This window comes from Theropithecus gelada, chromosome 1 (assembly GCF_003255815.1).
Source record: "Theropithecus gelada isolate Dixy chromosome 1, Tgel_1.0, whole genome shotgun sequence".
In the NCBI taxonomy this organism is placed as follows: domain Eukaryota; kingdom Metazoa; phylum Chordata; class Mammalia; order Primates; family Cercopithecidae; genus Theropithecus; species Theropithecus gelada.
In genome coordinates this window covers 114,167,614-114,289,509 of record NC_037668.1, presented here as the reverse complement: position 1 = coordinate 114,289,509, position 121,896 = coordinate 114,167,614, and the positions used below count along the sequence as shown (strand labels likewise).

Sequence of the window (121,896 nt, the reverse complement as noted above, 5' to 3'; positions counted from 1 at the left end):
ACATCCACCTTGGCAAAGTGGGGCACCTACCTGGAGCGGTGGAGTATGCTGAGTACAAGCCCCTTAGCAGCAGAGTTGCAAGAGGTCTTGGGACCTGTAGTCTTAATGCAAGATAAGGCCCGAGGCACCCCTAGACCCTGAGCCTTCACCATTTAAGGAAGGGCGTCCCCCCATTCCCGATGTGGCATGGTACACAGATGGGTCTAGCCGAGGTGCTACTGCTGCCTGGAACGATGTTGCAGTCCAACCTAGTACTGACACCATATGGTTTGAAACTGGGTATGGACAAAGAGGCCGACAGGCTGAACATAGAGCAGTATGGATGGTGATCACCAAGGAGGTGAAACCTTTGGTAATCTGTATGGATAGTAGGGTGGTCTATCAATGTTTAACCTTGTGATTAACTACCAGGAAAATACAGAAGTGGCCTTTGGCCACCCCCGACAATGATGAGGCAGATGTCTTGGCCAAGGTCTGATGGTTAGAGTCGGCACTTACATGAGATGTGGTCATGTGGCTACACCAGAAACTGGGACATGTGGGGGTAAACTGATGTCACAGGTCAATACGCATTGGGATCTGTCCCTGCCCATGCAAGATATTTGGGAGGCTTGTCAGAAATGCCTAGCATGTGCTCAGACATACCCTAATCAGAGGCAGCTGCCCAGTGTTACACAACAGTAACAATAGGGCAAGTGCCCTTGATCAGGTGGCAAGTAGACTACACCAGGCCACTGCTGAAGCTGCTAGGGTACACACATGTGCTAACAGCTGTGGCCATGGCCACAAGCCTGTTGTTCGCCTACTCTTCCAGGGTGGTCACCCAACAGAACACCATTCAGGCCGTGCAACACTTATGTGCCCTGTGTGGTTACCCTCTGGCCATTGAGAGTGATAGGGGAACACATTTCACTGGACAACAGGTACAAAAATGGGCACAACGAATGGGCATAAAGTGGGGACTCCATGTGCCATACAACCCACAAGCTGTGGGTATGATTGAGCGATATAACAGGCTCCTGAAGAATGGGTTAAGCTTGTATGTCACACCCCCATCTTTGTGGGGCTGGAGTTCAAGGCTGGACCTAGTGCTCCAAACCGTGAATGGATGACCACCGAAAGGCGGCCCAGTCCCAGTGGAGGCTTTGTTACACCGGGCCACTGTCCTATTCAGTTGCAGATACGTACCAGGGATGACCTCCTCTGACCAGATATTGGGACAAACAGTAATCTGTTGTTGCCTGCCCCAACACCCTTGAAGGCAGGAGAACAGAAAACCTGGCTGTGCGTGTGGATCCTCCAAGTACCCCCGTGCTGGTGGTTGTCCATCACAGCTCCCTGGGAGGAGGGCCTGCAGTGTGACTTGTGTGTCACTCCTTGGGTGTTTGATGCATGGCCCCCGTGGTTGGCTTTCAAGGTGGGGCGGCCGGGGAAGGAGCCCTCCTTGGGGGACACATGTACTGTCTGTGTGGCCTATTATGAACTCCCCTGTGACTCTGGCACTGATACAGGACTCAAAGAAACCATAGGGAGCTGAGGAAGGTGTGGTACCATTGCCCAGGGCAAAAGCCCTTGGCGGTTGCATTGTTATCCAGGGATGAAAGATTAGCCTATATTTTGCCTGAGGGACGTGATTTACCCCCGTTAGTACCTGTGCTTGCTCTGTCACTTTGACATAGGTTAACATGCTCCAACTGCATTGTGGACCTATGCTGAGGTGAACAATGTTTTCAACTCTTGGATCTGCACCACCCTTCCAGCAGCAGCTGCGGATAGCTTGCCTTGGCACATGCATCCTACATCTGCAGAGAACTGGACATAGTTGGAGACTTGGGGTCCCATGGCTGACACCTGGAACGCGAAGTGGCAAGCTTTGGGCAAAGGATGCTGCAAGACCCATGGTGCTCCCACCCCCTGGCTGGCCTGTAGCGTTTATGACAGGTGGGGCTGCCTAGCGGGGGAACATGTAGTACCCGTGGCCCAGGCACTGCAGTGCATAGAGCAACATTGGGGTAACACCACTGTGGGATGGGTACCTGTCATGGCCTGTGCAAACATAACATGTGTCACCACAACGAAGGTAGGATGGAACAAGCAGCCCCACCAAGGTCAGGCCCCAATGGACTTTTTGCCCCTGAGACTTTATGGATCTGTGGGGACACAGGGTGGCCTTACCTACCAGATGACAGGATTGGATGTTGTACCTTGGAGTGGCCTTATGTACCTGCCACTGTTCTCTCCATGTTGCCCAGATGTCTGTGTAACTGGGAGGTGCTACGCTCTTGGTTTTTGCAAGTGCGACGAGCACCCTGGTGGTTCTACCCCTTGGCAATGACTATCCCTGGAGCGGGTGTCATAACTGTAGAAGCACAAGTTACTCCTCTTGTAGAGCACACCACTTGGGCTCTGAATTGCACCTGAGTGGCCCTCCTCCTGTTAACGGATGAGGTTGATCAGATCAGAAAGGTGGTGTGGCAAAACCAAATGACCTTAGGCATCATAACTGCTGCCCAAGTGGTACCTGTGTCCTTTTAGAAACAGTGTTGTACCTTTATCCCTGACAATCAGCAGAACTTAACAGCCGCCCTGCAAGGGGTCTCATGGGAGATTAAGGCAGTTGAGAGCCTTACTGATGACCCCCTGCAGAGACGGTGGCATTCCCCAGGCTCTGGCCTACGCTGGGCCCTAATAGTCTTAAGTAGCATAGCTGGGATCCTAGTAGTGAGCTGTTGCTGTCTGTATTGTTGTTGTGGGATATGGATTCAGTATCCCATGGTCATGACCCCTATGGTCATGTATCCCTGCCTGGAGGAGGCCCTCAGCCTAGGGAGTGGAGTGGAAGTGATATGGCTGTACTTTAGTCAGCAGTAGGCTGAAGTGGCCTTCTGGTGCAGCATGATTCAGTGGGTTTGGAGTGCAGGCGCACAACCCCACACATTATGTAACCATGCTACATGAGGCGCATTAGGGATTGGAGCCGCTATTGTCTGAAAAAGGTATAGTTACCCCACTAACACTGTCCATATGGTTCACTCATGCCCAGAGAGAGAGTAAAGCCATGTTGAAACTGTCTATGATTCCTCAAGTGTTTTTCTAGCTACCTGCCACTCACCCACTGACTCCCCTAGGACCTCAGTTAGAACCTGACAATTCTTTACTTATTTTTTAATTTATTATTGAGACAAGGTCTGGTTCTATTGCCCAGGCTGGAGTACAGTGGTGAAATGTCAGCTCACTGCAACCTCCGCCTCCCAGGCTCAAGCCATCCTTTCACCTCAGCCTCCTGAGTAGCTGGAACTACAGGTGCATACCAGCATGCCTGGCTAATTTTTGATTTTTTGTAGTGACAGGGTTTTGCCATGTTGTCCAGGCTGGTCTCGAACTCGTGAGCTCAAGTAATCCACTTGCGCAGGCCCCCCAAAGTGCTGGGATTACAGTTTTGAGCCACCACACACCTGGCTGGCAACATTCTTTAAATAATTTTCCACAAATGTGGATCTTCCTTGGCCCCCAATTTGCCTCAGCCTCTTTCTATCCTGAGGGATCTTCATCTCTCTTCTCTTCTCTCTTCCTCACTTTGAAAAGTAAAAGCATCCAACCAACCATTAACAAAACAAGCCTTTCCTGGCCTCATAAAGAGCCTGTGCCTTACTCCTCTGAATCCTAAGAACCACTCACTCAAAACCCAGGCAAGATAGAAGTAGAATAGCTCCCCTCCACCCCAGACATTTACCAAGTGCTCTCCCCAAGAGGGATTCTTCAATAAGAGCTTTCAAAGACTATTTTGGCAAAGGCATTCATCTTCCTGGGGCCTTCAAAAGGGACTAGAGTTCACCTCTATTTATTCTTTTCTGAATTCAAAGTCAAAGTATTTTCTCCTCTACCATTCTTTTTCCTGTGACATGCCAGCTTTATTTTCTAAAGTTGCCATTTTCCCTTTAACTAGCTGGGCATAGCCAAGGTCTCAGAGTAAGGTCTCAGGGTTCTTCCCATATCCCACCATACCTAGCATTCTACCTTGTTCCCAGTTTTCCTGAATAATCTCCTGTTTTGATTATTCTGAGTTTTGGCTGTGGCTTGCTTGAAAATTCTAATGAAGGTTCTGCTTAAACTAAGATCACTTTGATCTTATTCCTCATTCCTCGCCAATTCTTTTAGTGTCTCCCATATGAGTACTTTCTCCTCTGCCTTTTTCTATACTCCCCCACGAAGGCTAGGAAACAATTTTTTTTTTTGGAGACGAAGTCTTGCTCTTGTCCCCCAGGGTGGAATGTGATGGCACAATCTTGGCTCACTGCAACCTCTGCCTCCCAGGTTCAAGCGATTCTCCTGCCTCAGCCCCCGAGTAGCCTCCCGAGTAGTATAACAGGCACCCAACACCATGCCCACTTAATTTTTGTATTTTTAGCAGAGACAGGGTTTCACCACGTTGGCCAGGCTGGTCTCGAACTCCTGACCTCAGGTGATCTGCCCGCCTCGGCCTCCCAAAGTGCTGGGGTTACAGGCATGAGCCACCGTGCCCGGCCAGGAACAACTTTAAAAAAAAAATATTAGGCCAGGCGCGGTGGCTCACGCCTCTTTGATGTAATATTATAATTGGTTACTAAAAATGCAATAATTTCCAAAACAAAAGTGTACAATATGTAGTACATTTTATCCAAGATCAAATATTCATATTACAAAAAATATTGAGTCTTTTAAAAACAATAGTTATGAGTAAGTGACACATTTTTTAAAAGAAACTTCAAGCATATTATCTTTTTAAAGAATAAGAGTAAATTTTTTAGTGTCATAACTTATCCTAAATGTTATTACATCACATACATGCTTTATCTCCATTTGAATAACTTACCATAATCTAGATTATAGCAATGAGTCACACATTGTAGATTACTTACTAAGAAGGCAATAAAGCCAAAAGAATAAAATTCCAGAGTATAAGAATACATCAAAATCTCCTGCCACTTCTGTTTTCCATTATATGAACTTTTATTGGCCTTCATCTGCTAATCCTGTGTTACCACAATCATGTGGAAGCAGTGGTTAAATGGTTAAATGATTGGGCTTTGAGGTTAGTCTGCCTGGATTGAAATCCCAGCTCTGCTTCTTACTAACTGTGTGGCCTTAGCTAAGTTATTAAACATCGCTATGCCTCAGTTGATACATCTGTAAAATTGGTGTAATAATTGAGACATATCGTGACTAAAACTATGATTAGGCCAGAGTAAGAGTTTAATAGATATTAATCTCAATTAATGTATTGCTGGTCTCCCATGTGTGTGGCCTCTGCTTAGGTTTTGTTAATGCCTATGAATCACCATTCTCCTTCCTTCTTTCTTGCTGGCAGAACCTGTCTTCCATGACAGAGGTCAAATGTCTGATGCTCATTTTTCCAAGCATCCCTTATACTGGAACATGAGTATGTGGCCTGACAATAGGATATGCTAGCAGGAGGGAGGCGCAAGAGAAGGAAGTGGTGGTTTTGGGATCATTCAGAAAAAAGATTTTTCTCCCGGAAAAGAGAAGTCTGGAAAATCCCCATTTTTCTTTCCTATCATGGTGTCAGAAGCTGAGGGAGGCTCTGTGACTGTCAGGTAAAAGGTGTGAGGGCAGTCAAAAAGCAAAGGGTAGTAGAGCTGAAAGGTAGAAAGAGCTGGCAACCCCGATGACACTGGTAACTCAGGAGCCAACCCAGGAGCATCTAACTCCAGACTTCACTGTAAGAAGTCATGAAAGCCCCTATTCTTTTTTTTTTTTTTTTTGAGACAGAGTCTCGCGCTGTGTCACCCAGGCTGGAGTGCAGTGGCGCGATCTCGGCTCACTGCAAGCTCCGCCTCTCAGGTTCACGCCATTCTCCTGCCTCAGCCTCCGAGTAGCTGGGACTACAGGCGCCCGCCACCACGCCCGGCTAGTTTTTTGTATTTTTAGTAGAGACGGGGTTTCACCATGTTAGCCAGGATGGTCTCGATCTCCTGACCTCGTGATCCACCCGCCTCGGCCTCCCAAAGTGCTGGGATTACAGGCTTGAGCCACCGCGCCCGGCCTGAAAGCCCCTATTCTTTAAGCCACTTTAACAGTTGGGTATCCTGTTACTTCCAGCTGAAGCTGATAACGATTGATAAAGGCACTTCAGAAAATAGTATTGACATTTCTAAAAAGTGTCAATCAATCTTTGGAAACATGTACATAAAGTGGTTTAATCTGTAAGCCATGTAACATTTTGATGAACATATTATTATTATTTTCAGCCCTTCTTTTCCAAATAAAAGGATCATGTTTAGCTTAATAAGCTAGCGGGGGAAAGACCTATTGAAAAATATCCATCCAAAGTAGACAAGCCTACATTAAAAAGAAAAAAGGGAAAAAGCAAAGTAATTGTTTAGGTTTTTAAAGCTTTTCTTAAAGTGTGTGCTAGACCACACATGTGCTAACTATGGCAGTTTCATATTTGTATCCCTGCATTATTAAGCTTCTGTGTCCAAAGGACCACTTTCTGTCTTCCTATAAATGTTTTTCTTTATACTTGGCACCTAGGAGTTCATCATTTTCTGAGGGTTCTTTAAATAGTTCACTAGCTCTCAAATTAATTTCTGGTTATACGAGTGGATTTTTCTTTTTTTTTTTTTTTTGAGACGGAGTCTCACTGTGTCTCCCAGGCTGGAGTGCAGTGGCGCGATCTCGGCTCACTGCAAGCTCCGCCCCCCGGGTTCACGCCATTCTCCCGCCTCAGCCTCCCAAGTAGCTGGGACTACAGGCGCCCGCTACCGCGCCCGGCTAGTTTTTTGTATTTTTAGTAGAGACGGGGTTTCACCATGTTAGCCAGGATAGTCTCGATCTCCTGACCTTGTGATCCACCCGCCTCGGCCTCCCAAAGTGCTGGGATTACAGGCTTGAGCCACCGCGCCCGGCCTACGAGTGGATTTTTCAAACAATACAAGAATAGAAAGTGTCTTCATTTCTCTATGACCACACAGCATCTTTATGCCATAAGACTTAAGTTGCTTACATTACCTTTAAAAAGCCCTTAATAGCTAATGAAAACCAAGTGATAACATAGTTTAAAAGGTAAATTTTATACTTAAGCATCATTTCCCTTTGGTCAAACACTGATGTCCCAGAGGACAGAATATTAAGCTTAAAATACAAGGTTAAACAGTGTTATTTTCTGAATAGCATTTAAAATAAACAGATTTAAAAGTTGGTTATGTAATACAATGCATTAAATGTTTAATACCTGACCTAATTTCATTGACTCTAGACATTGAACATATGCTGCAAGATGGGTTAAGTTTGACAGTAACTATTTAACCGGTCAACATCCTGGATTTTTTTCAGGTTATGGTAATTACTGGAATCATTTATAGTTAGAGGGAAAACTAGATTCACATATACTATTACTCTCCTTTAAAAAAAGGCTCATGTCTGAAGACTGTAACTTATGTGGAAAATATCTGGATGAAAAGAGATAAACATTCTTGATTGTGCATCATGTACTTTGCACCTTAAAACAATCATTGCCAATACCTACCACTTATAGAGCACATACGATTTATCAGCGATAAGGCAAGGTATTCTACAAATATAGCTTCAATTACCACAACAATCCTATCAGATGGGTAGAATTATTCCTTAGTTTTTTAATAGAGAAGCCTCAGGAAGTAAAGTAATTTTTCCAAGACTTCTTGGTAGAAAACATGAATACAGGTTGGTCTGATTCCAAAGCCCTTGTTGCTAATTACTGTGTAATTGTAACAACCCATTTCACCCTCACCCCAGGCCCACACTTAGCCCTACCTCCACAGGTTTAGTTAAGTGTAGTGTTGGGGTAGTTAGTTCCTTTCTGGATGGTTTCTGGTAAGAACCTCCTTTCGAGGTTCAGGGTAGCATGTTGTCCATTGCTATGGATTGAATGTTTGTATCCCCCACTCCCCAAAATTGATACGTTGAAACTATAATACTGAATGTGATGGTATTTAAGCATGGGGTCTTTGGGAGGTGATTAGGTCATAAAAGTGGAGCCCTCATGATGGGATTATTGCTCTTATAAGAAGAGACATGACAGTGGGGAGGGCATGGTCAGTAACTAGCACTAGAAAGTCGGCAGAGCAAGAGCAAAGAAAAATTCCTTTGTTCCTACGAAATCTAGTCCTCAAAGCCACTCAGTCAAAGCAGGCACTTTATAGCAAAGAAGGAGCAGAGGAAAGGAAAAGGACTCAGGTTTAAGTGACTGGAATCATTCCTATTTGATTCTTGGCAGCACAAATGTGACAAGCTGCAACTCAAATGACTAGATGTAAAACCGTGTGCCTTGAAACAACCAGATAAACACTCCTCGGCCTTTGTTGTATGCATTCAAAGGATTAATGATGTGAGTTTACTGGTGCAGAGAATCATCATAAGACTTTGCCTGAAGACGTTTTTCAGTGGTGTCTTTGCAGAAGTCACCCCCTCCCCACCCCTCCACCTTCAGCCTAGAAATGCTACATATAGTGGAACATTATGTGACCTGGGGATTTCTAAATCTGAAGTCTCTCCAGGAACTCATCTTGAAACGTGGGCAAGTCAAGGTCAAAAGTAAGACCATTCCCTCTGGCAGACAACACAGTTATTGGGGAGCACCTGGGGAGGTTTGGCATTATTTGCTTGAAAGACGTCATTCACGAAATTGCCTTCCTGGGGAAGTGTTTCCAGGAGATCTCATTGTTCTTGCACCCTTTCCACCTCTTGGTGGCCTGTCATGCTACCAAGAATGATATGGTGGGCTTCTTCAAGGGAATGGGCTCACCTGGCTATCAGAGTGAAGGCATGAGTGAGGTCATCCACAGCTGAACTAGATCCAGAATACCTGAAAGCACAGTGTATTAGTGTATTGGAAGCATGTGTTTTTGCTTTTCAGAAATGATATCAAATAACTTCAGAGAAGATTATTTATTGCTCTATTGTCAAAAACTGAAGGGAAGGGTCAGGGAAAAGACAGCAGGTTATGTTCATGGCAGGCACCTCTCGGCACAGTCCAGTTCTAAGGAAACATTTCCATGTTCTCCATATTGGCTGCCACATCCTCTGAAATCAGCACAGGCCATGGAGGAAGGAGTCCTGCTTTGTCGCATCTTCTATCCTGGGGTTTAATATTCATGAGTGAATAAGCATTTTGTACAAGACACCCTAAGACTCCTGCAGCAGTGCACCAAGCCCAGGGGCATACTTGAATCTAGCGGTTCCTGAGGCCTTATTTTTAACTGACTTGAAATACAGTTAGGAAGAATGGCACAAAAAGAACTTAGTTGTCTCTCCTGTGCGTCTATGTTCCAACTTTTCACTGATGGCTCTGAGAGCTCTCAGACTTAGCTGACTCTAAGTATAACTGGTGTGTTTTGTATTCTAGCCTGCAACTGGCTTAGTATTCTTCTCTAAAAGCTCAGGATTTGAGAATGAAAGACCTCTTCAGCAGAAAAACATGTACACACTCAAAATTTTGCTTGCAGTTTTAGGGCGTTTAGACCCTTCTCCTCAGGGACCTAGGCACCTTACGTGAGGAAGTCCTGCTCTTCTCAGGACTGGTCACCCAGGCCCTGATGTTGATCATTTCTGGTTCCATGTCCTGTGCAAGACCAAAGCTTACCAAGATAGCTTTTTCTCTTTACATGGCAGATTGTGTTGCCCCTATGCCTCCTAGAACTCTGGGAAATGCCCACCGTTTCTCTCCTGGGCTTCAGGACAGAATTTCTTGGTTTCTCTGATGATCAGCACTCTCCTCAAAACGCAGATCAGGAAGGGATGAACCATTTTGTTGGTTTGGCCTGGATAAAGTTAGCACTATCTGGCTTTTTAGGCCCCAGGCAGGCAGCCTAATAAATCTTTTCCTTGAAATTCTAGTCTCCAAAAGTATTGCCCTTTGTCCTGCTGGTAATAATGTAGGAAACTAGCAACAAGGCTTCTAGGGATTTCCTGAAAACAGTGGCTCTGATACTGCTTGTGTTTTTCATCAGTGTCCACCCTCAAGTGGATCCTCACACTACTCCCTTCAATCCTACAGCTTGCCATCTGAGCAACTGATGAAGATGTGCCAGACCTAGGTTAAACTTTAAAACATGCTTGACCATTGTATTTCCTGATCCTTTCAGAACAGCATTCTACATTTTGGCTTATGGGGCCCTCAAATATAGCTGGAAATTGAGTTAGAGGTGTAAGAATGCCTTAAAACATGCCAGCTTATGAGGCCATCAATTAGGTTGGTTGGCTCCAGAGTTAACCTGCCAGGAATAGATACTATAGATGTTATTCTTACACTGTAAAACACTGTGAAATCAGATTACTTTTAAATGATGTATCACAAAGTCATGGAAAAAAGCAGTGGTGAATATGGAATCCCAGGTCTTATATCCCAGCTTTTATACTAAAAATGGCTACAGTGTTTTCACTTTGCCTGTAAAATGGGAGCTAATATCCTCCAACATGCCCACCTCATGTTGGTTAAAAGGATTAAGCAAAATAATACTTTGTAATTTATAATTCTATACAAAGCAAAGATCTTATTATTTATAAAAGGAAGAAACATGAAAGAGCTTGCTTCCCTCCTCTCTCCACCATGTGGGAGTAAAACAAGAAGGCATCCTTCTGCAAATCAAGAAGAGGGCCCTCACCAGGAACCAAATGGCTGGCACCTTGATCTTGGACTTCTCAAATTTCTGTTGTTTAAGCCACCCAGTCTATATTTTTGTTATAGCACTCCAAACTAAGATATGCGCTGATACTCTATCTTGTAAAAGCAATGTTGTTCTGTTCCCCCAAGACTTTGCTCAATTCTTGTCCTACTTACCCTGTGGACAACCATCTTTGTAGTAAATGGAGTCTACCCAATTTTAAGACTTATATAAAACTACAGTAATCAAGAGAATGTGATGTAGGCAAATGTTTCGATTATAAATTATTAGAATGGATTGTCCAGAAATAAACACACACACACATATGGTTTAATCATTTTCAACAAAAGCACTAAATTAATTCAATGGGGAAGAGAAAGTCTTTTAAATAAACGGTGGTACCACATTGGGTATCTGTACAAAACAAAGGGAATCTTGACTCCTTACATCATTCCTAAAAAACTTAATTCAAGATACGTCATATACTTACTTATGAAAGCTTCATAATAAAACTTCTAAATGAAAACATGGCAACTTCACAAATGTGGAGTTGTGGTACATTAAACTATAAAAGAAAAATACTGGTAAGTTAGATGTCTCAAATAAAAATTTTCTTCTCTTCAAAAGATACCATTAAGAAAACAGATAGATAAGAAATAGGAGGAAAACATTAGTTACATATATCTGACAAATCGTTTTTCAGAATGTGTAAACAACTCATGAAAATCAACAATAAAACAACAATCCAATACAAAAATGGGTAAAAGACTTGAACAACACTTCATAAATCATGTACAAATAGTCAATAACTGAAAGGTACTGAACGTGATTCATTACCAAAAAAACACAAATTGAAATCCATGTGAGCTGCCACCTCACATCCCCTAGAACAGTTAAAATAAAAAATACTGCTTTACTAAATGTTGGCAAGGATGTGAAGCAACAGGAAGCATCATATACTGCTGGTAAAGTTAAACATACTCCTAGCTAAGAAAAATGAAAGCATATGTTAATAAAATGCCTTTTAAAGAATGCTTATAGCAGCCTTATTCATAATAACTAAAAGCTGCAAACAACCTAAATATCTATCAACAGGAGCGCTAATAAGCAAATTGTGGTATATTTACACAATGAAATACTACTATATAGTGGGCTGTTCTTAAACAGTTTGTTTCTAAAATCTCTTGATTTTAGAGGATTGAATTAAAAGAATTTAGGGAAGGGGGTAATGAAGAGAGGTTGATTAATGAGTGCAGACATACAGTTAGACAGAAGAAGTAAGATCTGACCTGGGAGAAGGCTTTCATACCAAAAAAGTGCAAGATTTTGCTTATTTATATTGGCAGAAGCCTATGGAAAACAATGAATTCCAAGTGTGGCAGACCAGGGATGAAGGAATATTTTGATGTGTCCAAGATATTAATATGAACATATTTACCGGAGACCATAATTCACTGTGCTTGCTTTGAACATCTGGGAGTGGCTGTCAAGGTTTGCTCAGTTGGTTGGTTGAAACTAAATACAGTTGAGATGTTAGAAATGTCTTGATTTTAGAGGAATGAATTAAAAGACTTAGGGAAGGGGGTAATGAAGAGAGGTTGATTAATGAGTGCAGACATACAGTTAGATAGAAGAAATAAGACTCAGTATTTGACAGATGAGTAGGGTGACTATAGTTAACAATAATCTATTGTATATTTCAAAATAACTAGAAGAGAACAATTTGAATGTTCATAGCATAAAGATAAATATTTAAGGTGATGGATATCCTGACTATCCTGATTTGATCCTTACACATTACACATTCATATAAATGTATCCAATTATCACATGTACCCTGAAAATATGTACATCTAGTACGTATCAATTTTTAAGGAAGACTTAGGGAATAGTACTGTAGGAATAGATTTATCATGTGTGAACCAGTCATCTCCTTTCAAAGGTGTTCTGAGAGGGTCAAAGGACCTTGTTTTTACTAAAACATTGAGAAAATATAGGGAATGCCAGAATCCTTTAAAAGCTCTGTAGCTGCTATTCTATAAGCCTGGGGACGAAGATGTTGCCATTGCATGAAACCCCTAATTTTCTAATGGAAATAGTAAGATCCCAAAGGGATAGAGGCCAGGTGATACTACTGAGCCATCAGAGATGAGATACCTGTTGTTACCATGATACCAGCAGGACGTATCATGTTGTTTGACTAAGCGGGGATCTTTAGGAGTTGATAATTAATCAGTGTCCCTGTAATTGAAATGGATAGTCAACTAAGATTCTACTTAATTTGTATAGCAAAAAATTTACCAGAACTAATGAAGAGACCTGAATGTCATAACCTTAAAGGAGATTTACAGCATCTTGACATTGGCTTTTTGACTCATGGCTATTATAATGGGAAGACAAAGTGGAAGCCTTTTGAACTGCCCCTATCTACTAAAAGATTAAACCAAAGGCAATACCATAGTCCTAGGGGAATTCCAGTGATTAGTGGCACTATTAAAGAGTGCAAAGACGTAAAGGTGGTGATTCTCCATCACACTTTCATTTAACCTTCTGTTTGTCCTCTGCAAACAGAAGGTTATCTAAAATATTGCTTTTTAATTTTGAAGTATTATTTGTATTCAAGTATCTTTATTCTATTTCATTGTTTGCTATTTTTACATTCTAGTCCCTATTTGTTGCCATGAAGGTAGAAATCACAATTTCTACCCAACACCGTAGTGTTGCATCCTACACACAAATGTACTTTAGTGAGCTCATATGTTTACATTTATGTATCATCTATGGCTTTTCTTGGTACGACAATGGCAGAGATAAATACTATCACAGAGACCATATGACTTGCAAAATCCATTAATAAAATACTTACTATCTGGCTGTATTAGCCCATTTTCATACTGCTATAAAGAATTGCCCAAGACTGGATACTTTATAAAGGAAAGGGGTTTATTTAATAAGACTCACAGTTCAACGTCGCTGGGGAGGCCTCAGGAAACTTACAATCATGGTGGAAGGTGAAGGGGAAGCAGGGCACCTTCTTAGTAAGTCAGCAGTAAGAAGTACCCGGTGGAGGGGGAAGAGCCCCTTACAAAACCATCCGATCACTTGAGAATTCACTGGCACGAGAACAGCATGGGGTAAACTGCCCCCATGATTCAGTTACCTTCACCTGGTCTCTCTCTTGACACATGAGGATTATGGGGATTACAATTGAAGATGAAATGTGGTTGGTGACTCAAAGCCTAACCATATTACTGGCCCTTTACTGAAAATGTATTAATTCTGTCTCTCGCTTTAAATTATTAAAAGGGACAATTACAGTAGTGGGGGAAAAGCATTGCTGGAGTGCTTTAGTGAAACCAATTATTAGGTAGCAGTATGCCACGGTTACGGCTCAGTTGACAGTTGCTCTACCTGTGAACTTCCTATGTTGGTGTACGATTCTTAAGATGAATATTAAGTAGAGGCGTTGAATGAAGATTTTTTCCGAATTAAATCTTGCTTTGCTTCTTCAGGACTTTAAAAACCAGACCAGCTGGCTGTAACGCAGATACAAAAGACTTTGAGACCTTGAAGTCACCTTGGAGAACATCATCACGCTCCCTCATTTAACAGGAAAAAACCTGAGGCCTAGGGAGGCATCTCAGCTAAAAATACCACTACACATTTAAAAGGTGGTTTCTTCCGGTCGCAGTTGCCTTCACGTTTTCAGATCTTTCCTTTAAAAAGTGAAAGCAGGCCGGGCGCGGGTGCTCACGCCTGTAATCCCAGCACTTTGGGACGCCGAGATGGGCGGACCACGAGGTCAGGAAATCGACACCATCCTGGCTAACACGGTGAAACCCCGTCTCTACTAAAACTACAAAAAAAAAAAAAAATAAATAAAAATAAATTAGCCGGGCATGGTGGCGGGCGCCTGTAGTCCCAGCTACACCGGAGGCTGAGGCAGGAGAATGGCGTGAACTCGGGGGGCGGAGCTTGCAGTCAGCCGAGATCGCGCCACTGCACTCCAGCCTGGGCGACAGAGCGAGACTCCGTCTCATAAAAAAAAAAAAAAAAAAAAAGCGCGAAAGCAGAACACATACAGGCCAAGCGCCAGAAAACTCGGAATTGGCTTTATTTCCTTTTTTTCTAGTTGGGCTCAGTTATGACTTTCGGTAATGTACACAAGTGCCGTCCTTTTCCAGAAACAAACGCTTAAAAAAAAAAAAGCTTATAGGCGCCCGCCACCTCGCCCGGCTAGTTTTTTGTATTTTTAGTAGACACGGGGTTTCACCGTGTTAGCCAGGATGGTCTCGATCTCCTGACCTCGTGATCCACCCGTCTCGGCCTCCCAAAGTGCTGGGATTACAGGCTTGAGCCACCGCGCCCGGCCGAGACACAAGGATAGACGAAGCTCCCCTCCCTGCCCCGTCCCTCACCCTCGCCAATAGCTACAGGCGCTTTCCGCCGTCCCTAACCCGGACCAATCCGCAGCCTGCTGCGGGCCTGACGGGAGGGGCGGGGACGCCGTTGCCAGAGAAGCCACTAGCCGGTTACTAGCTGAGCTTTTGTTCCACTTGAGAGGGGATTCTTCCGCGGCAAGCAGGTCTACGAATTCGCCTGCTTCCCACCTCGCGTCCCTTGCCTTCCTTCCTACTCTACCGACTGTAGTGCCTCCTGCGTCCCGCTCCCTCTTAGCCGACCCAGAACACTGGAAGGAGTGCCAGAGTTTCCACTGCAGCAGCCGTGGTGCCTCTGACCCTTTTTATAGCGCGGCGACGGCGGGCTGACGTCACGACGACGTGCGGACGCAGCGGCGGGGGCGTAGGTACGCCTTTTGGGTTGGGGACGACTTTGTGGGGAGCAAAGCTGTTGCTGGGCGTTTACCGTGGGCGCCCCTGGAGGTGTGGAGGTGAGGGCCGTGGTGGGTCCCGGAAATAAAAGGCCCTCGCGCCCACCCAGCCCCCTCCGCGTAAACCCTCCACCTCCCTCAGGCTGACTACCTGGCCTGGGGAAAGGGCGGCGAGACTCGCTCTTAGGAAGGGTGTGGTCCCTGGGACATCAGGGCAGATGTTAGCGTGAGGTGGGCTTGTCCAGAACCAAGTCCTGACCGGGCCGTTCCTGGATATGGTTGCGTTTCTTTCAGAAATAGTGACCTCTTAATCACTGGGCTGGCTTTTAAGCGCCCCTCATGTTAATATATCAGATTGTGGGAAGCCCTGGGGGCTTCGTAAGTGAGGCATATTCCAGGAATCCTCAGGAAATAATTCCTTCTCCAGGATTCCTCTAGGTCCCAGCATCTATAGGCGACCCCTGTAGTGCGGGATTGGCCTAGGGTCGTGGAGAGTGCTAAAGGCCGACTTGTGTTCAGTCCCAGCTCTGCCACTGAACCCGCTGTGTGGCCTTGTCTAGGTCTCTTAACCTTCCTGGCTTGCTTACTGATAACTGTAAAATAGAGACAGTAATAATCACTTTGGGGTGGTTGTAATACGAGATTAAATAAGCGCAGGGCCATTAAGGTGGCACCGAATGTAGGTGGTTAGTGAGTGGTGGTGCTTGTTGTTTACTGAGAATAACCATACTGGGGCTGCTGTTGGGGATAAAGTCTATTTTGAAGACAGTTTGTTCATCACCCAACGCATAGTACGGTTTCAAGTGTTTTTGAATGAATGAGGTTCTTGGAGTTTTAAGTGCAACTTAGTTATGGTTAAAGAAACAAACCGCAGAAAACCTGTCTGCTTTTGAAATTGTGATGTTCCGCTTATAGTAAGAATGGCATGATCTTGTTTGTGATCTGCTTTTTGCTTCTCTTTTTCATCTTCTAATTTCACAATGGATGTGTATTTATAGTGCACTTTTTCTATCCTAAAAGTTCCCTGTGACAAACTTCAGAACAACAGAATTTAGTGATCTGGTCGCGGTGTGCTCTCCCTCTTTAGAATTGTAGTCTGTGCTTTTAGGTAGCTCAATCTTTATTCATTACTCATTTCCTTCATTTCCTTGTGTAGAACAGTCTTCATCTTTTGAATCTAAATTGAATTTATGAGTATTAAAACCTGACTGAATTAAGGCAAGTTTGTGTGTTACTTTTTGCTTTGTAGATTTTTATATTTATGTGTTAGTATCTCATGACCTTTTTTTTTTTTTTGAGATGGAGTCTTGCTCTGTCGCAGTGGAGTGCAGTGGCGCGATCTGGGCTCACTGCAACCTTCGCCTCCAGAGTTCAAGTGATTCTCCTGCCTCATCCTCTCGAGTAGTCCGGACTACAGGCAGCCACCACCAGGCTCAGCTACTTTTTGTATTTTTAGTAGAGACAGCTTTTCACCATCTCATGACTTTTAATTCAAAGCTAAGTTCCACCAGTTCCTTACTTGTAACCTTGGGCAAGCTATTTAACCCTTCTAAGATTTAATTTCCTTATTTATAGCTTTTTAATAGCAACCTTGTGAAGCTTTTGTGAGATGTTTATAAGGTCAGTCAGTGCTCTGCTCAGTAAATGGCAACAGCTGTCATGTTGAAGGAAAGGAATATGCTTTATGTTTATCTGGTAAACAATGGTGGCTTTGTTTGGGATTAGACAGTATTCTGAACATCTTTGGCCCAGCCTTTTTCCGGGTAATTGGGCTCTGTATGGACACTTAAAAGTGTCTGAGTTTAAACAATAAATAATTTAGTCACCTTAACTTATATTTGAGAACCTAATCTATGCTCTCCACTGTGTTAGGTAATTTTTTAGGGCAGAGAGTGATGCTTATATTTGTCCTTACAGTTAATAGCAAGTTTAAAAGAAAACTAAAATATGAGCATTTATGGAGCAATTTAACTCTAAACTATAGGATTCTGAAAATACCTTTTTTTAGAGTTCTTTGTGGGCTGGAGAAATCAGGGCAACACTTTGAGAAGGAAATGGGATGTTGGCTTTGAAGTACAGCCGTGTTTACAGACCAGTCACTCTTGCTGTCAACTCTTCTGCCTATATTATCCAATCTGCAGCCCATCTTTTAAATATACATCCTTCTTTATTCATTGGAGAAAGGCATTAGTGAATTAGTTATCTAATATAATCTCTCTGTATCAGAAAATGCTTTTTCCACTTTGGTAGCTTTTACCCATAAGATTTATTTTCTAGCTTTTTGCCTGTTTCCAAGCTTCCTGTCTTTTTTTTTTTCCCCATACAATTACCTCTCTAGTAAACTTTTGTCTAGTGTCCAGAATAGTAAGGGGAAAAAAACAGCATTCCCGTATCTACTTTGTGTTCCTTGCTGAATATTTCATGGTGACTTTTTTCAGTGGAAGCTGTGTTTGAAGCCAGTGGAAATTAGTTTTCTAAGAATTCGTGTTTGGCAAAACAAAATCTGCAGGGTTCGTATGCTATTCTCTTCAGAGAGATTGCTTTAAAATACGTATTTGTCTGAAGTTGGTTAGTTTACTTAGTCTGATCTAGGTGTTAAGGAAGGTCATGTACCATGATTTTCCTTTTTCTCTGGCCATGGCTAGCATCATGGTCCCTGAACAGTTATCCCCAAATGCTTGCTGTTGGCCAAAATGGAACATAGTTTAGTGAATGTAGCTGGATCAGCATAGCCTACAGAGCACTCCTGGAAAAGATTTTAAGTACATGTCCTCTTGGCAGTAGACTGGCAAAATTGTCTCTGTATAGGAAATTTAAATCTTTAAACATTTTAAAATGTTTTAAAATTGCTCATCTTTAAGGATTTTTAAATGGTTTTTAAAAATTTTTTATTTCCATAGATTTTTTTGAAACAGGTGGTGTTTGGTTACATGAGTAAGTTCTTGAGTGGTGATTTGTGAGATTTTGGTGCACCCACTCCTGAGCAGTGTACACTGAATCCAATTTGTAGTCTTTTATCACTCAGCCCCTTCCCACCCTTTCATACTGAGTCTCCAAAGTCCACTGATTCATTCTTATGCCTTTGCATCCTCATAGCTTAGCTCCCACTTATGAGTGAGAACATATGATGTTTGGTTTTCTATTGCTGAGTTACTTCACTTAAAGTTAAGTCTTCTATTCCATCCATGTTGCTGTGAATGCCATTAATTTATTTCTTTTTATGGCTGAGTAGTATTCTGTCATATATATATATATATATATATATATATATATATATATGTGTATCACAGTTTTTTTACTCATTGATTGATGGACATTGTGTTGCTATAAACATGCATGTGCAAGTATCTTTTCCATATAATGACTTCTTTTCCTCTGGGTAGATGCCTAGTAGTGGGATTGCTGGATCAAATGGTAGCTTTACTATTAGTTCTTTAAGGAATCTCCATACTGTTTTCCATAGTGGTTGTACTAGTTTACATTCCCACCAACAGTGTAGAAGTGTTCCCTTTTCACCGCATCCATGCCAACGTCTGTTACTATTTTTTGATTATGGCTGTTTTTGCAGGAGTAACGTGGTATCACATTGTGGTTTTGATTTGCATTTCCCTGATGTGATGTTCAGCATTTTTTTTTGTGTTTCTTGGCCATTTGTATATATTCTTTTGAGAATTGTCTATTCATGTCCTTAGCCCACTTTTTGATGGGATTGTTTGTTTTTTTTCTTGCTAATTTGAGTTCATTGTAGGTTTTGGATATTAGTCTTTTGTCAGATGTATAGATTGTGAAGATTTTCTCCCACTTTGGGTTGTCTGTTTACTCTGCTGACTATTCCTTTTGCCATGCAAAAGCTCTTTAGTTTAATTAAGTCTCAGTTATTTATCTTTATTTTTATTGAATTTATTTTTGGGTTCTTGGTCATGAAATTTTTGCCTAGGCCAATATCTAGAAGGGTTTTTCTGATGTTATCTTCCAGAATTTTATAGTTTCAGGTCTTAGATTTGTATAGTTTCAGGCCTAGATTTAAGTCTTTGATCCATCTTGAGTTGATTTTTGTATAAGGTGAGAGATGAGGATCCAATTTCATTCTCCTACATGTGGCTTGCCAGTTATCCCAGCACCATTTGTTGAATAGGGTGTCTTTTCCCCACTTTATGTTTTCGCTTGCTTTGTCAAATATCAGTTGGCTGTAAGTATTTGGGTTTATGTCTGGGTTCTCTATTCTGTTCCATTGGTCTGTGGGCCTATTTTTATACCAGGACCATGCTGTTTTGGTGACTGTGGCCTTGTAGTATAGTTTGAAATTGGGTAATGTGATGTCTTTTCACCTAGTCTTGCTTTGGCTATGTGGGCTCTTTTTTGGTTCCATGTGAATTTCAGGATTGTTTTTTCTAGTTCTGTTAAGAATGATAATGGTATTTTGGTGCGAATTACATTTAAATTATAGATTGTTTTTGGCAGTATGGCCCTTTTCACAATGTTGTTTTGACCCATCCATGAGCATGGGATGTGTTTCCATTTGTTTTTGTCATCTATGATTTCTTTCAGCAGTGTTTTATAGTTTTCCTTATACAGATCTTTCACCTCCTTGGTTAGGTATATTCCTAAGTATTTTATTTTATTTTGTTTTGTTTTTGCAGCTGTTATAAATAAAAGTGGTTGAGTTCTTGATTTGATTATCAGCTTGGTCACTGTTGGTGTATAGCAGTGCTACTGATTTGTGTACATTAATTTTGTATTCTGAAACTGCTGAATTTATCAGTTCTAGGAGCTTTTTGGAGGAGTCTTTAGGATTCTCTAGGTATAGATTCATACCATCAGCAAACAGCAACAGTTTGACTTCCTCTTTACCGATTTGGATGCCCTTTATTTCTTTCTCTTCTCTGCTCTGGCTAGGACTTCCAGTACTATGTTGAATACAAGTGGTGAGAGTGGGCATCTTTGTCTTGTTTCAGTTCTCAGAGGGAATGCTTTCAACTTTTCCCCATTCAGTATTATGTTGGCTATGGGTTTGTCATAGATGACTTTTGAGGTATGTCCCTTGTATGCTGATTTTGCTGGGGGTTTTAATCATAAAGGGATGCTAGATTTTGTCAAACACTTTTTCTGCATCTGTTGAGATGATCATGTGATTTTTGTTTTTAATTCTGTTTATGTGGTGTATCACATTTATTGACTTGTGGGTGTTAAACCATCCCTGCATCCCTGGTGTGAAACCCATTTGATCATGGTGAATTATCTTTTTGATATGTTGTTGGATTCGGTTAGCTAGTCTTTTGTTAAGGTTTTTTTTTCTTTTTTTTTTTGAGATGGACTCTCGCTCTGTTGCCAGGCTAGAGTGCAGTGGCACGATCTTGACCCTCTGCAACCTCTGCCTCCCGATTCAAGCACTTCTCTGCCTCAGCCTGGGATTACAGGATGCCCAGCTAATTTTTGTATTTTTAGTAGAGACAGGGTTTCACCATCTTCACCAGACTGGTCTTGAACTCCTGACCTCGTGATCCACCCACCTTGGCCTCCCAAAGTGCTGGGATTACAGGTGTGAGCCACCACGCCCGAACTTTTAAGAATTCTTCCATCTGTGTTCATCAGGGATGTTGGTCTATAGTTTTCCTTTTTGGTTATGTCCTTTCCTGGTGTTGGTATTAGGGTGACACTGGTTTCATAGAATGATTTAGAGAGGATTCTCTCTTTCTGTATCTTGTGGAATAGTGTCAATAGGATTGGTACCAATTCTTCTTTGAATGTCTGGTAGAATTCAGCTGTGAATCTGTCTGGTTCTGGACTTTTTTTTTTTTGTTGGTAATTTTAAAAATACTGTTTCAGTCTCACTGCTTGTTATTGGTCTGTTCAGGGTTTCTAATTCTTCCTGATCTAAGCTAGGAGGGTTGTATCCAGGAATTTATCCATCTCCTCTAGGGTTTCTAGTTTATGTGTGTAAAGGTGTTCATAGTAGCCTGAGTGATCTTTTGTATTTCTGTGGTGTCAGTTGTAATATCTCCTGTTTCATTTCTAATTGTACTTACTTGAATCTTTTCTTGATTAATCTTGCTAATGGTCTATCAATTTTATTTATCTTTTCAAAGGACCAGCTTTTTGTTTCATTTATCTTTTGTATTTTTGTTTCCAGTTTCATTTTGTTCTGCTCTGATCTTGGTTATTTCCTGTCTTCTGTTGGGTTTGGGTTTGTTTTGTTCTTGTTTCTCTAGTTTCTTGAGATGTGACCTTACATTTTCTGTTTGTGTTCTTTCAGACTTTTTGATGTAGGCGTTTAAGGCTATGAACCTTTCTCTTAGCACCACCTTTGCTGTATCCCAGAGGTTTTGATAGATTGTGTCACTCTTATCGTTCAGTTTGAAGAATTTTTAAGTTATCTTTAAAAGGATTTGATCATTAAACATGTATACAGAATATGTGTCTTTGTTTTACCCACCACTGACAAGTTGTACAAAAGTACAATACATTTGTCAGTTAACAGTATATTCTACATTACTAAAAACATCTTATTGTGAAATGTCTGCTTTTCTATGCAAGAATACATTTGATCCAATAAAACGATAGCATTTCTTATAAAGTTGGACTTTTTATGCTAAAGAAAATTATTACATTTTTGTTCAACATATTTTTTGTTATACAGTTATCACAACACAAAAGCAGTGGAGTGCCTTGGAATCTGAACAGTATTTATCCTGGAGAAGATGATTGTTGACAATTTTCATGGAAATACCTGAGACAAATAGTTCTCTTCCTTGTGTGTTGAGAAATCAGTAATGTAGATTCCATTTTAGAATGTTAGGTAGAAAGTCATTCTGAATTCCTGTTTTTACAGTGTATTGATTTTATTATTTATTTGTTTACCCTTTAAGATAAGTGGCAGTTACCAATTATAGGTGATGAAGCAGAAAAATTTTATGACTTTATTTTATGATAAAACTTTTAGAAAAGTTGTGTATAAAATACTGATACCAAACTAGTCTTATCTTGTAAAATATTTTTTACAAATTGAAAATTTCTGTCTTCTTACATTGTTTTTTAAACCTTTATTGCAAATATAGGAACCATTTTTCTTTTAATGATCCCTGAAAAGACAAATCAAGGGGTGAATTTAAAAAAAGGTAAACAGTTTTTAGTCATTATATTTTTTAAGAGCTCTAAGCGTTATGTGTTTTCCTTCAATTTTTGCTTAGCTTTTACGAGGCTTGTAGGTGCTGAGGATTGAAATATAAAAAAGACATTCTTTCTTGAGATTCCAGTCCACAGAGAGACAAATATGACGAATATTTAAACAAGTGAAGGGTTGGTACCAGTTGCTTTCTGTATGGGATAGCTATTGCAACTGAATGAATTAGTAGATGATGGTTCTCTTGATTGCAGTGACTTATCCCGAGCATATTCTTAACTTTTAGGTTTGGTTTTTTATTTGATTTTGTATACTTGTAATTCTTCTAGTCTATAGATAGCTCAAAATATTGTTATACCCTTGTAATAGATGTTGCATATTTGCAGCATTCAAGGGAATCATCCTAGACTAAGTTGGTTACTTAGCAGTTCCTTTTGGACTTCACTTTCTGGTATTTAAAAAATATGACCATACTTCATTGACCTGTTTCCTAAATATTTGTCTCTACAGTATATAGGACATTCAGATAAAATAAGTACATTTTATGAACACTTTGGAAGGTTTCTGAATGGCTAATATAAATAATCTTCAACCTGTAATATCACTTCTACTCTTAAGTGTTAAAAATTCTTGAATATAATATGTTTTGTAATATAGACATACAAAACTAAATTACAAGAGGTAAATATCTGAAAAAAATGTAGAAAACCTTGAATATAACCTTTGATTTTGTGTAAACATAAAATGAAGTCAGGGAACACATTACCATGTACTGTTAGAGTTGGGAAAACAGAGCCTTAATGGTTGCCAAAGCTCTAACTCATTACTTCAATTGGAGTAGTTTTGAAGAAATTCATAAATATTCACATTTTTAAAGTGACATCTACAGATGTGAGTAAAAACAATTACATTAGTAAAATTTGGAAGTAATGTCTGTCTGTTCTATTCATTATCACCAATATTCTAGATTGAGTTGGGAATAGGAGTAAGTGAATTTACTTTTGAAAAGTCTGCTTGCAATTGAATATCCTATCCTTTGTAGCTATTGTTGCCAAGCCTCTGAAAAGTTAGATTTCTACAGATTTAGGCATAAATAACATACATTTCTTATGGCATGGGCCTAATAAGACAAACTATAAGTAACCCATGGTTTTTATATTTGTTTTATTGTCCTGCTGGGTTCAAATATTGTAATACTTCAAGAAATAGACTAATAAAGATTTTGACACTGTTGTGATTATTTAGGAATTATCAGGCCTTTTGGAAACAGTGTATGGAAATTGGCTATTGTTGAGTGTTTGTGCTATGCAATTTTGATACAATTTTGAATTAGTATCACAATGAGTAGCAGTTATACTTTTTATTTTGTCTTTGAAATGTTATTCTTTTACACATCCTTATAACCTTTATTTTTTATGAGAGAGTAATGACAAAAAAACTCTATTGAGATAAATTTAATAACTAAAATATTTCCTAGGTTTCAGCTTATGTGGAGAAGTTGCTGTGAAGCCACCTGTAAATCCATTTACTGAATTTATGGAGACGGCTATAAATGATGGAAGTCATTCAGAAGAACTCTTTTCCCATCTTAAAACTGTATCAGAGAAAGAAGATTTACCGCGGTGTACCAGTGAAAGTCATCTCAGCTGGTATTCTCATCAGTATCAGGGGAAATCTAAATTTCCGATTTCAGAATTTCCTGTTTTGTCCATAATGTAAATTATTTGAATCAAATACAGCATTCTTTTAAGAGTATCTTTTTCAAATCTAGTATTTATTAAAATATATTTAATCTGATTACAAAGGTACTCATCTAGCAGAATTCAGCTAGTTTTTTTGAATCTGAATGAAAGCAATTAAAAATGAAAACCTGGCTGGGCGCAATGGCTCATACCTATAATCTCAGTACTTTGGGAGGATGAGACAGGTGGATCACTTGAGGTCAGGAGTTCAAGATCAGCCTGGCCAACATGGTGAAACCCCATCTCTAGTGAAAAAATGCAAAAATTAGCCAGATGTGGTAGCGTGTGCCTGTTGTTCCAGCTACTTGGAAGGCTGCGGTAGAAGAATCACTTGAACCCAGGAGGTGGAGGTTGCGGTTGCGGTGAGCCGAGATAGCACCACTACACTCCTGGGTGACAGAGCCTGGGTGACAGAGCGAGACTCCATCTCAAAAAAGAAAAAGAAAAAAAAATGAAAACCTCATCTGTTAAGAATTTGTAAAATAAAGCTATTTAAGATAAATGAAAATGTAATAATATGTGATATCAGAAATATAGTTAATGCATGTGAAATCACTGTCATTTCGTATATTACTATATAGCAAATACTTGTCATACTTCTTTAGAGTGGGGAATACACTTGTTATTTACATGAAATATTGCCCCCTGCCAAGTGGCAATCTTAGTATACCATTACTGTCAGTATGGATAGCTTAGTCCAGCTTCTGGTTTAACTTGTTATAAATGAAAATAATATTTTATCATCTATAATCATACTTGACTTTCTGCCTATGATTTTTAATAAGGGACAGGTGTCATTTATAGATAGAATGTTCTTAGGCTCCTTACTTTAAGCCAGTTGTACTTAACACATATTTTTGACATAGCCTCTAGGATGCTGTTAGTTGTCAATGAGCCTTTATGTTTTACAAAGAAAGAGAAAGGCTGCCAATTAAAGAGTTTCCATATCACTTGGAATTTTATTTATAAATATTGAAAATGCTCCTTCAAACTTAACTGTACATGTGTCTTTAACCCAAATAACTTTTGTGATTACATACATGTAAAATATAAGTAAAATAAGGTATTCTTAAAATTTGCTTACACTCAAAGTCCAAGTTTCGAGCTACTTTTGGACTAAAAGTTGTCCTTGCTAATAAGAGTACTGTATACATGATGTGGCATTTCTGAGGAGCATCTTTAAATGAAGTTGGATTTAACTTAAATTTTGTATGTGCATTTGTAATTAGCCTGAAGCAGGACATCCTAAATGAAAAGACTGAATTGGAAGCGACACTTAAGGAAGCGGAGTTGGTAACTTGTTCTATAGAATTACTTTTGCCACTATTTAAGGACACCATTGAAAAGATTAATTTTGAAAATGTGAGTGACTTATGAATATATAATAAAATGAAAAGCTAGTATATTACTGAGAATGCATTAACTGAGGTCTCATATTTTATGTAGGTATGCTCACATATGAGTATTTAATACCAAAAATGAGGGTTTATCAGAATTCTTTATTCCCGTGTCATAACTGCAATTCTTTTCCTGAAAGATAATCTCAGGCATACACCTGATAAGAGGCTAAGCTAGAAACAATATACTTTGGGTGCTTGAATTAACCGGAGTTGAACTAGAAAATCAGCTTTTCTGAAGAGCGAATTTAAAACTAAAATCTTCTGAGAGGTGAAATGGATCAGTTTTCGATAGTATTATTTGGAATAGAGAACTATTTTTAAGTTCCAGCATATTAAAGTTTAAATTAGGGACAAACAATAGATTATCGTCTATAACTTTTATTTAAAAGCCTAAAATGCTTTTAGAATATAAGCTCTTATTTTGATTTCATTTTATTTTAATGTACTGTGTAACAGATCCAATTTACAAATTTTGTAACATTATTACTATGCACAAAAGAATGATTTTGTTAGGAAAAAATATGTTTGATAGTATCATATTTTAGAGGGTTTTACTTAATGCTGTGTCTTAAAATGTGTATGTGGTTCTTGTAATTTGTCAGGCGAATCTTTCAGCATCGAATTTGAAGATTTCCGAACAGAAGGAAATATTAACAAAAGAATTAGACACTTTCAAAAGTGTAAAACTAGCTTTAGAACATCTTCTTAGAGAGCGAGACTACAAACAAGTAAGGCATTAACACTAAGCACTCGTTTTAATAGTGATATTTGTCACTTGAAGGATACATTATTTTTAAACTGTAGAAATTATTGGTATATTTGAAATGGAAATAATTCTTTGAATTTTGTCAGTCATGAATCCCTACCTTTAATGTTTCATAAGTAGTTCTATATGAAAACCACATTTTTATAGAAAATGTATTTTTATTTTTCATCTCAAAAACTTTGTTATACTTAATTTAGCTGATTCTAATAAAATATATACTTTTTGAGTTTAAACTCTTTGTACATTATATTTATATATATGTAACATATCTATATATTCTTCATCTGGTAAAAGCTTTATTGAAATAGAATTCACATACCATACAGTTCTCCCATTTAAATTATAAAATTCAATGGTTTTCATTGTATTCACAGAGTTGTGCAGCCGTCACCACAGTCAATTTTAAAGCATTTTTATCACTCCAAAAAGAAAGCTTATACCCTTTAAATCACCTAAATTATTCTTCTGACTCCCTTTTGACTTTTTCCTATGATAATTTTTTTCAGAATTGTAAAAACTAATATTAGGTAATAGTTTTTGTAATTAAAAACTTAACATGCTTATAGAAAATTTTGATAAGCAGAGAAATATTCTCTTGATCTCAGCACTTAGTGAAACATCACGATTAAGGACTGTTAATTTTATGTTGTGTATGTTTTGCAGTCTTTTGTTTCTTTACTGTATATATGTTATGTGTGCATATATACGTGGTGTTTTAGAAAAATGGAGTAAAACTACTCTCTTTGTTTTGTAACTTGACTTTTATACTTAACACTGTATTGTCAATATTTTCTCATGTATTGAATATTTTTTGAATAGAAAGGAATCTTAACTCGAGTTCTTTGGACCCTTATCGATCCAAGGATGGCCTTTATGAAATCCATAAGCCCTCTGAAATTCCGTGTATAATTTTGTGTTATATGTACATATATATATATATGGTTTTGGGTGAAAAGAATTGATTAACTTTTTCATATTCTAAAGCAGAAGTATGACTTTCAAAAATGAATAAATAGTCTTCTGTGGTCTCATTTAAAATGGCTACATAGAATTCTGTTACTGATTCGCTGTAATTCTTTAAGAGATTTCTTATTGCTAGAATTTAGATTGTTGATAATTTTTGCCTCTTTGTAAACAGCACTGTGTTGCATTCTATACTCTATACAAACTTCTTTTGTATAGAGGATTTTTGTGATTTTAGTGTCATTGACCTATACCTTCTGAAGCATTCTTTTGAGATCAATTTAGTAAATTAACTAATTTCATAAATTGCAGACCAAAAATAATTTGAAATACTTGAGCAAAAATCTTTTCAATGGTTAACTCTTTAAAAAATCTGAATTAAAAGTCATATTAATTTATTGAGTAATGCTTATTCCACTTCCTACTTTTTTATATAGAGAAATATAATTTGTGATCACTGATTTATAACGTTCTTTTCTCAGACAGGAGACAATTTACCCAGCATGTTGCTAGAAAATTTAACTGATAATGAAAGTGAAAATACTGTAAGTCCACACTTAACTTTTTGTCCATTCTTTCTGTCATTGTTATTTGCATGCTGCTTGGTTTTATAGAATTAGCCAATATTATCCAAGTTGTGAAATGTCTAATTCTTATTTTATATTTGCTCAAGAATCTTAAGAAGAAGGTATTTGAAAAGGAGGCCCATATCCAAGAACTTTCTTGTTTGTTTCAGACTGAAAAGGTAAGCAAAATTTGAGCTTTTGAGCTTAATTCATTTTATTAATATTGACTTCTTTTTTTTTTTTTTTTCCCCCATCCTGGCCCCAACTCCTCAGAAATAAACATAGAAAAGTGTTTTGAAATTCTAGATTATTTGGATATTTTACAGCTTTTACCTATCAAATATAACATCTTAATTTTATTAAGCTTTTTTTAGAGTTTTATGGTGTTTTGTCAGGATATTTGGCATAAATCACTTCATATAGGAACTGTTTTAAATTTGTATTGTATTTCAGTTGGGTGACAAATTAAGGAATGTTAGTGTTTGTAGGAACATTTTAGGTATACCTATACCTTTATAAAGATAGATGGGAATTTTAAAAAAGAGATGATTATCAGGAACCATTAAATAAAAAAGGTTGGGGGAAAGAACTTAGCCCTGGTTGGGCATGAAATACATTTGTAATAGGGGCGGCAGTTTATGTAAAGTAATGCTTTGCTTTTTATCAGCTGTTTAGATTGTTTTTAAAATCAGGGTAAAATTAGAGGTGCTGGGCTGGGGATACAGCAAATAATATGGTTGTTTTTGGTTTTCTCTTTCTCTTTGTTACAGGCAAATACTTTGAAAGCAAACCGTTTTTCTCAATCAGTAAAAGTAGTACATGAACGACTACAGATCCAAATTCATAAAAAGGAAGCCGAGAACAATAAGTTGAAAGAATACGTAAAGGTTATATATAAATATATATCCATTATAATAGCTTAAGTGATAAAATTAATGAAACACTATAAAGCCATTCCTTAGTTCTAGAATTTGATGGTTTTAAAATACACAGTTGTTGACATGGGAAATACATATTTAAGGTAAATCTTAGTATTTGTGGCCTAACTAAAGGTTTGGCTCCAAATTTCAATATAAAAATGCTGTCTCTGTTTAATACCAATCTAGGAAGGATTTATGGGATTGAATTACTTTAAAAATCATTTCCACTTCATAATTAATTTATATTTACTGTGGAAAATTTATAGAAAATAAATTTAAATACACCAAAATCATTGTTAACATTTTGGTGTACATTATTTCAGTCTTTTTTCTCTGTCTGTACATACATACATATATACTTTCACATGTTTAACAGTAAATGCAAGGTTTATTTTTTGTTACTAATCATAATAATTTTAAAATCAGCCCAACTTTGATGTTCACAAAATTAAGTAATTCCCTTATTAAACAACTTTGTAGGAGTATAATTAAGGGGAATTTTTTGATTTAATTATTCTTTTGGAGTCAAAGTCACTTTGAGATGAGAATTTGAGGTGGCATGTCATACAATATAAGGTAACTTTTTTTTTTATTTCCGCCAAAGGCAAAGAAGCAATATTCCCACCTTGAGAGGTAACAGAGACTCCAACTCCATTGAGTGTGAGGACTTCTAAATTAGATTTCTGTTTGGTTTTGCAGTCCTGAATCATAACAGATGTCTGCAGCCTGTAGCATGTTTCAAAACTGTACTCGAGTTTGTGTGTGTGTGTCTGTTTCTTCCTTTAAAGGGACATTAAGTAGATTTATGGGGCATGTAAATTTTGTATGCTAGGGCACTGCAGATGAACTGGACTTGGTATTGCAGTGGTCTGTCATAGTAAATACAGGAGAGCACATGTGATTGAATACATCTGATGTGTGATTGAACATATTAGGTAATCATCTTTCCCAATTTATCTTAAAGCATAGTGTTTATTTTTTATAACCATGATAATTTGGAGAAAGAACATAAGGCTAAAATCCTAAAATTTTGCTTTGAAATTCTACTAATAATTTGAATTCAAATTCTTTTACCAAAATGCTACTGTTAAGAAATGATTAAAAGAAACTGAGTTTATGGATTTTTCTACATTTTCTCTCACAGACTTTTGGATTTAAGGCATTAAGTAATTAAGGGGTTCAGAATTTAGTTCTTTTTGACTTAGGTTTGACAGTGTTTTGTTTTTGTTTTTGTTTTTAAGAGTATGAATCCAATGAACTCAATTTGGCAACATCAATCTCAACTGTTTAGTGTTGAGTAATTTGTTGTATTGGGTCTTTTAAAAATTTACATTGTAAATCTCTGGGAACTATCCCACAGATGCCTTGCACCAGTTTTTCTTTCTAGATCTTTGTGATGTAGCAATTAGAGTTAGAACATTTTCATATTTTCAGAAGAGATTGAGAATAATTGTCTGTATAAAATGTGACATGTATACGGACACTCCTTTGGAGATAGAAGAAGACAGATAATCAACTTTATGTGTTCATTCATTTGGCAAATTACTTGAGAGGTTATTTTGAAATTATAAAAATAATTTGTCATTTCAGTATACTCCTTGATAGTGCCTAAGTGTGGGATATGATAAATCTGGTGAGAACATCGTGTCTGGAACCGTGTTCAAAAAGAACATTTACTTTCTATGTTTAAAAGTCTTTTAACCTAAGACAGCAACTATTCATGGTGTGATGATGACACCGTGTGGACTTTTAGAGGAATGACAGCAGTGTTTCCTGTGGGATGTTCCTTTGTCTTATGTCGACTTATTGTACTGCTGTTTTTCCCCAACTAGTTATGTTTTATGGGATTTTGTTTTTTAAAAACAATTTAAGAATGTATTGCTCCTTCTCTTAGTTTACTTAGTCACTCTTCAAAGAAATCAAATCTAAATCTTAATATATACTTCTTAATCTCAATTTTAGTGGCAGTTAAGAAACTTAGATTTTGATGATTGTAGAGTTAAGTTGAAAAGTCCTAGGTTTAGCTTTTACTGTGACTCCTTTGCAATTTTTAAAAATTAAAATGGCTGTCTAAGGAATGGGAGACCAAAACTTAAATTCTGTAATAATTTCACATTTCAATATTACACAGGTTTCAAAAATGTAAAAACATTAAAATCATAAGTCTTTAAATTAATAGATACTTAATACTCAAATACTTTAAATACAAAGTCTTAAAATAATTTGAAATAAAAACATTTGAGTCATCACCTTAAATCATATCCCTCATCTACCCAGCCTAATATTCTGTCTCTCATGTCACCAAGAGGTATGCCAAAGAGATAGTCATGCCAATTAGTTACAGTCACATTCAATGATAGAAACGTGTCCTCAGTAATACTAATCTTATGACTGTTATAGTCATTAATTTGTCTAAACCTGTGTTTGGTCTTGGAATAATGACTTCCATAAATTTACTTTATTGGATAGAGTAGTATTTTATTATCTTTAATGTAACTCTAGTGTCAGGACATGCCCCCTAATTCTAGTAAATTAAAATTTGGTAAATCTATTTATCTCATCTATAGCCTTCTTAAAGATTATAATCATATCTTTAAGATTTTAGCTTTCAAAATGAATAGTCCTAATATATTTGGGGAGCTACCAATTCCTTTGAATATTGGTACATATTTAGATTGTTTCTAGCTCAATTGTGTTTTTTTAAACTAGTTTTTAAAACTAGTAAGATGTGTGATATTCTAGATGTGAACTAAAAAAGCTGAGTTAATCACAGAAGTTTTAAGGAAGTTAGTGTTTGTACCATAATCACTAATACTAGTATCTTTAATAATGGTAGCATTAGTTTGATATAGGATTATATGTTTTAAATTTGCATCCTTTAACAGGTTATAGAGAAGCATTGGTAAAGTCACCTTTCTTCACTATTTTGCTTTTTTAATTAATCTTATTAATCATTTTGATAAAACCTATATAGAGAATTATTGTATTAGGCCATTTTAACATTGTTATGAAGAAATACATGAGACTGCATAGTTTATAAAGAAGAGAAGTTTAATTGGCCCACAGTTCCACAGGCTGTACAGGAAGCATGATTCTGGCATCTGCTCAGCTTCTGGGGAGGCCTCAGGAAACTTAGCAGTCATGGTGGAAGACAAGCGGGGAGTGAGGCATCTCACATGGTGGGAGCAGAAACAAGAGAGAGAGCAAGTAGGGAGGTACTGCACACTTTTAAACAACCCAATTTTGCGAGAACTCACTATCAGGAGAACAGCACCAAGAGGATGCTGTAAACCATTCATAAGAAACAACCCCTGTAATCCAACCACCTCCCACCAGGCCCCAGCGCCAACACTGGGGGTTACAGTTTGACATGAAATTTGGGTAGGGACACAGATCCAAACCGATATAGTTTGGCTGTGTCCCCACCGAAATCTCATCTTGAATTGTAATCTTAAGAATCCCCATGTGGCCGGGCGCGGTGGCTCAAGCCTGTAATCCCAGCACTTTGGGAGGCCGAGACGGGTGGATCACGAGGTCAGAAGATCGAGACCATCCTGGTGAACACGGTGAAACCCCGTCTCTACTAAAAAATACAAAAAACTAGCCGGGCGAGATGGCGGGCGCCTGTAGTCCCAGTTACTTGGGAGGCTGAGGCAGGAGAATGGCGTAAACCCGGGAGGCGGAGCTTGCAGTGAGCTGAGATCCTGCCACTGCACTCCAGTCCGGGCGACAGAGTGAGACTCCGTCTCAAAAAAAAAAAAAAAAAAAAAGAATCCCCATGTGTTTAGGGAGAGACCTGATGGGAGGTGATTGGATCATGGGGGTGGTTTCCCCCATCCTGTTCTCATGATAGTGAGTGAGATCTGATGGTTTTATAAGAGACTCTTCCCCCTTGGCTCTTCACTCTTTTCTCTCCTGCTGCCATGTGAAGAAGGTCGCTGCTTCCCCCTCGCCTTTTGCCATGATTGAAGTTTCCTGAGGCCTCCCTAGCCATGTGGAACTGTGAGTCAATTAAAACTTGGCCCTTTGTAAATCACCCAGTCTCAAGTATTTCTTTATAGCAGCATGAGAATGGACTAATACAGTTAATTGGTACTGCAGAGAGTGGGTATTGCTATAAAGATACCCACAAATGTGGAAGTGACTTTGGAACTAAGTAATTGGCAGAGGTTGGAACAGTTTGGATGGCTCAGAAGAAGACAGGAAGATGTGGGAAAGCTTGGAACTTCCTAGAGGCTTGTTGAATGGTGTTGAGCAAAATGCTGATAGTGATATGAACGATGAAGTCCTGGCTGAGGTGGTCTCAGATACAGATGAGGAACTTGTTGGGAACTGGAATAAAGGTGACTCTTGCTATGCTTTAGCAAAGAGACTGACGGTATTTTACCCCTGCCCTAGAGATCTGTGGAACTTTGAATTTGAAAGAGATGATTTAGGGTATCTGGTAGAAGAAATTTCTAAGCAGAAAAACATTCAAGATATGACCTGGTTGATTCTGAAAGCTTTCAGTTTTATGCATTCACAAAGTGATGATTTGAAATTGAAACATATGTTTATTTTATTTATTTATTTTTTTTTTGAGGCGGAGTCTGGCTCTGTCGCCCAGGCTGGAGTGCAGTGGCCGGATCTCAGCTCACTGCAAGCTCCGCCTCCCGGGTTTACGCCGTTCTCCTGCCTCAGCCTCCGGAGTAGCTGGGACTACAGGCACCCGCCACCTCACCCGGCTAGTTTTTTTTTGTATTTCTGAGTAGAGATGGGGTTTCACAGTGTTAGCCAGGATGGTCTCGATCTCCTGACCTCGTGATCCGCCCGTCTCGGCCTCCCAAAGTGCTGGGATTACAGGCTTGAGCCACCGCGCCCGGCCTGAAACATATGTTTAAAAGGGAAACAGAGTGTAAAAGTTTGGAAAATTTGCAGCCTGACCCTGCGATAGAAAAGAAACACCCATTTTCTGGGGAGAAATTCAAGTGGTCTGCAGAAATTTGCATAAATAATGAGAAGTCAAATGTTAATCAATGGGGAAAATGTCTCTGGGGCATGTCAGAGGTCTTCATGGCAGCCCCTTCCATCACAGACCCAGAGGCCTAGGAGGAAAAAGTGGTTTTGTGGGCTGGGCCTAGGGCCTTGCTGCTTTGTACTGTCTTGGGACTTGGTGCCCTGTGTTCTAGTTGTGGTTAAAAGGGGCCAATGTATAGCTCAGGCCATTTTTTCAGAGGGTGGATGCCCCAAGCCTTGACGACTTCCACATGGTGGTGGACTTGCAGGTGCACAGAAGTCAAGAATTGAGGCTTGGGAACCTCAGCCTAGATTTCATGAGATGTGTGGAAGCACTTGGATGTCCAGGCAGAAGTTTGCTGCAGGGGTAGAGCCCTCATGGAGAACCTCTGCTGGGGCAGTGTGGAAGAGAAATGTGGGGTTGGAGCCCCCACATGGAGTCCCCATTGGAGCACTGCCTAGTGGAGCTGTGAGAAGAGGGCCACAGTCCTCCAGACCCCAGAATGGTAGATCCACTGACAGCTTGCACCATGTGCCTGGAAGAGCTCCGGATACTCAATGCCAGCCTGGGAAAACAGCTAGGAAGGGGGCTGTACCCTGCAGGCCACAGGGCTGGAGCTGCCAAAGACCATGGGAGCCCACTCCTTGCATCAGCATGATGTGAAACATGGAGTCAAGGGAGATTATTTAGGAGCTTTAAGATTTAATGACTGCCCTGTTGGATTTTGGACTTGCATGGGTCCTGTAGCCTGCCCTTTTTTGGTCAATTTCTTCCATTTGGAATGGTAACATTTACCCAATACCTGTGCCCCCATTGTTTCTTGGAAGTAATTAACTTGCTTTTTATTTTACAGACTCCTGGGCAGAAGGGGCTTGCCTTGTCTCAGATGAGACTTTAGACTTGGCCTTTTGGGTTAATGCTGGAATGAATTAAGACTTTGGAGGACTGTTGGAAAGGCATGATTGTGTTTTGAAATGTGATGACTTGAGATTCGGGAGGGGCAAGGGGCAGAATGCTATGGTTTGGCTGTGTCCCCACCCAAATCTCATTTTGAATTGTAATCCTTATAATCTCCATGTGTCTAGGGAGAGACCTGATAGGAGGTGATTGGATCATGGGGGTGGTTTTCCCCATGCTGTTCTCATGATAGTGAGTGAGTTCTTGTGAGACCTGATGGTTTTATAAGGGGCTCTTCCCCCTTTACTCCTCACTCTTCTCTTTCCTGCCACCATGTGAAGAAGGTCCTTGCTTCCTCTTCACCTTCTGCCATGATCGTAAGTTTCCTGAGATCTTCCCAGCCATGTGGAACTGTGAGTCAATTAAACTTCTTTCCTTTATAAATTACTCAGTCTAGGTTATTTTTTTATGGCAGTGTGAGAATGAAGTAATACACAAACCATATCAGTTATGTACATATTTTTACAATGTTTACATAAACATTGGAGTTCTGAAATAATTTAATTGTTGCTAATTTTTTTTTTAGAGCTTAGAAACCAAGATAGCCAAGTGGAGCCTGCAATTGAGAATGAATAAGAATGAGGCTGTAGTGATGAAAGAAGCAAGTAGGCAAATAGCTGTAGCTTTAAAAAAGGCATCTAAAGTTTACAGACAAAGGCTTGACCATTTTACAGGAGCTACTGAAAAACTTACTTCCCAAATTAGAGATCAGGTATGTAAATTCATTCTTTTTAAAATTAAAAGTTATATTTTATGTACTTAGTTTATATAATTAATGTTATGATGCTTCATATAGTAATTTTATTCTTCTCTTAATGCTGTTAATACCAGAAAAACTTACACTTTTTGCTTTAAATCTTTTATTTTGAAATATTACATAAAATGTCAAATTTTCATATTGAAATATATCAGCATTTCCTTGGGAACTTTACTTAAAGGAAATATTAAGTGTGTCCCCCCCTACACAAACAAAAAGGTTCTATTGGCCAACTAATTAAGGGTAATATATTATACACATTTCCTCTTGGGACATTGTGGTCCATGTTAGCAAATTAAAGGCTCTGAGAAGGCTTTCAGAAACAGTGGAACGAAGGGTGTTGAACTAAGAGTTTCCCACACTTTTTTAACCACAGAGCTATTCTTTTACCCACAGAGCAACTCTTGGAACTGGTTCTGAGGAACACTAGTTTGAGAAATGCTGATTTATGTTATTAGACCCTATGACTTTATTCAGTAATTAACCTCATTTAATCTCAGTAATACATTTAAAACCATGTGCTGACATAAACACATCATGTAAAATATATCTTTGGGTATAGTACAAATTTGAAAATGGCCTTAGTGCTTTGTTGTTTTCAACACATTATATTTATTCAATTACTAATTAATAATTTTTTAAATAAAGTCTGACTGATATCCTACCTCTTAAGAACTTATGTTAAGGCTTATAGAATTATTAGAGGCTTTTAGAAAAGAAAACAGACTTGTATAAAAGCTTATTGCAAACAAAATAGTATTTTGTTAACTTTGTGACTTGGGATAAGGAACTTAACCTCTTTAAGCTTCAATTTCCTCATGTATAAAATAGGGGATCATAATACTCCCTATCTCATGTGTTTGTAGGGAGATATAAATGAGAAAATATATTTTTGCACTGCCCTCCTTTCTGTTCCTGTAATGCATGAAGTTTTTTTCTTTGTTTTGTTGTTTTTCTTGTTTGTTGCTGCATCTGGCTTTAATGTTCTTCCCTGGCTCACAATAGCTCTTTCTTTTTTTAATCATTCAGGTATCTTTTCAATTGACATCTCTTCAGAGAGGCCTTTCTTGACCATTCCTTTTGAAGTAGTCCTAAAACAATCATATCAATGTCTTAATTTTTTTTCATAGCATTCACTATAATCTGAAACTATATCATTTATTTTTTCATTTATCACTGCTGTTGTGTTTTGTTTTATTTTTAACTGTTTCCTTCTACTTGAATATAAGTCTCAGAAGGCAGGAGCTTGCTATCCTATTCACCTAAGGTAAGGGTACCATTATTTAAAACAGTATCTTAAGTCTAAAACATGAACAGTTCAGCAGTAAGAGCTAAATAATAGTTTAACAAAATGTTATCACGTATCTACACAATGCATAAATTTTACCAAGGACTACAGAGAGAGATCAAGGACAAGGAGGATTTGTAAAGGTCTGTGGTCTTTTGTAATTAGAAGGTCACTAGTTACTAATTCAGATGCAGTTTCAGTGCAGTGGAAGGAAAGGTGAAAAGGGGGATTTTGCTTTATATCTGCATGTTGTAAGGAGAGATGAAAGAAGAAATGAGGATTTGGAAAGTACTAGAGACACATGATTCTGACATTTAGTACCCAGGGGTGAGGATGTTAAATGCTCTATAATTCTGCACACTGAAGAATTAACCCATTTCCTTCTTTGGAAATTAGATCCTAATTTTGCTTCTGGTGGCCTTAGATGTGCCATTTCTCTAAAGCAAAGAGAAAAGGTAGGCCAACTCAAAAAACTCTCTAGGAAGGTAATTCCATCACTGACTAGTTTTGACATCTAGGAATGCCATACTGATGAAGTAGGTAATAATTATCTTGCTAACACATAAATTCTTTTCTTACTGATAAAACTTCTGTATATCTTAATTTATATTATAAACTTATACTTCATAATTTATATTAAAGCTTATTTTATACAAAATATGAAAATACTAGTCTTTAATATATCAAAAATATTACTGTGAAAAAATTTAAACAAAACAGTCTTGCGCATAATACATGCCCAGTAAATACTTGCTCAGTAAATGGATGAACGATGAAAGAAGGAAGTACCCAATAAATGTTAATTGTTGTCATTACTGTTTCTGAGCTTTTTGATTTGTAATTACTGGCATTGTTGCCTTCCAGTGTGTTTTTATGTAGAATGTAGACAGGAGGCACAGTGGCTACAGCTCTTTAGGTGGATCTGCAGTTAATAGATTTGAGCTATTTATTGAGTGTGTGCTGTGCTGCAGGCACTGTCAAGGCCCTAGAAATACAGCTATGAACAAAAGCAGATAAAAATCCCTACCTCGTGGGAGTTCACATTTAAAATGGATAAGCCACTACTATCATTTATGTCTCTTTGTGGACAGTAGCAGTGTTTGAAGGCTGATGGGGTGACCTCTATAAAATAGATCTTGGCATCGTTATAGCAAAGATAAGTAAGGTGCATCACCAAATGTTATGGAGCTTTGGAACTAGGGGTAGTTTCTGTGTGTACCACAGGGGCTTTCTCCTCTGATGCTTATGTGGTTGTTACCATCTTCTGTGTATAGAGCATGAAATTAATTCAAGACCAGCCTGGGTAACATAGCAAGATGCTGTCTCTACTATATATATATATATATATATATAAAAGTATATACACCATATGTATAAAATAGATATATGTAGACATATATATACATATATATCTAGATATATTTTACGTATGTGTGTATATATATATGGTGGCTGTGGTGGCACACATTTGTAGCCCTAGCTACTAGGGAGGCTGAGGCAGGAGGATCCCTTGCACTCAGGAGTTGGAGGCTACAGTGAACCATCATGACCGTGCCACTGCACTTCAGCCAGGGCAAAATAAAAAAAAAAGTAAAATGGAAAGTTCAGTAAAAAGAAAAGAACTTATCTTAATTATGAAATATTGTTTAAAAATAGTTGCAACATCTTTTAAAATGTTAAGTTGAAACTTCCACTATGTGTATATAAAATAATAGCAATATAGATATTTACTTTAAATTTTTTCTGTTCAAAGTTGTACACTGACTTTATTTATTTATTTCAGTAGTTTTTGGGGGACAGGTTGTTTCTGGTTACCTGGAAAACTTCTTTAGTGGTTATTTCTGACATTTTGGTGCACCTATCAGCCAAGCACTGTACACTGTACCCAATGTGTAGTCTTTTACCCCTCACTTCCCTCCCTCCCTTCCCCCAAATTCCCAAAGTCCATTATATCAAACTTATGCTTTTGCGTTTTCCTAGCTTAGCTCCCACTTATGAGTGAGAACATACGATATTTGGTTTTCCATTCCTGAGTTACTTCACTTAAAATAGTGATCTCCAACTTCATCCAGGTTGCTGCTGATGTTCCTTTTAATGGCTAAGTATATTCCATGGTGGTTATATACCATATTTTCTTTATCCACTCATTGGTTGATGGGCATTTAGGCTGGTTCCATATTTTTGCAATTATGAATTGCACTGCTATAAACATGCATGTACAGTTTTCTGTATTTGAAGTTCCATACTTTTTGGAAGATTGCTTCCCAGTTTATAATGTATTTGTGTTTAGAGATCTGAGCAAAACAAAAATGTTTTAAAATTATAGTATGAATACTTTTATGTATTTTTTAGGAAGCCAAGTTGTCTGAAACAATTTCAACTTCCAATGCCTGGAAAAGTCATTATGAGAAAATGGTAATAGAAAAAACTGAATTGGAAGTACAGATTGAAACAATGAAAAAGTAAGAAAAAATTTAGAATCTTTTGTTATTTAGTAAGAGTTTTCACTTTTTAAAAAATTCTTTGAGTTGTTTGTATTTTGATTTTTTTAGATTACATATGGTAAAGGTGCTACCTATATGATTTGATATTTTTGCATTTATAATTCTGTAAAGTTTTCTTACCTTACTACTAAAAATAATTAAAATGATTGCTCATTAAAAGTGAATTGGTGTTCACATTTTGATTTTTTTTTTTTTTTTTGAGGCAGTGTCTCACTTTGTTGCACAGGCTGAAGTGCAATGGTGTGATCTTGGCTAATTGCAACCTCTGCCTCCCGGGTTCAAGCAATTCTCCTGTCTCAGCCTCCCTAGTAGCTGGGACTACAGGCACGCACCACCATGCCCAACTTTTTTTTTTGTATTTTTAGTAGAGACAGGGTTTCACCATGTTGGTCAGGATGGTCTCGATCTCCTGAGCTTGTGATCTGTCCACCTTGGTCTCCCAAAGTGCTGAATTTACAGGCGTGAGCCACCGCGCCTGGCCCACATTTTGAAATTTTAAACTTGTAGATTATCATTCAGTATTTCAGTATGCCATCTATTATTTGTAGTAAATGTTAATATTTACTTTTTCTTAAATGGAGGTGATGTTTCTCTTTTAAACAAGAATGTATAAAAATATATTTAAAAATTTATAATAACTGCTTTGAAAATCCTAAAAATTATTGTTCCTTAATTAAAGTGACTTAAATGCATAACAAAGAAAATGAAAAATAAAAATACATGTATTTTATTATTTGAAATGTATTACTGATAACACTATAATGAACCCTGAATATTTGATTTTAAGTGTTTTCTGTGTCTTCAGTTTTGTCATTGAAAACTACCATATATAATTCATTTCTAAAGTTTAGTTGTTATTGCCTCACTTAATTCTTTTCTTTAACCTTGTCCTTTAAGTAGTGTATATATGTGTGCATGTGTATAAATGAGAGGAAGAGAGAGATGTGCATACTTGTGGATAATAGTTTAGAAGTTTTATTGAACAGCAAAGAGCATGTTGGATAATTTTTTGTTGGTATCGTCAGTGGGTAATTATTTCTAATCACAGTTACTTTGGTTGTACCCTTTTGGATTACTTCTCCCTATTTTTCTTGTTCTATCAGTTCTATTTATTGTTGTGTATTCCCTATTTGAAACATTGCATCCTACCAAAGTGATTTCAGAAACACACTTAAAATGTGTTATTTGAATAAAAATTTTTATGACTTTTATAAAATGTGTCATTCATTTTATAAAGGCAAATCATCAATCTTTTGGAAGCTCTGAAGAAAATGGAAGACGATGGAAAAAATTCATGTGAAGAAATTCTTAGGAAAATTCACTCAATTGAATATGAAAATGAAACTCTGAATCTTGAGAATACAAAATTAAAGGTACTATGTATGAGTGTTTGTACAGGCATGTATTGTATAATGACCACAGTCTACTTAGTAGAAATAACTTGAAGAAAGAGTATGTTTAGAGCAGTGCTCTTATATAATTTTGTCTTCTGTGCTTGTCAGGATATTATATTTTCAGCAGTGCTAAATAATATTTATGAAGTTAACAGTCTCTTTGCCTCAACTTTTAAAATAAACTACTATCCAATTTTGCAGTTAAATGAATCATCCAAATTACATTAACTTTAGTACATAAGATTATTTCTAGGTGTCATGGTTACAATAGGATATAACCTCAGGCCTGGTCTGTTTGAAACCAGAAAGTATGTTCTTGGCTGCTTCATAATCAGAAAGAATTTTCCAGCTTACTCATGTCCAAGAGGTAATTGCTTTCCATAGGTACCAGAGGAGAGACAGGGGAGAAGCTTTTAAATTTTCTGAGAAAAAGAGATATTTGAGTTCTCAGTCAACCCAAGATACATATAACCAGATGGAACTTGAAAGATGATGGCATCATTTCCACTTTCATAATAATACTTTTAGAGGACAGAAAATAGAAGACAGAAAAGAACCTTTTTAAACCATGAAATAAAGTTTATATGCACAGGAAAAATAATATATTAGTAGTATAGAGTACATTTTAGAGAAACTTATAAAATAAGCATCTGACATTGTTTTGTTGTATTTATAGCAGTTTAATTCTATCACTGTAATTAGAATTAACTAAATGATAATACATTTAGTCTGTGTATTAAGATGTCCTTAAGACATGTTAAATTCCTAAGAGATATTGCAGATATATTTTGTGGTCCTTGAGAGAAAAGATCTTTAATGTTAAAAGAGAAGTGAAGATCTAAGGCTTTTTTTTTTTTTTTTTTTTTTGATTTAAGGTTTGTTTTTGTTTGTTTGTTTTGCATTAGAAATGCACTTGTTTCTTGGAAGCATTATAATTACTGGCTGTTTAGAATTACACATTATATAAAACTTGCAGTGGGTTTTTGAAAATGAGTTTGTTTATGAGAAAAATATACACAATTTAAAAATCATCACCAAAGGAAATTATTTTAATAAAATGGTAGCATTCCAGGCTTTAAGGTTCTGAATTGTTATTTTAAAAGATTATTTTTCTGATGGAGATACATCCAAATCTCTTTTACCCTTTCTAAACCCTTCTTTCGCTATACGTCTAAAATGTGTGCTGAGAAGAGAATTTTATCCATTGTAGGTCTTAGCATTATTTTCTTAGGAGCCGATCTGTTTTCTACATACTGATCTGTCTTTGTGGGAGATTCATAGTGTTATGCAGTACAGTATATAGTAATTAAAGATAGTTTATTATATATTGCAGAAGGCAACAGATTGCCCAAGCCAAAAAGATTCTTTCCCTTTGTAGGTTTATAAAGTTGGTAACTTTTCTCATCTTGATGTTGAGTTTCAGTCTCCTTTAGACCAATGGGGCAAAGCTAGGCTCACAAATCTCAAGTCTGTTTTGTTCCAGGTGGAAAGACTCGATTAGTTTGGAGTGCAGGACTTGAAATTGCCAGTCCTGTTGACTGTGGTCTTTCAGAGTGAGTGGAGGAAATAGGAATCTAAGTGATATACGTTATAGGAAGTAGCAGGGTCTTCTTTTCTCACCTTTAATGTATTTAGTAATACAATTATTTTGGCTACTTTTTGTTAGGAAAGATTTTTTAAAAAATCAAAATTGCAATGTACCTTAATACCATTTTTTTTTTTTGGCAGTGACATTGTGATATTTTGAATTAGAATTTTTTCCTTCAAGAAATTTTGTAAGTCCTTTATAGTCCTTCAAGCAGTATGAACTTCTTATTTCTTAATAAAAAGAAGTTCATTTATTCAGTGAACATAGTTCCTCCAACTTCTGACAATTTATTCAGTATTACCTTTTGAGTGAAGAATATATACTCATTACAGTAAAATTGGAAACTATAGAAATATAGAAAGAACAGAATGATCATTGATCCCACATTCCTTGGAGATAACTGTATTTTGTAATACTTGTTTTTTCACAGTTGTAATTAAAATAATGTCTTGCTTTGTTCACTTTAAAATGGAAACAGATACTGTATGTATACAACATATAAACTCTTTATAAGCATCCTTTAAAATTACTCTGTAATATATATTCAATGTAGAAGTGTTAGGTGATTCCCTATTTGTTGGACATTCACGTTATTCCCATTGTTTTTAACATTTAATAAAATAATGCTCTGATGAACATTTTCGTACATAAACTTCTTGTTGTATTGTCTTTAGCTTAGATTTCCATGTAAAATTACTGAGTCAAAGAATATGAACATTTTGAATGTTCTTGATATGCTTTGCTACATTTCTTCTGAAAAGGTATTTTATTACCCGTACTGCCATTAGTTCTCTATACCTCATCAGCACAGGAAATGAAATGTGTGTTTTTATTTGTAGTGTTTGCTAATTTGGCAGGTAAAAATGTTATCTATGGTTTTAATTTGTAACTTCTTTGAGGAGCTAGTTTTAAATTTCTAAACAATTTCTGTTTTTATTCTTCTCATGGTTATCTGTGTATCAGTATATTATATATTGTACTATTCCTTGGTTTATCACATTTAGTCAATTATATTAACCTTCTAATTAGTAGAGCACTAACATAATTGATAATATAAATACTAATACAACTAAAAGACATGTTAAATTCCTAATAAATACTACAACAAACATATAACTTTTATGCTTTCGAAAAAATAAGTGAAGGTAGTTTGATACAGGAAGCTAAAAGAGTTAAGGCTTTTATGGACATAAGATATGAACATAAGGGCAATATTCAATAAGCACTTCCAAGATAGGGCTCAATGACGAAAGAGAAGAAAGAGGAGGAGGAACATGGAGTATATGGGCTTTATGTAGAATGCTGTGTACCTCTGTGGCTTGCTGTGTTCAGCCGTGTTTGTGCGCTTTGTATTCAGCTGATATTTTTTACATGGTTCAGACAATTAATGAGCTAGAAAAAACTGCATCTGAACAAAAGTTACTTCTTTGTTATACATCATTCCCCTGCTTACCAATATTGTAAGATGAGCTTCACTTGACAGAAATGTGAAGCATAGGACAGATTATATATCTTCACCTTTTATTTGGAAAATAAGGATGTTTTCCAACTACCTGTTCTCTATCTGTTCTCCCCACATTCACTTCTCCAGTGTTATTAAATTGACAATTTGTTCTGTAACCTCAAGTGCTCTTTTAATGGATTGATTCTAAACATTAATAGTAATGACTTATAATTGTTCTTTCACTACACAGTCAAGTAATATGTTTATGCATGTTTTTTTCTTGTACAACTTTAAAATTTTACCTGGAGTTTCCAAAAACCCTACTTGTTGTACTCTTTGCCCTTATCGTTGTCTTCCCCACCCCCCCGGCCCCTTCTTGAAATTCTTCATCCTATCTCTGTTCCCTGAAGAACCTATTTTCCCCAGATTTCTTCTACTTAGGGCCTTCTATCTTCTTGTTTCAGTCTGAATGGGTTGGTCTCTAGGCCTGCTGCCCAGATGCCATGCTGGAATTTTCTTGACTACTACCCTGGTTCCACTGTTTCCTTGAACCCACATTGTGTTTCTTTTTCTTTTTACTGGAATATATCTGCAAATAATATTCCCTTAAGGAAGGGAAAATTAGAAGTAAACATTAAAATGGTCTCACATGTCTAAAAATGCCTTTATTCTGTCATTTTGATTAATGGTTTCAGCTGGGTATAGCAACTTAGATTGAAAGTAATTTTTACTGAGAACTTTGAAGGCTTTGCTCCATGGTCTTCCATAAGTCAGAGTTGCTAGTAGAGAAAATCTGCCATCAGTCTGATACTTATTCCTCTGTAGTGACATTTTTTATTTTTCTTGAAAGTTTTAAGAGATTCCCCTTATCCTTGGTGTTTTGAAACTTCACACACATCTAGTTGTGTCTTCCAGTACTTTGTGCTAAGTACGTTGTAGACTTTGTAAATTCAAAGACTCATGTCCTTTACCTCTGGAAAATTCTGTTATATTATTTCTTTGGTGAGGCTCTCTCTCCTGCCCCTTTCCATTTTCTCCAGTCTGTCTGGATGTACTGCTGATTGTATTGTTGATTTGTTGGACCTCCTAGATTGATACTCTGTCTTCAATTTCTGGGTTTTGTTCAATTTTGGGGGCAGATTTCTTTGGTCTTTATCTTTTAATCCTTCATTTAAAAGTTTAATTTTCAAGAATTTTAAAAAGTATTCCCCAAGTGTTCCTATCATCAAATATCTGAAAATACCTATAAAAATTTTTTCTTTTTTTTTTTTCAGTGTTTCAATTTATTGTTTCCAACTGGCCTGGTTTTTTTTTTTTTTTGTGAGACAGTTGCTCTGTTGCTGATGCTGGAGTGCAGTGGCACAATCAGAACTCACTGCAGCCTCGACCTCCCAGGCTCAAGCAATCTCCCACCTCAGCCTCACAAGTAGCTGGGACCACAGCACATAGCTAATTTGTGTGTGTGTGTGTGTGTATGTGTGTAGTTGGGGTCTCCCTGTGCTGCCTAGGCTCCTGGGCTTTTGAACTCCTGGGCTCAAGCAGTCCTCCCACCTTGTCCTCCCAAACTACTAGAATTACAGGTGCGAGCCACTGCGCCCAAACCAATTTTTTTCTTCCTTTTTTTTTTTTATATATAAAAAACTTTTAGAGCTCTCTCATGATACTCTTTTTCCAAAAGTCTGATGACATTTAAGAATTTACAAATGAGACAATAAAAAGACTAATGAAACAGTAGAAAACCAAATGGATATGTGGATGGTTCTTGTCACTTGATTGGTTTCACTTCACTTTTCTCAACTGTTGGGAAACTAGCAGTTTACTGGTGGCCCCTAAAAAATGCCAAAATACATGCGTCTTTGCTCTGGGTCACCAGCACCATCCCTCTGTTGTTCCCAAACAGTTCATTCTATTTCTTTAGAGAAGGACTTGTCTTATCTTTGTTTGTTGGGAAGTAAACTCCTAGTTACAAGTGTTCTTCCCTTGAGTGTGTGAGCAGGGGGTGGAGGGTAGTGGTAGTCAGCTGTTCTATTCACAGACTTTGAATTAATCCTTTTCAAACCCAGGTCTCACTCTTGCCCTTAGCCCTGTGCCTCTCTAGATTCTTCAGGTAGTTGAACTTCCTCCTTGCCTAAATCCATTCCTGATTCATTAGTCAGTCATCAGTTTTCCAGAAGCATTAAAATATTTTTTCCTTTGACAGCCCCTGGTCTGTTATTTTTATTAAGTTGACTTATAAACATTCCTTTTGCTTTATATTAGTTTGGTCATATGGTCTTGGGAATGAATGGAGATTTTAACATGTGGTTAGTTTTCCAGCAGAAGACTCCTTAAACCTAGGAAATTCTCTGTAATAGGGCACATTACTAATCTTCCCATTTTTCACCCTGTTTTATTCTCTCTATATTAATTTTGCAGGTAGAACTTCATTACACTTACTTGTTTGTATAATTTTTCTCCCTCTGAGGGCTGTTTTTCCCTGCATCCTCCACATACCAGGGCCAGGGATCATTTTATCCTCCCATTACTTCTAGTGCCTAGTACTGTGCCTAGAATACATCAGTCATTTAATAAATGACTCTGGAGAGTAGCAACCATAATGGCTACTATCTATCAATTACCATTAATGTAGGAGGCACTTGATAAGTACTTTACATTTTTTTTACTTCTAATTCTCATGTCAATGCTATCATAAAGATGCTTTTCTTAATTATGGATGAATACATTGAAACTCAGAGAGATTAAATAACGTGCCCAAGATCATACAACTAGTTTACTGGCAGAGCCAGAATAGAATTTGGAAGAAGACAGGAAAAAAATACTAGGCACAATCTTGTTCATATTTTATAATTAGAAATTTGATTTGTCTCACATTTTAAGTTATATAAAGTTTGCCAGAAATTGTATTGGAAAATTCCAGGAAACAAAATACACTAGCAACACTAGGGAAGTTTCTTTTATATTTCAGCAAGCCTTATATTAAGATTCAGCTTCACCATATATAACAGAAAATCCAAATTATATGGCTTAAGTAAGATAGAGATATATGTTTATTATGTAGAAGTAGTACAGAGTTGGCACTTCAAAACTGATGTGGCTCTTTAGCTTTTTAACTTTCTGTTCTGCCATCCCTAGGTATGACCCTCATTCTTTTGATCTAGAATAGAGGCTGGAGCTTCAGCCATTATAGTCAAGTTTCAAGCAACAGGATGGAGGAAAAAAAGATGCATTACCTCCCTTTTTAAAAGATTTCCTCCCCTTTAAGGAGCCTTCTCAAAATTCCCATATGACTTGACTCTCTTACTTATTTAGGCACGTGACCCTCACCTAGCTGCAAGGGAGACTAGGGAATGTCGTCTTCTAGTTATTCTGAGCTCTAGCCAAATATGAATACTCGTTTTATGTTTTCTGCATCTACTCCTATAGTTCTCTTACACTTTGGAATGCCATTTTTCTCAGTATCTAAATCCTACCTTTCCTTTAAAGTTTAGCTCAAATGCTACTTCCTCCCAAAGTCTTCTCAATTAATCTCTCCTTGTAAACTCCTATCTTTGTGTACACACAGGTTGCCCAGGGAAGGTGTGACATATACTCTTGATGGATATTTATTGAGTGAATGCTTAAATTACTCTATTTGGAAACAGGAAGCAATTTTATTATGTTTATTTTCTTATTTTCTTGAAATCCTTCATAGAGAAAGGATTAGAAAGATATTTTAAACTAGTTTTTGATAAAATTATGAATTAATTTTAAATTATATAGACTATAAAAGTCATTGAGTTAAAGTTTGTATCTTAGCGTATTCTATTAATAATTAAGAAATGTATTTTTAATGCATTATTTTCTGGATTTTTAAGGAAAACATTTAAATAAGTTTGGCATATGTTATTTGCAGTGTAAATGCAGTTTTTTTGCAGCCTAGATGTTTGTGTTTTATTACTTTTAATTACTTTAGAATAGTTTTAGATTTTAAAGTTGCAAATGAAAAATAAACTGTTAATGCTGCTTCCAAGGCCCAGTAACCTCCTCTATTAGACACAACAGAAAGTTTATTTGGAAGGTTAAAAAGTTGTATTTGTTTCTTGCAGAAAATTAGAAAAACAGAAAAACACAAAAGGAAAAAAATTTAAATCGCCCATAATCTCACAACTGAAAGATAACTGGAATTAATATTTTAGCATATATATAATTTTTTTATTTTATGTGTGATATATATGCTACTTCCAATAGCTTTTTTACTATTGCAAATAAAAACATAGTTTCGTGAGTCTTTTTTGCTTATCTGTTTTCTTAGGATATATTTAATTGTTTGGTCAAAAGAGAGACTCATTTTTAATATTGTTCTGTATTTCCAAATTACCTATCATAAATGTGTCTACTATAAGTAAAACAGTCCCTATACATTTTCCAGTACCAGGTAATTAAAAGTACTAATTTTAAAACAAATCTCTCCAAGTTTTATAAATAATCTCATTTATTTTTGTGGCTTTACATGCCATCTATGTGCTCAAGGCTTTCAAATTTATACCTCTAATCTAGACCTTGTCCCTGAATTCCAGACGTATATTCTGCTGCCTGATTGACATCTCCACTTCGATATTTAATAGATGTCTCAAAGTTGTCATGTCCAAAATGGAGCTCTTGATGTTTCCCAAAATAGTAAATACTACAGTTTTCCTCATCCCAATTAATGGAAAATCATCATTTTTCTCATACGCTGCTTCCAGTCTGTCATCAAATCTACCTCAAGTATATTCAGAATTTGACGACTTCTCACCAGCACCACTGTCATTATCCTGAGTCAAGCCTCCATCATCTCTCATTGTTACTGTGACCTCATGATCATTCTCCTTGTTTCAGCCCTGGCCCCTGCAGGCAGCATTCAGTATAGCAGTAGAGTTGTTCCTGTAAAAATGTAGTCAGATCATGTCACTGCCCTGCTCCGAACCCCCCAGAGATATCTTGGTTCATAAATACCTACAAGTCATTATACCATCTCATTTTCTATTACCTCTCTTCTTCTTCTACTCTCATCTCCTTCCATTCTTCCCGTTTCTTCTCTATTTCTACCTCACTGGCTTTCTTGTTGTTTTCCCCTAACTTGCTAGGCCTCCTGCCGCTGTTGCCTTTTTCTCTTAAAGAGACACTCTTCCTATCAGTTTTACTCAAAAGTCTCTTTCTCAGGAGGCCTTCCCCCACATGTCATTCCTAGCTGCTTTTGTGTTTGATTTATTTTACTGCTTATTCTTATTTTTGGTCTGTCTGTCCCTCCAGTATGTAAGTTTCATGGAGGAAGGGAATTTCGTCTGTTTTGTTCACTAATAGAACTTCAGTGCCTACAGCATAAAAACTAATGAACATGCTGGTTCATGTATTCATCAATCATTCACATTTCTGCCTTTTTGAATTAATTGCTCATTTTTTATAGTTGTCTTTTGTCCTAATTAATATATAATAACTGTATATTAAGGATATTAATGTTATATTTGTTTTATTTTTGTAATGACAAATGTTATTTGACAAGGCATCAAATTTGTCATTTGCTAATATTTTTTCATATTTTGTTTGCCATTTAAACTGTATTGAAAAGCTATGAAATTTTGGAGAGAGATACACGCGCACACATTTTTTTAAATGGTTTCTCTTGAGAGTGCTCTCACAGCTCTGCACATCTTGTAATCAAAGACATTGTCCATGTAGACTGTCTTTTCAAGGATGTTTGCATAGTAGATATCCTTGGAATATGATAACTGTGTCTCCCTTAGGAGTATGGGCAGGCATGCTCACTGCCTGCTATAAGAAATTTGGGTTCATTGTTTTGCAATGCATTTGACTGCATATGCAGTTGCCACCTGGCCTGTTTGGGTTACTCTGTGGGAATTGGGGCTCAGGAAACTGATACAAATGCTGACAGTCTTGCTACTCTTATTGCTATGAGTAATAAGTCCCCTGTCTCTGACCTAGGAATCTTGTACTTTCTGTTATAGCATCCATGAAATTGCAGTAGGCTAACTAGTAAGCTTGCAAGGAAGATAATACCTCAGACTTTTACATTTCTTCATATCTTCTTTTAATTTTATGCTCTTTAGGACTTTTGCTATCCTGAAATGAAATACAATTTTACCTGAATTGTCTTTGAAAATTTTTAAAGTTTTTATTTAATTCATTTGATGCTTCTTTAGTTGGGCTGAGGCAGGTAGTCAACCTATTTGTTTTCCTAATAAACAGTTATTTTATTGCCATTTATTTAGTTGTCCATGTTTCCTCCATTGATTTAAAAATCTAACCTTTATCATGTACTAAGTATAATTTTTCTGTATTTTTCTTTTCCAGTAACCTCTATATTCTATTGATTTTTCATATCTAGGCACATTTCCAAGTTTTTTTGTCAGTAAATTTAAAAAGTTTTAAAAATCATATGTCCTGTGTAAATCTTAAGAAGGTTGTTCATAAGTATTAGTCACTAACTTTGTGAAATTCCTAAATTTTAGATGGTAATTGCATGCAATCAGAAATAATTATTTTATCAACTTTGTTAATACATGAGTTATGTTTTTATAATTCTGTAGCACTGAAGTATAAATATATTCTAATGACTTATAAAATCTATATCTTTTTTGCTAGACTACACTTGCTGCTTTGAAGGATGAAGTAGTTTCTGTTGAAAATGAACTCTTAGAATTGCAAGAAGTAGAAAAAAACCAGAAAACCCTTGTTGAAATGTATAAAACTCAGGTGACTACTGCATTTATTTTAGTGCTTACTAAAATTGGTAGACAATTTAAAACACTATTTGTTTGCAATCTAAATAGACAGAACTGAAGAGAGTTGGGGCTATCATTGTGGGTTATAATACGGTATGACTCAAATATTTCTTAAGGTCCCACACATCTTTGTAAATAGATGATTCTGCCAATTACTGATTCCAACACTGCATATGGATATAATGGATATTCCTAAAAGTAGATTTAATGTTAATTACATAGGTATAATGTGACCTCTAATGTATTCTTGTTAATCTTGGCTATATTTGTCTGTCATCGTGTATATTTAATGGTATTGATTTAGATTAATGACTCCCTTCTAGGGTCATTAAAGTTCATTATGCCTCCTTTCTCAGGAAATAAAGTATAATTCAGATTTATTCACATGAAATGCCAAGAAAAGAACATGTGACAATATATATGAAATAGACCATGTGTTCAATGGTAATTTGTAGAAAAACCTTTATTTTTTGGAAATGTAGTATTCAAGAAAAAACTTCATGAGAAAGATGGGACTTATGCAGGTCCTTGCATGATGGGTAACACACTGGTCAGAGAAAGTTTGAATTAAAGAATAATGAACTGGCTGGGCATAGTAGCTCACACCTGTAATTCACTGAGAGGCTGAGATGGGCGGATCACTTGAAGTCAGGAGTTTGAGACTAGCCTGACCACTATGGTGAAACCCTGTCTCTACTAAAAATACAAAAATTAGGCAGGTGTGGTGACACGCACCTGTAGTCTCAGCTACTCAGGAGGCTGAGGCAGGATAATTGCTTGAATCCAGGAGGTGGAGGTTGCAGTGAGCCGAGACTGTACCAGTGTGCTCCCAGACTGGGCGACAGAGCAAGACTCCATCTCCAGAAAAAAAAAAAAAAAAAAAAAAAGAATGAACTAAGGGTGAAAGCTTAAGGGGAGCAAAGTGTGGGCAGTAGAAAGGGGCTGCATCTCGATGGATTAGATGGGAAAATTAGAGTTGAGACCTCCAGTTAGAGTATTTCAGTCATCCAAGTCTGAGGTAGGAATGGAGATTGTGGGGGACTGTGGGACCTCTTCTTCATCAGGGTCTTCCAGCTGGTTATTTGTGTTTAATCCCTCAGCAGGAATATTGTTGTTGAGTGACCATATTCTGGGTGCAGGGCCTAGAATCTTTTTTTTTTTTTAATCAGATTTTGATTTGGTGGGAAAAATAATTTAAATGGAAGCTAGTTTGGACCAGAGACTGGTTCTTTGAAGTGACATTGATCTGCAAATGAAACCTTTGTAGTCTTCAAAGCTCAACTGGAGAGTTTAGAAGTATTGATGAGAGAAGACAGGTAAATCAGACAAAGATTGTGGGTTAGAGTAGACCACTGAGTGATTCCGTATTTAAAGAAGGAATAACATTAGATGAACCAATCGAGGATATTGATAGGAAAATAATGACTTGTTTAAAATGAAATTTTAAATTTTAGATTTTTATCTCATGATTCTAAAAATAATATGTTTCTCTAATAACAGACTTTATTTTCAGGTACAAAGTTGTATCTCTAATAATAGACTTTATTTTCAGGTACAAAAGTTGCAAGAAGCAGCTGAAATAGTAAAAAGCAGATGTGAAAATTTGCTACATAAAAATAACCAAATAACAAAAACCAAAAATAAAAATATAGAGAAGGTATGTTTGGAATTTCAAATAAAATATAAAATATATAAAAATTTTATTTATATATTTTTTACTTTATAAATAGTATGCAAATTTATTCATTTTGGTCATTTTCTCTAGTTCATACTTAGGAAAGGGCTAGTCTTAACCTCTGTAAGACTTTGTTTTCCAAGGAAATAATGTTTCTTCCACGCTGGAAATGTTGTTTGTTTATGTGAATTATTTTCACTTTTTTGTTAATATTTGGAAAATAGCATAACATAAATGTTTAATTTTTCTGATGCAAGAACAGACTTTAAATAGCTCAAAAAATGGTTATCAATCATAAGTATACAAACCTAAGTACCTCTCATTTTTAATCTCACCCTTTCTTTCTGGTTATAAATCTTTTATGTCTAAAAAAGCAAAGCCAATATCTGCTAAATGCATTTTTGAAGAAAAATAATATCTTTTAAAAAACCATCATTTCTTTTATTTATTCTATTGCAACAGAATGAAGGGAAGGCCAATGTTGGCAAGTTATGATGTTTTTGTGAATATTTTAAAGTTTTTAAATGAAACCGCATCTCTAGGTTTTTGTGTTGTTTTGGTAAAGAAGCAGTGAAAGCTGTAGGATGCTGACTCCTGGCAGCAGAGGTCATGCGATGTTAGTGGTCAGTTCCATCTGAATCTAATAAGGTTACTCTCTCTGGGTTGCTCCCCTATCTTAGGATTGAGGAGTCAGAGCGAGGCAATAATGTGAAGAAGGGGTCAGCCACAGCAAGCGTCCTCCAGTTATACAGAGATAAAGATAGCCCACTGAATGCACAACTTACTGCTTTCATGGAATTACTTTTCACCTATTTTTAGCAGGCCAGCGAAGAAACCATTTTATGTCTTTTGGTCTCTTTTTCTCATGAAACATACCAGTGCAAATGTCTCCTTTTCTGCTAGGCAGCACTGCAAATAAAAGCATATTTTACAGTTCTGTTAAAATGACAGAAAGGGCTGGAGCCTTTTTCAGATACTGTGAGGTCACGATGTTTTCTTTCTAGTATTTTACAAGACAACTACTTTTTTAATGAAAATTTTCTTTTTCTTCACTGTTTTAAGTCTCCTGGTTTTCTCATGGTTTCTAAGATGTTTTAGGGACACTGAGGGATCCTTTATTCTGGTTTTGTCTTTCATGATCAAGAATGCCAGATACTACACAGAAACTATTAGGTGTTCCCATCTCAGGGAAAGAGTCTATTTTTTGTAATTAGCAGTGCAAACATTTCTTAAGGTTGCCGCTTTTCACATCTCCACAAAAGTGCTGCAGTGAGGAACTGCAGTAGCCAAAGCAGATTAATGTAGATGAAATTAGATTTGTTGATAGTAACATTAATGGTCAAATTAAAGGCAAGCGAGAACTGATGATACTAGCTATTTTTAAATAATATACAGTAAACCCTACCAGTTTTGGCTAAGATGAGTGAAGCAAGCTGCTCTAATTTAGGTAAGTATCTGAGTTATAAGATTGAATGACTAAAAGTGACATTTCCTTTAGAACCTATAGCTGGATAGTAGACAACTACAGCTTTATTAGTAATGATTATTAGTGATAATCTGTGCTTGAATATAATGTCAGGATTTTAAAAATTTGCTTTTAAAAATTAGTTAAACATCCACCCTGTCAGCTAATTTACCCTATTTATGTGCTCAATAAACTTTTTGAAAACTAAAGTCTACCCCACTTTTTAGTTATACATTCTTATTTAACAGAGTTTAAATTAATATTTATTCAGTTGTGTTCTTATTTAAAGCCATTATACCTAAAATACTTGTGTTACAAGCATATCTAGTATTTAAGATAATAAAAATATTAATGCTGAATGTGTGATCTTGCACTTATTTCCCTACTGCCACAACTCAGATGAAAGGCCAGATGGAGTCTCATCTGAAGGAGTTAGAGCGTGTCTGCGATTCCTTGATGGCAGCTGAACGGAGGCTTCACGAGTGTCAGGAGAGTCTGCAGTGCTGCAAGGGGAAGTGTGCAGACCAGGAACACACCGTTAGGGAGCTTCAGGGCCAGGTGTGCAGCCATCCTTCTGAGTTTTGCTAAATGCGTTAAAAGAATGCTTTGGAATGATTTCACCAGTTGAGGGCACTCATGTCAGAGCTTGATTTTTAAATTCCCATCTACTTAGTTTGTAAAACATCATTTTCACGCAGATACTATAATACTGTTTTGCAAGCTATTCTTTCAGTATTTTATGGTGAAAAATTGGTAATTAAAATTCCTATTTTGGTTTATTCATGCAAATCTATAGACATTTGAAGACATGGTAATAGAATCAGAGAAGGAGCAAAGTTATACTTACATATATGTTCCTTGATGTCAGGGTAAGGTCAATTATTGAAATTTACAAAAATTAGAATTTATTTTAATTAGAATTGTACATCAAGTTTTTGGGATTTTTTTTTCAGTCTGGTTTTTTTTTTTTTTTCTGTTTTACTTTTTATACCATCAGAATAGGGATCATGTGTGTCCTGTTAGTAGTAGCCACATAGCCGTCTCCTAGCTCAATGCCTAGCACATAGTAAGCACTCAATATTTTTTTAATTAATGAAATTTTTTTAAAGGAGCAGTCCAAGGATGGTGACAAGTCTTTTTTCTTTTACTTTCAAGACAGTTTTAGGAAGCATTCCCTGTCTATCTTCCAAATATAATCTGGATTTTAATTTTGCAAAAAACCAAATACTGCATTTTCTCACTTAATCAGTGGGAGCTAAATGATGAGAACACGTGGACACATGAGAAGAACAACACACACTGGGGCCTTTCAGAGGGTGGAGAGTGGGAGGAGGGAGAGGATCAGGAAAAATAACTAATAGGTACTAGGCTTAATACTTGGTTGATGAAATAATCTGTACAACAAACCCCCATGACACAAGTTGACCTGTGTAACAAACCTGCATTTGTACCCCTGAACTTAAAAGTTAGATAGAAATATGCAGACAAAATTTTAGAGTTCAAAGAGATTTTTCTAGTAAAATGTCAGATGACATAGATTAGCCTAAATTACTAATTGAAATTATGAGAAAAAAATTTTTTCCTTAAATCAAAACTTCTTACATTATTTAGATCAGATTTTGAAGCAGTGGGAAGAATATTCTGTCTTGGCATGGGCGAGTGTGTCTTTGATTGTTTACTTCATTTTGCTTCTCAAAAAAACATATTTTTTACTGACAGTTTCAACTTCACAGATATTCAATTATTAATCAGTATTTTTAGGTGAAACAGAAAACCATAAGAGAAACCCTAGGTATCCAAAAATAGGAGATTAATACTGCTTAAAATTTTCGTATTTCAACTTAACAAAATAAATACCTTTCTTCAATAAGGTGTTGTTCAAAATGTTTTAATTGCCATCATCCTGAATTTTTTTCAGTTGATTATTTTCCAACACAGGCAACACATCTTCTTTAAATATAACCAGGAATTTAAAACTTCCATTTTAACAGTATAACGTTTTCTTGGTGTCTTTCTGTGTGAGAGTAGTAACATTTATATCTTCTCATTGCTTGTGGTCTAACAATAAATTGTGTGGATTTCTTTGGAAGTTGATTGTGAAGAAAATGACTAAGAAACCTTTTTTTTTTCTTTTAGGTTGATGGAAATCACAGTCTTCTGACAAAGCTTTCTCTGGAAGAGGAAAACTATCTTATTCAGTTGAAGTGTGAAAACCTTCAACAGTAAGTATTAAATTACTTAACATTGCTGCTGCATATTTCTCTGCACACTAAACTTTTGAAATATATGTTTTCTGTAAAAAGAAAATTAGAACAGATGGACACAGAAAATAAAGAGCTTGAGAAGAAGCTGGCAAACCAAGAAGAATGTCTTAAGCACAGCAATCTTAAGTTTAAAGAGAAATCTGCAGAATATACAGCATTGGCCAGACAACTGGAAGCCGCTTTAGAAGAAGGTAGACAAAAGGTATGCATGGCCTTTATTTAGAAACTTTTTAATTCATTTACCAAAGAGTCATCTTTTTAAACATCTTGCCAAACCAGTAGTTATTGTTTTGTCTTGATGACAGGGTGAAGGGAGCAATTACATTTTTGTTCTTTAACTATCTTCTCTTTCAAGCAAAACAGATACATTGCTGGGCTAGAGTTACTTCACTAGATAAATGGTAATGTGGCTGGGGAAAGGGCAGAGATGGAAACCACTTTGAAGACATAATCTCCTCCTGTACCTTTTTTTTATATACAACCAAATTGAATGTGCAAATAATTGAACATTTTTGTTTTGATCAGGATTCAGTGAGCTGTAATGTTCAAGTCCCTTTTGACAAATATGGTTGCATAAATAAATACATACAATATTAAATTTCAGTTACATCCATTAGGTAAGTATTCAGTGAATACTTCAGTATCAGGCAATCTGCTAGTGCTTGAGATGCAAAGATGAATGAGACCTGGCCTTAGCTCTCAGCACTCTCATAATCCGGTAGGGTTCAGCCTAAGTGCATTTCGGAAATGCCAGGTATGCTCTCAGATTCCTTCCTGAAAGGAAGAGTTCAGAGTCCCAGAGGTATGTCTGCCCTCTCCTTTCTCTCCTGCTACGGTGGAATATGGGGCTATCTGTAGCTTCTGCCCATGTGAGAGTGCCATCACTGCCCTGTTACCATGGCCTACACTGAGGGGATGGTGCCGAGGGCATTGGTGTTTGTCCTAAGGGCCTTTTCTCCCATAGCTTCAGATCACACTGGCATCTCTCATGCATAATTGTTCTTGGAATATGTACAGAAGAAATCTTTATAATAACTTAGAACTGAGTTCATAGGAATTAGGTTGGAGGACAGTCCTTTCCACTAGCTCCTTGTTCCTGGATCAATCCCTGCCTCTACTCTCATTCTTGTGGCTCCAACCCAGCATTCTTACAAATAGGCTTCCACATATCTGATTCCTTAGAAGAACATAACTAAGCTAGACTTCCTGCCAAAATAAGTAATCAGGTAAATATGAAAATTCAAATTCAGACCAGTTTGGAAGTGAACGAATGAAGAACCAGTCTCTGTGTTTGTGTGTGTGTGTGTGTGTGTGTTTGTAGGAAGTGTGTATACCAGTTCCTACTCCCAGTTCTGTTAATCCAAGTGTATAATGAGCATTTAACAAGGAATTTCTATGTTCCATCACTGCTCTTAACACCCTGGTGAATATAAATGCTATAAAAATGGTAACTGGTCTCAGTCTGTTTTTAAAATATACTGTTGGAGAAAACACCTACCTAAGTCACAGAGCAGTGAAAATGTATACATCTCTTCCATCTCAAGCCAATTTTGCAGATATTTAATGCTGCGAAGATAAGTATAGTACATACTTACACTATATATGCTTCTTCAAGATAGAACATCTTTAAACTTGGATATAACATACAAGTAATATGTTTAGAAAAAAGGTACAATATAACTATGTCAAGGCTTTAAATCATATTTTAAAGAAAGCACTTTATTTTACTCTTTTGATAAAAATTACAGGTTGCTGAAGAAATAGAGAAAATGTCATCTAGAGAGAGAGCTTTACAAATTAAAATATTAGATCTGGAAACTGAGCTTAGAAAGAAAAATGAAGAACAAAATCAACTTGTTTGCAAAATGAACAGTGTAAGTATTAGCATGGCTTAACATATTATAAAAAATAGCATTTAATATTCTTACCATGTAGAAAGTACAAAGCGAGTGAATCAAGGCTATTGTTTTACTGATAATATTAAAAATAACAAGCAATATAAAACATAAAAAATAAAAATGTTATGATATGCCAAATAATTTATTATTCTGCCTCCTTGGATGGCATGTATTGCATTGCCCTCAAATCTGATAAAATCTCATCAGGCCCTTTCCCTACATGTTACTTTTGCAATGACCACTGCTTAATGAAAATCACAGATATAATCTACTTGATTTCATCCTGATATGAATTTTTCATTTTTTAAAGATAAACACGTAAGTGAGTTTTATATCTGTCTTGAATAATGAATATTTTATTTTAGAAAGTTATAATTTTGTATTAAACATTCAGTATTGTTAGATATGCATGTGAGATGGATACTTTAGTCCATTCAGTCGAGAAATGAAAATACCAAATTGACTGTGTTCAATTAGTCTTCTGTTTTTTTCCTGAATACGCATGAAATAGTCAATTGGCATAGAATATTCTGAAAGCTAGTATTACTCATGATTAAATTACTTAATAACTATCTACTAGATAATGACATAGAGAATAATGATACTGTATTTTTTCCAGGATCCAGAGAGTCCATTAAATCTATTTTTTTTTTATTCCCAAGTGTCTAAAAAGTTGAAAACCTAAAAGATTCAAGGGTTAAATGACTTTTGGCATGCACAATTTGATTTTATTGCCATCAAAAGTTTCATGACAACTTAATCAGAACAAAATGTCGATCACCTTTAATTTAGCACAGGCCTTCCATTTATTTCAAAACTTTTTTTTAAACTCACCATTAGAGTTTCTGACATTGTAAAATATGTGTGCTGTTTTTTGTGTAATTGAAGCCTCTGAAAAAATAAATGAGGTGGGTTTTGCTGTAATATCCCTAGTACTTGGCTAAAGTTAGTAAAATAAATAGATTCCATTCACAATTGCTACCAAGAGAATAAAATATTTAGGAATACAACTTACAAGGGATGTGAAGGACCTCTTCAAGGAGAACTATAAACCACTGCTGAAGGAAATAAGAGAGGACACAAACAAATGGAAAAACATCCATGGTCATGAATAAGACAAATCAATATCATGAAAATGGCCATACTCCCCAAAGTAATCTATAGATTCAATGCTATCCCCATCAAGCTACCATTGATTTTCTTTACAGAATTAGAAAAAACTACTTCAAATTTCATTTGGAACCAAAAAAGAGCCCACATAACCAAGACAATCCTAAACAAAAAGAACAAAGCTGGAGGCACCACATTACCTGACTTCAGACTATACAACAAGGCTACAGTAACCAAAATAGCATGGTACTGGTGCCAAAACAGATACATAGACCAATGGAACAGAACAGAGGCCTCAAAATAACACCACACATCTACAACCATCTGATCTTTGACAAGCCTGACAAAAGCAATGAGGAAAGGATTCCCTATTTAATAAATGGTGTTGGGAAAACTGGCTAGCCATATGCAGAAAACTGAAACTGGATCCCTTCCTTATACCTTATACAAAAATTAACTCAAGATGGATTAAAGACTTAAATGTAAGACCTAAAACCATAAAAACCCTAGAAGAAAACCTAGGCAATACCATTCAGGACATAGGCATGGACAAAGACTTCATGACTAAAACACCAAAAGTAATGGCAATAAAAGCCAAAATTGACAAATGAGATCTAATTAAACTAAAGAGTTTCTGCACAGCAAAAGAAACTATCATCAGAGTGAACAGGCAACTGACAGAATGGGAGAAAATTTTTGCAATCTATCCATCTGACAAAGGGCCAATATCCAGAATCTACAAAGAACTTAAACAAATTTACAAGGAAAAAAACCCCATCAAAAAGTGGGCAAAGAATATGAACAGACACGTCTCAAGACATTTAGGCAGCCAAAAAACATATGAAAAAAAGCTCATCATCACTAGTCATTAGATAAATGCAAATCAAAACCACAGTGAGATACCATCTCATGCCAGTTAGAATGACAATCATTATAAAGTCAGGAAGCAACAGATGCTGGAGAGGATGTGGAGAAATAGGAATGCTTTTACACTGTTGGTGGGAGTGTAAATTAGTTCAACCACTGTGGAAGACAGTGTGGCGATTCCTCAAGGATCTAGAACCAGAAATACCATTTGACTCAGCAATCCCATTACTGGGTGTATACCCAAAGGGTTATAAATCATTCTACTCTAAAGACACATGCACACATGTGTTTATTGCAGCACTATTCACAATAGCAAAGACTTGGAGCCAACCCAAATGCCCATCAGTGATAGACTGAATAAAGAAAATGTGGCACATGTACACCATGGAATACTATGCAGCCATAAAAAAGGATGAGTTCATGTCCTTTGCAGGGACATGGATGAAGCTAGAAACCATCATTCTCAGCAAACTAACACAAGAACAGAAAACCAAACACTGCATGTTCTCACTCATAAGTGGGAGTTGAACAATGAGAACACATGGATACAGGGCAGGGAACATCACACTGGGGCCTGTCAGGGCATGGGGGGCTAGGGGAAGGATAACAGTAGTAGAAATACCTAATGTAGAGGATGGGTTGATGGGTGCAGCATACCACCACGGCATGTGTATACCTATGTAACCAACCTGCACATTCTGTACATGTATCCCAGAACTTAAAGTATAATAATAATAAAAAATAAAGATCTGATGTTTTGTTAAACCTGATAATTTTTGTACTAGTAAAATTCTAGAATTCTAAGCATAGATTTAAACATTGCTGAAAAATTAGTTTGTGTGTTTTATGCCTTCCAGGGGACAGTTAAGTGGGCAGTATTTAATATGCCTGCTTTAGCCCCATTTGAATTGTAAGCACTCTGAGAGCATGTCTCGTAGTTGCCTTTATCCCTGGTGTCTCCCACAGTGCCCTGCTCACCTGCAGGCCTTTTTGTATTTTCTGTCCAAGTACCCTAATGGGGTGGCGCAGAATGGATGTACAGATCTGAGGATGACCTCAGCAGCTTAATCCAAGGCACCCCTCCTGAAGCCTGAAATGTCTTTGAAGTCTTATGTATTATCCTAAAATCCATTGACATTTTATATCCTACCCTACAAAATAAGTGTTACTATTTTTCTTTCCAAATTTTTGAGTAAAACTCATTGTATTTATCCTGTGACTTTGTACTGCTAAGCTTATCACATTATTTTTTACCTGCCCCATTTCCTGAGATGGGCATTGCTCAGTTTCAGAAGGTATCAGGTGTCATTGAACACCTGATATGAAGGATGTAAAAGTTCTCTCTTTTCTGTCTAGGTGTCTATATTTTAATTGGAAGCTAGATGATATTTGCAACCTGTGGTTATCTAAAGCATTGTCAGTGAACTCACCTACTTAAGAATTCATATGCACCTTAGTTAAAAAAAAAAATGTATTGCAGTTTAAAATTTTTTCCTCAAAGAACAACTTTAATGTGAAGAATTATTTTTATTTTTTAAGGGATTCTAGAAATAAAATGTTCACATTATCAAAACTAGAGTTCTGTCAACTTTTAAGACATTTAATTATTTTGGAATAAAATGTGAATTTTTAGACAGAAAATGGCAAAAACTGGTATGAAAATGTATCATGTTACATGTGAAATTATAAAAGTTGTTAAAGAACCTATTAAGTTAATTATGTTAAATATGTAATAATTTGGTGCTAAATGAATGTGTATTATAAATTATATCAGTGAAAATCAACCATATGTGTGCTTTAATTATTAATTTTAAAGAAGAGTGAGCTCTAAGAATGAACACATCAGATGTGAGTATTCTTTTAAAAAATCAAAAAGAATTATCTAGTTACTGTATATATGTTTTTAATATTATGACTCTGCTCCTTTGGAATGAATGCTATTATTGCTTATCTGTATTTTTTTCCTTTTTTTCTTTAGAAAGCACAACATCAGGAAGTGTGTTTGAAAGAAGTACAAAATAGTCTTGAGAAGTCAGAAAATCAAAATGAGAGTATTAAGAATTATTTACAGTTTCTTAAAACTTCGTATGTAGCAATGTTTGAATAAATTGTCAGATTTATTTTCTCTAAGTAGTAGATTTTTATTATGAGTCTAAAATGTGATTGGGTAAAAAAATAAATATACTACCAGTTATATTTTATGATTTATGGGTGATAGTATTAGAGTTTTTATGTAAAGATTTTTGAAACATAATTTATCTAACTGAAACTTTAAAATAGGATAGTTGTTACTTTTCCTTTTTGCTGGATAATTCTTATTTATCTCTGGTTTAATTTCTTTTAAAAGTAAATTGGTTTTTAGAATTTTTCTCTCACACATACACATAGAAGTCCGATTAATTCTTTGTGATGTTTGTAGCCACCATTCAAGTGAATTTTTAGTAAGTCTTTGCCAATTTGATTTTAAATAATGTATATAATTGATTATATTGTGGCGATATATAAATGTAATAAAGTAAAATATTCTTAATTTTAATTTTTAATAATGGTGTAATTACATACTTTCTAAAGCTACTAAGTTTTAAGTCACAGCTATTAAATACCAGTTGCTAATGACAGGTAAAAACGTGGTCATGCATTGTTTCTTTATAAAGAACAGACATTCAGGCTGTCTTCAATTTGTAGTCTCTTTTATTCATTTTATACTAATGATTATCTGATATTATTATTATTTTAGGCATTCTAAAGCCCCTTAGTTAAATAAAAGATTAAAGGAGAACAACTTATCCCACCTTTCCATGGCCAACTCACATGGAGATGATCAAAATAAGCACTCTTAACATCAAGAAGCTTTAAAATAAGGTCTTTAGTATTGAGATGAAGTTGTCCAAGTTGACAAAGAACTTGTTTGCTATAATCTCCCACTGTGTGTGCCAAGGCAGGATACTCTAAAAGGGGATGGACGTGGTTTACAAAGGATCAAGTAATAATGACTCCTCTTTGACAATGACTTTAGAGCTGTTAATTCAAAGGAACACTCAGGTCTTAAAAGATCTCTAAAAAAGGCAGGTTTTGAACTACACAGTTCCAGCCTATGAACAGACATATCTCTTTAAGATGTTTTATGCTCTTTCCTGATCAGAGTTGAGGGCCTGGTCCCCACTGATCCCCTCACTTTTAAGACTGTCGTATCATCCACAGATGCTTACTTTCTAGTGACCCAATTGCTTCATAGTATTTTTCTTAAAATAGCAAAATACAGAGTGTCAGAACTGGCCACATTTTTTACCCAACAATTGCTGACAAGATTAGTGTCACTTTTTAAAAAAATCGTAGTACTCATGGTACTAAAAACATACCTGACCCTTGCAGCCGTTTCTTTATCTCCTAACACAAAGGGAGCCTCAAGAAATGCCCACATGAAAGGAAAGCAAAGCTCTTGAGTTTTACTCACTAAACTGTAAGCTCCTTAAGGTCTGAAATGTATCTTAGTCATATAAATATCTAGGTACTCAGTTGATGTTTGTGGATAGATGGACAGATGTTGAAAGAAGCAGGTATTCATACTCCTGTTTTAGATATGAAAAATGTAAGCAAAAAGGGTTAACTACTATGGCTGTGGTATGAAACTTAAGTTTAAAGTTGGCATTTAAATTCAAGTCTACAATATTAAAGTTCTATGTACAGTGCTGTTTTCCCACTGTAGCAGCAGCCCAGCAGCAGCGCTGCTATGATTGATTAAGCACTTGCTATGTTGCAGAGTTAATACTTGTGATAATATATTAACTTGTTTAATTTTCAGGAAACTAAGACATGGAAAGGTTAGGTAACTTGCCCAAAGTCGCACAGCTAGTAAGTGGCAGATGTCCAGAGTCTCTGCTCTGCTCTTAACTCTCACCATACTACCTCTGTATCCATTTCATAAATAAAGATAGTGGTTTCTTTTAACAGTAATGCATTTGTCTTACCCTTGAATACCTCCTTTCTCATATTTTTAATTTTTTATTGTTACCAAAATAATTTGTGCTTATGGCATTTAAAAATTGGTGCCTGCAGCTTTAGATGGACTGTGGATGAAAAGACTACCACAGAGTTCCTAAGGTTGGTATTTAGCTCCTAGTGACACAACATGACAAAGGAAAGTTGCTGAATGCTAGAATTTAACAATCTCTGCTTAATACTGTTTCCGTGTGAAGCATTAGGTACACACATTGGGCTTACCTGGTATGTGACATAAATTCAATATCAGTGAGGTCCTTGAGCCAGAAAGCCCATTTCCCCACAGTACTAAAAGATCTGCAGGATTTTCCCTTTAACTCTGATATTCAGGGCCTCAAGACTTTCTAAGTTGTAAATGTTTTATTCCATTATCTATGTTACTATTACTTCTCATGTTCCTTTCCTCTTTAGTTGGCCTCCTGGATCTGACCTCCATGCAGCTTTGTCTTTTCCCTCAGGTTATCTGCACTGGGTCTCTTATGAGGTATTTCCTCCAGCGATTTTTTTGACCACTAATGTTATTTTCAAAGTCAGTCATTCTCTTTTTCTGTTGGATGTTGAACTTTTAATTAAGAAATCGTGGTATTTTTTAGTTTCTGAAAATCTTTTCTTTTTTTAATTCTATAATTCCATGATATTTTTCATTAAAATTCTCCTCTGTCTTTTCCATTGGTTCTGCTTCAGTAGACATCTGTCTTATTTCTGTTCCGCCGGTCTTCTTTCTTCCCATGCCCCGTAAATGAATTTAACTTTTCCTGGCCTACTCACGCTGTGGTTTCCTCAGCATCTGCCAGCACCTTGTGCACATCTCTTGGGCAGTAGCAAACTAAGTGGTAAGAGATGCGGTGGCTTCATTTCTCATGGACCTGTGAGACCTCTTACCATCTGATAACTTTCTATGAGGAGCTGTTTAACTCCCAGACCTTTTCAGTCTCAAGCAGCAGTTCCTTCCCAACTACAAGATTGGAAAGCCCTTCACTGGAGAGCCCCTTAAAGGTTTTCTGAGGCCAGCAGGTCTGTTGCAGCAAATGGCAAGTGAAGTCCTCTTAGGAAGTGAGTCACAGCAGGGTCTGTAGTTGGAAAAACACACAGCAATTTAAAGAATGAATTTGATCTATCTCTGCTGGCTTGCAGTTTATTCGTTATATTTAGGTGAAAAAAAGTCACAAAATCATGTTTATTTTTGTAGTTAAACACCTCTCTGTATATAGGTTCACATATGTTGGTATGCACATGGAGAAAGGAATAGAAACCTATACACCTGATATGGTTTGATTCTGTGTCCCCAACCAAATCTCATCTCAAATTGTAATCCCCACGTGTTGGAGGAGAGGCCTGGTGGGAGGTGATTGGATCATGGGGGCGCATTTCCCCCTTGCTGTTCTCTGGATAGTGAATGAGTTTTCATGAGATATAATGATTTAAAAGTGTGTGGCAGTTCCCCCCTCACTCTCTCAGTCCTCCTCCTGCTCTGCCATGGTAAGACGTGCTTGCTTCCCCTTTGCTTTCCACCATAATTGTAAGTTTCCTGAGGCCTCCTAGTCATGTTTCCTGTTAAGCCTGTGGAACTGACTCAAACTCAAATCAGCAAGATAAAAATAATCCCATTAAAAAGTGGACAAAGGATATGAATAGACAAATTCTCAAAAGAAGATATACAAATGACCGACAAACATATGAAAAAAAATGCTCAACATCACTAATTGTCAGGGAAATGCAAATTAAAACCACAATGAGATACCACCTTACTACTGCACGAATGGCCATAATCAAAAAAATCAAAAAAGAATAGATGTTGGCATGGATGTGGTGAAAAGGGAACACTTCTACACTGCTGGTAGGAATGTAAACTAGTACAACCACTATGGAAAATAGGATGGAGAGTCCTTAAATAACTAAAAGTAAAACTACCATTTCATCCAGCAATCCCACTACTGGGTGTCTACCCAAAGGAAAAGAAGTCATTATGTGAAAAATATACTGCATATGCATGTTTATAGCAGCACAGTTTGCAATTGCAAAAATATGGAACCAGCCTAAATGCCTGTCAACCAATGAGAGGATAAAGAAAATGTGGTACATATACACTGTGGAATACTACTCAGTCACAAAAAGGAAAAAAATCACAGCATTCACAGCAACCTGGATGGAGTGGGAGACCATTATTCTAAGTGAAGCAACTCAGAAATAGAAAACCAAATATCATATATTCTCACTCATAAGTGGGAGCTAAGCTATGAGGATACAAAGGCATAAGAATGATATAATGGACTTTGGGGACTCTGGGAAAGGGTTGGGGGGAGGGGAGGGATAAAAGACTACACAATGGGTATAGTGTAAACTGCTCGGGTGATGAGTACACCAAAATCTCAGAAATCACCACTAACGAACTTATCCATGTGACCAAACACCACCTGTTCCCCCAAAACTATTGAAATTTAAAAAAAAGAAATAATTTTATTGTAATGTCAAGGAAAACTTCTTGAATGTCACCTGAATGTAATCCTAAAACTCATTTTTGTCTATAAAATTTGCTTTAACTTCTATGGACAAACACAGTTAATCACCTTAAAACTTCATAAATTTGCATTTCCAGGCTAGAAGTATAACTTGATTTGAGCTTGTTTTATTTGAAATTTTTTATTTTAGCCTTTCTGATAGTATACATGTGGTAATGTAAGCATTTCAAGAAATAAGAATTTTAATTTCAAATGACTCACGGTAAAACACCAGGCACAATACTGTATGGTATATTCGATACTCAAAGACTTCTTTCTTTTCCCTGCCTGTCATAGAAAGAACTTTTAGAAATTAATAAAAATGTGAATTCCAACAATAAAATATCGAAGGATATGAACAGACAATTCACAAGAGAAGAATTACCAATGGCCAATAATCATGTTTATAAGATATTCAGATTAATTAGTAAGGGAATGTAAAGTAAAACTAATCTTTTTTATTATTTTTGTCTACAATAATTTTAAATCATTAATTCCTAGTATTGAAAAGATGAGATAAAATGAAGATTTTCTCATATTACCAATGGAGCTTATTGTTTCTTTATCTGGGTACCACACAATATATTAACTATAGCTCTGTTGTTAAATAATTGCATTTCCCAAGATTGTCAAATGAAATCTCCAAATGTTGGGATATTAGAAAGATAATTAGGAAAAAGGCTGGGCTCAGTGGCTCACGCCTATAATCCTAGCACTTTGGGAGGCCAAGGTGGGTAGATCACCTGAGGTCAGGAGTTCGAAACCAGCCTGGCCAAAGTGGTGAAACCCCGTCTATACTAAAAATATAAAAATTAAGAAGGCATGGTGGCAGGCTCCTGTAATCCCAGCTACTCAGGAGGCTGAGACAGGAGAATCACTTGAACCCGGGAGACAGAGGTTGCAGTGAGCAGAGATCACGCCACTCCAACCTGGGTGACAGAACAAGACTCCATATTGAAAAAAAAAAAAAGAAAAAGCTATTTAGGGAAAAAACCCAACTGACTAGAAATTAAAAATACTTATAAATAATATTAAATAGATAAAAATAGATTTTTGGAGGGAGAAAATGGCAGATAGGAGGCAGGACTAACTTGCAGCTACCACTTGGGCGGACGGAGCAACATGTGGGGTCCCACATCATGAGCTTTTGCTCCGGTAACTACCACAGGAACATACCAGGAATGCTGAGAGACGCCACAGACCCTTTGAAGGAGGTTTGCTGGGTTGCTGCTTCAAGCTCAGTGGGACAGCTGAGGAACTGTGAATTGGCTTTTTTTCTCAGCTGGGAGGCTTGTAGCCTGAGGCAAGTTCTCAACCCTACTCGGGCTGCCTGGAAATAAACTTGGTGCTATTATGGGGACAAAATGGGAGTGAGACTGGCCTTTCAGGCTGTGGGCTGCATGGAAGTTGGGTGAGGCCTGTGGCTGCTGCCTTTCCCCCACTTCCCTGGTGATCTGTGTGACACAGCAGAGGCAGCCATAATCCTCCAGAGAATCTAACTCCATTGGCCTGTGAATCACACTCCCAACCCCTACAACAGCAGCAGCAAGCCCTGCCAAGGAGAGTCTGAGCTCAGACATGCCCAACCCTGCCCCTACCCCCCACCCCATAGTCTTTCTCTACTTGCCCTGGTAGCCAAAGACAAATGACATAATCTCTTAGGAGCTCTATGGCTCTGCCTACCGGCTTGATCCTTCCTATACTACTGCAGCTGATGTGCTCTTCAAAGTGCCACCTTCTGGCTGGAAGCCAACCAACAAAACCAGCACACTTAAAAATACAACCAAGGACCCTCACAGAGTCCACTTCACTCCCCTGCTACTTCCACCAAAGTAGCTGTTGGTATCTGCAGCTAAGAGAGTTGAAGATGGATCACATCACAGGACTCCTTGCAGACACTCCCCAGTACCAGCCCGGAGCCTGGTAGCTCCACTGGGTGGCTAGATCCAGAAGAGAAATAACAATCACTGTAGTTTGGCTCTCAGGAAGCCACATCCCTAGGGGAAAAAGGAAAGCACCACATCAAGGGGGCACACCCATGGAACAAAAGAATCTGAACAGCAGCCCTTGTGTCACAGATCTTCCCTCTGATGTAGTCTACCCAAATAAGAAGGAATCAGAAAAACAATTCTGGAAATATGACAAAACAAGGTTCTTTAACACCCCCCACCCACAGCAGTGGATCCAAACCAGGATAAAAATCTCTAAATTGCCAGAAAAAGAATTCAGAAGGTCGACTGTTAAGCCAATAAAGGACGCACCAGAAAAAAGTGAAATCCAACTTAAAGAAAAAAAAAAAAAGATACAGAATACAAACGGAAAAAAACCTGTAGTGAAATAGATAGCATTAATAAAAAACAATCACATCTTCTGGAAATGAGGGACATACCCAGAGAATTGCAAAATGCACTGAAAAGTCTCAGCAACAGAATTGAACAAGTAGAAGAAAAAACTTCAGAGCTCAAAGACAAGGCTTTGAATTTATTTAATCCAACAAAGAAAAAGAAAAAAGAACTTAAAAAAATGAAGAAGCCTCCAAGAAGTTTGGGATTATCTTAAATGACCAAACTTAAGAATAATTGGTGTTCCTGAGGAAGAAGAGAACTCTAAAAGTTTGGAAAACATATTTCAGGGTATAGTTGAGGAAAACTTCCCTGGCCTTGCTAGAGATCTAGACATCCAAATACAAGAAGCTCAGAGAACACCTGGGAAGTTCATTGCAAAATGATTATCACCTAGGCACATAGTCATCAGGTTATCTAAAGTCAAGAGGAAATAAAGAATCTTAAGAGCTGTGAGGCAAAAACATCAAGTAACCTATAAAGGAAAATCCTATCAGATTAACAGCAGATTAGATTTCCCAGCAGAAAGCCTACAAGCTAGAAGGGATTGGGATCCTATCTTTAGCATCCTTAAACAAATCAGTTATCAGTTAAGAATTTCGTATCTAGCAAAACTAAGCTTCATAAATAAGGAAAGATACGGTCTTTTTCAGGCAAACAAATGCTGAGAGAATTGCCACTACCAAGCCAGCACTGCAAGAATGGCTAAAAGGAGCTTTAAATCTTGAAACAAATCTCCAAAATACAGCAAAATAGAATCTCCTTAAGCGTAAATCTCACAGAATCTATAAAACAACAACACAATGAAAAAAAAAAAAAGGTATTCAAGCAACAAATAGCACAACGGATAGAATGGTACCTCACATCTCAATAGTAATATTGAATGTAAATGGCTTAAGTGCTCCACTTAAAAGATACAGAATGCTGGCAGAATGGATAAGAATTCATCATTCAAGTATCTGCTATCTTCAAAAGACTCACCTGACACATAAGGATTCACATAAACTTAAGGTAAAGGTGTAGAAAAAGGTATTCCATGCAAATGGACACCAAAAATGAGCAGATGTAGCTATTCTTATATCAGACAACACAAACTTTAAAGCAGCAGCAGTTAAAAACGACAAAGAGGGACATTATGTAATGATAAAAGGAGTAGTCCAACAGGAAAATATCATAATCCTAAATATATATGCACTGAGCACCAGAGCTCCCAAATTTATAAAACAATTACTATTAGACCTAAGAAGTGAGATAGACAACAACACAATAGTAGTGGGGGATGTCAGTATTCTACTGATAGCACTAGACAGGCCCTTATGACAGAAAGTCAACAGAGAAACAATGGACTTAAACTGTACCCTACAACAAATGGACTTAACAGATATTTACAGAACATTCTACCCAACAACTGAAAAATATATATTCTATTCATCAGCACATGGGATGTTCTCCAAGACAGACCACATGGCAGGCCACAAAACAAGTCTCAACCAATTTAAGAACATTGAAATTATAGCAAGTACTCTGTCAGACCACAGTGAAATAAAATTGGATATCAAATCCAAAAGGAACCCTCAGAACCATGAAAATACATGGAAATTAAATAACCTGCTCCCAAATGATCATTGGGTCAACAATGAAATCAAGATGGAAATTTAAAAAATTATTTAACTGAACAAGAATAGTGACACAACCTGTCAAAACCTCTGGGATACAGCAAAGGTGGTGCTAAGAGGAACGTTCGTAGCATTAAGTGCTTATGTCAAAAAGTCTGAAAAAGCATAAATAGACAATCTTAAGGTCATTCCTCAATGAGCTAGAGACACTTCTTTTCCCAAAGGAAAAGAAGTCATTATATGAAAAAGATACCTGCACACACATGTTTATAGCAGAACAATTTGCAATTGCAAAAATATGGAACCAGCCCAAATGCCGATCAATCAACAACTGGATGAAGAAAATGTGTGTATATATGTGTGTGTGTAGATAGATAGATGATAGGTAGACCATGGAATACTACTCAGCAATAAAAAGGAACAAAATAATGCTTTTACAGCAACCTGGGTGGAATTGGAGACCACTATTCTAAGTGAAGTAACTCAGAGATGGGAAACCAAACGTCATATGTTCTCACTCATAAGTGGGAGCTAAGCTATGAGGATGCAAAGGCCTAAGAAAGATACAATGGAATGTGGGGACTCTGGGGAAAGGGTGGGAGAGGGGTGAGGGATAGAAGACTACACATTGGGCACAGTGTACACTGCTCAGGTGATAGGTGCCCCAAAAATCTCAGAAATCACCATTAAAGAACTTACTCATGTAACCAAACCACCAGTTCCACAAAAATCTATATTGAAATAAAAAATAATAATAAATGTTAGAACCAGGAACTATTAATCTAAAAATATTTTGAACTAAATTATAATGAAAATATGACACATTAAACTTGTAAGACACATTAAAACTTGTAAGATAATGTGTTTAGTGGTTAGAGAGAAATTTATATAAATATATATGAGAAGGAAAATGACTATAAATCAGTATTCTACAATTCCACCTTAAAAAACTAGAAAAGCTACTCGGGAGCCTGAGGCAGGAGAAGGGAGTGAACCCGGGAGGCCGAGCTTGCATTGAGTCCAGATCATGCCACTGCACTCTAGCCTGGGTGACAGCGAGACTCCATCTCAAAAAAAAAAAAAACCTAGGAAAGAATCCCCCTCGAGCCAGATTAGAAGGAAGAAAATATTAAAGATAACACAAACTAATAAATTAAAAAACATATACAGAGAAACTTAGGTCAAAAGTTAATTCTTTGAAGATTAGTAAATTCATTAAGGAAAACAGAGAAATTATTGATATTACAAATGAAAAGGAGGATGTCGCTGCTGATCTTATATTGATAAGAGGAAGTTTTGAGCAACATTATGCCAATAAGTTTGAAAACTTACATGAAATTGGAAAACTCCTGAAAGAACACAGCATACCAAAACTTATAGAAGAAATAACATTGGAATAGTGTAATATTAATTGAATAAATAAACATTATTAAAGAGACCTGTAAGGTTCTTGTATCTGTTCGAACCCCAAGAGCGCGCCAACAGACAACGAGGCGGTGTGGAGCAACATGCTGTTTTAATGAGCGCCTGGGTGCAGGAGGGCTGAGGCCTAAAATGGTGTCAGCCCCAGGTGAGGACAGGGTAAAAGTTTTATGGTCTCCTGTAAACAGAAAGTGTCCTAGTCTGATGTAACTGCTACGCTGTACCTGGATGTCCTGTTTCTCTTCAGGGGTACCTGTCGTCCAGCCAGGGTAGGTATTTTCTGGCAGGCTCTCTTCCTGCTTCTGCTATCTTGCTGACGCCCGCTGCTGACACAAGTGGCCTTGCACCTTGGGACTGCGCCTGAGAAGGGAGGAGCTCCTTAAGCTTTCAGGCCCCAGGGAGAATCTTACATTCCTGGTATTTGGTTATAGAAAAGGGAAAAGGGACGACTTTTTCAATAACTACTTCAGGCATGACATAGGGGTGGTGTGGGCACCTTGGAAAAAGAAAAACAATTTTGGGGGTATTCTTGAGAGACGGGTTGGTATCTATTGTGTCGTAGTAGCAGGAGCATTGTCTGGATTGTCTGTTGGTTAACTGTAGTTTCAACAAGAGTTTTAATGGCTTTTATTATCAGTGGGATAACACAGGGGAGAAAGAGGGGAGCCCAGTGATAAAGATTATTGTCACTACCAGCGTTTTAAATTCTCCTAAATTAGAGAACCACCCACCTAGGTTTGTTGGGTCTCATCCTTTCCAGGTTTGGACTGGTACATGGGCTGTTTTTCTGATGTTTGAAGCAATTTCTGGAACCACTTTTTTGTTATCATCTATGTTAAGACAGCAATTGGAGATATTAAATTTACCACAGACTCCACCCTTTTCTGCTAATAAGTAGTCTAGTGCTAGCTTGTTTTGATAAATTGCCACGTGCATTTTATTGTTGTGCGAGCATTTCCAGGGCTGAGGCAGTTTGGTTAGTGATTAGTTCTAGAACAGCCTGTAGTCTAATTATTCTATTTAGCGTATATATAGGAGTGCGATAACCCCATAGACCATCCTCAGTCCAAGTGGCAGGACTATAATATTTGATGATTCTTTCTGGAGGCCATTTGTCCCCTTGCCATTTTTGGCTTCCTCCTACCTTTAAGGATCATTTTTCTTTGTTTAGATTAGTATATACAGGGACTCCGAGGGTGTTGCCTGCTGTTAATGTTTTGGAAGAGGGAGTAGCCTTGGGGGTGAGCTTGACCCTGGTGCGATGGATCCAGTGGGGGTGTCCTTGGACTCTCACTGTAGTTGGCGTGCTGAGTATCACAGTGTAGGGGCCTGTCCACTTAGGTTGTAGCTTTTGGTGAGGGCTGGCTTGGCAGATAAACACGTCTGTGCCTGCAAAACAGTTATGTTGAGAGGACAAGGAGGTGTCAACAGGGAGAGGCATGGCCTTATTTGTTGCTTCATGAATGAAAGACCATGTCTGGATTAAGGAGGGGAAATAATTCCCGAGTGGCTCGGAGTTTGGTAAAGGTGGAGGCCCCAAGACAAAAGTTCGGCCATACATGATTTCAAAGGGACTATAAAAAGAGGGTGGTTGGCCGGGCGCGGTGGCTCAAGCCTGTAATCCCAGCACTTTGGGAGGCCGAGACGGGCGGATCACGAGGTCAGGAGATCGAGACCATCCTGGCGAACACGGTGAAACCCCGTCTCTACTAAAAAATACAAAAAACTAGCCGGGCGAAGTGGCGGTTGCCTGTAGTCCCAGCTACTCGGGAGGCTGAGGCAGGAGAATGGCGTAAACCCGGGGGGCGGAGCTTACAGTGAGCTGAGATCCGGCCACTGCACTCCAGCCCGGGGCGACAGAGCCAGACTCCGTCTCAAAAAAAAAAAAAAAAAAAAAAAGAGGGTGGTTTTGGTGTTGTGCGAAGTCTCATAAGGGTGAAAGGGAGATTTTTTTGTCCACAACTGGCAGGTTTCTAGAGCCAGCTTGGTGAGTTGGGCTTTAAGAACAGAATTAATTTTTTCAACTTTGCCTGAGACTGAGGCTTGTAGGGTGTGTGGAGAATCTGCTTTATTCTTAAGGATGTAGAGACACCTTGGGTAATTTGGCTGATGAACGCAGGCCTGTTATTGGACTGGATAGATGTTGGGAGCCTGAAACAGGGAATTATATGCATGATGAGTTTGTGTGATGACACTTGCACCTTCTTAAGTTTTTGGAAACACTTCTACTTACCTGGAGAAAGTACAGGCAAAGACTAGAAGATAGTGGAGCCATTTATTGGGCAGCATGTGAGTGAAATCTACTTGCCAATCTTGCCTGGGTACCTGGTCCTGGGCTTGGTGGGTAGGAAAAGACTGCGGCCAGAGGGACCCCAGGGGTAACACTGAGTGGCAGGTAGAGGAGGACTGGGTAATCTCTCATACGTCACTGGAAAGGTGAGGACAAGTGAGAATAGGATGGAGAAGTTGCAAGAGAGGTTTGTAACCAACATGGAAATCGTTGTGGAGGCTTTGGAGGTAAGGAAGATTTTGAGAGTAAGGAAGAATAATACGCCCTTCCTTGACATACCATGGTCCTTGCTTTTGAAGGTTTTGGGCTCAGAAGTCCTCCTTTGCTTCTGAGGAGTAAAGAAACTGGTCTTGCATGGGTTGTAGGGCTACTTGTTTGGCTACCTGATCTGCTAGCGCATTTCCAGCCGATATAGGATTGTCTGGGGTTTGGTGGCCCCTGCAATGAATGATGGCAACTTTCTGTGGGAGGCTGGCAGCTTGAAGGAGCTTGCTGATGGAGAGCCATTTATGTCAGGAGTGTTTTTTGCAGTTAGGAAACCCCGTTCTTTCCAGATGGATGAGTGTGAGTGCACTGTGTAGAACGCATCATGAGAATTTGAATATATGTTCATCTGTTGTCTGGCTGCTAGAGCAAGAGCTTGAGTGAGGATGATGAGTTCAGCTTTTTGGGAGGTGGTTCCTAAGGGGAGCAGATTGGCTTCAATAGTCTGGGGGGTGACACTATAGCATAGCCAGCATGCTAACATCCTTGATGTAGGAAGGAGCTACCACTTAGAAACCAAGTACATCTGGAAGGGGCTGGTATATGAGGTTTGGAAAAGGTATAAGAAAGGTTTGAATAGTGTTCACACAGAAGCATGTAGAGTCTCGGGTGGTTGTAGCTTCAGGTAAGAGCGTGGCTGGGTTTAGATGGGAGCTGGTTAGCATGGTGCTTTGGGGAATTTTTATGAATAGAGCATACAGTTGGAGGAACTGTAGGGCAGAGATGAGACTTAGTACACTGTGGTAAGCTAGCATGTCTTTGATGTTATGGGTTGAATAAACTGTTAGGTTGGCATGAAGAGATAGTTTTAGGCTTTTAAGGGTGAGGACAGCAGCTGCTGCCAATGCTCGGAGGCAGGCAGGCCATCCGAGAACTGTGGCTTCAAGCTGTTTGGAGAGGTAGGCAATAACCTGGAGGGTGGGTCCCTTAGACTGGATTAGAACACCTAGTGTAACTCCACGCCATTGGTCGGTATAGAGGGAGAAAAGTTTGGTGAGTTCTGAGAGAGTGAGGATGAGGGTTGAGGTGAGAGCCTTCTGGAGTAGACACAAAGGTTGGGTAATAGGCTGTGCAGGTTTTAAAGGCTCATGGAAAGGGCCTTTAGCAGCTTGGTATAACGGTTTGGCAAGTAGAGCGAAGGAGGGAACCTGGAGCCCAAAATATCCTGCTAGTTCTAGAAAAGAGAGAATTTCTTGCTTAGTTTGCAGAGGCAGGAAGGACTGGAGGAGGGAATGCAGTCCGTTGTGAGCCTTCAGGTTTGCGGGGTAAGAGCTAGGCCTAGATAGGTAACTGAGGGGGTGCATATATGTGTGCTTTCTTAGGGGAGACCTGATACCCCTGTTGGGCCAAGAAGTTTAAAAAAGAGATGGTATGGGCGTTGCAGTCTCGTTGAGAGGAGCTACATAGGAGCAGATGATTAACATGGATGGTTTTAGGGATCAGGTACAGAGGTCTCGAGCAAGGGCCTGTCCAAAAAGGTGGGGGCTGTCTGTATAACCTTGAGGTAGTATACACCAGGTGAGCTGATGTGAAAGGTGGGTGTCAGCGTTTTCCCACATGAAGGCAAAGAGGTTTTGGGAATCAGGGTGTAAAGGAATTGTGGAAAAAAAAGCATCCTTTAGGAGAAAAATGGGTGGTATTGGAGGGAACTGTGGAAAGTCAAGTATATGGATTAGGAACTATTGGACATACTGGGAGTACAGCTTGGTTAATGAGCCTGAGGTCCTGGACTAATTGATAAGTTCCATCTGGCTTTTTAACAGGTAGAATTGGTGTGTGAAAGGGAAATTTGTTGGGCGGGGTAGGTGACTGGTGAGGAGGCCAGAAATGATAGGCTTTAGGCCTATGAGAGCTGATTGAGGGATGGGACACTGCTTCTGTGATAGGAACTGGGTGGTCTCTTTCAAGGTAAGGCAGAGGGGGGTGTGGTGTTTTGTGACTGAGGGTCTGGAAGTATCCTAAACAGCGGGGTTAACTACGAATTGGGGATAAGGAAAAGTTGCATGCTTTAAGGTAGGAGGTTGGAGGAGTAGAAGAAAGTTAGAAGCTCCGGAGGGGTCTGGGTTGATGCATTGGGTACTATGGGGAATGTGGAAATGGATAGTGTGGAGTTTTGAAAGGATATCTCTGCCTAGGAGCAGAGCTGAGCATAGGGCAGGACTCAGATAGAGTGAGTGAAGGAAAAGGTGTGCAGGGAGCAGAAAAGTGGAGGGGTGGCTTGGAGTTTCGAGACTTGTCCATCAATTCCCACAACAGAGACTTGGGAGGACTGGGTGGATTCTGAAAAATTAGGTAAAGCAGAGTAGGTTGTCTGATATTAATAATTTTAAAAAAAAAAAACCATACTGGCCTACCTGCCACTATCAGGGTTACCCTTGACTCAGATGAAGCAATGGTAGTTGCCGGGGCATCCATTCCAGGGCACCATCAGTCTTCAGTGGCAAGGCCAATGAGATTCGAGTAGGAGGTTTTGGCTAGCTTAGGAAGGGGTGGTCCTTGCAGGGGCCGCTGACAGTCCAACTTCCTGTGGGGTCCTCTGCAGAGGGGACACGGCCTGGTGGGCTTACCTGGGTTTGGGCATTGTCTGGACTAGCGGCCTTCATTGCCGCACTTCAAACAGGCGCCAGGTGGAGGTGGATTTCTAAGAGACTTCCTTGTGGAGCTGCGGCCCCTTGGGCCTGCAGGGCCCCTGATGGTGGAATCGAGCATTTGAAACTCTGCCTGTTTTTGCCTTTTACTTTCCTCATTACGATTGATAAAGACTTTGAAGGCTAAATTAAGAAGGTCTTGTTCTGGGGTGTGAGGGCTGTCACCAAGCTTCTGAAGCTTGCACTGAATATCAGGAGTGGATTGGGAGATGAATCGAAGGTTTAAGATAGTAGTTCCTTCGGGCTGGCTGGGTCTAGGTTGGTATATTTTCTCATGCCTTCAGTTAAACCAGAGTGAAAAAAGGCTGGGTTTTTGTTAGGACCTTGGGTGATTGCTGAAAGTTTTTTATAGTTTACCACTTTATGGGCACCCTTTTTGAGTCCTGCAAGGAGACACACAATCATGTGGTCTTGATGGCGGTGTCCAGAGGCCCTGTCTTGATAATCCTAGTGGGGATCCTGGTTGGGGACTGCCTCTGCAACAGAAGGCTGGGCAGGAGCTTGGTGATGAATTGTATTAGCATGTGCCTGAGCTAGGGTCCAGATATGGTCTCGGCCTTCTGGGGTGAGGGTGGAAGAGAGGATAACGCAGAGGTCATGCCAGGTTAGTTCGTAAAACTGGGTGAGGTACTAAAACTCTCTAATATAAGAGGTGGGGTCTTCTGGAAGTGAACTGAGTCTTTTGTTAATTTGAGAGAGATCAGTGAGGGAGAAGGGAATGTGAACTGTAATAATACCTTCAGTTCCTGCTACTTCCCGAAGTGGGCACTCTAGCACCTGCACTGAAGTAAGGGTGCGGTATGGGCCAAAGGTGGTGCCCAAGCGAGTGTGGGCGGGAGAGAAGGAAGAAGTTGAAAGTGGTTCCTGCTAAGGGTTTGAAGGGGTGGGGGGATGAGTTAACAGGCAGTGAAGGCTAGATAGGGGCAAAAGGTGGCAGGATGGGTTTACAAGCCTCAGGAGAGGGTGGTGGGGGAGGAGAATGGGTACAGGCAATACTAGAATTGTCCTGAGGAGGGGACGGTGTAGGAAAAGAAGTGGATACTGCTGATTGAGAAGATGGCAGCTGGGAAGATGGTAGCTGAGAAGGTAAGGAGGAGGCTTGGGCGGTTAACGAAGACAGTTCAGAGAAAGAGGTAGGGGCTGGGAGGGGTGGACAGCAGTCAGCTGGATTGAATGAGGAAAAAGAGGTAGGGTCGGGAGGAGAAAGGTGATCAGGGCAGCAAGAATGGCGGAGAAGGATTTGAACAGGTGAGCAAGAATTGCAGAGGTCGAGTTGTGATCTGAGTGCAAAAAGGCCTGGACGTAAGGAATTTTTCCCTATTTCTCCAGTCGTTGGCAATAATTGTTTAAATCAGTTAAAATTGTAAAGGCGAATGTTTCATTTGTGGGCCATTTGGACCCATTATCCAATTCGTATTGTGGCCAGATTGAATTGCAAAAAATGACAAGGTGCTTAGGGTGGATATCTTGCCTGAGGCCTAACATTTGCAGGTTTTTTATGAGGCAGCCTAGAGGACTGTTTTTTGGAATGGAGGACCGTGAGTTTCACATAACGGAGGGTAGGTTTGGGAGAACAGGGAAAAGGAGACTGTCTTGGATGGCCGGAGGGATATGATAAAAGGAGTGATCATCACTGCTGCCTTTTTCACTCCAGGAACAGGATCAAATGGCTTAGAGGCATCCGCCTAAGACCAGATGATCAGCGAGTGCCTGGCACACACCAGAGCCTTCTTGGACCAACGCTGGGTTTTCAGACTGGAGAAACCAAGAGAGGCTGTGCGGATTTTTATCTGTTAACTGGGCTCCCGGGAAAACTTACCAGTAGTAGGCGAGATCAGTGACTGATTTGCATGCACAGAGAGGCGACTAGAGGCTGAGGAACTTCCTTTGTCCAGTTGCTGTGGTCTGCTCTCCGGGGTGGAGGGGTAAGTCCATGAGGGACACGGACTGGAGCCCCTCCCTGGTTTCGGCACCAGATAGATGTAAGGTTCTTGTATGGGTTCGAATCCTAAGAGCACACCAACAGACAGGAGGCAGTGTGGAACAACATGCTGTTTTAATGAGCACCTGGGTGCAGGTGGGCTGAGGCCTACAGTCAGCCCCAAATGAGGACGGGGCAAAGGTTTTATAGTTTCCTGTAAACAGGAAGTGTCCTAGTCTGACGTAACTGCTATGTTGTACCCAGATGTCCTCTTTCTCAATCTTCAGGGGTACGTGTCTTCCGGCCAGGGTAGGTGTCTTCTGGCAGGCTCTCTTCCTGCTTCTGCTATCTTGCTGACGCCCACGGTTGATACAAGTGGCCTTGCACCTTGGGACTGGGCCTGAGAAGGAAGGAGTTATTCATCTCCCTAAGCTTTCAGGCCCCAGGGAGAATCTTACAAGACCCCCCAATATGACCACAGACACATACATTCTAAAATCTTAGGCTTCACTGTTGACTTTTCTCAAATTATTAAGTAAGAAGTAACATAAACCAAAGCTTCCAAAGAATAGAGGAGGAAATACTTCTCAATTTTTTTTTTTTTAATAAAGTCAACATAATTTCAATAACTAAAACACAGCAAGGACATTTTAAAGAAAAATAAGAGTCCAGTATCACACATGAATGTAGATGCAAAAATCCTAACCAGAATATTAGCAAATTAGATTCAGCAGTATGCAAAAAGGAGAATATATCATCATCAAATGGCAATTTATTTCAGAAATGCAAATGTGGTTTAATATTTAAAATTGAATTAATTTAATTTGCTTTATTCTCCAGAAAGAGAGAAAAATAATATACTCATTTTGATTGGTATACTAAATAGTATTTAACAAAATTCAGCATCCATTCATAATGAAAACTCTTAGTAAACTAGAAATAGACGTTGGAATGTCTGCAAAAAACTTAGAGCAAACATCATACTTAATGGCAAATTATTGAAAGGTCTGCCTGAGATTACAAATAAGACAACAATATCTGCTCTCACATATTTATATTCAAAATTGTGTGGAAGGTCCTATCCAGTGCAATAAGGAAGAAAAAGAAATGAAAGACATAAGAATTGAAAAGAAGAAATAAGATGTCAGTATTTGCAAATGACATTATTGTGTACATAGAAAATCCAAAAGAATTTATAAACTCCTAGAATAATGTGAATTTATTAATATATATGAATAGGTCAGTATACCAAAAATCACACTATTTCTGTATTGTAGAAATAAACATATAGAAAATGAATTTTTAAAATACCATTGATACTAGCATGAAAAAAAATAGTCCACCTTTAAGTAATATTGCATCAAACACTGAGGACAAGCAAAATATCTGCAAGGCATTTACACTGAAAACTACAAAACATTACTGAAATTTTTCTAATGTAAAAAATTGAAGGATATATATCCACGAATGGTAAAGATCTTAGTCAACTTTCCCAAATTTCTAGACCTGTAGATCTATAAATTCATTACAATCCCAGTCAAAAGCTTGTTTCATTTCCTTAGATGGACATTGACAACCTGATTCTAAAATTTACATTTATATAAAAAGGGCCAAGAATGGTTAAAGCAATCTTGAAAAACAAAGCTTAAGGACTTACACTACAAGACATCAAAACTTATGAAGCTACAATTATTACAACAGAGTAGTAATGGAGCAAAGGCAAACAGAACAATGAAACAGAATAAAGAGTTTGAGGCAAAACCCACCCATTTGGTTTATGATGTCTGATTTATCTGATTTATGACAAAGATGACACTGTACTATATTGGGAATGAATTGTAGTTTCAATAAATGGTGCCAGACCAGTTAAATATACACATGGAAAACAATCTTAATTTCTAGTTCAAGCCATACATAGAATCTATTCAAGATGAATGATTGAACATAATATGAAGGTAAATCAAAGTTTTTAGAAGAAAATTTAGAGGACTATCTTCAATAGCTTAGAGTAGGTAAAGACTTCTTAAAGAACATAGAGGATTGGACAAATTGGATTTATAAATTTTATAAATTATATAACATAAATCCAAATTTATAATTGGATAAATTGTGTTTCCTTTGTGATTAGCAATTAAAATTGAGAACTTCTGTTTATCAAAAGTCACAATTGAGAAAGTGAAAAGGTAACCCAAAGAGGGATAGAAAAATATTATATAAAAATATTGGAGATATATATATTTATATGCATATATATGTGTGTGTGTATATATATATTTCTCCAGCAAAGACTCGTATCCAGAATTCATTTTACATGAACTGGGACCTAACTGTTGATTTTTAAGATAACTTTAATACAAATGGATAATTGAATAAATACATGTATAGGGGAATAAACATCAGCTTCAGGTATTACTTTAAATATCATCAACTAAATATTAATGAGATATAAAACCACAGTACTTCTAAATTATGTACAAAATATTGATATAAGCAAAATATTAAAGATTTATGATTTCAGAACTCTTCACAAAGCTTTCAAAGCACATTCCCACTTGTAAGGATGTACCAGATGCAGTACTTGATACTGAACATGCAAAGTTGACTAATAACTCGTTTCCTGGCAATAGTGCTTCCCTACCTTTTGAAAACCGTGACACACTAGAAAATAATATGTGTTATGTCCAACTATGGTAAAAAGAGGTAGTTGCTTATGGCTAGAAATTCTGACCCAAGGCTCTAGTCAACATAGATATTGTCCAGGCTACTCCAATTTATGAGTTGAGATTAGTATCTGTCTACATTTGTAATCAATTTATGCCTTAAGAAATCCATTCCCGGCCTTCTTTTGTTCTAGCCTTTCTTTTACAAAAGATCCTGTGAACATCTCATGTCCCCGGTGGGAGAACTGGTACTTCCTCTGGATGCCTTTGGATCTGAGATATGTACATGAGCTAGATTTCTTATGTTCTTTCTCAATCTGGGTCTGTTGGTGCATCTCGACTATTCACAACTTGTTGCATGGAAGCAATAATTGGTGTCTTGTTAGTCTGTTTCCTGCCTTCACTTCTGTCTTCTGTTCTTTTTCCATGTAGTATGTATTTTCCTCATCCAGAGGGACACATGATTTCCATTATATGAAATGCAGTATAATTTGGCTTTGAAATAACTGAGATAAAAGTTTTCATTTGCAATGGGAATATGGCTGAAGTAAAATGATAGGTAAGCATTTCATAAAGTGGTATATAATAGTTGAATTTATGCTTATTTTAAAGTTATTAAAATTTTTATCCTAATTCTGTATATAACTTTCTTAGTTCTTTACAGTTGATGAGGGCAAATTCTCTATACAGGTCTCAGAAAAATCTCTTGACTTATACAAAATGTGAACTTATGTCTACTTTACAAACATGTTTTATTTAAACTTATTTATAAAATGTTGAACAGATAATTAATTGATGGGTTTACTGTGATACCTAACTAGATACTAACTCAAGGGATGATTTAGATTATCATAATCACACATGAAAGTTTAATTGATTCATTGTGATATCCTTTTATCTAGCATAAATATTTAGAGAGAACAATCGTCTACGATCACAGCATTAATTCTTACTAGGATTAGATTATAGTTGGACAATATAATTACATAAATGCTCAAACTGAGGTAACAGAAACAGACAGAACAAGATTCCCTAGGCTGGTTTACAGTCATCCAATTGCTACTGGTGATGGGAGCCTTAGAGACGATGAGCTTTGCATAGGAATGTTAGTAGCAAGCATCAGCCAAGCAGAATGTTGTTTAATGACATGAGGCCATAGGAAATGGTAAAGGCTATGACCCCCATAATAGAACTTTATGAGGCTACAACTTCCTAATTCTGAACAGTCAGAAATGAATTAACAACCCCAAATCATTAAAGAAAAAATTATCCAATTGTTATTCTCCAACTTCTTATAATGAGACAGTTCTGTAACCACACACTTCAGTATATGATTTTGGGATTCCTAAGTAAAGAGAGACATTTTTACTAAAATAAACTAGTAATTAAGTTGCCTATACTATGTTATTCATTAACAGATTGGTAAGAAGGTAATGAACAAGGTGTATTACAAAATGGGTAAAAGCATTCTTAATGTGTAATGATTTTTGAGGCAATTGGGAAAGAGAGTATAAAGACAGTTTATGTTAAGTATTTCTAATTATCATATATAAATTATATAAATTCTGTAGTTTTCTTCAAACCACTTACACACATTTCTTGGTAAAATTATTTCAAAGTATTTTGGATTTTTGTGTAGATATTAAGAATTGTTAACCTTTAGTAGTTAATAGTATATATGAATGCAAAAGTCTTATCTAGTATTTAGTCACATTACTAAACAATTTTGTCAGTTTTCCAATCGATTCTTTGGCCTTTTCTGAATAAGCAATCTAAGACTGTAATTACCAATATTGTTAATATTGTATCACTGTTAAGTGTCAATAATGTTTAAAATGTCTTTATAAATGACTTGTTCATGTTGGGATCCAAATGAAATCCACATACTGCATTTGGTGGATATGTTTCTTGTAATCTCTACAGCCCCCTCCTGTATTGTCATGACATTTATTTATGGATAAATTTGATCATTTGCCCTGTAAAATTTCCCACAATCTGTATTTGTCTCATGACATTTTAAGATGTTTCTCCATCTCCTTTATTTCTTGTAAACCAGTAGGTAGGTGCAACATCTTAAATGAATTCAGGTCTAAAATATTTTTGGCAAGTATTCTTCATAGGTGATGCTGAATACTTTCAATGGTATCACGCTCAGAGCATGGTAATGTCTGATTGTTGCACTTTTATTAATGTGAAAATGGGTCAGTGATTTCACGTGATGTCAGACTGATTCATTCATTACAAAAATTGATCGACTTTTTAACCTAATGATTTTAAGCAATCATCGATAATCATTGCCAAGATCCATTATTTTATTAAGGAATCAAAATGGTGATTTTTCTAATTTTGTCATTCTTCTGCATTTATTCACTGTGATTTTTCTGTAAAGAACCTTCCTTCATCAACTGTGCTTATCCTCACATACAGGTTTTAAGGGAAAAGATGAATATTTGATTCAATTTGCAGAATAATGAGTGAGTTCGTAGCAGCCTCCAGAAGCGACAAAATGTTTTGTTTTAATTTTAGTGTATTCTTGCAGAACATGGAATATACAAATATATCTGTGTTTTTTCATCTACTTTAATTCACTGTAGTAATTTATTATTTTTTCAAATAATGAAAGTGTTCATGAATCTGACATATGGCTTTTGGCTACTTCCCTTAAGAGTGAGTATGTGTGGTGCAGATGTGTGTGTGTGGTTTGCAGTTTTTTGAGGTTTTGGTTTGTTCTTATTTTTCTTATTTCACATTTATGTTTTTAAAGTTATTATTTATTTTTTTTAAATCACAGCAATCCTCCCCTCATCTGTGGTTTCATTTTCTGTGGTTCCAGTTACTCATGGTCAACCATGGTCAGAAAACAGGTGAGTACAGTACAGTAAGATATTTTTAAAGAGATAGCATTCATGCAACTTTTATTACAGTATATTGATACAATTGTTTTGTTTTATTATTGTTGTTAGTCACTTACTATCTGTAATTTGTAAATTAAACTTTATCATAGTTATGTATGCATTGGAAAAGCATAATATATTATATGGTTTGAATCTGTGTCCCCACCCAAATCTCATGTCAAATTGTAATTCCCAGTGCTGGAGATGGAGCTTGGTGGGAGGTGATTGGTTCATGGGGCTGTTTCTCATGAATAGTTTAACACTATCCCTCTCGGTGCTAGTTCTGTGATAGCAGGCTAGTTCTCATGAGATCTCGTCATTGAAAAGTGTGTGGCACCTCCCCCAACCTGGTCCTGCTCCTGTCATATAAGATGCCTGCTCCTGCTTTGCCTTCTGCCAGGAGTAAAAGCTCCCCGAAGCCTCCCAGGAAGCAGATGCTGCCATGCTTCTTGCACAGCCTGTGGAACCATAAGCCAATTAAACCTCTTTTCTTGACCCAGTCCCGGGTATTTATAGCAATGTGAGAACAGACTAATACAGTATATATAAGGTTTGGTACTGTCCTCAGTTTTGGGCATTTACTGGGAGTCTTAAAATGTATCTCTTTAGGATAAGGGTAAACTATTGTGTAGTAAAAATATGATCTTCATAATTTCTGCTGTTGGGAATTTATTAAGTATCTTTCTCTACTCCATTATTAATTTTCTACATCTTCTTTATTGTGTCTATTTTACCTATTATAGATCAATACTGTAAAGTCTCCTACAGAAAGTGTGTTTCTGCCCATTTTTCTTCATATATCTAATATTTTTATTCTACATACTTTTGCAACCTCTACATATTTTTTCTTCATATTTGCATGATAAATTATGCCATTTTCATTGTTTCTATTGTTCTTTGTTATTTTGTTTCAGTACTTTCTCCTGGAGATAAGGAATTTGATATTTGTCCCATCTTTTCTTCCCAGTCTGAGATTATAAATTCTCATTTATTATTTTTATAAAAATAAATATTAATATATACTTTCAAATGGTTAAAAGGATATTGAATGTTCCCAACACAAACAAATGATCAGTGTTTGAGATGATCAATATGCTAATTACCCTGATTTGATCACTATACATTATGTGTATGGAAATATCACTATATACCCTATGAATGTGCTAAATTATTATTAAAAAGGATAATAATAAAAATTAAGGTTGTAACCATGTATAAAATAATCATTTAAATTTATAGTTATATTGTTAGCTGAGTTCATGTTCTTTATGGTATCAACACTCAATTGTTATTTTTGTTTTACCTTTAATTTTTCTAGGATATGCTTTAAACATTTTATTCAGTAATTATCCGTATTTGGCATATATTTAGGGTTCTCATAATCAAGATTTCTTTCTTGCCTTCATTTACAGATGGAAACCTGAGCAGAAACTTTAGTGGGAAGAAAATCTGGGGGTTACAACTATTTCCTCCAAAGCTCTGTAGATGTTGCTTCCTGTCTTCTGACACCCACAGAAGAAATGTCTGAGGCTTTCAAATTCTTTTTCTTTTGTGGGTAGCCTAACTGTTTTTGCTGGGTTTCCCTGGATCCTTTTTTACCCCACAGATCCCTTTAAACAGTATCTTCACTGGATCAATGTCATTAAGTCATCTGACTTAAGATACAGATATTTTAATCTCTGTCTATTCTCTCCTTGTCAAGTAGAATTTTTGAAAGAGAAAATGTGCCTGATGACACCTTTTCTAGAATTCTGTCCAAACAGGGACATAAGTGGTCAAATTTTCATGTATGTAGATAACTCTGATGACAATGAAATATCACTATGTTGTCAGGGAGGATAAGAATGGGTGAAGAGAGAGAAGGAACACTGGAGGCTGGGAGACCCAATAGGAGACTCTGTCATAATCTAGTAAACAATAATGAGGGTAGCAGTGGTAGGAATAGCGAAAACGGGATAAAGTCATGAAATTTGATAACATGAAATCCACATGACTTGGTGACTCACTGGCTTTTGTTAGGAGGGATGCACAGATTGCTGATCAGGTACCAGTTAGGGCCATCAACTAAAATACAAGGGGAAAAAGTGGGGTTGAGGGAGACCAATTTTGTTTCAGATTCCTTTTATTTTTTTTTTTCTTAGGAAAAAGAAAATTATTATTTTGCTTATATTTTTGATCTGATTTTAACTTATGGGTTTGTCTAATTATTTTCCAATGTATTTGTGTGTGTTTGTTGGGGAAGGAATATGATGTTTGATTTAACAAGTCACAGAATTTTTCTGTGTTCTTTGTTACTGCATTGTTGCTCATGTGTTAAATTTATTTCATTTCCAGTGTCTATATTATTTACATAATGATGTAAATATTTATCATATTTTAAAATCATATTTAGGACAGACTCAGAACATGGTCAACCTTTACAGCTCTAAACAAGTGCATAAATTAGTTTCTAATAATCATAATGGCTTTGAGATTAGATGAGGCTCTAAGTTAATCATACAAAAAATTCTAAACAAACCATAAATCATTTAAGGGATTATAGAAAGTATTAGCCAGATTTGAAATTTATGTTATTTATTGTAAATTTCTTTCATTGACAAATTAAAATATCCCCTGTAAATTATAAGAAGGGGTACACATTTATACTGGGAACTCTGACTGTTAAAAAAGCATGTTAATGTTACTTCAGAATTACTACGAAAGAGCTAAAGAAGGAAGTTTTCCTTCCATTCTTGAGTCATTGGTATTTAATGAAGAGGGATTTGGGGTTTCCTGATTTATTAGGATAGATTTTTTTTTTCTAAAAAAGCTACAACAAAAAAATAATATGCAGTCTTCTAAAAGTTTTTTGATTTGGGCTTAATAAAATCTTAGGATTGAATCTTACTGTTTTGAAACTTGTTTATTTATATCACATATGAGGCTACTTTTCAAGTTTCAATAAAGACAATTATTTTTCTTGCTTTATAATTTTGTTTCTTCAGTGATTTTGATCTTACAAAGTTTTCAACTTCAGTTTATCATTAATAATTTAATTACAAAATAGTAATTTTCAATTTTAAAATAAATTCAAACAATACCAAAGAATATGATGTGAAAATATTATTTCAGCTGCTTCTCATCCCAGATCCCATTCTTCAAATTAAGCATATTCATTGTTGCTTGATCTTATTACTTAACCTTTAAAGAAAGCCTAATTCTTTAACTTTAAATAATTTAGCCCAGGGGAGAAACAGTATCTAGTTCTCTTACAAGTAACAAAAACTAAGTATCAATACCTTTAAATTTTTGATGACTCACAAACCTAGAGATACTGAATAATATTGAAAATGTTTGAACCTCTTAATTTTAGCAACACTAAGATTGTCTTATTGTTGCTAAGATGGCCAAGTAAACTTTGTTTTGAGTAAGAACATAAGCTACACTTCTAAAATGATGCTTTTTTATATTTCTAATAGATATAGCAAGTTTCACTATTCATGTCAAATCAATATATAATTTCAATATGTAAGTTTAGTGATCCTAGCTCTATTTAAAAATGAAAAATACAGTTTATCAGTGGTATTTTAAGTGTTATTCATCTTAATATAATCCTTTGAAGGCTACGCATTCCAATATCCAAGTTTTAAAGTAGTTTGTATACACCCAGCATGCAAGCCATGACTTTAATCATTTCCTCACCAGAACTTCAATTATGCCAAGCACTTTTTAATTATCCTGCAGCCCACAAGTCTATTCTTAGTACAAGTCTGACTTTTAGGGAGGCAGTCTTCTCCTCTGTGGCAAAAATCAACTCACCACTTAGCAACTCCACCCATGAAAAACCCTGTGAATTAAAACCTACTAAATTAAATGTGTATTTTTAACAGCTTCAATTTTAAAGTCTATTTTGGCATAAAAGTTGAAGCTTTTTTTTTTTGAAGTACAAAAATGCTATGTTGGCATTTCCTGGTATTTTCAGAATGCAATTTGTGTTTTGAGTTGTCCCTTTTATAGTCAGTTTCTTATAACATCAATTTATTTTTCTGAAGAGAATATATGTAATCAACTTGCCCTATCACTTTGTATTTTTTATCTTGTTTTAAAAAAGAAAATTCTGAACCAAGAAGAACAATGATAGAAGAAGAATTTGTGTGTGAAGCAGGGCTGTAGGATAGGAGGAGAGGGTTTGGGGGCACAGCAGGAAGCAGAGGAACACAGAGCTGAAGTGTAAATGGGCTCAGTCTTTCCTGCACAGATCAAAACCTGGAACACAAATCTAGAAATTAAGAAAAAGTAAAGCAGGTAAAATTATTGTGCTTTTTACTATTTTCATTTTATAGTAGTGGAAAATCTGTTTTTCCCAATTAATACAAATAGAATACAAAGTCATTTTAGGAAATGCTTGTATAAGGCTAATGCTTATAAGATATATTAAACACTAGTATATAATACATTCATTCAAGAAATAATAAGGACCTGCTATGTACAAGGCCCTGTACTTCTCTTGTGTTACAGTGCAGCTCCAATAAATGATCATATTATGATCCACCTCCCCAAAAATGTGGTGTTCAAAAGCTGAAATTAGGAAATGTGGCACATACTGTGCCCTCAGTCAACACCTGTTTTCCTTGTTTTTCCCTGCTTTCATCTATTATAGAGGTTGGAATATCTAAAAGTTCCCCAGTTTGCCTTACAGATGAAATTTGCTTGACAAGGTTCTGGCCAATGAGATGTAAAGAGAAAGTCACTGATACCACACGGTCTCTTTCTAGTATGCTCTGGAAGTGCTGCTTCATTCACCTCAGGTGGTGAAGCTGAGAAGCCAAATGAGTCTTTGAAGGTGCTCTTGACCTACTATTCTAACTGTGAACCTCCTAATCGGGATTTCTTATGGCATAAAATATACACACCTCTTCCTTGTTTAAATGACCATTCGTTGGGTTTTTTCTGTTACTCTCAGCTGCATGAGTTACTGACTCAGGAAAAAAATTTGGCAATAAGCATGACAGTGGTCTTCATATTCCAAATTGTGATGAACAGTCTCTAAGACGGCTCACAATGATCCCCACCTCCTTCACCGCCTTGTGTAGTTCCTCTTCCACTCTCTACCAGGGTCAGTTTCTGTGACCAATAGGAAGTGGCAGAAGTGAGGGTTGTTGCTTCTGAGGTTATAAAAGGTTACAATTACTGGGGTGCTCTCTCTCTGATTCTTTGCTCTGGGGAAGTCAGCTACCATGTTATGTGAGCGGCTCTATGGAAAGGTCCACATCGTACAAAACCAGAGCCTCCTGCCAACAGGAGCTTGGAAGCTGACTCTGTGGTCACTTCAGATGATGGCCCTCTCACAAGAGACCCTGAGACAAAGCCACCTAGCAGTGCCCCTTTCAGATTCTTAACCCTCAATAGCAAATGCTTGTTGTTTTAAGCCACTACATTTTAGGGTGATTATTACTTAGCAATAGAGAACTAAGTGATTATTACTTAGCAATAGAGAACTAAGAAACAAATAGATTGATTATAGTATCTTAAACAGTGTGCTTTAAAAATACTCAATTAAAAATATTTTATAGTTCTTTAATAACACTTTTTGGTTTAGGAAATGGATATATCCTATATATATATATATATAGGTAACTTTTTCATATTGAAATATATGTCCTCGTATGTTTGCTATTAAAACTTTTTTGGCCTTCTTAATGTTTGAGTGCTATTTACTGACTCATTGAATACGTGATCTAGATAGTGTTCTTTATGTGAGTCAGAAAATATCCCAGCTTTCATGGAATTGCTACTGTGGTGTGGGAGGCAGATAATTGAACAAGTAAACAAATAAGACAGTTTTATATAGGGCTGATCATTGGGAAGGAAATAAAACCATTAAAATGATAGACTCGGGATGAAGATGGCTGGATTTTGGAGAGAGAGTGACTTATTATGCTAGGAGGGAACATTGTTACTGAAATCTGAATGCTTAGAAGAGGCCAGAAATGTAAAGGTCCTCCTAAGCAGAGCACGCAGAGAGTGCAGAGGCTAGGAGGTGGGAATTCTTAGCTTGCTTAAGCAATAGAAGTAAGGCCATTATGACTGGACCACAGTGAATGAAGGAGCATAGGATGAGGGCCTAGTTCCTTGAAGGTGGCTTCTTGTTGATAGAAACAAAGTAGGCAGGGCTAAGCTTTGTAGGACATGGTAAGAAGTTCAATGAAAGCCACTGGAGAGTTCTAAGCAGGGCAACGTCATGATTTGTGTATTGATAACGATCTGTGGGGCTGCTGGGTACAGGCTGGATAATAGGGCAAGAGGATGCAGAACAACTAGGAGAAAGTTGTGCTTGGCATATATAGGAACTGTATGAGTGAGTGTGTGATGAGCGAATTAACGAATATGTCACAGTCAGTCAAGAATGACTATAGTTTGGGTCAGTGTGATGGCAGTGGAGATGCAATCATGTGGACAGATTTGCACTATATTTTGGAAGTAGAAACAGTAGAACTTGATAATGCTTTGGAAATGTGCATCTGGAAAGGCAGTGAGGGAAAAAGCAGACTCAAGAAAAAATAACTCCCACCATTCTGATTTAAGCAACTGGGTAGATGAACATGCATTTATAACTTGGGCAAAGACTGCGGGGGAGTGTATTTGGGAGACAAAAGCTTTTGTTGGTTTCAAAATATCTGATATTTTCATGTGAAGATTGTAATCAGAGAACTCAGCTGGGTATTTGACTACATTGCTTATAAGAGGAGTCAGGACTAGAGAAATACATTTAGGAGCTGTCATCAATTTCTCAGAGATTCATAGTGCAGGCTAATTTTATAGAGGCTTTCAAAACCAAGCTTCATTGGCTGTGAAATCTTGTCATGCTGAAGGGAACCATCAGACTGAGATAAAAATATATAGGTGCTATTTAGATCATGCCACTGGATGAGGTACAGCTCTAGAAGAAGACAGAGCTAGTGGAGCTTAAGGGTGCTACAGCATCACAACGATGCTTTAACTGTGATACCATCAAAATTGAAGTCACTTTAGAAAATATTCTGAATAGTTTCCAGGTCTTTGTAGAGCTCTCTTTTTTCAAGGAAATTGACAGAATTTTGTATCTTGGCTTAGCACTCTCTCTACCATTAGAGTCATGTGGCTTTCTGTGTCTTCTTAGAAATAATAGTTCTCATTTCTGGGGCTCTAGATGGTTTTCTTGAAGTTTATTTTTAAAATGTGTGGTATTTTCATAGAAAAATAATGCAATAATGTACCACCGATATGGCACATTGATTATGCATGCTTTTCTTCTTAATACAGCTAGTGTACAAAAAGGGATCACAAGAGAAAAACAAAAGAATTCTGCTACTGAAGATCTTACAACACTGTGTGGAAGGTATCTGTTAGCAATAATAGGAAGCTACTTCACACTTCAGCAGTGATCTGAAAACTGTCAGATGCTTTTGAACTTGCCATGTCGGCATGCAGCTCCTGCACTTATTTGAGTTACATGAGGTTGCATGTTCTTATTGAGAGTTAAGAGTTCTCATTTGAAAGCAGTCCAGTCTTGCAAAACTCTAATGATGAAAGTAACTCACTTACTGGAAGGTAGTGTAGATGTCTGGGTCACTAATTGAGAATAAGTGACTTCGGGGAGGTTAAGCACCAATAAGAGGCAGTTTCAGATGGCTGGCCAGCTATCTCACACAGGAATCTAAGACAGGAAGGCTGCAGTCATGTGCAATTTAATGGCAAGTCTAGTAAAGATGATAATTTCAAAGTAGTGATGAAAGTAAATGATATTTGGAGATATCTCCAATAACAGTAATAAGAGATTAAACTATCTGTGGTTACTATTGGTGACAAAGTGACTTGTTCTGCTCCTACAATGGTGATTTGCTGTCTACATTCATAATGAAAGGAAAGACTAAATGTCAGTTAGAAGTTTAATGAAAATAGGCCGGGCATGGCTTTGGGAGGCTTTTGCAGGCGAATCACTTGAGGTCAGGAGTTTGAGACGAGCCTGGTCAACATGGTGAAACCCTGTCTCTACCGAAAATACAAAAATTGAAACCCTCTCTCTACTAAAAAGATACAAAAAATTAGCCGGGCATGGTGGCAGGCGCCTGTAGTCCCAGCTAATTGGGAGGCTGAGGCGGGAGAATGGCGTGAACCTGGGGGGTGGAGCTTGCAGTGAGCTGAGATCGCGCCACTGCACTCCAGCCTGGGCGACAGAGCAAGACTCCGTCTCCAAAAAAACAAAAAAAAAAAAAAGAAAATACAAAAATTAGCCAGGCATGGTGCCGGGTGCCTGTAATCCCACCTACATGGCAGGCTGAGGCAGGAGAATCACTTGAACCCGGAAGGCAGAGGTTGCAGTGAGCCAAGATTGGGCCACTGCACTCCAGCCTGGGCAACAGAGCGAGACTCTGTCTCAAAAAAAAAAAAAAAAGAAGAAGAAGTTTAGAAAAAATAAAGATGTGATTTACTTTTCCCATCTATGTTTATGCATGCATTTGTGGACCCCAGGTAAGAGCCCCTGGTTTAAGTGTCAATTAAAATAATATGCCTGGGTTAACATGCTGTAGTTTGAGGGGATCACTGTTCATCTTTTCACTATTTATCTTTTCTTCCCCACCTGATTTTAGGACAAATTGAGAGTAACAGATGCAGGAATAAAACACAGAAATCAAAATAAAGGGTTTACTGCTGAAAAATCCGCTTGAGCAAGCCTGTGAACATGTCTTTCCTGAATGAAGCCAGCTTACCCATAGGCCTCCACTGTCCCTCAGGAGAGAGAACACGTAAAACAAACTCTCTGCAGAAAGGAGGATCCCAAAGAAGGGGCCAAGCTATACATTTATCAATCAGGAAAGCTGCTCCACCCTCTATTGCAGCCCCTACAATTCAAAACAAGTATTCTTCCTAACACATTAATTCATGAGTTTATCAGTTCATTTCATTTTTACTTTGAGATTTTTGTGAATAACTATAGAAAAATCTATTTCACCTGGCAGTAAATAGGAAAAGGCACAACATAATGTTTAAATACAGAGAATATTGTTACATGTGAGATGTTGATCGAATGTTCTAAATACAATCGAATGTGTGAGAGGGGGAAAAGGCATATTCAGAAGGACTTAGGTGAAGCCAGATGAATATTTTCGTGACAGATTGTTGGCTATTGATGTGAAGAAAGTAGAGGAATAGACTTGCTAAAAGTTAGAGGAGCCTAGTTTATCTTCCAAGAGGCTTTGCAACCCTGTAATACTGTAGAAATCACAAATTTGGCAATAATTTTAAGATAATTTATATTTATTTTTTATGGAATGCCATGTTTCTCTTTTTATATATGACATTTTTCTGGTCAGTAATAATATATATCCTTTATTAAAATTAGAAAATACAAACAAGCATTTTATTTATTTATTGGTAAAAAAATTATTAGCCTCATTCTTTTTATTTTTTTAACCAGTAAAGATCTGGGTAAAGAAAAACATTTTAGAAAACCACTTGTAGAGCACCATGAGCCAGTCTCTCTTCTCCATTTTTAAAAATTTATTGACTCACCTTTTTTCCATAACTTTTTGAGATACTATTTCAACCACTTTGCATTTAGAGAAAAAGAGGCAGAGAGTGATTAAGAAATCTGCCCAATGCTACATGGATAGAAGTTGAGAGAGCTGGGATTTGAGCTTACGTAAGCTAGTTCTAGCATTTGTGAAGTTCTCACCTAGTAAAAATTATCTGCAACTGTAACCAGAGCAAATCATTTCTAGCCTCCTGTCTACAGACACGCAGACACATTTGTAATGTTTTTGTTTGTTTGTTTGTTTGTTTTTAGCATGACAGATCAATTTCTGCTGGCATTATAGTTCTTTAACTATCATAGCTTCTCTGATTTTTCAACACATCTGTCATCTGTATTCTGCAGGCATAGCCAACACTGTCAGTGTCCCCTCAGGCAATCAGAATCAGCAGACAGAATGAATGTAGGACAGAAAACCGGCTGCAAACATGTTGGAAGGGCTGGAGGAGCAAAAGAGGCAAGATCTGTTACCTAGAGATTAGTAACTTCCAGAAGTCACCACTATACTAGTGCAGGAGAAGCAGAAAGGCAGATGCTGCTACCCAGAGTCCACAGTCATTGTGCCCCTGATGCTGCCGGAACCCCACTGCAGCTGCTTTACAGGAAGCAGGGAGTTAGCGCTCTTGCTGATGCTACAGGGATCCAGGATCCCAAAGTCATCAGCTGCTGTCCCTGTTGCAGCCTAGGGAAACTGTCCCGCTGAGGCTGTTGGGGTACCTGCTACTGCATCTACTGTCTGAACCATGTTGCCTGAGCAGATGTCCAGGGCTCAGTCTTGCCTGCTGCTGTCACTGCTGCCACCATGTTTATCAGAGCTACTTCCAGAAGAGAAGAAATCCTCCTAATTTCCAGTTTTTTCCAGTGCCTCCCACTGCCTCCCAGAATGCCAAATACTCTTTGAGAGACAGCTGAAAGGAAAGTTTGGAAAAGACTCTGGCGTATGCAGATTCTGCTTCCCTGCAATAGGGGGAAAGCATGGGGTGGAGCTGGAGCTGAGAGCTCATCACAAATGAGCAAATCAGTCTTCAAGACATTTACCTTCCCCTGAAACGTTTCCCTTCTTTTGCCGTGTTTTCCATGTCATTATTCTTCCACAATTCTGCATCATATTCTGTTAACTATTAATGCCCTGGACAAGTTTATTTGCTCGCTCTTAGGGTTAATTTTTCTCCTTTTCTTTGAAACTTTAATTTGCAGGTTGAGCTTGTGTGGGAGTTTTCATCTCCATCCTCTTCAAGACTCCTTGATATAAATTTTTTGGTTGCTTTCACCAACTCTCCCCCCACCATCTCTAGACCAGGGCATGGTCTTAGTTGGTGGCTTGAACTCCTGTGGCTTGGTGTCTTTTGGGATATTAGAGATCCAGTCACTGAGCTGGCAAAGGGAACACTGTCCTTGCTTCCAGCTTTAGGAAGAATGCTTTGCTCTGTCACCCCACGTGAGTCCAACTCTTGGCTGCCTACGCTGCCTGAGTCTTCAGTTCCGGCATCGTGCTGCAGGTGATCTATATCCTGCTTTTGAATGTGGCTATGACTTTTCTTTATATATTTTTTAAAAACGTTGTTACTGGTATGTTTACAGTGAAGGGAAGAATGTAAAGCATGAACTCAAGAGTCACAGTAATGATAAATTTTAATGATTGTAATTGTCCTGTCATAATACATTTATTTAGTTGATTTGTTTGGATTTTCTACGTAAATAATCATGTTATTCAAGAATAATGAATGCAGCCACCATGTAATCATCACTGATTCCATGGCAAGTAGAGTCTGCCTTGTGCTTTATATACTTGTCAGGACTCAGAAATGGGCAAAGGGGATCACTGGTGTCTTTCAGTGGAGTGCTGGGCATTACAGTGGAGTCCTGGATTATCTGATTCCAAAAATTCACACCTTGACTTTCTGTTGACTAGGTTATTTTGCAGCTCTGCAGAGGTAGCTGTTAAATTGTTGAAAACTGCTGACAATGCAGCAAATTCTTATTCATATCAAAGCAAACAAATTTTGACTGGTTGATTAGAAAGCTCTATAAGTCAAATTTTCATTTGAACAAATCTTACTATATTAGCAGTTCCCTCAGTAATTAAAAAGTTGAATAAAATCTTTGACATATGTTTCTTTTATAACTGTAGAAGGGTCATAATTTTACTTTTTTGAAAATTATCCTTTAGCATACATAGTATCTTTTAGTCTTCACAACCTGAGAGGTATCACTCCCATTTAATAGATGAGAAAACCGAGACTCAGATCAAATGCTTGCCTACTCAATGTCAAGCTAGTAAGGGGTCAACTAGTAAGTGGTCAAGCTGGGATTCAAATGCCAAATTTTGCTGTCTTCAAGCCCTACCTTCAAGATCTATGCTTTTATATATTTTTTGCTTCCTGGAGAAACCATTTATTCACAAATAAAATGATGAAAAAATATGAACTTTGATAAAACAATATTAATAATAACTAATATTTATTAAGTGTTTACTGTGAGCCAAACACCAAACTAAACTTATATGGATTAATTCATGTAAGTAACAATGAGAGAAGTGAGTTTAAAGAGGTTCAATAACATGCTGAAGGTTTTACATGCTATTTCTAGCTTTTTCTTTTCTTTCTCCAAATGCCTAGTTTTCCACATTAGCTGCATGTTAGAATCATCTAGAGAGAGCTCCTTAAAAAGATTAGGGTATCAGCATATCTTATAAGCTTCCTAGGTGATTCTAATATGGAGAATCACCACATAATATAGAGGACTTATCCTGCTTCCCTAGCTGATACTTAAGAGAACTGGACAAATCCGCAATATTTGTTTTGGTTTTCCTGCTGTAGCTTGGAAAGGGAGTAATTGGGCTGAAATCTGTACTGTCCTGAAGGTTGAGTATCTAGATGTATGCAGGGCTTAGCTAAAAGCATTTGAAAAAGCATCTCAGCCAAAGGTCAAATCATAGCAGGAGCACAGCAATTTAGAGAAACCATCTGAGTGGTAAGAAAATGACTTTTACGTGGACTTACTAAATGATAAAGATCTGCCTTAATAAGGCCAGACAATAACACATAAATGTCAGTATTTGCTAAACAAGTTCTCTTCTTGTTATTTAGAAATGATTTCAATCACATATTAATATTTTCTATAAATATCCTTATCTCCTTGCCCATAGAAGCAGACAGAGTGGCCTAGCTACTCAAAAGCCAGTCTCAATCTTTCATTCTTGTCTTTTCCTTCATCATGACTTGAAAACTAAAACATTCAGATTTCCAGCCATCTTTCCATTAGAAGTAACCATGTGACCCAATTCTCAACCAGTAAGATGAAAGCAGTTGTTATGATATGAAACTTTGAAACCACCGTTTTTAAAGAGATAAACTAAGAAGCCCCTGCCTTATATATAGATGAGCCTTGAGGTGGTAGAGCAGATATTTTGTGACCATGCAGAAAAAAGCCACAAGTCAAGAATGGTGGAACAGAAAACTAAAAGGATTCTGGGTTCTTGATGATATCGTGGAGTCATGTACCAGTCCTCAACAGCCTCATATCAGAAATTTTTTAACATAAAAAAGGTAGTCCCTTAATCATACAGTCTACTCTTGGTTGGTTTTTCTGAACGAAATCCTAACTGATACATTTGTCAAAACATGGAAATAAGAATGTATTTTTTGTTGTTATTTTATTTGAAAAACCACTGTTAAACAAAAGCTTCTGAAGGCAAACTTCAGTCAATTTAATTAAGCCCAATAGAAATATACCCAAGTCATGCCTTTTTGTTGTTGTTGTTTTTTGAGACGGAGTCTCGCTCTGTTGCCCAGGCTGGAGTGCAGTGGCCAGATCTCAGCTCACTGCAAGCTCCGCCCACGGGCTCATGCCATTCTCCTGCCTCAGCCTCCTGAGTAGCTGGGACTACAGGGACCCGCCACCATGCCTGGCTAATTTTTTTGTATTTTTAGTAGAGACGGAGTTTCACCATGTTCGCCAGGATGGTCTCGATCTCCTGACCTTGTGATCCGCCCGCCTCGGCCTCCCAAAGTGCTGGGATTACAGGCGTGAGCCACTGCGCCTGGCCGTCTTTTTTGTTTTTAAGGCAGTCATGTGGTGGTGTCTTCTACCTTAGTTTCCATTCTGATTTCAAATTGAGTGAAAACTCTAGTAATATATACCCAGAATTTTTCTAAATTAACTCCTATTTTTTCCTCTTTTATAATAATACATTACAAAACCTAACACTTAATAGAAATCAGCTTTCTTCTCTTAGATTTAATTGTAATGCAGAAATCTAGCAACAGGATCAATTGTGATATTTTGTAATACAAAACTCCCAAGTAACTTTTAGGCCTTTAAGCATCTCATCATGAGAAACATGGATTAAATATATAATAACATTGTTAGAAAAATGTGTCCTGTTTTATTGGAACTTCCTGCTGCTTTCTTTTCTCACCTTTTCATGTGGTTTCTTTATAATTGTTCTACCCAATTCTCAACCAGTCTTGTTTGTTCATATTTCAGATTAGTAATGTGGTAAAAACATAGTGATTTGTGATCTGAAGAATAGTTTGATTGATAAAATAGATTAAATCTAGAATATCTAGATTAAAATAGCAAGTTCTTAGGTAATCAGAAGAATACTATAATTTCTCTCTTATATAATTTTTATTTTAATTTTTTAGAGACAGAGTCTCTCACCTAGGCTGGAGTGCAGTAACGTGATCATAGCTTACTGCAGCCTTGGACTTCTGGGCTCAAGCCATTCTGCTGTCTCAGCCTCTCAAGTAGTTAGGACTATGATCAAATGCCATCATGCCCAGGTAAATTTTTTGTTTTTTAATTTTTGTAAAGATGTCTCTCTGTGTTTTCCAGGCTGGTCTCAAACTCCTGGCCTCAACCAATCCTCCTACCTTAGCCTCCCAAAGTTCTGGGATTACAGGCATGAGCCGCCATGCCTGGCCTGCCATATATAATCTTTAGGTATTTTAGTATAACGTACTTAGTTCTAAATTTTTTTCTAACCATAATACAATCTTTCTTTAATTCAGAGTACATAGTCTTTTCTGCCCAGTAGAGCTTACGTTTCTTTTAAGAAAGTTTTCTTTTAAGAAAGTTTTCTTTTATAATTACCCATAGGTCAACAAATTTTAACCTTTGATAGAAGACTGAATTTACTTTTCAAAACTGAGTAAATTATTAAACTCATTTTGAGTGATGCAAGTAACCCATCCAATGCGATATAGATTGTCCTCTTATCTTTATTATTAATGAAGAGAAACACAACCATTTAGAGTCTCTCAAAGGAGATGGAATTTTACAGTATTCAGGGTGTGGGCCAGTGTTTTGGAATGAACATGTTATTTCTTCATAAGAGTTTCATTAAACATGTTTACTAATGTTTTGCACCAGTGGAATTTCATATCTGTCAGAATTCATGATCCCATTCAGTTGTTATCAGAAAAACTTTAGACAAATTAAATTTAATGGAGTTTAATTGAGCAAAGAATGGTTTGCACATCAGACAGCCCTCAGAACCAAAATAGGTTCGGAGCAATTCTGGTGCTGTAGCATGATCAGATCATATTTATGGACAGAAAAAGGAATGTGACATTCAAAAAATGGAAGTGAGGTACTGAAACAGTTGGATTGGTTACAGCTGGGTGTTTGTCTTATTTGAACCTGGTTTGAACAGTTTGCTGCCTGTGATTAGCTACTTGTTACAAGAGTAGGTTACAGTCTGTTTACATATCAAGTTAGGTTATAGCTCACTATGCATGGAGAAACCTTTAGGCAAAAGTTAAAATATGTAGGGAGGCAGCTTTAGGCCAAACTGAATTTAACAATGACCCCTTCAACCTCTCAATTATACCATAAACTTTAAGCATAATGTCACTTTCTGTCATTATTGTAAATGGACAGACTTATTTGGTCTCAGTATAGAATTCACAAGTCTTATTGGGTCTCAGTTCCCATCTGTTTTGAGATCTGCTTGCTTCTTTAAGGCTTTGGTTTGATTATGTGGAACATAGCATAAGTGACTCCAAGTTGGGTTAGTGTAGTCTGTTAAGGCCTAGTGCAGGAGTTCAGTTCAAACCAGTGGCCTCCCATAATTTTGTTTAACAAATCTTAGATGAGAGCATGACCAAAACTTAGAGCTTTATTGCTATTCTTAGTTACCATCATTTTGGGGTTCTAGTCTCAACAAGTCAGTCGTAAGTTACAGTAGTGTCCTCATGATCACATGTCTTTGCGTTTTTGTTGTTCTAGTTGAAGAGGGACCACTTGGCATTCTACAGATGGCTGCATGTACACCTTTAAAAATTTTAAGAGAATACAGCACATCAGGGAGACTACTATTATGGCTATCAAAAGGATAATATCAAGAGTTTGGAATATGCTTCTTAGCCAGGTTTCCCCTGAACAAAACCAATCAAAATCAAATACATCAAAGAACGAACCAGATGAGGAATCTACCTATTTTAACTAAGCAGCTTGTTGGTTAATCCCCTGTGACTGAGTCCCTATAATACCTGATGTATTCATCTATGTGTAATAAGAAGTGTCAAAAACTGCACAGATTCCTCTCTTTTCATAGTTAATCTAGAGCAATTTTATTACCTAATAAAACGTTAGCAAGAGAATTTAAACACGTCTGTTGTGCAACCACAGCCTTTGCAGTTGAACCTGCTGTAGAGCCTATTATGAGTGATACATTTGTAAGCATTGCCTCATTTATATTTAATGCAGGCCATGGGAAAAGAGACCTAAGAAATGATGCCCATCCAGAAGAGTGAAGACTTCCTGGCAATGTTATTTTAACCTAAGATGTAGGTTAAGAGGAGTGAACAAATGTTCTGTTTCTGACTGATCATGGAGCAGCAAAGGTACTATTAAAATTTCTAGCCCATATTGGCCCTTCATCTTCCATCCATCAAGGCATAAGTTGCTCAGGTATAAGGTTGGCTGCAAAATCCTCCACAAATAAAAGCATACTCCATTGGTGCACACAGGGCCCCTTTCCCAATTATATTGTTCATAGAGGCATAAGCAAGGAAAAGAAAAAAACTAAGAGAGGTAAAATTTTTCTGATGACAGAGAATTCTTGATCCACGATCTTGGGAAAGTTGTCCATGTCTAGGATGCTGTCTGCTTCTGGGGAGAGACTTCCCTGATTAGCTGCACCTTAAGGTCTCCTACAGGTGTACAGTTCCAAGAGTCTGAAGGGGCCACTCTGAGTTGTGTGATTACAGGCCCAAGGTTCAATGTCCCAACGTTTTGCTGCAGTGTTGGTGGCAAGGGCAGTCTTCCTCTATTATCGTTCCCAGAAAACCCGGTCTCCAGGTTGTAGATCATGAAGGGTTTGATTGTCTTAAGTTGGTGAATCATGAAAAGTTTCCTTTACCTGGTGAAAATACGCTTTGGCATAAGGCATTAAAGCTTTGCAGCATTTAGTCATATCAGAGGTTAGAAGCAGAACATAAATGAGTTTCTATTATTAGGGAAATAGGCCTTCCAGTAACTCTTCCCTAGGGGATCAACTTACGTTCCCATTGGAAGTGGATTTGATTGTAATCAATCTATAATATCTTTGACTGAGGCAATCCAGTTGATTCAGTTTGCTTTGCTTAATGTGACTGTATCCATAATACCTTATTTAACTGTTTTACCACTTGTCCAGTGAAACAAGTAGATCTATTGCTGGAATTTTCTCCAGGAATACACCATGAGGGAAACACATTTTCTAATAACTTTTTAGCTACTCTTGTAGCCTTCCTATATGGGAAAGCTTCTGTACAACCAGAAAACATGCAGAGAAAATGGCAATTGAATGAAATCCCTTTATAAGTGACCCATCAGATTGAAGAAATGTACCTGAAGTTTTGGTTGTCTTATCAGGATTATGGTTTTGACAAATCAAAAATTGGTCATCAACCATTGCAGAAATTTAGAACAGTCACCACACCAATATTTTTTCCCATAATTTGGATCATTGTATCTCTTCCATGATGAGTCACGGAGTGCAAAGCTTATAATGAAGCTTTAGGGACTCAGGAAGCAGTCAAGGCTCCATGAGTCCATGCTTAACCTTGGGTTTATATCCTCTTACATTCCAGTTTTGTTTTTCTAATTCAGGTGTGTAGCACTCTTTGTTAAATATGTTATCATAGGTAATTTGACTTGGACCATGGAATTTATTGGAATTGTGTAACTTAACAATTTCCGTACTTATAAACTTAGTATGAAAATCTGCAACCATATTTCCTTGGTATTTAATTAATTCTAGTCTGCTTGGGTAAACAATTTTATAAACCAGTTTCTTCATTAGAGTTCTGAGAATTCTTACCTAATCCAAATGATGTGATCCTAAAGTAATCAGAAATCTGTATTCAGGAGTGCTTCTCAGGGTCCTTTCCATCCTTTCCATGAACCTCCTTGAAGATATAACACTTTAGGATTATAATTGCTTGTAAAGAGCTTTCAGAAAAGGCATCAGAATTAATCAATTAACTAGGACAACAAGACTTAAAATGGTTATAACTAAAGACATAATTGACAAGAAAGTGTAATTCTGTCTGTTGCCTACAATAATTTAACATAATAATCATAATATCATGACTGATAACATATACCATGACATGTCAGAATTTTAGAAATCTCATACTATTTTTGGAAAATGATGTAATTCAGGAAAAGGCTAAACATCATTTCTTATTTGACAATGCTTCCCATATAATTAAACATTCCAAATAAGCCTATTTATTATATCTGTTTTGAATGCTTCAAGGGCTCTCTGTAGCATCCGAAGGTTAGTTTGGAGTCAAAAAGGCTTATTTTTTCTTTTGGAATTTTATGTTGGGAAGCCTGTCAAATATGTCAAAGGTTTAAAGCACTTGATCAAAATAGGATCACAGATCACTCTGAAATAATAATCAATCATTTAGCCAAATTGATAATTAAAAGTTTTAAAAAGCAAAAACCTTTACTCTTTGTTAGAGGGAAGACCTAATTTTCCAAATAATTAAAAGACCTAAAAAAAGACATCATGAAGCACGTAAAATATGTTTCTCTTTCTCTCCCCTCCCACTCTCACCTTTTGCAGTTTACTCAAAAGGTGAACAAAAAATCTTTTACTATCTCTTATTACAGAAAAATCTTTAAAAAACTTTTTCCCTTGATACAGTCTCAGGAGGTGCTGAGAACCTATGCCCCAGAAAAATCTTGTTTAAAGGAGAAAACCAAATTCTCATTTTGTATTAGTACAACTTTGATAGTAATGCTGTTTTTAGAAAAAACTTATAATTCCCTTCCAATTTTAGCCAGCTTAATTGCACATAAAATTCTTTTCACAAGATTCATCTTTCATAAACTTTCCACAACCTTTTCTCTTTCTTATTTTGGGACAACTAATCATCCTATTTTAAGACGAAAATTCCTTTTGTTTCCCTTAACTAAAACACATCTTTCATGTAAGCTTCACTTACCAAAAACATGTCTTACTTTCCTTGCGTAAGGAGTTGTTTTAATTACCATATGTTAATTAGATTTTTAAAACTCTAGTAACCTTAATTTATCATGAAAACCTAGGACATAAGCAATTTTGAACTGTTTTATATCAACATTTTGTCAATGGTAACCATTTCATAATTTTCAGAAACATGTTTCCTCACAAAAAAATTTTTATGTTTATTTACAAACCCAAATATATTTAGCTTATCCATACCACATAAAAATATATCAAAATGTATAAACTTAAATTTATGCTAAATAATTAGTGTTTCAGTGTTTTAACTGACTTAGAAATGGCCCAGACATTTAATAAATATCTATTACTTAATTTAATATAACTTTAAGATTCAAAATTGCTAAAAAGGATTTTTGAAATTGTTACAAGTTAATTAATAAACTTTTATTCCATGACACAGCAGATTTGATTTTCTCATTCATAACAATTATAGCTGAGTTGCTCATTAAGCAAAGCTAGCCATTGAAAGATGTTACTTAACTTCTCTGTGCTTCAGTTTCTCATCTACAAAGGAGAAAATAATTATCCCTGTTTTCTAGGGTGCTTGTAAGGATTAAGCAAGATTAGATACTGGTAGCATTTAAAACAAGGCTTGACATATAGTAGCTATTTTGGGCTAACTATAGGTAACTTCTTACTATTATTGTCATCATCATCATCTTATCTCCCTGCTTCCTTCCTTTGTGGCACTCTTCGTGAGCTGTAATTACATTGGTTATTTACTTACTGATTGTCTGCAGCACGTACAGCATGGTAGAATGCAAGGCCCCATAGTAGGATGCAAGGTAGAGGGAAAGAGGCTCTTCTACCTTGTTGATTTCTCTCCCCTTTACATCTCCTTTGAGCTTGGAGCACAGTAGGTCTCAATACATGACACATTTCAACCATTCTCTTTATCTTGTACTACATTTCTCATTGTTGACCATGCCATTCATTTTTCTTTAAACTCTCTTTTTTTTCCCTTTCCTCATCTTCCTCTGCCCATATTTATAAATGCCGGGATATGTTTCTGTGAGGGTAAAGGACAGAGCAGAGGCATGAGTGGTGGTTGAGACCAGGTGAGACCTGGGTATCCAGTGGAGCTGGTAAGAGTAGAAAGGATGCCTGGGGCTGCTGATCATAATGGAAGAGTAGAACACTGGACTGAGCCAACGGGGTGAAGTTGGGAGTAAAGGGCTTGGGCTTACTTTTAAGGTTGTAGATCAACTCAGTATGAATTAGGCACCCCCCCCCCCCATGCATAAGACTGAGCTGGCATTAGATAAAAAACATAAACAAGGTATGGTCTCTGCCAACAAGGATATCAAAATATAGATATGGATAGACAAAATATAAACAAATACTTGAAATTCACTATAGGAAGTGTTGTGTAGAGGTGTGCACAAGGTTCTGTGCTGGTAATGAAGAGTGAAATCTGCTGTCTCGGGGCCCTGGGATAGAAAGAGGAGTAGAAATGTGAAGTGAGTCTTGAATGTATCACACCAACCAGGGAAAGAAAACTCAAGCTGCAGAAATAGCACATGCAAAGGTAGAGAAAGATTTCTGATTAATATTCAGTATGGTGGATGGAGCTGACATGAAGAGATTCCCAAACATACAGAGATCCTTAGCATCCCTGCAATTGTTATAAAGCAGACCCAACTTTGGGAGGAGAAAGTTTTATATGAGTTTTAAATGAATTTCATTTTGGAGTAAATCATTTCTCTAATTTGTGGTTTGATTTGATAGATAGAGCTACTACTTAATTTTGAGAATTCTTAATATTGAATTCTACGTGCCAATTTTAGAAGGGAGAGAGGGTAGATGGTTATTTGGGATAGGGGTATGGGTGAGTTGACTGGGGGTAGATGGGTAGGTGGAAGACTGGGAGATTGATGCCAATAAATCCCATGGAGATTTCGTATGGTATTGCTTTACAGAAGTTCTGCTTGGACGATGCAATAGTGACCGGATGCAATAGTGACCTGGGAAAGCCATCCACATCGTCCTATGTACCAATTTCAGATTTTATTATGATTTCAGTAGTTATTGATATCTACTGTGTATCTGACATTATTCTGGGTTGTTTTTCTATATTATCTCTAACTACCCTAGAAGAACAATTTGAGGAAATTGAGACTTAGAGAAGTTACTTACCGAAGGTAACAGAGAAAGTAGATGGCCTGGATTCAAACCTCAATTTACATAAATCTAAAGCTCATGTTTTTCCTACTATATCACAAGGATGATTCCTACTTTTTTCTGAGCAAGGATACAATTTTTTTCTGTGCCCACTTGCTAATCACTGGTCTGCTTCAAGAATTCTCTCCAACTCTTGGAATATAAAGGGCAGCTAGGAATGACACTGCTATTCCATTTCCATGATGCCTCTCCTTTAATATAAATGATTTTTCTTCTAGCACTGAATGACCTTCGGCAATATCAAATGCTTTTTTTTTTTCTGTTTGGAATGGTGGCCACCACCACAGTCAATTTTCTTCTGACGTCTATTTCATGCTTCTCCAGAGAGAATTATCAGCTGTGGTTTCTGTTATTTGCAATTAAGACTTTCTGGTTGGGCTAAGTATTAAAGAAATTATTACCAGCTATTAGATGGCTTACAAAATCATTAAAGTGGCTAAAAGAGCAGGCTCTAGGCTATGTTTCTAGGAAAAACTCCCCATTTCCAAAATCACCCAACTTTTGCGTGGCCAAGAATCTCACAATCTCCTCCTGATATTTTGGCAGGAAACTGATAACAGGAGATCCTTGATGCCACAATCAGCAGGCATAAAATGGAATGCTTTCTTTCCACGAAGCACCAGCTTCATGAGCAGGTGATCTATGCATTCTTTCTGGGCCCCCATCCATGGAGTTTAGTGCTCTGTGGCTACCATGATGAAATTCTTAAAAATTTGTCTTTTAATTTGTGTTTTAAAAGTGATGTCCTTGGGGACAATAGAGTATGTCCTGGGGGACCTTAGGTCTTCTTCTTGCCACCTTCCTGTGACAGCTTCTCAGCCAACAGCTCCTCTAACCCACACATCCCCTTCCTGGGCATGGTCCACCAATCACTGCCTCCCTCCACCTCTGGTGGAGCCCTAGGCATGGATAGGAAGAAGATTGGGGTTAGTTAGAGTCAGGCACATGCTCCCAGAGCATCTCTATGCAGGACAGGATAGGAGAGGGCAAGGCAGTGGCAGTCCTTGCCCCAGGCTGGTAGCATCATGGAACATTCAGTGGGTGACTTGGTGAGGGTACACCTCTTGTCTTCATCCAACTTTCTCATTTATCTATACATGAAGGTGACAGTACTCTCGGGGGTCACCCAACAACCTTGAGTTGCTGTGGCCAGTGGAAGGAAAAAGATGCCTGATTGAACTTGTGGAGCCTTTTGTCTTGCAGCAGGTAGGAGGGAAACCTTATAGCCAGTGGGCTGCACATACACCAGATTATAAGTACTGGTGAGGATCTGCCCTCATATCTGAGTATCCTCACATTTCTGGGACTATAACATTCAATAGCAAAAAACAGACAAACAAAACACCCTGATAGATGGTGAGAAAGACCAGGGGAAGAAGACAGGAGGAAAAAGTTTTTTTCCTGCCTTTTGTACAAGGGTCTTCACACTTTAATTTTATATTGGCTCTTCCAAATTATGTGGCAAGCCATGTCTCCACTTAATTTAGTTACAATCCAAGTCTTTTGAGTGCATCTGAACGGTGGAATCCCAGCCACGTCCTAAACTCTGACTATAAGGGAGTCTGGGAAATGTAATTTCTAGCTTTCCAAACTCAGGAGTACTGGAAGGAGGCTGGAATGGATATTGAGGAAGGCAATCCATTTTAGATGCCCCATTACCTCCACCATGGCTCTGGCAAAGAGTGGTACCCTAAGGTCTATGGGGCAGGGGCTGCATCTGGCTCATGCACTTCTCTATCCCCAGTTCAGGCTATAAGTCCTGTCACATAGTATTATCACAATATTTGTAGAATTGAATTGCAAATCATCCATTTTTATATGCTACATTTATGAACCTATACATTTAATGGTATAACTTCTCTTGCCATTGTTCATATTAGCTGGAGCTCTTCATTACCAGTGGCAAATTCGTACATAAAATATAGTGAGTTAGGGAAAAAAGTAGGTAACTGAATTCTACTTAGTGATTTCTTTTCATGTACTGGGCATAGCTAATGCAAACAGGGTACCATATGTCCACTGCACTTAATAAATTAAATCACTTTCTAGGCCAGTATGAAAACATTGTTAATGTTTATCTAGTCACAGAAACCACTAATATGAAATTACATTCCTTACGGTCTTCACCTTTCAATGTTCACAAGCTGGGATTAATTTCAAAGGGAACATGTTTCTGGCTGAGGTACATTAAGGGTGGGCAAATCACTCTTAGAATATTCAATGGAAAAATTAGTTTGATTTAAAACAGGAATGCTCTGAGCAAAATCAAACTTTTCTTAATACTTTTCACCATCTCCAAAATGGAAAGTAAGGATATTTCCCCCAGAATGTTTTAATTAAAAAGTGTTTTGGAATATGCATGTGTGTATAAAAATGTCTCCTAATTACAAAGGTATAAAGTTAAAGCTTTTACCTGAGATTTAATTAGTAGTCTAAATTATGTAGTTTTGGAGTGGATGATGGTGAGAACAGCTGGGAATTTGATAGATGGTCTGATCATCCAAAGCAACTCAGGAAGTAAAGCTGTACCTCTCAGAACTTCCCTGACTAAGTGGTGGAGAGTAGAGGGCTTGCTCCAAAAATTTTGTGCATTCAATAGGATAAAAGAGGTCTTTGGAATCTCCATCTTTAGAGGCTCTGCTCAGGGGTTGTGTTGTGGAAATCTGGCCTGACAGTGTGACAAGTCCTGAAATAGATCTAGTCATAACTCAGAGCACATGAGTTGCTTTACAGGAATCAGTGAGCCAATTGTGCATGGTTACTGGTTGTGATGGCCTGGAGGCACAGTCTGGCCCTTGAGCCAAAGTAGGAAGTCAGATAATTCTGGTTTCATTCAGGAAATGTGGAGCAGATAATGTTGACTCTTATTATCCAGGTAATCTTGTCTTCCACATCAACTTGACTGCAGAATTTACCCTAATCTATTTTGCCTCTAAAGCAAATAGTTATATTTAGACAGTATAACTATAATACAACTATAAAATATAACTACAATAAAAATTATCCCCCCGGATGATCCAGGGTAATTTCCCCATCTCAAAATTTGTAATTCAATTATATCTTTAAAGTACTTTTTGTGATATAAGGTAACATTCATAGGTTCCAGGGATTAACGCATGGATATCTTTTCGGGGGAGCCATTATTCAGCCTAACAAATACACTACCTGAGGATTCACTAAAACACAATCCTAATTACTACCTATTTTCTTATTTTTTATTTATTTGTTACAGAATGACAGACAGAAGGAAGACTACTTATTTGTTTTGAATTGTTATCATACACCTATAGTGATATAATCAGTACCAGGTGTTTTGTTGTTGTTGTTTTATGGTAAGAAACATGGTCTTGGTCTGTCACCCAGGCTCAAATGCAGTGGCATGATCATAGTTCACTGTAACCTTGAATTCTTGGGCTCAAGTGATTCTCCCACTTCAGCCTCTGGAGTAGCTGAAACTACTAGCACGTGCCACCATGCCAAGCTAATTTTTAAAATTATTTTTGTGGAGATGGGATCTCCCTGTGTTGCCCAGGTTAGTCTTGACCTCCTGGCCTCAAGTGATCCTCCTGCGTCAGCCTCTCAAAGTGTTGGGATTACAGGTGTGAGACACTGTGCTCAACCCCATACCAGGTTTTGAAAGACGGTTATTTTAAAAAGAGTTGTTTGGGGGAACATCTGAGAACATGGTTTCTGTTTTTAAATATCCAGACGAATTTACAAGTCTTCAAAAATCCTGAGGGTAGGATTTATTTGAATGAAATTTAATTATGGTTCTGCTGTATATGTTATTGAACTTCCTAAATTATCATGTGTTTCTGGGTGTTTTTGATCAGCCATGTGGAAGCTGTAAGACCTGGAATCTGGAATGAATCAACACTATTTAATTTGGATCACCCCGGGACTGATAGGTTATGCTTTGAACTAGATTAAGGCTGAATTAATAAACATTTTTTGATGAGTTTACACCCAACAGGTCATTTAATATGTCCTAACTGACCTTGAGCATAGCTATTGAATTATTATTGCTGAAGTTTAAATGGAAAGGCAGGTAGCTTGTTTCAGGATCCAAACGTTAAATATAAGGACAATTCCAGCTTTGTTCATTGTTGTAAGATTCTGACTACCATGTATCTCACTAAACAATTTTAAATTTGCCCTGTTTTTGTAAAATATTTTGATAAATTAGAAAATGTAGCCTTTAGAGCTCATAAACTCTCTTGGACTTGACTACTTTCTGCTGTTTAAAATGTTAGTTACAGCCACCAATTACTGTACTTGGGACTTGTAGTTCTAGTTCTTTTAGTGGAAACATGCCTTCAATACACCTAGAACTTCTATTGAGCATAGACTCTATGACAGCCATGATGTGAGGGGCACAGTGGATATGAAGATATCTAAGACTTGGTCCCTGCTACCTCTAGCCTGTGAGCTCTGGACTGGGACCAGGTTTTATTTAACTTTAATCTTCAGCATCTATGCCACTTTGCAGCACATATTCAGCTCATACTGCCAGCTTGAAGTCAGCTCACATTTCTTCATTAAATGGACATTTGTTTAATGAAATTTTTGTTCATTAAGTAGTTACTGAATGAATAAACAGTCTAGAAATTGAGCTGGTAATGAAATCAAATAACTGAGATAGAATGTTTATATCTTTAAATCACTTCTAAGTGAGGTATTGGAGGTCTCAACAAGGCACTCTGGGACCCCAGAGAATGGAGCTACCAAATCAGCCAAGGAGAGAGTCATGTGATTCAAGTCCTAGAGAAAAAGAGTCCAAATCACCGATTCACCACTTGTCTTAATGTACTTGTTATTTTCTCTATTTAGTTTAGATGGCCCGATTCTCATTGGGTCTCCATAATAGTGTTTCATGGAATGTGGGGTTTGTCTCTGCCCCAGCTCCTTGCTGCTTATGCTGGAAGGAGCAGGAAGTGAGTGAGTACATGGGGGAGAGGTGGGGAGCAGAACCAGCACATAGCACAGCCCTTGCAGGGAGAAAAGAGACTAGGAAGAGACTAGGGGCGGAATGCCTGGGAAACAGAGAAAGGAGGAAGCTGGGGCTACTTCTTATTTCTATGAAGAATGTATTTATGCAAAGTGGTTATATTTGGGGATATATTCTGTATGAGTATATATTCCCTGAATATATCTTTCTCTTTATGACCCACATCCTCTCTCTCATTGGAATCAGCAAATGAGCTGAGCCTCCTTCCCATCTTGCCCCTAGCAGAGGTCTCCTATCTCTGTCCCCAGCTCTTTCCAGCTGCAGCAGCAGGAAGCTGGGTAAAGATAAATTAAACATTCCTTAAAATGCTGCTATGAAAACAAAATTAAAACTGAACAACTAAAAGTTTACATAAATCTTTAAAAGCTATTAAAAAGATCTCATTCAATGTGGATTGCTGTAAACTTTATAAAGAGTTCTAAGGAAGAAGAAAATTTGGCAAACTGTGCTTGTGGAAAATTGGCTTTCTGCAGTTTGATTTTTGGCAAATTGACCCAAAACCAGTCTTGAAGAATTAATACACATTCACCTAGAACAGAAAAGCAAATATTGTGAGTGATAAAAGATATATAAACATAGATAAAGATTAAAAATATAAGTAAAATTACCATGTACAGTTTTGGCATTCAAGAAAAATCTAGATGGAATAAATTGTTTATGCTAACCAAAATTAACTTAAGAAAGGGACAAAAATCTGAATAAATCAATAACCATACAAGAATTTTAAAAAATTTAAAATTTACTTTTTAGAGGTACCAGATTCAGTAGATTTATTTGACTGTTATAATAGATCATCAACAAAGATGGCACAAAAATATCAAAGCATGTAGCCCAATCTCAGATACGATGATGAAAAAAACCCCCCAAAACTTGAAATATATCAAATCCAGAACATTTATAACAGAATATGATAATAAACTGTAGTTTAGTAGGGTTTTCCCTCTGTGATGCAAGAATAGTTTGAAATAGGAAGTCCGTTAATATAATTAACTGTATAACAGATTAAAAGAAAAAAAATATAAGCACCTATTTCTATAAATATTAAAATATAAAATTCGCCATTCCTTCCTAATAAAAACCCATGGCGAGAAATGATAACTCACTTAGTATGATAAAAAAGACTTTTTACACAAATCAACAACTACAAAAACAAATATTATGCCTGGTACTAAAACCTAGAGGCATTCTCATTAAAGTGAACAATAAGACGAAGAAACAGTAACACTATTCAGAATATTTCATTTCTTCTTCTTCCAGGCATCTTATAGATTACACTTTTCCACCCCTTTGACATTTATATTTGAGGTGCCTTGTTATAACAGGTTGCAGCCAGAAATGCTATGATTCCTTTAAGGTCAGAGTAATTATTTCTGGCTGGACACTGCTACAGCTCCCTATTCTGGTTATAGAAGCATGTGTGCAGAAGGAATTTCCATGGCAGAAGTAAGTCCTTATTTAATAATAACATCGAATGTGAATGGACCAAACTCTCCAGTTAAAAGATATAGAGACTGGCTGAATGGATGAGAAAACAAGACCCATTGATCTGTTGCCTACTGAATACACACACACACGCACACACACACATTGTCTCTCACACACACACTTCACCTGTAAAGACATGCATAGACTGAAAATAAAGGGATGTAAAAAATATCCCATGCCAATGAAAACCAAAAAAGAGGAGGAGTCACTATACTTATATCAGACAAGATAGATTTCAAGACAAAAACTATAAGAAGAGATGAAGAAGGTCACTGTGTAATGATAAAGGGATCAATTCAGCAAGAGGATATAACAATTTTAAATATATATGCACCCAACACTGGAACACCCAGATATATAAAGGAAATGTTATTAGAGCTAAAGAGAGAGATAAGCTCCAATACAAAAACAGATGGAGATTTCAACACCCCACTTCCAGCATTGGACAGATCTTCCAGACAGAAAATCAACAAATATCAGTTTAATCTGCAATAGAGACCAAATTGATCTAATAGATAGTCACACAACATTTTATCCAAGAGCAGCAGAATATGCATTGTTTTCCCCAGCACACGGATCATTCTCAAGACAGACCATAGGTGAGGTCATAAAACAAATCTGAAAACATTAGAAAATTGAAATAATATCAAGCATCTTCTCTGACCACAATGGAATAAAACTAGAAATTAATAACAAGGGGATTTTGAAAACTATACAAATATATGGAAATATAACAATATGCTCCCAAATGACCAGTGTATCAATGAAGAAATTAAGAAAGAAATTGGAAACTTTTTTGAAACAAATGATAATAGAAACACAACATACCAAAACCTATGGGATTCAGCAAAAGCAGTATTAACTGGGAAGTCTACAGCTATAAGTGCCTACACCAAAAAAGAGGAAAAACTTCAAATGAACAATCTAATGATGCATCTTAAAGAATTAGAAAAGCAAGAGCAAACCAAACCCAAAATTAGTAGAAGAAATAATAAAGATTAGAGTGGAAATAAATGAAAGTGAAATGAAAAAACAATGAAACAAAAAGTTGTTTTTTTGAAAAGTTAAAGAAAATCGACAAACCTTTAGCCAGACTAACAACAACAAAAAAGATGATCAAAATAAATATAATCAGAAATAAAAAAAAAAGAGACATTACAAATGATACCACAGAAATTCAAAGGATCATTAGTGGCTGCTATGAGCAACTATATGCCAACAAATTGGAAAATCTAGAAGAAAGAGACAAATTACTAGATACATACAACCTAATAAGATTGAAGCAGGAAGAAATCCAAAACCTGAACAGATCAATAACAAGTAATGAGATTGAAGCCTTAATAAAACGTCTTCCAGTAAAGAAAAACTGGAGACCCGACGGCTTCACTGTTGAACTTTACCAAACATTTAAAGAAGAACTAATACTAATCCTACTCAAATTATTCAGAAAAATGCAGGAGGGAGGGAATCCTTCCAAGCTCATTCTGCGAGGCCAGTATTACCTTAATACCAAAATCAGACAAAGACACATTAAAAAAAAAAAAAAAAAAAAAAAAAAAAAAAAAAAACTAGAAAAAAAAAAAAGAAAAGAAAACTACAGGACAATATCGCTGATGAATATTGATGCAAAAATCCTCAATGAAATACTAGAAAACCAAACTCAACAATACTTTAGAAAGATTATTCATCATGACCAAGTGGGATTTACCCCTGAGATGCAAGGATGGTTCAACATATGCAAATCAATAAATGTGATATGTCATATCAACAGAATGAAGGATAAAAACCATACTATCATTTCAATTGATGCTGAAAAGGCATTTGATAAAATTCAACATCCTTTCATGATAAAAGTCCTCTAAAAACTGGGTATAGAAGGAACACCCTTCAACATAATAAACACCATATGTGACAGACACACAGCTAGTATCATACAGAATGGGGAAAAACTGAAAGCCTTTCCTCTAAAATCCTGAACATGACAAGGATGTCCACTGTCACCACTGTTATTTGACATAGTTCTGGAATTCCTATCTAGGACAATTTGACAAGAGAAAGTTAGATATAAAGGGAGTCCAACTTGGAAAAGAAGAAGTCAAATTATCCTTGTTTGCAGATGATGTGATGTTATATTTGGAATAAACTGATGACTCCGCCTGAAAAAAGAAATAAAAAAGTAATCCCAATTACAACAGCCACACATAAAATTAAATACCTAATTAATTAAAATTAACAAAGAAGTGAAAGATCTCTGTAATGAAAACTACAAAACACTTATGAAAAAATTGAAGAGGACAACAAAAAATTGAAAAATATTTCATGTTCCTGAATTGGAAGAATCAATATTGTTAAAATGTCCATACTACCCAAAGCAACTTACAGATTTAATGCCATCCCTATCAAAATACTAATGATATTATTCACAGAAATAGAAAAAAAATCCTAAAATTTACATAGAATCATGAAAGACCCAGAATAGCCAAAGCTGTCCTACACAAAAACACCAAAGCAGGATAAATCACATTATCTGACTTCAAAATATACTACAGAGCTATAGTAACCAAAATAGTATGGTATTGGCATAACAAAAGACACATAGACCAATGGAACAGAATAGAGAACCCGGAAATAAATCCATACACCTACAGTGAACTCATTTTTGTCAAAGGTGCCAAGAACATACACTGAGAAAAAGATAGTACTGCAGTAAATGATTTTGCAAAAACCGGATATCCCTATGCCAAATAATGAAACTAGACCTCTATCTTGCCATATACAAAAATCAAATAAAAATTGATTAAATACTTAAATGTAAGACTTCAAACTATGAAACTACTATGAAAAACCATTGGGGAATATCTCTTGGACATTGGTCTGGGCAAAGATTTCTTGAGCAATGCCCCACAAACACAGGGAGCTAAAGCAAAATTGGACAAATGGGATCATATCAAGTTAAAAAGCTTCTATACAGCAAAGGATACAATTCATAAAGTAAACAGACAATCACAGAATGGGAGAAAATATTTGCAAACTACCCATCTGACAAGGGATAATAATCAGAATCTGTAAGGAGCTCAAACAACTTTATGGGAAACAATTTAATAATCCAATAAAAAATGAGCAAAAGGTATATGAAAAACTGCTCAACAACATTGACCATCAGAGAAATGCAAATCAAAACTATAATGAGAAATCATCTTACCTGAGTTAAAATGGCTTATATGCAAAAGACAGGCAATAACAAATGCTGGTGACGATGTGGAGAAAAGGGAATCATTGTACACTATTGGTGAGAATGTAAATTAGTACAACCACTACGGAGAACAGTTTGGAGGTTCCTCAAAACACTAAAAATGGAGCTATCATATGATCCAGCAATCACATTACTGGATATATACCCAAAAGAAAGGAAATTAGTATATTGAAGAGATATCTGCACTCTTATGTTTGTTGCAGCACTGTTTACAATAGCTAATATTTGGAAGCAACCTAAGTGTCCATCAATAGGTGAATGGATAAAGAAAATGTGGTACATATGCACAATGGAGTACTGTTTAGCCGTAAAAAAGAATGAGATCTAATCATTTGTAGCAACATGGATGGAACTGGAGTTGATTATGTTAAGTAAAATAAACCAGGCACAGAAAGACAAACATCACATGTTCTCACTTATTTGTGGGATCTAAAAATCAAATCAATTTAACGCATGGACATAAAGAGTAGAAGGATGGTTATCAGAGGCTAGGAAGGGTAGTGGAAGGTTGGGCTAGGGGTAGGTAGGGATGATTAATGGGTACAAAAAATAGAAAGAATGAATAAGATCTAGTATTTGATAGCACAAAAGGGTGACTGTAGTCAATAATAACTGTACATTTTAAAAATAAAGTATATAATTGGATTGTTTGTAACTCAAAGGATAAATGCTTCAGGGGATTGATGTTTTATTCTCCATGAAGTGCTTATTTCACGTTGCATGCTTGCATCAAAACATCTCATGTACCTCATAAATATATATACTTAGTATGTACCCACAAAAATTAAAAAAATTTTTAACTCTATATAACATGGAAGAGAGGAAAGAAAGAAGAAGGAGAGAAAGGAAGGGATAAAGGAAGTTAGAGCACCATTAGAACTTTGCCAAGGGGTGGCAAGGCTGTGGAGAAATAGGTTTTTACACTGTTGGTGGGAGTGTAAATTAGTTCAACCGTCGTGGAAGACAGTGTGGCAATTCCTCAAGGATCTAGAACCAGGAATACCATTTGACCTAGCAGTCCCATTACTGGGTATATACCCACAAAGGATTATAAATCATTCTACTATAAAGACACATGCACACATACGTTTATTGCAGCACTATTTACAATAGCAAAGACTTGGAACCAACCCAAATGCCCACCAGTGATAGACTGGATAAAGAAAATGTGGCACATATGCACCATGGAATACTATGCAGCCATAAAAAAGAATGAGTTCATGTCCTTTGCAGGGACATGGATGAAGCTGAAAACTATCATTCTCAGCAAACTAACACAGGAACAGAAAACCAAACACTGCATGTTCTCACTCATAAGTGGGAGTTGAACGACGAGAACACATGGACACAGAGAGGGGACCATCACACACTGGGGCCTGTTGGGGGTAGGGGGCAAGGGGAGGGAGAGCATTAGGACAAGTACTTAATGCATGCGGGGCTTAAAACCTAGATGATGGGTTAAGTGCAGCAAACCACCATAGCACGTGTATACCTATGTAACAAACCTGCACGTTCTGCACATGTATCCCAGAACTTAAAGTAAAAACAAACAAAAACAAAAACAAAAAAAACCTTTGCTAAGGAACAAAATAAATAAATGGACAGATGTGCCTATTCCTAGCTAGGATCTGGTGAGGTAAATTTCTTTCCAAATTATTCAGTATAGTATGTAATTCTGCAATGACAGAACAGACAATGGCTAGTTTGTGCTAAACATGGTTGAAAGTAAAGGGATGATAAGTATTAACTTAAAAATCACTATGTATAACAATGTATACATTTAGAAAAGAGACATTTATTTCCTTTTTTTCTATTTTGGTTCCTCATCATCCAATTTGATGAGGTTATGAGCTTTATTTCTTAAGAAGGAGATTACAACCTCCAGGCAGGAAGCACAACCACCATCTAAAAAAAGCGCTTTGAGGCAGAGGAGGATGGAACAGGGATTTTTTTTGGAATGGGTTGGCCAAGTATACATATTCAACAGGTTACAGGAGGAGCTATGAATATTCATGAAGCTGGTCCTCATGCATGTTACACACCACCCATGTTCACTTAGGGGTGGAAGATTAACATTTAAATGTATTACAGCTGAGCCAAAAGGTGAGGCAGGGACACGAAGGCATTCCAGTGTGCAGTCTCTGTAAAACCCACCAAAACCAGTTCGTGATAAGTGGTCTCTCATCAGAAGAAAGTTACAGAAATCAGTCTGTTGTCCAATCAAGGCTTGTGGAACAGGGTGTCAGTTAGTGAACATCTGGTGGTGAGTGGCAATTGTTTTAATATTGTTCATTTCAAGGCCAGTGCTTGTTTAGCTTCTAGAGAAAAAGAAAAACCTTGTAGCACTTTGCACATACTTTATTCTTTAAGTGTAGGGTGTATGATTTAATCCTTCTCTGGCATGGCCTTAGGTCCTATTTATAATCTGGCATCTTATTTCCACGAAGAGTCCATTCTGTCAGTCTTATGATATCTATTTTGACATTACTGCTGGTCAGTTGTTTCTAAACCACAAAAGGAGGTGGGTGTAACAAGGGGTGTTGGACCTCCCATCCTGACATGGCTGGGAACTAAATTTGTAAGGTTTCTCTGGAGTCCCCTTGGCCAAGGGGGCAGGGTCCATCCAGTCAGTTTGAGGGGCTTAGGATTTTATTTTTAGTTTACAGAAGCAAGAGGATTCATGAAGAATGTAATTATTTAACTGCAAAGCTGAGGAGAAGTAGCAAGAAAGCATTCTCTGAAAAGACATGTCAAAAAAAGTCCACTTCTTTCTACAGCTGTTGCTAATCATTGTGAGCTGTGTTGTTTGAGTGAGAGAAAGCATACTGATCACAGAAAGACTATATTTGTCCCTTCCACCCTCCTCCTCAGTTGACTGAATGTTAGTAACAAAGTGACTCTGGAAGATCTGTTCCCAAGGTTCTGCATTTGTCCTTCAATCTTGTGGTGGATCTTGGAGAGTCACTCCTACTTAACACAGAGGCAACGGGGATGGTAACAGGTGAAACAAGCAAATAATTTTTTTTTTCTTAAAGTATAACATGAGAGGACTTACCTACTAGGTATGAAAACACACTATAAAGCTTTATTACTACTACTGTTTTTAGTGACATTTATTGAAGGCTTACTGTGTGCCAGATGCTGTGCTATGTTTTACATACCTGATGTCATTTAATTATCTTACAAACCTTATAAAGTAGATAGCATTTTTAATACCTAATACTTAGAGGAAGAAACTGAGGCTCAGAAAAGATGCATTTGCGAAAAATTAAATAGCCAGTAAATAATGAAAATAGAATTCTAATCTAGACATTATAACTCTAAAGCCATTTTTATCATTACTATCAATATAATTTTGACTGCATAAAAGAGGAACGGTAGAACAGAGAAGAGTGTAAAAACAAAATAGCCATTATCTATGGATTTCATCATATGATAAAATTGATGTTTACATCAATTTAATAATTATTGCTAGACAATTGGCTATTCACTGAAAAGTAGCTATTATCTCTCATACCAGAAAAAGATATAATTCAGAAATTTTAAAAAAATATATAAAAAGATAAAAATAGTACTAAAAAAATATAGAACATACAGCAATCTGGTGGCCATAAAAAATAAGTTAGGGACCAGGGAGGTCCAGGTTGCAATGAGCTGTGATCAAGTTACTGCACTCTAGCCTGGATGACAGAGTGAGACCCTGCCTCCAAAACAAAAACACCAAAGCACCAAATGAGTGAGGGTTGGTACATAAGTGGAAGCCTATTTGCTACTTCTCTACAAAAACTGAGAATGAATGAAAAGAAAAAGTTTTAAATTAAGAAGTTTCAAACTTTGGCTGGAGACTGTTAAAACATTCTCCAAGACGTATGAGGAGAAGGAAATATTTATTTTCCAATGCAAATTCAATCATTTATTATTGACATTGTTTGATACATATGGATAAAAAAAATCCTGCATTGGTTAGAATCAAAAGACACAGTTCCTGAATGACATAATATAAGAAAAATAGGCTGGGCACAGTGGCTCATGCCTATAATTCCAGCACTTTAAGAGGCCGAGGCAGGTGGATGACAAAGTCAGGAGTTTGAGACCCACCTGGTCAACACAGTAAAACCTCGTCTCTACTAAAATTACAAAAAAGTTAGCCAGGCGTGGTGGCTGGCAGCTGTAATCCCAGCTACTTGGGAGGCTGAGGCTTGAACCTAGGAGGCGGAGGTTGTAGTGAGCTGAGATGGCACCACTGCACTCCAGCCCAGGCGACAGTGCAAGACACCGTCTCAAAAACAAAACAAAACAAAAAAGTGAATGAGAATAGCAAAATTTGACTAAAAATCTTGATCAACAACATCATTTATTTAAAAATTGTATTATTTATATTACCTTGAAGCTATAAAACAAAGGTCAAAATAGATTGTGGGAACTTCTATTTCTAATCAAGATGGAGTAACAGGAACCAGATTCTTCTTTCTATCTTTGACAAGAAAAAAATAAATAAATAAAAAAGGACAACATACAACATACAGGACACAATAGTTCTCAGGATGCTGGACATTGGGGAAAAAAGACAGTAACCCCGTAAGAGACAGGAAACAAGCAAGATGAGCCCTATGGTTGCCCCAGCTTACTGTCTTGAGAGAATTTCCAGGATGAGGCGCTGAGAGGGGAAATCCAGGAGAGTGCAGTGAACTCTGAGTTGAGGAGACAGAGTTGAGAGTTCAGGGAGACTAAGATGGCCAGAGTCGTAGGACAGAGTACTGGAGAGCAGAGACCTGCAAAGAGAGAGAACTTCAGAGATCTGCAAAGGGTTCCTCTCAAGTATTCAGATGAATACAGATTAGCACTTGCCTATGAGGAAACTGCGTGAAGAAAGGAAAGAAATCCCTAAACATATTAGAGGAACCAGTGCCCAATGCTCACACAAGGCTGAGAGTAATGTCTGTTCCCACCATCCAGACTGGAAAATCCCATAATTCACAGGACATTTGCTACAGTGCATAGTCGGGTCTTGCCTCAGTGGGGAATAAGTAACTCTACATTGAATATTGCTCTGGGCCAGCCTAACAACCCTGAAAGGATAAAACTGTTTCCAAGCATCTCAGAACAAAGCTCAAGAATACTTGTAGGAACACAGAAATATCCAGCACCCAATGAAACAAAATTTACAATGTCTGATAGTCAGCTAAAAGTTACAAGTCAAAGAAACAAGAAAATACAAACCATATTTGGAAAACTTACCACCCAATTGAAACAACTCAGAATTTACACAGTGTTAGAATTACCAGACAAGGCAGTCAAGTGATCAGAATTACATTTTATATGTTTATAAAGTTAAGGTGAAACATGAAAGATATTTGAAAAACAAAATAAAACAAAACACATTGAACTTTAGAGATAAAAGCTGCAGTAGACCCACAGAAGATTAGACATTGAAGAATAAAAGAGTAGTGAATTTGAAAACATAGCAATAGAAATGATCCTAAATGAAGCACAGAGATAGGAGAATTAAAAAGAGGAAAGGACATAGTAAGCTGTGGGACAACTTCAGACATCCTAATATGTGTGTAATTAGAGTATCCAAAGGAGAGGAGAAAAGAGGAAATAGAGAAATAAACTCTTAAAAGTAAATTTTCCAAATTTGATGAAAACTCAAAACTCATAGACTCAAGAAGCTCAACAAACCCCAAGCACAGGAAACATGAAGAAAACTACATCAATGTGCATCATAATCAAAGTGCTCAAAACCAATGATAAAGAGAAAATCGTAAAAAGCAGCCAAAGAAGAAAGACATGATACATGCAGAGGAACAAAGATAAGGATGACAGTATAATTTTTATTGGAAATTGCAGGTGAATTCACTGTGAAGCAACATATTTAAATCACTGAAAGAAAAAAAGTCAACCTAAAATTCTATATTTAGAATTCTATACCCAGAAAAAATATTTAAAAAACAAAGGTGAAATAAAGACTTTCTAGACATAAAAAACTGAAATAATTTGTAATCAGTGGATCATCAGCACTATCATAAATGTTAAAAGATGTCCGTCAGATGAAAGGAAAATTGTTAGCTATATAAACAAGGATACATCACAGTGACAGCATTAAAGGTTATGTGTTATAGTCAAACACTTTAAAGAAAAGGATCTGGAGAGGCTGGAGGTAAGCTCCAAATATTCTTCCTCTACAGAGAGTACTTTCCTCCTACTATCAGAAATGACATCACGATGTCCACTTCTTCCACTTCTGTTTAACATTGGGTTAGATGTTCTAGCCATTGCAATGAGGCAAGGAAAAGAGTAACAGGCACACAGACTAAATAGGAAGGAATAACACTGTCGTTATTTACAGACATGATAATTACGTAGAGAATCCATGGAAATCTATAAAGACACTTACTAGAACTAATGACTTTAGCAAAGTCACAAGATACAAGATCAATATACGAAAGTATCTCT

General features: G+C 37.2%; 1 protein-coding gene across 4 annotated transcripts; it reads left to right on the top strand.

Moving 5' to 3' along the window:
• Positions 1-15,138: 15,138 nt before the first annotated feature.
• ODF2L (outer dense fiber of sperm tails 2 like) lies at positions 15,139-62,210 on the top strand. Of its 4 annotated transcripts, none has more exons than XM_025388635.1 (18): positions 15,139-15,446; positions 24,079-24,243; positions 25,566-25,698; positions 26,339-26,464; positions 27,948-28,010; positions 28,139-28,210; positions 28,802-28,918; positions 35,431-35,616; positions 39,302-39,411; positions 40,691-40,826; positions 43,110-43,196; positions 50,501-50,611; positions 52,193-52,297; positions 54,180-54,338; positions 55,917-56,002; positions 56,084-56,246; positions 57,793-57,918; positions 58,562-62,113. In XM_025388635.1, exons 2-18 carry the CDS (start codon positions 24,131-24,133, stop codon positions 58,625-58,627), a joined length of 1,959 nt encoding a protein of 652 aa, XP_025244420.1. In that variant the 5' UTR covers positions 15,139-15,446; positions 24,079-24,130; the 3' UTR covers positions 58,628-62,113. The 4 variants fall into 4 exon arrangements, with proteins under 4 accessions (XP_025244420.1, XP_025244438.1, XP_025244446.1 ...); XM_025388653.1 differs by lacking the exon at positions 43,110-43,196 and adding an exon at positions 55,397-55,435 and having other exon boundaries at positions 24,072-24,243; positions 58,562-60,672; XM_025388644.1 differs by having other exon boundaries at positions 15,441-15,534; positions 24,072-24,243; positions 58,562-58,866.
• The last annotated feature ends 59,686 nt before the right edge of the window (positions 62,211-121,896 follow it).

What these genes read in the sequence shown, in the direction of transcription:
- ODF2L (XM_025388635.1), top strand. Translation starts at nt 24,131, where the DNA reads ATGGAGACGGCTATAAATGATGGAAGTCATTCAGAAGAACTCTTTTCC. An exon ending in GAGAGCGAGACTACAAACAA is followed by an intron (nt 26,465 to 27,947) that starts GTAAGGCATTAA and finishes TTCTTTTCTCAG; the next exon opens with ACAGGAGACAATTTACCCAG. An exon ending in TTGAGAATACAAAATTAAAG is followed by an intron (nt 40,827 to 43,109) that starts GTACTATGTATG and finishes TATTGTCTTTAG; the next exon opens with CTTAGATTTCCATGTAAAAT.